The sequence below is a fragment of the Telmatherina bonti genome (genome assembly GCF_933228915.1).
Source record: "Telmatherina bonti genome assembly, chromosome: 7".
In the NCBI taxonomy this organism is placed as follows: domain Eukaryota; kingdom Metazoa; phylum Chordata; class Actinopteri; order Atheriniformes; family Telmatherinidae; genus Telmatherina; species Telmatherina bonti.
In genome coordinates, this window is record NC_136625.1 from 18,793,206 (window position 1) to 18,937,384 (window position 144,179).

The following is a 144,179-nucleotide window of genomic DNA, read 5'->3' on the forward strand; positions in this document are numbered from 1 at the left end:
TTTATATTGTTTGATGTCTGGTGACATGTTTAGTTATATCCTTATCAGTTAGATAAGTTTTGATTTGTTTATGTTTATTGCTTTAGTAAATCTCCTATTCTGGGTTTAATTAGTCTTTTTTAGTTTAGTTTGTAATGACAAATAGTATGTGTATATTATAGTATAGTATATGTTCTGTTTGGGTTCCCTTGCTAAATGTCACACCACCATGGTCCCCGTCCAGTTGGTGCATATCTGTTTTGGTCTTGACAACTTTTTTCATCATGTTTAGGCTTTTTTGGTTTTGTAGTATGTCTTGCTGGAGTTCGTGCATCAAAGCATTTTGTGTTTTCTTTCATTTGATCATTAAAGTTCCCTTGTACTTATTCCAGCAGCCTTCTTGAATTCTGTCTGCATTTTAGGCCCCAATCCTCCAATATCTTCCTAATGTCTAAGCTTTATGTCTTTTACATTGCCAGCCTGTGTGACATTAAATACTTTTGTGTGATAAAGGTTTGATATATGTTTTTATTTCTACTTCCCTTAAATTTATTATTGTATATTTAGTTTTAGAAGCTCAAAATGCATGGTCAGATAGTAATAAAACTCTGTTATGGTTGTTAGTTTGACTATACAAAGACTTCACTATTTAATCATCTGATGTGTGAATGACCGCACTTAATCTGGCATGTTACTAAGGGACTCATATGATTTCACGCAAATGCTGTTATTGGAGCTATTATAGTGACCCAAATGCAGTTATGTGTGAAGGCAAACAATAAGAGGAAAGCAGACTCATTACATCTATATTTAGATATTATTTATTCACAGATTATTCTGTCCACAGATTGTTTGGAAAGTGTTTAAAACGTGTCACTACCAAACAATGATATGTTTTATCATCAGAAATAAAAAAATGATCATCTGATGGGCTGTACATATGTTTTTCTTCGTGAAACGTTATTGATCATATCTTCTAACCCTTAAAGTACAACAGAGGCTGAAGAGAAACGTAACGTTTTTTAAGAGAAATTTAATCTTGGAACAAGCAAATATATGTATTGCGAAGTTATTGTGCCCTTAAAGGCTATTTAGAAATTAGTTATGCAGTTGTGTTTAACCATGGGTTAATTTATGTATTTACATCTAACTACAGCAAGAACTTGAGTGAACTTTGCAGGCTCCAAGGATCCTGGGTTGAAAAGTATCTGATCTGCATGAGAAACAACATAAAAATCAGATCCGTCTGCAATTTGCAATTAAGCAAAGGTTTTGGAAAAGTCAGTGAGCTTATTGTTATTTTATTTTCTTAAGCTGTTTTGGTTCACTTGCTGTTTCTGTACAGCACTTTGGTCTGTGGTATGTTGTTTTTAAAGTGCTTTATAAATAAATCTGGTATGGTATGGTATGGTGACCTGGAAAAAAAACAGATTGTGCTGAGAAGTGGGTAGTGATTTACCATAACTAATCCTCACACAAAAGCAAGTGTTTACAGTGTGAAGCATGAAACAGCTGACTTTTGATAGTATCAGGCGGGGATTTAGCAATTTGAGTGAAGCCACAGAGTCTGAGGAGTGAAAAAACTGCATGAGGGAGAGATAGTTAACAGAGCTTGTACGATTGTTCATGCATCATTATAATGTTACGATTTTCTTACAGGATCTGGTCATGTGTTTTTCTCACCTGAGCCTTGATGTGATGTATCACTGAAAATAAATCTGATATCTTGGGAGCATAATCCAGTAGCTGAGTTTAGTCTTTTTGACGAAAGAAAACAATGTCATTTTTTATTTAAATGAAGACGCTGAGGTTGAATAAAAGAAAAACCTCAGCTAAAATAATCAGATTTTTTATGTGAAAAAAAAAACCCATAAATACAGCTGTTATTAGTCCACTTTCTGAATATTAAACTATGGCAGTTTAATAGTTTCCACAGTCACAAACAAATCAGCACATCTGATGAAGTGACGACCATTACTGCAAAAACAGAAAAATAACTAAATGACTCAAATTAAGAAAAGCTTGATCCTTTCACCTTTGTTCTTCTATTATGTGAAGACAGTGGATCATGTTGATTTTAGAGTATTGTAGCATTTGTTTTCTTTTATTTGAGCAGTTTAGTATTGTTCAGTGGAAAATTGTTTATTTTAGTGACTGTTCAGCTTCAAAACAAAATTAAAGGAAAAACTGCAGTTTTTGACTTAGTTCCTCCTGTACCACTGGCTTTTCTTGGGAATGGAAAGAATAGAAAAATTACACGTTGAAGCTAAATCTTCCCTTCACATGGGATGAGGATAAGGACTTTTAAACATTAGTTTAAAAACTAAAAAATGAAGATGTCATATGCAGCTAATTAAGATTTTCTTCTTTTTTTTCTGCAATAAATCTTCAAGCTGCATCAGGAATATTTTATGTCTCATATCTCTCACACCATCTCCTCAAGAAAATAATAAAAACAAATCAGTCACAGAAAGAACGATTCTCCAACCAGGCTGCTGTTGCTAATCTGAGTCACGCTTATTAGATGCACATTAGAGGATGCTCTATATGTGCCACAAGAAGCACTTGTCTACGCATTCCTCCTCCAAAAGACATTCCTACTGTGATCACAATGACTGTCAGAGCTTCACTTGCCTTTGTGTTTTTTCTCCTGTTGATGCCACCTGTTCTTCTTGCTGTGGATCCATCAAAATGTATGGTGATATGGTAAGAGTCCTGTTAATATTATTCAATCCTATTTCGGTGATAGGTTTTATTTTTTTTTAAACTTTCTACTTTTATTTTTAATTTTTAAAAGGAAAGATTGGGAGAAATATTTATTATAGTGGGATTTTCTTTACAGGACCTTTAGGTTGCCATGCTCCAAGCCTCTTGGTGATTTGGTGAACCAGGTGAAGTTATGGAGCACAGACAAGTGCAATGATGACTCAGAGAAGTGCATGTACAAGGTAATGTATCGCTTTATTCTAGTTTTGTTGATAAATAAAGTATTACAGGAATTGGAGTCTTTAAAATAAACCATCTTGCTGAAAACTAAAAAGTCTCACAACCAGGATTTAATTTATAAAAACCTGTTGGTATATTATTGATTTACTTTTTACTTCAGATAATGACGGAGACTTCCAGGTCACTTCAAGTGAAGCACAAATCCCCTAGGACTGGCAAAGTGACAGATATTAACTTTGAATTTACTCCTCCTACAGCAAAATTGTTCTGCAAAATTTGGGTAAATATACTTTGATTTTTGTATGTAATGTTTGTAATGTAAAAATAATAATGTAATGTATTGTCTCTGTACAGGCTTTGTCCCATACAACATCTCAGAATGCAACTGGTCCAAGTGACTACTGCCTTATCTACAATCTAATAGATGGTACTTTATTTGCTTTATTTTACACACACACACACACACACACACACACACACACACACACACACACACACACACACACACACATATATATATATATATATATATATATATATATATATATATATATATATATATATATATATATATATATGTACAAATTTCAATATAAATGCTTTTTCTAAAGTCTTTCTTTTTTTTCTTATTGTTACTCAAAAAGGAAGTGGACTAACTCAGGCTGAAGGCTACAAAGAAATCTGCAACAAGGAAAAATGTCCATCAAAGTCATCAGCTGAATGCAATCCAGAAGAATAAGTCCTGAATTATGGTTTATTATCATAAATGATTTATCTTTAGCTCTCTTACCATTTCTAAAAGTGCTTTTAGTAGACCTATAATTTTGTTTGCTTGTTTGTTAAAAAAAAAAGTAGGGAGGTGTGAATGTTAAGTGCTTGTAAGTAATCTGTGTTATGTGCAACAGAAAATCTATTAGTTTAGAGAATAAGAAAGATGTAGTTTTGTGCATTTTTAATCTCTTTCATTTGTCTCAATCAAAGGCTGTTTATGCTGTTTTACATCATTGCTCATTACACAGAAACTGCGCTGTATTTTGCTGCTGATCATTTGTAACTGACATCGGCTTAGTCTAACCCTAAAACTGTAACATGTCGCTGCAAAAATTTGTCAATGAAAAACAAAAGGAAGAAAACATTAAGAACCAGGGAGATGATTGAGACTTACTGAAATGTGGAGGTTCTACAGTTGAAGTAAAAAAGTAAATAATTCATGCAAAAGTGGTAATATTTGTCCACCATATTGCTCAAGCTCATATTGCTATGAATTTTTGCAACTGACTCTATTCGGTCTTCTTGTGGTCCAGTTGTAATTGCAGGTAAGCGCAGTCTACTCGCTAGAATTTTACATAACCCTCCTTTAAATAACACAAAATATTCCTAAAATATATTTTTCACAATTTTTATTTGTTTTTTTCGGTGTTTATTAGATACTGTGCATGAATTCATCCATACTTCCAAATTATATTTTCATTTAGATTAACATGTAAACAAGCATTTCTGCCTATCACTTTAACCTTGACATGAGTTTTAAATACTGATCACAGGTGTTTAAACCAGATGTTTGTATGAGACTAGCATAACCAGACACATTTATTATGCACTTGTTTTATTTACAACACACAGCATTTTCTTTATCCATTAAGTCAGTAGATTAAAAACAAAATTGTCCAAAGCAGACAATATACAGCCTAGCTGGTACAATATATACATATTATGCAATATTTACCCTCTCATACTCTGTGCAACATACTGCACATATCTGTGTATGGCATCTAGAGTGCATCGATTGTTCCTTGTCTCCTTTATACCTTTTACCTCCCTGGTACATTGACTGCTGTCTAATCAGTCCCATCCACTTCCTTGAATGACACTCCAGATTAGCCCTAATGCTTAGCAGCAAGTGTCAAGGCAGACTAAAATATTACGAAAGAAAAAGGATCAATGCAATGAGACTTCCTGCTTTTTATATAAATTACAAATCTTAAGAGTCTGAGTGTGTATAGATTCTCAAAACTGAAATGATTTTTACAAGAAAAAAACAAAACAAAAATGGATTGTTTGTTGTTGAAGCAGAAAGAGAAAGATTACTTGGTAGCTGTGAGAGTAGAAAAAAATATTGCATTTTAAACCCACTTTATTGACAGCTTCTTTCCCATATTACAATGCAAAGTTTGAGGTGCTGAGCACACAGGAATAAATACGGCAATATATATAGTACCTACTTGTCCTTCTGGCCTTGTTTAATTGGAACTGTATGGAGCCGTCAGACCCTCATCACAAACACACAAACTGATACAATATCACACACAACACCAAAGGCTTTCTTTCCACTTTAAATTACAGCACTCATGGATCAACACAGACTGGTATGAAATTCAGCCAATCAAAGATGTTTCTCTGGTTGCATTTTCCTTTAGAGTTTTAAACAGCAAGGATACACTGGAAACCAGCTGCTCTGCATGTGTTGTAAAGTATAACCAGGTGGGATCTTACAATGCGTCCAGCAACAACCTACAAGGCTGATCAAATGAGTTTTGTTTTTTTTAACAGGAAGGTAGAGACTGGTAGAGAAATCTATGATTGACAGATACGAAAGAATGACATTGTATTGTAACATCGGCATGCATTGCCCTTTAGTCTATGTAAGTTTTTATCAGTTACAAATGATTATGGATAAAAGCTCAACCCCTTAAGCCAGAGTTTAATCAATCCTCACTGAAATATGTGAACAATAGTAGCATGTTAAAACTTTGATATGTTATAAAACGCCAATACCTCAATATCAGTGGAAGAATAGCTCAGATATCATGTACAGTCGATGACCTTTTCAAGTAAACAAACAAAAAAGCAAAAAGATTAAAAAAAAGAAATATCCCTTCATGAAGCTCACATACATCATCCGACAAACTCTGAGACACTATACCTTATCGTCACACGGTTAAATGCATGGCAGGTCAAAGGCAATTATCAAACAGCATGTTTCATCAGTATCGTCATGTTGTGTTGTGCTTTTGTAACACAATATAACAATGACAACAGCTCACCTCAGAGTCTTCTTTTTCTTCTTACACCAAATTGATTACCATATTTTTCTGATTAAGTTGGTTAAAAGATATTACAAGATTCACTTATAATATTTTATGTGTATATAAATACATATGTGCGTGAGCATTTACTTGAAACATTATGTCTCATTATAAATGTCTGAAATATGGGTCATCACACTTTGTTAGTATGTATTTCAGTATAGCTGTTAAATCCAACAATGTGGAAGTGGTTTTTAACATTTAATAGCAATTTGTTAATGTAGCGTACTGTAGGCTATGTATAGGATTTGCATAATGCTTACTTACAGGTACAGTACATATAACAGCCTGGTTCTGTTACTAAACACACAGGCATCACTGGTTTGACTCTTTTTCCTAAAGTCCAAAATTTAGCCAAAATTTAGGTTCGTTATTTCTTCAAATTGTTTCTAATTATTGTTGACACGTGCTTTCTTCTTTACAGCAATGCCATTAATGAAAAACAATTTATGTAACTTGGTGAAGTGTATATGTCAAGCAATATGTGCAACAGCACTGGTCACTAACACAAGGCAAATGTGCTTCTGGGAAATAAAGATGCACAAAGGATTTTCTTTTAGTTTACCCTCATTTCTCTTTGTTTTCTCACTCACACAAGCTCTTTCTGAAAAATGTTGTCAGACGAAATTTGAAAAGAAAAAAAGATTAATGAAACTGTCTTAAATGTGTTGACTGCAAGATACAAAGGAAAGCAGGATGTTGGCTGTCAATTAACAGACACTACAGTACAGTACATACATGATGTGGAGAAATATTTCACACGCACACACACACACACACACACACACACACACGCACACACACACACACACACACACACACACACACACACACACACACACACACAAAGATGCACACATAACTAACCTTCCTATTCTCTTTCATACCCTCCGGTGAGGCAGTAAATGAAAGCTGATCTTTGGCAGCTGACATTTTCATGAACAATTAGCCTGTTGTGGATCAAACTGTCCTTAACTACCGGTTTAAAGTTGCAATGTGGGCATTAATTAATGACATAATACATGATTTGAATTATTCCTACTGTGCTACTCAGTATCCAGCTTCCACACCAGAGAAACAGAGAGAGACAGAAGTTAAGCAGTCTGTTATTAAGGCAGTCTCATAAATATTGCAGAGAGGGTTTTGGCCCCTGTTTTGGAGAAAGACTGCCCCAACAGTCTTGAGTAGTCTTGAGTTACTAGCTCCTGCTTCCAGCTGCATTCTCTCCAAACAAATTACAGAGCAGATGGGTGTATATGAACAGAAATGGCAAAGGGAAATCAGAGTCTTATCCACACTGTTAGATCCAAGGAGGGAAAATATCCAATCAAAAACAACATTGAGCAATAATCCTCTTTGGAAGAAAAGGTCATATTTGGTTTGTGTATCGCTCCTCCACACAATGAATAATCTTTTACCGAGACCCTAAATTGAAAAAAAAAAAAAAAAAAAGCACAGCTCAAGGGAATTTAATTAATAAAAGAAAGTAAAGTAACATCCTAAATCTAATTTGTCCAATGAAGTTAGTGGTAAGGGCTTTTTAAGCGGCATGCAGTGATGGGGATAGACAAAGGTCCCACTTATAGGAGCATAATTCTTTCTCACTAAATTGAGTTCAATCCAAGATACAGAAAAGGTCAAAGCAGATACATACATATTAGTTGGACAAGGAGATGTGGCTCCATTACTGTCTTCACTTGAGTTCTGCTGATCGCGTCCCTTCCTTGCAGCTTGCATGTTACAAATTCCAGCAGCTCTGAAAACTGCCAACATGGCAAACCTCATGTACCGAGCCTTTATCAAAGCTTCACGCTCCTCTCTTTACAGCACAGTAACAGTCCCTCAGACCCACTCCTGCATGGAGCGCTTGCAGTACAGTATGTGGCGCTGTGTACTCTTCCTCCTGAACTGAAAAATGGTGTAGAGGAGGACCATCATGCAAAGGGCCAGAACACAGGGGATGGCAATGGCCACAGCTTTCTCTGTACCCCCTACGCCGTCCAGTTTTATGACGACGTCTACGTCACCGTTGTCGTAGTGGCGCTCCTCTGCCACTGGGGGACTCCAGTCCCAGTCAGGGTCTGCAGGTAGGCCGTCGCAGCCCATGAAATCCCGCAGAATGGACCTTGGGTAGCCGGGCTCCACACGAAGAAGCTGGTTGCTGAATTTCCAGTACTCCTTTCCTTTGTAAAAGTAGGTGAAGCCTGGATGGCGGGAGACAAACATTTTTTTAAAGTTGTGTAAACTCTTTCAATATGTGCACAGAAAGGGACATGTGCAAAAAGACTGGTTTCAATGTGTCTTATTCAGCTACAGTAAACACTATAACTTTATACTCATCACATTCTCCTGCTCATTGAACCACTACAATAGTGTACCATCGTCAAACAGACTGGATCTTGTTCCGAAGAAATGAAACAGTGGTATTACACTTCACAATCCAACTCCGATTAGTTCTTATTGTGTAAGAATTCACTTATTGTTATAAAGTTAAAAAAAAAACAAAAAAACAAAACAAACAAATAAAACTATAACTTTAATCTAATAGTGACAAAGATGGAAGTCACATTCTTCACTTCAGTGACAATACTCTTCCTTTAGGTGCCTCTAAGACTACATTCAAACTGCAGGGCTTGCTGCTCATATCGGATGTTTTTGTGAAATCCAAATTTTTTGAAAGTCTTTTCACATTTCCGATCAAATGTGACTTGTATGCGATCTCCTGTATGAACCTCATGTGCACCAGAAGCGTCCCGCATGCGTAGCAGACACGGCGACGTGCAGTGAGCGTGCTTGTGACATCTTTGTGTTTGTGGAAGTAAATATGGATGGCAGCAGAGCATTTGCTATTTTAAAAGTTTTGTCCAACCGTAAAAGTTAAATAAAAGTTAAAAGTTTTGTCCAACCGTAGCCACAACATTGTAAATGGGTTCGTTTTAAGGAGACATTTACAGAAGAGGAAAGTAAAAGTTTTGGTCAAGGACTTTTGTTGGGCTGTGGCAGCAACAACTGTAGAGAGAAACATTTGGGTACGGGGTCGCAGTCAGGATTGGTGGGAGACTGTGTTAAAAAAAATAAATAAATAAAAAAATAAAAAATTTAAAAAAAATAAAATAAAAAAAAAGGATTGGTGGGAGAGTGATGTGAGACTATTTACAGATAAAGAGTTCATAATCAACAAATGCAGAATAACGACGTTTGTCTTGTGTCAATGGAAAAAGATCAGATACATATCGGATTTAGGACCACATATCCAAACGGCCTGGGTCACATTTGAAAATATCAGATCTGTGTCGTTCAGACTGTTAAGAAAAGATCGGTTACAGGTCGCATAGGGGCAAAAACATCAGATTTAAGTCACTTCAGCCTGGAGAGTAAACGTAACCTAACTCACTCCTAGGGTCAATTTAGAGTAATCCATGAAACACCTGGTCTTTGGGTGGTGTGAGGAAGCCAGAGTATCTATCATAGGAGAACATACACAAAGAAAGCCTCATGTTTAATATAACTGTGAGTTGCAGTGAAGTAAGTATATTAAAATACAGTAAGGCTAAAAATACATTATCTTTTTCAGAATCTTCAAGTACCTCGTATTTGTAATTTAGGAAGTAAATGTACTTAATTACAATTAATTGATTAATCCTATCAACAGTTTGTACACTCAAGTGACCACAAAAACAAAAAACAAAACACTTCAACGTTAAAATTTCCCTTTGTGATAAAAAAGAATTTATTATTATTTTTATTAATTTTCATACCATTGGCTTTATCCACAAATGCCCCCTGTGGTGAGTCAGGAATGCCCTTCCAGATGGTGATGGGTTTAGGGTATCCTGGGTCCATGGTCCTCATGTCCTCATTATACCTCCAGTATCTACAAGAGGACAGAGAGGGGTGTAAAGACAGCTGAACAGAAGTTTAAAAACCTGATACACCTAAACTGATTGGGCCAGTTCTGATACACGTCCACTAGAAAGAACACAACATTTATTGGGTATTTAATATGTAAACACCCTGAGAAGCACCCCAAGTGAAATATTCCTTAAAAAAAACCTGCATAAACACAGCCTTCTCTTGGGTTATGTTAGTTCATTTATACTGTCTCTGCTTTGCTTTCCAGCTTGCTGAGCTCCACACACACGTTCACTAAGCAGGATGGACATGTTCAAATACAAACTAGTGATAGTGCACCTTCCTGCCAACCTGTGTGAAAGTGTGCTGAAGAGTAAGTTTTATAGTGTATGAACTAAGAAGCATTACCATATTGTTGAACACTGTTTTTGAAAGACGGTTATTGCAGCATCGCTTTTTTGCTTTACCTTTCTTCAACCGGAATGTGAAAATCATACATATACCTCAGGAGGTGGAGTCAAATGTTAATGCTAGGCTTGTACACAGTACTGACCTCTTATTTATTGACAAACTAAATTTGAAGCAATCTATCAAGAAGTTTTAATACAGAAATTTGAATCTGAAACATTTCTATTAACTGTCTTGAAGCAAATTAATTGGCTGTAGGTGCCAGGTGGTGGCTGTATAGGCTCTGTAAGCAGCTGTAATTCAGTAAAAGAATTAGTTATCTGAAACAAATAATTGCAGGGGGCAAGTTTACAAGACAAAAATGGAACCAGTTCTTGGAACCAGGTATTATTTTACTAACAGTGAATATCATTATATGTGGTTAGATAGTCAGTCATGTAAATTTACTGTGTATCAGCCCACACCAGACTTAGCTAAGGATTTAATTTTAATCATTGTCAAATCAGACACAATTTGCATCTTTCCATGCATTGCATGTTCTTAAAGCAGTCAGAACTCACCACAATAAAACATTATTGGGATTTTTAATCCTTTTAACTCAAGACAAGAGCAATAATGTGATAATTGCAGTTGATATTATAACAAATGAATTTTGTGTACCATGTTGATAGCAAATGGCAGTCAGCTGTCCAAAGCATGCGGCTGAGTATCACATTCAGTTTGACTATCACATATATGAAAAGAAAAGGTCAATCAATCATCCATGCTGTACCCAACAGGTATGCAAAACAATTTTAGAAGCAGCACTAATTGATATGCCTCTCATACTTGAAAATAACTTTACCCAGTATCTTTTCTAAGCAGAGAACCACCTGCATCCCATCACACACACATGCCTGTATACAGACATCAAATTGTGTTTTTGATGACTGATATAATGTCTTGTTTGTCAGATTGGAACATCGAGTGGCTCAGGATGACAAAGCATTTTGTCATCTGCTACCACAAAGTTGCATGACCTCTCAGGATATGATTTATGAAGACAGCTGAACATGTGAGTCAGACTGGTATATTCTCATACTGTATAACCTCCGTGACACACACAGATAAACAACTGATCATCTTATATAGTTGCTTTGGAGAGACTCAGATTTCAACTTCAGCATGTTTCATCAAAGTTAATAGGCAACATACAAAAGAAATGTAATGTAAACAGGAAGTTAACTTCCTTTCCAGGTGAAAGAATCTAGACTGATGGATTATGGAATACCTCAGCTAAGATGATGGAGCCCATCATCCCCTTCAGGCTGATTCACAGTCAAGGACATATTTCCAGGAAAAGACATTTTAAAAGGTTTTGGATTGCTGTCACACATGGATGGGTCAAATGGACAGTTTCAGGTTATTCACACACGCACCGCATTAGTGCCACTGACAGTCTTTTGTGACAATAACAAACAATGCCTGAAACAGGGTGTTTAATCTGACATCTCATCACTTGACAGAGGTATCGAAGCTCAAGTCTTACTGACTGTTCTAAAAGGGGTGATGTTGAAGTTGCAGAGATTATATTTTTGTCTTTGTGCATGCGTGTCTGTGCGGGCTTGATGGCAGGGATGAGGCAATCCATGCAAGCAAAAGATTAAATACAGATAAAGAAGATCTTTAGCAGAAATGCTGCAGCCCTCTGACCTCAAGCGTATGTACAATGTGACGGTCTAGGTGAAGATGAAAACTGTTTTATGATCAGAATCAACAAAATTTTAATTTTTTTATATGAAAGTACGTGTCTTCTAAACTAACAAGGAGAGGGACATTCATAGCTGTTCAGCAAATGGTTAACAAGCAAGCATTGGTTTTGATTTTGTGGTATATAGTTGCACATGTGAGAGACAAACTTCTCACCAGTTGAGGCAATATTATCACAAAATGATATGGACAGGTGTTGGAGCAATGTATGCACTCATCCAGGCTGATTATTTAGGGAATTACCTGCAAGATTTAGCAACACAATATACCAAAACACATTCTGCACTTATTACACATAATAGTCTGGAAGCTACATCACATTCCTGTAGTTCAGGCTTCTCATACACTGAACTTATTTTCCCCATGAAACAATAAGTATGGCTCAAATTATTTAAAGATAAAATATGAACACACATCAGTTTCAACTCTGGTTTTTTTTTGTTTGTTTTTTTTATTGACAGTTTCTATGGAATCACCTTTCATTGCCGGATCCTAAATAGCTTAATGCTATCACTGGTCTCATGTGGTCTCATTTATTTTCAGCCTGGCCAGATTGCAACTCTGCAAAATCCTTGACTTCAAGAAAGAGCTACTAATCCACACATACCTGTCTCCTTTGAAGAAGTAGGTCTTGGCAACATCTTCCCACCAGACAGCTGTCTCAATACTCTGTGTGGGCATTCCACTCCCAAACAGAGAGATGTCCTGAGGGTACGAAGGCTGGAGGGTTGTGTCCTTGAACACCCAGAAACGGTTTCCTAAAAGAAAAGGAAAAAAAAAATCAGTGTTATGATGCACTGGGACAATGACATAATCATTAATATCAACTAAAAATGACACTAGAGAAAACATTTCAGGGTTTCAGTGTGTTTTTCTCCACTGTGTGGGTTTTAGTGTGTCTACTGTTTTTTTTTCATGACTGGATTTCTAAGGCCAAAACACCTTGTTTAACTCTTTAAGTGCCATAGTATGAATGACAAATCATATGGGACACAGTATGACTTAAACTGTTAAAGATTATCTGCACAGCAAAAAAAAAAAAATCGATGCTGCTTTAATTTTATACAATAAGCAGCTAGATGATTCTCTGAAGGCAGCTCTATTGAGACTTCTTGCTTTAAGTTTCTTTTAAGTTATTGCTGCTTTTAATTCAGCTTGATCAAGAGTGCCTCAGGCAGAGTGAAGAGAGCTGCTGTGGTTGCTGTGCCGTGGCTAGACACTCACACGCACATGCGCATGCATACACACACGGTTAAGTCTGAATAAATAAAGCATGACGCTCCCTGATCCCACTGGGTGACAGATGTCATATTAATCTGCCTGATGGACGGATGGCTCTCTGGGACCTGCACCCGTTTTCCTGCCATACAGAATGCTACAACCTCACAATCACCCCGGCCATTATTATCCAGTGAAGGATTACTGTATGTTAAAGAGCTCACACGTCCACAAGTACTTGTAGGGATGTTTGCTAAAGATTCATTTATTTGTTTATTTATTTATTTATTTATTTATTTATTTATTTATCTATTTGTTGTTTGGTTGTTTGTTCATTTATTTATTGTTTTGGAGTGTTTTATTTTAAGTTGCTGATCTCACTGCATGTAGCCAGGGTGTGGAAGTGGGTGTAGGTATCTCCATCATTCTGTTTACTTTGCTCAACAACATGACGAATGCATAAAAAAAAAAAAAAAAAACACTAAATAAATACAAAAAAAAAAAAAAAAAAGTAAAAAGTAGTTTTATTAGTTTACCTTTAAAAAAGACAAACTTCCCCTCACTATTTTCATACACAGCATCAATTTTTGGAGGCAAGCCTTTCCAGAAGTAGTTAATCTGCATGGGGTAGCCAGGGACTACAGAGTTGTCTCGTACCCTCCAGAACCATTGATCCTATAGAAATAGACAAGATAGATTAGAAGTGTCACCCCAAACTGCTGTGTGACCAGCAGAAATGCTAACTCACGTTGATTATCTGATTTACCTTGAACACAAAAAGTTCCTGTCGGAGGATGGCAAGAGTGTTGAAGCCTCCATCACAGATGTTTGGTTTGGAGTTGGGATTGGACGGTTTCGAACCCTGTGGTGGGCGATGGGGTCTGGCATGGCGATCGTGCTTCCGGGGGTCTGAGGGAGGATGGAAGCGAGGAGGAGGGACCGTTGGTGGGGGCCTGGTTGGCTGTGGAGCTCTATCTGGGGGTCCTAAGATGACAAAAAAACACACAGTATTACACCCCCACTCCCTATGATTCCTCCTTGCCTGAATGATTTAGCTATATTTGGGACAGTCCCCATTGAGATATGTTTTGAGCAACAAACACTTTACTTTGGCACAGTATTTTTAGCCTCTTTGGCAGTCTGCTAGTTGACTCATGTTGCTTTGAAAAACACAGATTGGCTGACCTCTTTAACAGCTGACAAATGCTGTTTTCTGGCTTTCAACCCAGTATGACGGATGTAGCAACATTTGAAATGGTGACTAAGTTTTACAGCTTTGATAGCGAGTGTTTTGTTATGTGGTGATTCAGTACTGTTGTAACAAAAAAATGTTACCATAGATTTTCTGGATGCCCTGCAGGTCATCATGAGGTAGTTTGAAATTCTCTGTATCCATGTACTGGTAGAAAGGTGCCATAATAGCAGTGGGGTCGTTTGAGTGCTCCAGTCCAAGAGCATGGCCCAACTCATGAACAGCCACCAAGAATAGGTCATTGCCTAATGAGGAAAGAGAAGAAAACTGCACTTAGAATACCAGTGGTACATGATATACAGAATATGGGCATTGTGGCTACCGCATGTTGGGACGTCTGTTTAAATTTTCAGTTGTACAATTTATGACAATCGTAAGTGCTTGAAGAGACAGCAGCAAAATTCAACATATCTAAATGAGCCCATGATTCCATGAGAACTTTAATGACAGCCAGTTAGACCTTAAAAAATTTCTCTAGCTCTCTCTCTCATGGGAGGAAAAGCCCCTTCGTTGGATGTATCACCAACAGATCGCCGAAGTTGCCGATATGAACAAGACCAATAGCTAGAGAGGACTGGACTGAAGGACAATACAAAGGCATTGTTAGCAGAGGAGCAATAGAAGCCTAGATCTACCAGACAAGACAGGTGCAGGGTGTGCAAAGAGGTCCCTGAAACAACTGAACGCTTAACAGCAAGGTGTCAGATATTGGCAGAAAAAAAATTACATGGAAACACCAACCAATAGTGTGAGCTGGAGAATCAGAGGTCAAACTGGGCAACCCAAGGTGGTGTAGAATGGGAGGGCTAAGATCCTGTCGGACTTCCACATACAGACTGACAAAATGGTGGCCAACCAACTGCACATTGTGATCATGGATAAGCATCAGAGTAAAGCCCATATGACCGATGTAGTCATCCCGAACGATGGCAATATCAGGAAAAAGGAACATGAGAAACTGTAGAAATACCAAGGAATCAAGCAAGAGTAGGAGAAAGCCTTGAAGGTGAAGACAATAGTAGTACATCTGTCTTGGATATTTTCAGTTATGTTTACAGCTACCGTTTAACAGATAAGACATTAAAAACATTTCTTACAAAAACTTCATTCTGAAGGACTGAATTAGTCATTACTTGCTGCTTTCTGGTATGAAGGTAGCTTCCACTAAGCTAAAGTTGTGCAAAAAGTTGCAAACAAATATCAGAAAAACTAAACAAGGAGCACTTTTACTTTATTTTACCAAAAAGAAGATGTAATCTACAACTAACGTAAAATAGGTACACGTGATGAGGTTACTGTCCCGGGCATAAATGTAATGCACCTGAGTGCAAATGTCTACCATACACAAACATGGACACACAGGCTGGAAACATTTTCCAGCCTGTGTAGATAGAATTCAGCTCTAAGTGTCGACCCGATTCAGAAAGAAATACACCACTTAAGTACAGCTTGTGACTGAAGCTGTCCTCGGGAGATTGTTGCCCTTTACAATATTATATCCACCACTGCCAACAGCGCTGCACAGAACTGCAACTGACCCTCAGTCAGCAGCTAAAAGGTTACCCCCCCCCCCCCCCCCCCCCCCCCCCCCCCCCCCCCCCCCTCCCATTTGTCTGACTCCACCAGCCTCTTCCACCTAACCAAAAATGTCCCATGAGCATTCCCAGGAGACAGGCTGGAGCTACCATTAATGCACATGTTAGCATGCAACATTTACAATTACACTGCTGTGAAAGCCCATTAACGAACACGCGCCTTCCCAGACACACGTGTGGAGACATGAGCTTTTCAAAATCAGGCTCAGTTCTCCAAATGGATAACCATGGGATGCTTCATGGGGGTGAACATAAATCTGACTTGGGAGTCTAAGACTATTACTATGAGCGAATAAAAGAGAAAGAGAGGGAAAGTAGCAGATGGAAAGGGGGGGGGCAGTTCTGAGAATACTCTGTTATCTGTAACCCTTTCGTCCCACTAATGAGAGAAGAGGATGTTAGAGAATGGCACATGAAGCTTGGTAGAGCTCTCATAGGCCTGGCACCCTGTAGGTAAAGTAATTAAAGTGTGTTTGGTTGCATGGCTCTGAAAGGTATATTATTTTCCTCTCTGAGCTGCTCTCCCAGAGCCACTGAGCTACATCAAATTCAATAAAACAAAATAATCATAATCATGTGCCAGCAAGCTATGTCTTAAAATAGCAGGGCTTTCTATCCTGTCATCTGAAGAGCTTATTATACAGAAAAAAAAGTCCTGACAGATGGGGTAATGCGTCCTTACAGAGCACAGGCGCATCAAAGACATCTCAGCATTCTTTGTTTTTGGCTAAGCATCCCTCACACCCTACCCTGCGATACCATCTCTGTCATAATGCCCTCCTGTCAAGCCATCTGTATTTCCATGGTCTGCTTTCCATCAGTTCTCATCCATTTCTCCAGATGACTACACTCTTATCTGTTTGCTTTCCTCACTTCTTCCTCTTAGCAACTTTTCTCTTTTTTTTTGTCTTTTCTCCCGTTTCTCTTCAGTTTTTTCTTACATGCCCCATTACTGCTGGTTTTTTGTCCCCTTATCTTTACTCATTAACCCCGCTGCTTTTTCTCCCTCACACAGTTTAGCCTTACACCCATTTTTCTCACCATCATGGTTGGGGTTCCCCAGAGTCCAAGGCTCATCTGAATCAAAGTGCGTGTCCCCTCCAATGCCTGGGCCTGGAAAATAGGCATGGGCAAGGAATCCTCCCTCCCCATCGAAGGGTGAACTGTCTCCATGAAAACCTGAAGCAAAGATGATAGTGATGTCCACGTCACGCCTGCCAGTCTCCAGGGCACTGTATGGAACAGCCTCAAAGCGCAAGGGAGTCACACCCTGCCACACATCAAACGCCCGCCGGATGGCATCATGAGTCTCCCGGGCGCCTACCTTCGGTGTGACATTTTTTATACTGCAGGCAGAAAAAAAAAAACAAGTATACCATTTGGAAAAGGTTATAAAGAGGCAGAAGCTAAAAACGCACTGCATGAAGAGTTTGTCATAGTAAGGTGCATGAATGTAAATGGAATGCCAATCACACACCATTATAAACCACAGGGAACCAAATTAGAAGCAAAATACGTGCTGCATCTAACCCTTGCCTTGTTATCTCTTTAACTTTGAGTGAACATTTTCACTTTACAGAATGACTCGACACAAAAAAAGTTGCACTTGACATAACTATTTCAAGCCCAGCAGCTTTTGCTGAACTTTTAACACAGTAGTCGTTATCAGTCTCTGGCAGGCAGAGAGGAAAGGGAAATCTCCCTCTCTCTCCACTCATTTTCACGAATGAATAGCAGGCCGCTGCAGCACTGGCTCAGCCCTGACTGACATTCCATTAGAAGAGGTGGTTCATCAATTCAAATTCGGGGAGGAAGGAAGGGAGGATTTGAATAAATTGGCAGTGTTATCATCTATTACTGCTGTAACCTGTCAATTTGCAGTTATGCAAGAGACCCGTTTATCTGTTCTTCTCAGAACCTATTAAAAGCCTGAGCTTAATCATGCCAGATAAGATGAGAGTTTGAATATTTCTGCTGAGATTATGTATAATTTACATATAATTTCAAGCAGTTTTTTTTTTTATAAGGGAGAGGAAAACATTCCAGCCTTTATACCACTCTGCTAAAACTGTTTAGTTTAAATAAAAAGGAAGGATGAATAAATTGTGGTAAAAAGAATGCAGCCTGATTAGATTTTTAATTATGCCAGAATACTATTTATACGCTGGACAGCAGACATACAAGACACAAAGCACGTGTTAATATGAGTGTTTCTGCGTATGTGATTGCCAACTCCCACACAAATGACATACGTGCTCATTCTCTATGACAACACAGAGCATGCCACCTCAGATGGTTAAAGGGATGAAGATGTGAGACAGATAAGAGCTGAGAAAATTAACGCTGACATGTCGCAATCTGAACCCTACGGGAATTACAGCTGTCTCCATGACAACTGCCTCCACTGTCTCTCACCTGTAGGTTATGTGTGTACGCTGCCACTTTTGTCCCGTCAGCGCATATCTCCGCATTCGTGACCTTGTAGCACTTTCAATTTTGTCCGGAACTCCACAACGGGGTTTTTGCATCCAGCTTGAGAAGAGAAGAGAAGAGAAGAGAAGAGAAGAGAAGAGAAGAGAAGAGAAGAGAAGAGAAGAGAAGAGAAGAGAAGAGAAGAGAAGAGCTAAGTTTGCAAGAAGTTAGGATCAGAGTTTGCATGACAAGACAACACAAAGCACTGAAGTGAACTTGACCGTTCTCTTCCTGACAGGTGGCAGAAAATCATAGCTGCAAAATAAAGAATGCAAAATGCTGCTAAACTACTTCAAACCACAATCTTCCACATTCATTCCACATTAAGTGTCACAGCTACTAAAGGAAAAAAACAAAACTCACAACACACGGGCAAAACATTAGTTCTCACCTTAGCGTGATATCACTGCATCATCATGCAAAACGAGAAGAGGGGACAGCATTAAAACCTTCACCTGATGTTGTTTCAGGTGATGTGATGGAGGGTGAAATAAACATCTATAAACATCCCATTGACTCTTGAAATTTACAAGTAAACCACATGTATCAACAGAGCATCAGCGGTCAAACAACAGAACATGTGCTGCACAGCTTCTGTTTATATTCTCTCGACACATGTATACTCACTCCTTCGTTTCCTCATCCAGTGTCCCTGTGACATTGAGACCATAGACGCGCTGCATGGCAGCAATTGCTGAGTGCATGGTTTGAGCTGAACGCAGGACTGACATTCCCGGTTTTGTGTGGGGAAGGTAGCCATACCTCTGTAGCCATTTCTGCAGTGAGAAAGAAAGAGGAGGATAGTGGGCTTTAATGGCTCATTATAAGAGTTGCTGAAGATGCTTTGACTCTATTGTTTAAAAAAAAAAGAAGTAATGATATTCAAAACAAAGAAAATGTCCAGTCTTGAAATACTATCCAGTACATTGCTTTCAAGTACATGTATCAAACAAGCTGCAGTAATTCTGGGAGGGATGTCCAGACCAAATATATTCCTCCAACACACACGTATCCCATTAATTAGTTTTTAAGATGACAGAACGGTTGTTTCTTGAATTGCCCAGCCTAGTCTAGCAATCGATTTATTGCTACAATTTAAGGTCTGAACGAGGCTACAAAGACTGATTGTTAAAGGAAAACATAAGTTATGTAAAGCTTTACTAAAACTGTCTGCACATTGAGCTCTAAAAGCCCTAATCAAAACATTTGATGATACTTTCTGGAAATCATTTGAGCCTGGTTAGATGGTAAAAAAAAAAACAAAAAAAAAAAACTGGTGTCAGACTTTGGACAGCTTCCTGCAGTAAATTCACAGAATAAAGAAAAACTTTTTATACGCAGGTGGGGTGTGGGGAAAATTTTGATAAAAATGGCAAAATTCCAGCTGCACAGCTGCTTCATTCAACCTCTAGCTGACTTCATATCAGTAGCATGGAAGAGTTGCTGGAGAGTGCAGTCCTACATAAAGGACTATGACTTCGCTTACAAACTGATCTCAAGCTGCATCAAAATTTAATGGGTTCTTCCTTTTCACCACATTTTAATGAATTTCAGCTGGATAGCTTTTCCCTAAACTAAAATAAAAACAGAAAAGCAAACAGAAAAACCATACCAAGATTAATAAATAAATAAAAAAAATACAGATTGTGTGTAAATCATATAGCCAATAAGAGACAGTGACGAACCATTACACTACTCTTTCATTACCAAAATGGAAGAATAGGTAGAAAATATTCAGATTTTTGGTGATTTTAGTAGATTTATGTAATCTATTTTGTTCAAAGATCACCAATGCAGCAGTGGTGCAGGTCTAAATGTGTTCATTCAGACACTCTGTGGACAATAGTGCACTTGTAAACAACATCTGAATCCCCACTAGTGACAGCAGTCTGTGTTTGTGTCTTGCAGCTTCTGGTCAGTGTGTGCATGTAAAGGACTGCAGCCCTGCCTCCTCTTGGCCTACAAAAGCCCAAAGTGAGACTTGATGCAACGAACAGAGGCGAGTGATTCTAAGCATCATCCAGGGGTCACTGTCAGACTCACATCTGAAGTTAAGGGCCATGAAGTGCTAACATTATCCACAGCTGTCCACATGCCAACCAGCTGCCTCCATATCACAACACAGCCTACAATATTTGCTCCAGCGAGCTAATCTGTGGAGCTGTCTCCTCTGTCCATCTCTCCATCCCTCCCTCCTCATTCTGCCTTTTCTGTTTAGCTAAATGCTTTGTTTATCCCCCTTTTTCCCTTGCTCCTGTGGGTGTGTTGCCTCTCTGGGTTGTGTTTGTTCACACAGATTCCAGACGGATACTGGGCAGATTTCAGTGAGCCATTAAATTGAATAATCACGCGTGTGTGTTACTGTCAGCTTTAGCATTTAATTTCTTCAGCGTGGTGGGAGGGGTGCCTGTGGTGAGGATGGATGTGGCATCAATTAATGAGGTAAAAACTAACAAATCCTATTATGCAACTTGTACATTTTTTTTTAATGTTCTCCAACATCATGATGCTGCCAAGCTTCCTCACCTCGTGATGACCTGTCAAAAAAAAAGTAAATGAAACAAAGAAGCATCACCCTGTAGGACATTTCTATGAAAACAAACCGATGTGCATGCAACATATCTGGGCTGAACATTGGGGCTGGATCAGCTAAGCTTATGGACCACGATGTAATAACCTCAAATGAGGCATCATTCTGTTTTATTGCACCCTACCAATGAGGAGGAATGTGAGATGTTTTCTGCGTCTTGTTCTGTGCAAATAGGCTTGCAAATGTTCCATGCTATGCCTCCTGATGATCGTGCACAGGGAGTCGGCATGTATGTTTTTCACGCTGAGGCAGATGATGTGGAGGAGAGAGCTCGGTCATTTATGATGCTCGGGGAGGGAAGGCCATTAATCTTACCTCAACGCTGAAGCGATCATACCCCTCTCCGGACACGGCACGCGAAATCCAAAGCAAAAGATGCAAGCAGAATGCTGCCGCGTAAAAGCAATCAGATGGTTTTCTTTTACTGGCGGATACTAAGGTCATAATGACCTGCTTTTTTTCCCGTGTGTTTATTAGGAGAAGCCGCCCGTCTGCTTTTGTGTCAAATGAAAACCATCGGGAAGCTGTCAAGACAGATTCGGCTGAATTCGAGAGAATGTGGCCCCGCGTTTTCCAAAATCCAGATGATGTTTTAAAAAATATAAAGGTTCCGATGTCAAGCAGAGATATCGCGGCATGTTAGGTCCGCTGCCCTCGCCATTCTTATTTACATCAGGGCTACATCTATCCAGCAGCATCAATGGCCATGTACAGTAAGCTACCCAGTCTGCGCAAGAGGCTCCCTCCCGACTCGACGCCTGCGCTTTGATTTCTCACACAGTGCAGCGCTGCTTGGCAGCATCATGAGAGCTGCCCTACAGACTGCATGACTGCTTTAAAAAAAAAAGAAAATCCACACAACTGTCTGTGCATCTGATTATAAAACTCTAAAGGACACTGCTCTGTGCAATTTAGATTCCAAAAGATTAGTTTGATCTTAAATTTCTGAGGCCCACATTATAACCAGATAGTCTGCTTCACCCTACTGAATCTCTCATAAACCCAAAGTGCTCACACCGCTTTGCACAATAAATAATCATTACTTTCATTGCTTAATCACCAACAATCTGCCACCATTACAACCATCATGCACCCATAGGTCAAGGCGCAAGCTGATGATTTGCCCAAATGATCGCTCATCTTGAAATATTTGCCCCTATTTTTTAATCCATAGTTTTCTGGCCTGCAGACCTACAGCAAAACATCTTCCCAAGACATTTTTAGTTCCTTCAGCTCTTTAAAACCACAGTCAACAACCTGCCTCAAGCAACAAGAGCCACAAGATGGCAGTGTTTCATAGAGGAACGTGTCCGCCAGCTGGAATCTTAATCCACTCCATACATACTAATGAACCGAGAACATGAGGAAATGTTGATTTGACATGACAGACAAGAGGGGTGTGAAAAAAAGGAGAGACCAGGAGGCGTGCTTTAAATCTTACAAAAGCTTTCTTTAAGTTGACACAAAGAAAAGTGGATGGGTTTGTGTTTCCTGCTTGTGCATTAATGATCTGGAAACAAAAGATAATGATTTTGCAATTATCTTTTCATTGTCCAGCTGTTAACAGGATCTTGATATGAAGGCATGAAAGGGAGACCTATAGCTTGCAGTTAAACCTCACAAAGTGACATTTGTCCATCCAAAAGAAATCATCTCAGCTACAGTTTGCAGGAATGGCCACATCTGATGAGGGGTTATTTCACAATCTTATTTTATGAAGTTACCTGCCTAAAAGACAGCATTATTATTATCTCCTGCCAAGCCGACATACTTGTAGATTGCTCAGTGCAAAATGTGCACTGCTTTAGTCAGCTAAATGGCATTTGTTTTGTTTTTTTATAATCTCTTTTCTTATGAATGACTCAGAGCTTCCTGTAGTGGTAGCCATACTGTTCAGTAACAGATCTGAATGGATTTGACTGAATGGAAAGTTGCTTTTTTTGGTAAAAAAAAAAGAAAAAAAAAAGTTTTGAGAATTGATACCCCTGTCTTAACCACATACAGCACCGGATTACAGTCAAAGCCCGTCATCAGGAAGGGCAACACCAAACACTGGAAATCTCACCTCAGAGATTAAATGATTACTGTTCAAAAAGATTCACTCAAAACTAAACAGCCGTTACCAGAAAACACAGCCAGAATAATTGATTTATCATCTAAATGCTCTTCACCAGGCATCTGTGAGTACCTTGCTGGTTTTTACACTATATCGCTGTTACGTGCTCAGCATACCGTGAAGCTGAATAACCTGTGAATCCTGAACACACAAAACTGTCAAGAGATCATTCACATTACTCATAACTGAGAACAGGGTGTTCTGTTTTGAAACAGGATGTGACTGGTTGAGAGATGTATTCCAATTGGATTAAAACGTTCATTCATTTACTTTTAGGTGTGTACTGTGTAAGCCATTGAGATGCCATGGAGACTGCACGCTCTGGCAAGTGAACATGGCTCAGAGCCAAAGACCAGGGGCCCAGGTCAGGAAAGTTTGGGGAAAAAAAGTGAAGCAGCAAGACCCACGTATGCCTTATATTATTCTTTATATGAAACAAACCAATCTGCATGTACGAGTGTGTAATTAGTATTGCAAACCAAACATTTACAACATTCAAATATTTGCCTTTACTGTTTTGTTTACCAAGTTTAGCTGTAGGAGAATAGCTGGGAGGCAGGCAGATGGTGAGATTGAAGGTAATCTCACTGGCTTCTCTAATTAAACCTAATTAATTGGTACTTGACAGTTTGCACTGAAAGCCTGAGGCTTTTTAACCATACTGCTGAAAGCAGGGTTTAGACCCTTTTTATTAAATCTGTTGTTGATTCACTCATATTTAATACAAGTCTTATCAGACTGCCATGGCAAGCGCCTGAAACAGTGCAGAGAAACAGAGATGGGTCTGGGATCACAGACCAGCTATTTCTAAACATATAAATCTGGAGGATCTGCGTATTTGTCAACTTAGAAACCAGCCATTTTATTTGGGGAAATCTTTTTCAACATATCTGCACATCATCTTTTAGATTGATTACTTACTATACAACTATCTAATCTTGCTTGCATTTGTTTCAAATGGATTTATGCTTATGAACCTGATGTTGTAGTAGTCATCTATCTTCTTGCGAATGGTTACGTATATGAGATGGTGTGTAAATCATCTTGATGAACTGAGGCTTATCTGATAACAGGATACTTTCCAAAAGAGATGTACAAGTTAAATTAGACACTTGACGCATGTATTTAATTTGAGTCCAGTTATTCAAGAATGAGAACTCTTTATAGTCATCATGCAAATCATAATGAAATTTTGTTCAGCAGCTCTTGGGAAAGGCACACACAGTTAAACACATGATGTAAGGAATTCACTTCATCCTTTTGTCCGAAAAATGTCAAAATGAAAGAAAAATGTCTTCATGATTTCTGGCTATTTTGGCCTGATTTTATTCAAAACATCTAAACACATGTTGTGTTATTATATCTTATTTCATATTATACAATATAATAAAGAACACATCAAGCTTTAACATTGTAAAAGCCTGAACATCCCATGTATGTTGTTAACTAATATCTTAAATGCATCATTTTTTTGGTTGCAGCTCTACTTAACATCTCTGGTATTGTTTATTGTTTATTGTCTTGCTCTTTCTCTGAAATACAATTAGTGCAATGTTTGTGAGTGTGAAAGCAGCAGATGCTGCACCTTTAAGTGACAGTCAATCTTACATCTTCCCATATGTTCTTCCTCTCTGGCTCTCTGCTCTCCTCACTATAGTTTTGAGAGCAATAATGGCTACATTGGTGGTGATGGTTGTTATAACCTTTTCTTATGGATATTTTTTTTTCAAATTTTAAATTTGCATCAAGTTGGTAGGGGCCCCATCATGCACCTCAGACAGCAAGCCTTTAGGATAACAAACCACTGCATGTCCCACCACTGCATAACTGTTCTGCTTCACTGAACCACTTAATGAGTCCTTGTATAAACATTAATTTAACAAATGTTATTTTAAGTTGTGACTGATGCTGTTTTAGCCTTGAATTTAATTTATTCTTAAAGCAATTGCAAGTGTGTGCTGTGCTAATTTATAATGTTCCTTCAGGTGCTAGATACCTGCACGCAGTGCTTGTTAAAAATAAAAACATGGAGAATAAGAGCGCAGTCAAGACAGCACATGTCTTTGTTTTCCCACACTTTTGCTGCCATCTCCCATCTTGCACTACACACTTTATTTTATTGTGTTCTCAATCCTTTGATGGTCCAACTATTATTGTGTTTGTTTAGTGTTTCTGCTTGTATCAGCAGAAGGCACAAATCCTTGCAGCATCACAAAAAAAGGTACAAAAAACCACTGTAATAACAGAAATGTCTGTCTTTCTATGTGAAACATTTCACAACAGAGACATAGGTCAGTGGTTTAGAAATTGGCCACTGGTGAGAAACCAAGGTCATTTCCTTCACTCTTTCCTCTCATAATCCCTCTCCTCCTTTAACAAACCTCCATTATGGGGAAAATCTTGATTTCAAAACATCTGAAAAAAAGCCTCAGCTGAGTATATGACCCTGAAATGGTCTGAAATTGCATTTTTACTGAAACTAAGATGGCGACATTTGACCGCTGCTGATTTTCTGGAAGCACTTGTACTGTTTCTAATGTTTCATCCACATTAATGTCATGCTTTTTTGTTTAGCAATGCCAGTAGTTAGGACAGCTAAATTGACAGTCACATCACATCCGCAACTATGAAAATAGCGTTTTATGCTGCAAGACGTGAAACATAAGCCTCATATTGGGTAATATCTCCTTGAGGAGAATGGCCATAATTTCACTCAACACAATAACCTCTTCCTCCAACATTACAGCCAAAGACAATTTGCTGAGCCATTAGGCTACAATAATGAAATAAACACCAGTGTGAAAAATGATTTCTATCACTCTTGTCCCCATAGAGTCTGATAAGTGCACAACAACAAACACATTTGAGCAGCTGGATGTCCTATTAGATTCGGATCCCATAAGGCTGATGCTCTGTCAACAATCTAAACATTTTGTCTGTACAACCCCAGCTTGACGGTAATACTGATAAAAATTTGTCATGAATGCACATGAAGAAATAAATAGGAATGAAATAGTAACAATATGTCAGATCTTCTACTTGGCTTTGTTTGTGATGGGCCCAATTCAATGAGGCTTCTGGAAGGGAGGTTTGATATCCTGGATGCATCATTATTGTGTTAACTTTTTATATGTGTTCATCAAAAACAACTCTGAGGTCATCAGAGTTTTGTGCTGCTAAAAGAAAACCAATCAGTTAGCACCGCATTGTCGTTAAAATAATGGGTAACCCTTTTCCCCCCCGTTCCCATTAAACTGCATTTCATTGCATGAAAAAAATCAATGATGGCAATCATTATTATAAATATATTTACAGCTTTTTTTTTTTCTCAATTTCCATAACACATACTGAAATTAAACCAGTATATAGTGTGTAAAGGCATAAAGGCATACAGTTTATTCTATTCTATTCTATTCTATGCTATTATATTCTATTCTTAGAAAAAGAAGGAAAAATTGCTTAATTGTCTGCTAAACACATATGTACCTTCAGGTAACCGAAGAACATGTGTTTTTAAGGTAATATCCACATGATTAAGTGCCTTTAAGCTGTTTCAACTAAATTAAAGTATTAATTAAAATAAGCCATACAAGCTTGCTGAATCTACAGAATAGCTGTGCTATTCTTAGTGAGTGTTGTCCTTCTCAACGACATACTGGTGCTTATACTTTCTTTAGGGACTTTATCTCGTTGTTCATTTCTTATTTCTAAGCTTTTTGAGCTGCAGTTGGATTATTTTTACACTGAATTAAATTTTCCAAAAACTATCTTTCCACCCCCAAAATGACAAGAAATCCCATTTCTGTTTTGGGTCCATTCTCAGTGTGCACCTGGGCAGCGCGAGACGCACATCTGTCTTTCTTCCTGGCTGACGTCACAGAGAGCAGCCAGTGGTTTTCTTCGCTGCGTAATGATCGGGCACAGACTTTTGGAGATTTCTGCGAGGGGGAGGACCTGCTTGAGTCTTGGTTTTCTCTGAGAAGGAAAAGTCTTTTTTTTTTTTACTTAACGGAAGGGACGCAAAGAGGTTTCTAAAGTTTTGTCAAAGCGGAGTATCGCGTGCGGTTGGCATGGAATGACACTTTGTCCCCAGGAACTTCGAAAACACGATGGCAAGCCGTTTTCTCAAGTGGGTCAGTCTCACCTCTCTGCTCTGGCTCTGCTCCCGTGTTCAGGCGGAAAAGAAAGGTATGTAGCTTGTGAATGCAAGGCTTTCGTTTTCCTCTCTGTTTGTCCAACATTTACATAAATCTGAGAGACTGATCGGCCGGCTGGTCAGGAAGCCGCAGAGAAGCTTGATCCAGCATGAGAGAAAAGTTTCTCACCGAGCAGCTGCTCACTGAGCTGCTGGAAGTGAAGTAAGTTAGTCTGCACTGACAGCACAGGTCCATACTGATCATACCGTCAAGTCTTACAGATAAGACTACAATTAATTGAGTAAATAGTCCAAATATGAGGATGATTGTGATAGTGATGGGAGGGGGGGTGATGAGTGGAGAAAAAAAAATTGCTGGCACGCGTCCCACTTCCACTTCCTTCATAAAAACACACTTCTTTTTTTTTTCTTTTTTTCTTTTTTTTAAGGATTGGGATTTAAGTTTTAAGAGTTTTTGCTGGCTGGCTTTTTTTTTTAATATTATTATTATCATTATTGGTCAGTAAAAATGTCTGCTACCTTGCTGTATATGACTGCACTAAAACAGCGGGGGGAAAAACTTTAGTTTTTATTTCACACCCATTAAGTTCATTAATATTGCAGTGTTGTTGTTTGTTTGTAGCTCACGATATTATCTTTTTGTTTTAGCAACAACTTTTTTCCTTTATTTTCTCTGTGAATATAGTTAAAAATATAATTTCATCTCATGAGAAGCTTTTATCTGGTCCTAAATTAAATTTAAAAAAAAAAAAAACCAGATAAAAAACTACTTTTTCTTAGTCTTAGGTGTAAAAAGGCACAAAAAGATATTTTCCTTCTCTTTTTCAGCTTAGTTCAAGTTCTTTTGGCACTGTGAAGGCAACAGAAATATACTTTTATTGGCTGTGTTGCAGTCTTTCTGATCATTTATTAAATTTTTTCTGCTTTTGCTGATGACATCTGTCTGTAGTTGTGACTCGGAATGATTCACCTTCTTAGCGACAGACAGTGTTTGAGATTAAAAACAAAAAGAAAAAAAAGTAACATTTTCTCCCTTTTGATTTGAGTTCACACCCCATGACACCCAGATGTCAGGGAATAAAGTGGCCAGTTGTGTCACTAATGACTGTAACTTCCTTTTCTCATCATTCAGTGTTGCTTACAGTCTTTTCAGTGTTGTTCTTTCTCACAAGCTGATAAGCATTTGTATTCAGTGCCAGCAGTGCATGTGAAACCTGCATCTGTGTTCTGTGCTCTGACAAGTCGCAATCAGTGCTGGTTCTCTGAAAGACATAACAAATCAAACGGGTTTTGAGCCAAAAATGGAGAATGAATATTTCTGAGCTTCTAAACTAATCAGACACTCTGCATCTCATAGAGCAGAACGTTTCCCAAAGTAAATAAAAAATGTGGGATTTTTATTAACACCCCAACAGCTTAGTAATGGACAGCTGTAGTATAATGCAGTATTCTTTTTTTTTTTTTTTTTTATGTATCTTTTTATTTTCTCCATTAGTAATCCAGTTTCCACCTTCCAGGAAATGATAAATACACAAGCTGACAGTTTAAATTGGTGTTGCTGTGTCTTGCTTTTTGTTTTCGGCTGGATCAAATTTGACTTGTGTTTCTACATGGCACACTGTTTTTTTCACACAGTGTCCAATTTTGTGTCAAAACCGACCATTTAAAAGAAAAAAAGTTTGTGGAATGTTGTACCACTTGATTATTGTTACTGATTAAAGTAGTGCTGTAGTAAAGTTGCACCACCATGTGTTCTTGTGTTTTCCCTAAGTGTTTGTAAAAGTTTTATCTTTACCTCTGATTAAAACTAAGCATTTCACTTTCAGCCTTGTCAAAAAGGGTATTTTAAACCAAAACTTATTTGTTTTCATGACCATTAAGAAGTTTGGTATTTTCAAACCTAATAAAATGACAAGAATTTATAGACAAATACATTATTCTTTAAATGGTGCAGACAGCAGTCCTGATGGTCAAATCTCACCTCTACTCTTCCACTACTACCCCTCCAACATCTAAATGACTTTTTATACATCGTCAGCCAGTATAGTCGAATACAAGCAACCACCCTGCATGTTGACAAAGATGCAATCAAAGCATTGCTATGTGATGCTGTGAAGAAATGGGAGTGAGAATGTGTTATTTTTCTGCCTGGAAGGATAATAAAAGATTACAGTTTAACATTAAACACACTCATGGGTAACCAGCTATGCGCCTATATACAAACATGTATTAGGTAACTTTCCTTGTTTTGAAAATTTTCTTAAGCATGCTAGATTGTTTTTCCAGAGAAAAGAGATATCAAAAGAAAATAAAAGATCCTATTCTAAGCTTTGTGATAAGGCTTTTCTAAGATAATAGGAGAGTATTTATGAATCAAAAGAAGAAGGATCATTTTCTCAGCCCACAGAGAAGCATTTAATCCTTAGGCTTATTTTAAAATCACCAAAGCAGACGATGTATGTTTTTAGGGGGAATGGTTGACATTTCAGTGTTTGTTTGACCTGTTTAAGAGTTCTTAGGTTGCTATAGGAGGCAAGTGAACACCTGGTCATCAGTTTACACTTGGCTGAGAAAACTTGAAATTAATTGTGATCATGGTGAGGATGTTGAACCTTTGTGTTGATATTATTCTGTATTTTAGAATTTCTTCAAGATTTTCTGTGATCACTGCAAAACTAGTTCTAAAATAGCTTAAAAAAATTATGCAATTTCAAATGTTAACTTTTATCACTTTGGTAAGCAACACTGAATGAACACTGTAGAAAGAAAACAGCTTGAAGAATCACACCATGAAAAGAACCCCTCTTTAATAGCCCTCTTTTCTTAATATTTAAGAAAAAGTGAGTTATATTTGAAAATAATTCTCATTACTTTTATACTGTACTCTGCCTCTCTAAGGTGCTCTTTTTATGACCATGTTACTGACATTTTATCATGGAACCTAATTAGTTGCAGCATTTCCTATTTCAGCCGTTTTCTTGCCCTTTTTCTTTAAGATATATTGTTGCCATCAAATTCAAAATAAGCTTTTATTTTTTTAATCAAATAGAAAACAATTAAACAGATAATAATTAAGTTTATGTATATATTATTATTATTATTTTTATTTATTTATTTTAAACCTGTCCTGTACAGCATCATGACAGCAGAATGATGGTCTGGCTGCTGTGTTATGCTGAACAAATTTACTCTTCCAAGAGGAACCTTGACATTTGGAAATCATTCCATTCTTTTATTTACACTTTGCACAGTGAATTATTATGTGTAAACTTGGGAGCAACGAGACTTCTATTGTTTGCATAATTTAGTTTGCAAGCACATTTATAAATGTAAGCAAGCTATTTTTTTTTTTTTTAAAGAATAATATGAAGGATTTTGGGAAGCTGAGTTTATCTGGTTTCTGCCCCATTATCCAGACAAACTAATAAGTAATTTGGGATTTTTGGGGGGGGGTCTACTAACTTATAGTACAAACATTAGCTATACAAGATTTATGAGATGTAAATGTGTCTTGATTATCATTTTAAACAGCATATTACATAACAGCGTGTCAAAACTGGCTGTTCTCAATTAAATGATAATTAAATTTATAATCATGGTGCTGCTATTCAACTTGTATCTCGTTGCAGAACTGAGCCAAACACTGAATGTTTTTGAAAGTCAAATTGAGGTTTGATGCAGTGAGCATCTTCTCCCACAGGATGCCCACCTGTCTACTGCACCCTGACAGCCTGCAAGGGTTTAATGGCTTCTCCAGGAAAGTCACTGGGCTCCATTCTTGATGAATAAACAATCCTCATCCTGCACACTAGTATACTCAGTTTAACTGTGGGAGGGTACTAGTGGGTGGCAGTAATAATGTTGCTTTAGCTCTCAAGGACTGATTTTGCAATTAATTTGGACTGTTTCAAACAAATGATGATTTTTTTTTTTAATTGTTAAACAAAATCTAAACATACTTTTCTCTGCAGAATTCTACTAAAGTGCAGCAACGTAACAAGCCCGCCTCTACCAGTGACTTAACCTGTGAAAGATCAAACTAATCACAGGAGCATGTCAACAGCTAAGTCCTTAATCCCTCATGCGAGCTTTGCTTTGGGCACAGAATAACCTGCTTATATCAATATGCTTTTTCAGAGTTAATAGGTTATTTCAGTTCTTGACTAAATGAAATTGAAAAAAATAAATGTTGGTAAAGTTGAGTTCAGTCTGTTCTGCATTTAAAAGTGCTTGCACACCTGCAGAAGTTCAGCTGAATCATGATGAAAAATTTCACTCCTGCAGTGCATTTTAGCATCCTGAGTAAGTGCTTTTCCATGAATGTTGACTTGGAATCTAAAAAGCTACTTTTTTCTCATCAGTCATATGTCCCCCCCCCCCCCCCCCCCCCCCCCCCCCCCCCATCTTTTTATGAAAAAACCTGTCTTTTCCTTTCATTACAGCCCACTCTCGGAAAATGGTAGTGAAATATAGCTTATCATCCTGTGTAATGCTAGAGTCCGGAGTGGTCCTGATACTGCTACTACTGCTGCAGTTATGTCTTGCTGCTTGCCTGACGACCTTCCCAGACTTACATCTGCTACAGCCATTCTCAGAAATAAAACTTTAGAAGTTGAGGCCGTGGGAGTTGGAGTGTAATTTCTGGGCACCCTCTCTACTTTCTTTGAGGAACTGCAGTCTGCCTGAGTGGTAGATTTTGTCGAACTGCAGGCAAGGTGAAAGGTTTAGATTTCACTCCAGGACAAAAGCCCTTCTGTGGAAAGCAGGTTATCTGGCAGCAGATACTTTTGTAGACTGGATGAGATCTTTTACCACAAAGTATGCACACCTGAGAATAGACATGCAATCCATCAAGTGAAGCAGCTTTTGTTGTGTCTGTTAAGATGTATTCAAACACAGTAAGTCATTGTATAGCTCTAAAATCAAGGTATATCGCACTTCTCTAACTTTTAATTATGTGTCTTCTTCTCTTGCAGTAGTGTGTAATCCTCCTGCATGGAGTAAGTGAGTGAAATGTGTGGTTACTGATTGAACGAATTTGCACCTTTTGTTTGTACATGGTAACAACGTTATCCACAGTATTTATGGCCTTTCCATGTTGAGCCGGTTGTGCATGTGCGTATCCAATGGAAAGAGGCCCAGGTGTTTAAGCTGGAAAAAAGACCCTTTGCTATCTTAAATCTTATCAGGCTCAGTGTTGTGTTAAAAGGGGGGAAAAAAGGCAACATTTGCAATTAAGTCATTAATTTTGCATTTGTGTTTTTTGTCTCAAAGTTAAATAAAAAAAAAAATAGCTACCCCCAAATTCGCTGAAAATCTCCGCTTTCTGCTTTACTACCAAGAATAGAAAAAAAAATAAAAGTAAGGACTGAAAAAAGTATAACAAGTGCTCGTTTTTTTTGTGCATTTAACTTCTTTTAAACTTTTTGAATAATTCTAAACCTTTTAGTTCAGCTAAAATGATATTAAATTGTTTTGTTTTGGTTGTCTTTAAAGGTGGGACTAATACACCCAGATAGAAGCCAGTGGCAACATAACAGCTTCAAGGGATAGTAGAGCTCTATTGATCATCATGTCTCAATGATGTTGCAAGAGATACCAAAGAGATGGACAGGGGTGGTGCATCAGTCAAAGGAAGAATCACAGCAGTGAAGAAAAACAGGAAATCTGGAGCTGTACTAACAATAGAGGATGGGATGAATGATCTTTGACTTTTGCATTTGTGTTCTTGTTTAATTGTTCATCAAAGAGTCCTTAGCCTGTTGTCTTTAGCAGCTGCTGATTCACTACAGCCTCCAAGCTGCAGATGAGTGTCTCTCCATCATCCTGCAGACCCCCCATTGGTTTGTCATCTCCCTTAGTGACCTGCAGGTCAGTCTGCAGAGCAGAGCTGCAAACTGTGCTTGCCCAAAAAAAGAAATACCCCGCAGGGGGAAGAACAATGCCTTCGCAAACAAATCTTCATCTCTGAATATTTCAGAAGAAAGCATTGTTTGAAGGGTGGTGGCTGATCCCAGTAACTTGCCTCCATTATAGGATTTAGCCTCTGCCTGTGTGGTCCGTTTGCTAGAAAATAAATTGTACATTGGAACTGGTGGTTTGGTCCTCTAAGTATACATCATAATTAATTTGTCAAGATTTTGTATATGAATCCTGTGTCAAAGCTATTGGAAGAGATGCAGGATGTTTGATATGTAACGTGGGGGGGACTTCCTGCTTTGCATCCTGATTAAAAGGAGGTTGGGGATTTTAGTAGTTTTTACCTGAAGAATCAGTCCAACATCGCTCTAGTCTGTTGCAAAGAAGTTTAGTGTAGTCATATTTAATACTTGTAAACAATGCAGATTGTATAAGTGACAGACAAGATGAGCACAGTAAAGATTTCAGCTGTGAAAGCTTCCGACTGACTTGTGGGTGAACATCAAATCATACTTCAGTTTGTTTCATTTGCAGAAAATATAACTAATTATGCTTTTGAAAAGCATCCCGATCAGGCTTGTCTTGTCTTAACAGTTTTCATTGCTCAGCTACTAATGAGAAAGAGTCTTTTCTTTGCCAGAGTTATTAAAGTCTTACATGCTTCATTGCAAGGGTGTGGTTGTGTCAATCAAGGCCTAATTTTAGGGTATTTACTGAAATTATAGTAGTTGCGAGCATTAACTCGACAAATATATAAAAAAAGACAGTGTTTTGCCCCATTTAGCCTATGAGGATTGACATTCACCACATTCACTTCAAAGACAACAAAAGCATCTTCAGTAATGGGAGAAGCTTTTGTCATGCAGTCAGTTTTGCATGGATGGCAGCATTAAAAGACAAATAGCTCACTATTAATTGGATCAGTGCTCTAAGTAGATAGGCAATCTCACACACAGCATGAACATTCATATGTGTGATAACTTGTCTCATGATAACTCAGAGTTGTTTATTTTTAGTTTAGGCCTCCAAATATCTTTGAACAGTCCGAGTTGTGAAGCAAGTTCTCAGTGTATGGTTCCCATTGTGTTGAACTTCCTTCAGAGCTGTCTCTTACTAACAATGAGTGAAAATTGTGGTTTTCAGGCTGGTTTTCAAATAAGATGATTAAAGACAGTGCCATGAAGGGAAAAATCACACAAGGAAGAGGAAAAGTAAAAGAGACTAATTGTATGAATAAGTGCAGAAACCCCAAGTCTCTAAACAAAGGGTTCTTCATTCAGGGCTTTGTTGCCTTTTTTTTTTTCTTTTAAACACAGACTTATGTGTCTTCCTTGACCTTAACTTGCCATGTAGACATGACTTTATAACCTTGTGTCAACATGGAGGAGAAAGGCTTGCCTGTTGGCTAAAAGTTACGATGCTAGGAGACCAAAAGAATCCTTTTAGGTGATTTTAAATCAAGACAGAATACATAAAAAATATGCAAATAAAGATAGTTTTTAACTCAAAATGTTAAAAAGACAAAATGCTTATTGTAAATTATATCACCAATGTCTTAGTGTTGGGTAGATTTATTGTTTTAGACCAGCGACAGTGACTACATAATTGACATTGTGCGCAATGTTTTCATTCTTACTTCTGAAAAATCATGTAGTTGAAATGAGTCATGTTTCCAGTTAGTCGTCTGCTGTGGTTTAGTGACACCAAATGTTTTTTCTATACCTTTGAATGTTTATCTTGTTTTATCTACGAGAAGATCAGTTGGCATTTAGATTTTAGATTTAGTCTCAAATAGGATCAGTGTGGTATTGGTACCTTTTCATTTTGAACCAAATGAAAAATCCGAGCTTTGTGAGGTTGAGGTTCGCAGTTTGTCAGAAATACAATTGGGCTGGTGAAAAGTTGTGAAACTTGGCACACAACACAAGCCCGGCGAAAGTTTTGATAATCTATGGTCTTCATACACCTCAATGCAAAAAATGGCTCGACAGCCCCCCCCATAGAATTGGATCTAAACAGTTTACTTTGACACAGGACAACAAAATTTGTCACACATGTCTAACACCTCACGGTGAGCAAAAAAAAAAAGTCAATCATACACTTGTTCCTTGGCAATGGGGTGTCAGCCATGTTGGCGTTTATGTCCATTTTTTCCCCCCATTTCAATTTTGGCACATTTATTTGAACAAACTAGTCAGAGAGGATTTATGCAATTGACTCCAAATTTGGCTGGAAACTTTGTGATAAGATGGGGATCAAAAATTGTTGAAATCTTTTTGACAGGAGAAACGTTGTTACAGTGGCAATCCATGGAAAAAAGCCCCAACTGAGCAAAAAGAGTCCATTAAACAGCTGTTACCATGGCATGGCCATCTTGGAGTTTGCGCCCATTTTTTTCACTTTATCTGCATTGTATATCTTCATAGAAATACAGTATATCTTTCCCAAAGTTAACAGTATTTATATTTGTTTGATAATTAACATGTTGCATTAGGGAAACGGGGGGTGGGAAGGTGGTTCTTTGGCTTGAGGCTCTGACCCAACGGATGAAGTTTGCCGTTTTAATTTTTTTTTTTTCAACGTCATTTTTGATGCTATTAATTTCAAGTGAATAACCATTCCACCCCATGAGGACACTCATTGAATTATACCCATGACATTCACAATATTGGAGTAGGAGAGGTTAGAGGACCAAGAGATGGTGTCATCATTTTATTTGTTTTAGTTTGATCATTTTACAAGGTGGTATCAGCTCAAAAGACACATCATCATCAAGTGCAATTTAATGCAGCCATTAAAATGAGCTGACAGCACTGTTCAGTGTTGTAGCAGCAGCAAGACTTTCTGACAGAGCCGACGCGTTCTTTGTTAAATTCCTGCAGCTTGAAAGCATAATGCACTTCACTCCCCCAGTGTCTTACCTTTTGTAATTACCCAGTAAGTTTCAACAACACCATTGTTTCACTGAGCCCAGAATTAATTTCCTGGTGGGACTTTGAGCGGAACATCTTCATTACTGCATGTTTTCATAATGGAAGCCAGAGCTTTGTGGAAAAAAAAGGGAAGGTGTTCTGCTTGTCGAGCTTGCAGGTTGAATTGACCCAGATGTGCCCAGAGTCCACTAAATCATTAGTGTAAGCCATGTATTGTGAGCATGTACATATCAGCTTCTTCATATTACATTCCCATGCTACCTAAAGCATCAATAGATGGTCATTGTCTACAGCTCTACTTTAATTTTCAAAGCAAACCACTTGAGCTTGATAGCTGCGTGGCCAGGTCAAGAAAGGAGCAGGTAGAAATACCCTGGAGTGCATAGTTGGTCCTGTGCCAGGAAGGATTATACTTCTGGACCTGCTGTATATCCTCTGCATCAACAGCTTCCTCCTGAGCTGATTAAGCTGCAGCCTGAGATTTTATTTTTAATATGATTCCACTTGTTTCCTTTTTATACGAGTATTATTGCAATAATCATGCACCAAGAAGGTTTAGAAAAGATTAAAAGATTGAAAATCATATTGTGTTTTTAGGTCAAAGGGTTTTTAAGCATCCAAATGAATTTGATATTTTTACTTTTACATTTTACTTACCGTTGTGTAGTTTTAGTTTCACAAACCTTCCTTTCCCTTTTTCTGTTGGTGTGGTTCAGGATCCAGCATTTCCTGTTGCTATACACTAATTTATTATGCTTCCAGTAAGGATTATACATGGTTAAAATTGATGTTTGGAGCTTTTGAAATCTAAACTTATAATGTGGTGGAAAGAAAACAAAAACACAATTCATCAATTCTAAACTGAACAATGTTTATGTTCCATTATTATCCTTTAAAGATGGAGGTTATCATATAGTTGCTTATGATGCTTATTTTTAGTCTCAGCTCAGGTTGTTTTAATTGGCTGTAATTGCTATATTTGTTCAAATGTATACTTCTTCATACCTTAAAAGCACCTTATTTTGGCTCTGAATCTGAAAGTTGGAATATACTCTTGACTTTGGATGTTTAATAATATCTAACAATCTCAGCACAAGCAGAGAATAATTAAAAGTAGCTTTTAAATGGACCTTGTGTTGACATTTCTGTGCCAAGGACAAGAAAACTTCTATTATTCAAATTATTCCAATATGTAAAAGAGCTAAAAAAAAGTTTCATTCTAATACTTAGATTATTACTGTATAAAAAATATAACATATATGTATAATTGCTTTTACCCTGAAACTGGACTTTTCATAACCATAATGTTGGACAGGGTTTTAATCCTGGTCTTTCCCCTTTCAGTCGAGTCTCAGGACCAGCTACAAGGGCTCTTAGTGTGCGTTTCATCCAGTGTACATCTGAGCAAGGGTCCTTGTGTTCAGCAGTATAGCTGATAGTGGGGAAAAGGGTCTTGTCTGCCAAGTTTCATGCCTTTGATGAGTGACGGAAAGCAGCCCAGGCTTGTGCTAAAAGCCTCTCAGTGTCTCTGTGATGAGGGGGTGGCCTTGAAACAACAACTTCCTCAGTCATAATTATCTTAAGCAAGCTTTGGACGTTGCTGTTTGAGCTGTGCTAATCATGTGCGATGTGCCTTTTCTTTGTAAGGAGCATTGCACCTCAGACATGAACAATAGATGAAATCTGAGCCATGGGCTATGGGGATGGGCGTTTGCTGAAAAACTAGCACAGTTTTCGCTGTTCATTCTGCTATTGTGGGGATAGAATTGTTTCAAAGATGCTCTGTGGATTTTAACTGCACTCCCTTGGGCCCCAAGTTCTTGGCAGTGGTACCCTGTTGTATTTCAAACATTTTAGTTTCATGTGTCATTGGGAAGATGTAACTAAATTCTTCCAAGCTTTCCAGTGCAAATGAAATTGGTTATGCTTAGAGCGAGAACAGCAAAATATGTAACAGAACACCCTTTCACAGTTCTAAAAATTCGGAGAGCTCCTCAGCTGTATAAACTTATCCCCTGAGCTGTATCTGTCCCTGATTCTTGCCCTCTGCCTGTGGTAGAGGAAGAAACTCATCAGTAGATTTGAGGGCCTGCTGATGTGTAAAGCTTTGCTTGAAATGGTGAGTAAGAGCTGAGAAACGGAGTAAAGCTTACTAACTCAAACCCTGAGGCTTTGGGAGAATATTTCTTTTATGGGGTCATTCTCTGTGATTACTATAGTGGGAAAGAGTTGCTAGAGACATGACTAAGGTAGTAACCGGGTGGTTAGCGGACAACGCGGCAAAAGAGTGGCTAGAGCTCCACAGAAATCAGTCTGTCAGCAGTCAGGCTAAAAATAAAAAGTCCTCAAGCAAATAGACTGCCTCAAGGAGCGTCTATCTCTTTTTGTTTAGATGAAGTCAGTTATCAGTCCTCTTCATTTGGGTGCTCCAACCTGAGCCAGCTCCTAAGCACTGGGAATGCTTAAACCAACTGGGGATTCCTGAATCCCAGCTGCTCTGTCTTTCTGGAATGATGTGTGAAATGTGTGGGTCTCTTCTCTTGTGGTTGTTTTTCTTTCTCTCTCTCTCTTTCTCTCCCTCTGCTCCTCCTTTCCAAGCATGGCGCAGTGATGGCTGCTGGATGGAGGGTTTTTGTAAGGGTGGGGGTGTGTGTGTGTGTGTGTGTGGGGGGGGGGGGGGGGAGTTGGGGGAATGGGGGCCATGAAGTTTTGAGTTAGCGGCAGCATGCTTCCCGCCCACTCCCTGTCCAGCCTTCCTCTCAGGCTTCCTGTGGGATTGAAGAGGAGTATAGTTTTAACAGGGAAGGAGAAAGAAGGGAAAAAAATGAGGGGTGTTTGGGGGGGGGGGGGGGGGGGGGGGGTGAGTTGTCTTGGATAGAGTGGACTTCAATGGGGAGAATGTCGGGACGTTAAAAAGGAAGTGGGTTGAACACTGGAATGTTTCAGGGTAATGCTGGCTGCTGGCTGGAATTTAAATGTGGCTGGAGTGGTGCGTTAGTAACAGCAGTGGGATTCGGGGCATTTAAAGCAAAAAGAGGATTTCAGACAAGTCATGAGCCCTGATTATTAACTAGATTATTTGAGATGCTCTGTTGGGCTCATCATACGAATGCTGCAATGTGATCATGAAATCATTCCAACTTTGTTATATACCGTTTCCTTCATCATGTGTTCTTACTTATTCTCTGTTTTAGTTAATGACATTTTTATTAATGATTAATGCGATATCAGAGTTAAGCATTATTATTCACTGCAGTAGCTGAAACATCACCTGAGAATACAATGAAATGCTCTTTAACTAAAAAGCAAAACTTAAATAAAATATCCAAATCAAAGAATTTGTTTATTGAACATACAAAAATAAACCATGTTTCATACTTCCAGCTTGCTCTATGTGATTTCTTCATTTTGTGTCTGAGATTTGAGCCTTGACACCACCATGGTGCTCACAGCTGCTTGCTCCCAGGAATAACAATAAACTTTTGTTTTGTCAAGTTGCCCATATGTGTAATAATTATCTGAACCTAATCTGTGTAAACAACTAGGTGGGTACAAGCATTTATTTAATTTGTTTAACCTTTATGCAGGAAAAAGTCCTTTTCACATTAAGGCCTTTTTTTCATGTTTTAGTTCAAGCATCTGACATTAAATAGAAAACTGTAAAGAAATTTGGTACCTCAGCTACAATAGTTGACCGAAACAAATGTTTTCTGACCTTTCTTTCTTTTGCAGAAAGAAGTTAATCAAAACACTTGACTGTTTAAATTTTAGAACATTAACCAATATTTAATCACCAAACTGTACCAGCCATTGTGCACCTTTGTTCCTCCTCAGACATCTCTTATTTTCCTGCTTCTACAGGTGTTCATATCAGCATAAACACCGTTGCAGCTGGAGTTATAATAATCTTGCCCCATGGCCAGTGATGCAGCAGTCGACCAGCATAGTTTCTGCTTCTCTGGACTCAGTTTTCTTGGCTGAGAACAGACTCTAACATGAACTGATCGGAAACAGAGCCGTGGCTCTCAACCAGCACTGGAACAGCTGAAAAGGGATAATTGTTGACTGTCTTTTAAGTGCTGATCACAGTATAGAGTGTGAGTGTACATACTGTTTTCCTGTGTTTGTGCAGAACCTAAATCCACGGTTTCCTCACCGAGATGGAGAGTAAACATCATGTTGGGCCCAGCCACAGGTATCTGGAGTGTCTCGTAAAGAGCAGAGAGTAAACATCAGCCTTTTTGGTCTTTATTTGGTCACTTTGCTGAGCTTTCAACAGACCAAACTTCCCAGACTGTGCTGAAACTCTGGTAGGGCCAGCGAGTGCAGTCTCTGGGTTTAAAATGTTTACGTGACGTATTCAGTAGGATGCTGCATTTGCTTGTGTTCTTTAGCTGACCACTCCCAAGTTTTGCCCCCATTGTTGGCCTCAATGGAAAGGTCATCCACGTTCATGCGTCAAGTGTAAGGCTTTACACACCCCTCCTTTCCACAGTTTGATCCCTACAGCCGGCCGTCATGTCCCACATCTATGGCTTTGCTGGCTTAACCACAAACCACTCCTGACTCGTCTTCTTTTCTTTTGGGTATATTTTTCTCTCTTACATCCTTTCCATCAGTTCTCTGTCACAAATAGTACACTGAGTTTGATTTAATCCATCCTCATGTCCGCCTCCCCTGGAGACGACAATCAGCTACCATCTGCTTCAGCATCGGAGAATAGCCATCTGAGCCGACCCTGTGCAAAGATCAACTTCCTGACATGTCAGAGTGAGCTTGTGTTGATTCATTTACAGGGGAGGGGTGAATGGGGGTTATTCTCCAGTCCTTACTGGCTCCTCTTTCTTTTGCAAAGCCCCCAAGATGTTTTCTCTTACGGATTAGTGTATCTCCCACGCAAAGGAAGCTTGCATTTCCCCTTAACGGAGTGCAGGATTTCAGGAATTTTAAAGTCACTCAAATGTAGGACACCTCACAGAAAGCACATACATGACTGCTGGTTTTGTCTTTATGACATTTGATCCCTCATGGCCTCCTGCGTATCAGCAGCACAGAAAATGAAAGAGCAGGAAGTATGAGCTCTGAAAGAACCAAGGAATTGTCTTTCTTTCCTCCCCTTCATTCACTGATAGCAAGCATTAGAAGATTAATGTTCCCCTTGATGTTTAAAGGTTTGGAAACCGGACGCAAAGAATCCACAACAATAAACCAATAGAAAGCGATTTATGTTTTTGTTTTTTGTCTCCCTTATCACCAGTCTCTTAGCTTTCACTGCCAAAGCTATAAGAGGGAGTGAACTATAGTTTCCTTGTAATACTGTAGTAATACTGACATTAATCTTGACATCGATTTGTTATCAGCGAAGAAACACTACAGATTGAGTTACGTAAGATTCTTTGTCGTAATGCTGTTGACTTAGAGAGAGAAATAAACAAGAGTTGTCAGTTAGCATTGTTAGTTTCCTTGAATCGCGTATAAGTTTTCAGTTAATATGATCACCAGACTCTGGACACAGCGTAATTGACTTACATTGAGTGAATGAGAGGAAGAGAAGACAGCGGGACTGTTCCTGCTGTCTCTGGAAATGTATAAAACATGGCTGCTGGGAGAAAGGATGGATAGATTTCAGAGATGGCTTCTCTATTGAAGGTTTGGTTTGAATTGTGTGGATGCTCACTATTTCCTCAGATAGCTTCATAAAATTTCCACACAGAGATAAATATGAGACCTATTTTAACTGATAACATTGTGTATTTTATCTTTTCACACTTGCTTTAATATTTGCTATATGTTTCTTGTAAATTGTGACTTTAGTTTTATAGTCTACAGAACTTTAACCCCATGTTCTTTCTAAATTAGATTTCTCATCTTCAGAGAGCCAAGAAATAGTTAACATTTTACAGTTTGGTGCCAACACAGCTTTTGTAATGAAGGAGAGATGCATATGACAACATTTTAATACCAGTGCACAGATTTTCCGTGCAGGGATCTGTTTGCTCACAAGCTTAATATGCACCAGACATGCAGCAGAGGTGCTGCTAAGCTAGAAGATACTGCCAGAAGAAACATCTGGACCCTGTACTTTATATACGTAAATTAGACTACACCTGTTTTGAAGCTGGATCTTTATTTGCATTTGAGCTACACACCTTGCAAAGTTTCATGTTTCTCACACAGTTGCAATGCCCCCCAGGTGTTTGCAGACAAACACAAGCCCTGTTTATACCTGAGATGGGACAAACTTCCGTTTTTGCCTCTGTGTGAAGACACTCAAACCCGACTCGGTTACTTATTATCTCAGATGATAAGCTGAAGTTTCTTCCTTGTAGTCTTGCAGATCTTGTAGCCTCTAGAAACAAATATCAAGTCACACACCCTTGACTTTCAGCACTAGTCCCCAGGTAAACATCAAAAGAATGATATGCAACCACACTTTGCAACAAGCTTAGATGACTAATGATTGGGTTTATCCAGTCTTTTGTCGAGCTTGACTGGGTGTCGATCAGTGCTGCTCAGTCCAGGAAATGTTATGTGCTGAAGACAGTGATGCATTCATGAACACACGCCGGTGCACACACCTATGCATACACACACAAACGCACACATACACACATGCAGTAATGATATCAGGCCTGCCACTCCTTGCTGCTTGAATTACCTCCTGGACATTTTGTGACGACAGTACAGCTGGAGCAAGTGGAGCAATCAGTAATAAGTCTTTGTCACAGTATCAGTTATGTCACTGAACGCTCCACCCTCGCTCCCACATTTTAACAGACTCACAATGGTTGTGTTTTACTACATTTGAGTCACGTTGTATGGGAAAAAAACAGAGCTCCCAGTGTGGAAAATATTGTTTCACTCACTACCAGTTGTTGACGTCTTACTTGCAGAAAGGTAGTTTCAAAGTTAGGGAAACTTTTTGAGCAACAGCCAGTTGAGATATGAGTCATCTGGCTTGAATTTGCTTCTCTAAAATAAAAATGTAGTGAAGTTATCTTTTGTATAAAACAGAATCCATGTCTTTCTCATGTGCAGCAGTAAAATGAGGAAGTTAGTTAATGGTTGTAAGTTTTCAGGTCAATCACCACCGGTATAGAGTTATGAAATCAACAACACAGTTTTCACTGTGCCTATACACCTGCAGGCTTGAGTCATAAACTCTTATTTTTTTCTGTTTTTCTTCCTCCTTTCTCGGGACTCAAAGTGTGAGCTTCAGATAGAGGAAGTTTGCTGCACTTTCAGTCACCTGTTGACCCTTACTGCTTATCAAGGGAGTTCTGTATATATTAAATGTGGCATAACAATAAATAAACTAGCCATGACCATAATCTGTATTAGCAAAGTATCCATTTTGGGATGTTTAAATCATTACAAATACAGCTGCAAAATTTGAACAACCTTTTTGTTTATTTACACTTTGATTTTGCAATCTGAGCAATAATTATGAGGCTAATTACGTCTCACGTGGCTCCCTCTAATTAAAACAGTCAGCTTGCTTTTTCTAGTCTGCCTCTGTTACCGTGGCGTTAGGTCGCCAGACTCCAGGGCTCATGTCAGGGAGATCCCTCAGGGATAAACTAATGAGGAAGAAGAAGAGGGAGGGCCAATGCCAGCTGTTTATGTCTAATTCACACTGATTAGGTTGCTCTCGCTGCTGGTTGGTCTGGGTGTGTAAAATCAACAACATGAGTGAAATGCACCGTGGAAGCAAAAGGCTTAGCTTTGATGAGCTGAAACATGGTGCATCTTTTTTTTTCTTTTTTTGATTTGTCACCTCGGATTGCTCCAGTGCCATCACTTGAATCTTGTCTTTGTATGTATTGTAAGGTGTGTCCCAGAATCCAGATTGCATGTTATGACTTCCCTCGCTCTCAAGAGCAGACATGTTGAGGAATGCGACTGAAATATTAGAGCAGCAATGTCATTTCTAATAAACATAAAGTAGAACCTTTTTTTTGTTTTTCTGACCACTTTAAGTTTTTGATTGTGTCTAACCCACACACATTCTTCTTTTAAAAGCTACATTAACAAAAACGTCTGCTGTAATTTCTTATCAGTATCGCAGCCTTCATTGTCCTGATATTATCATAGAACATTTTATTATCAGCTCATAGTTGTAGCCCTGTGATTCTCTCACTAAGTGTGGGTTCATTTAAGCCCTATGTTGCTATTTAATCATATCAAGAATTTACCTAAAAATCTGATGTGTATTTTCCTGGGCCTGTTTTCAATTATGAGTTTCAGAGATGTGAATTTCCTGTGAGACAAGCTCTCGTAAGTCTCATTGTGAGTCTGTGACACGCTGTTTTTTTTTTTGTTTTTTTGGGGTTTTTTTTAAATACCGCAATAGGCTGGATGATGAAGGTTGCAGTTGTTGTTTCAACTCTCCTATGTTTCTGTGGAACGATTTAGGCCTTAGCCAAAACAAATACAGCCATCTCACTTTAACCCATGAGCCAAAAAACTGCTTGGTCACTCAGATTTAGTTTCTGTCAAAGATGCAAACCAGCTCTGTTATTTTCACATGAAACCTGGCCAAGTTGTGATTGTGCAGACCGAGTATAGTCATAACAGAACACACAGAAAGTCATAAATTGAGCCAGTGTTGCATAAGCAGTAGACATTTGCAATTAATCTCACTGTTAACCTTGGATTAAGTCTTTTTTTCTTTAGTGGGAAATTATTAACTGCTGGTATGTTTTGTTTTGAATTATTTTTCCATTAATGTTTTTTTTTTTTTTGTTCCTACAGTATGCCAAGGTATCACCAACCGTTTAAACCTTCTGGGGACCAAAGATGACCACTACTTGAACATGGTGAAGACCTACAGCAACTGTACCGTGGTCCTTGAGAACCTGGAGATCACATATATGGAGGCGCACCGAGACCTGTCCTTCCTAAAAGTAAAACACAGCAGTCTGCCTGCAGCTGATACAGTTTTTCACATGGTTTCTCTTAGTTTTAAAAGGCGTCTTTGGTGATTCAAAGCAGTCTGTGCTGAATTTCAACAGGCTCTTTATTACCTTTAATCGTGTAGGTTCAGGTCTTTTAAGCAATCAGAGAATGAGTGTGTTCTGAATAATGATGATGTGTCTTCATAATCTTCTGGCTGGAGATTTGCTTAAAGCTCAGGTGGAGCTACAAGCCTGTAAGCACTGGGCAGGTGGGATAAAGGGCCACGCACCTTTATGTTCAGGCTTGCCCTCAAAGTCACATAATAAGATGCAGTCAGCAGGTTGCATCATTTTTTCCTCTCAACATTGACAGCTGTTCAGATTTTGTGAATCGAATGAAAATCGCTTTGAGTTTTGTTTGTATGCAATGAGACCCCCTTTTCCCCCATTTCAACCCTGACTTACCCTGACACATGCTGAGCAAACCTTTTGGCTTTTGCATCTAGTAAACTACAGTATGTGATGCCTAAGAAACGGCCTGCTAAGAAAAGGTGGGCTAGAATGCAACACATGCCGCTCTTTTGGATTAAACAAGAAATTTAATGTAACTTGTCTTGTAGGACTATTGACCATAAACAGTGTAGACATTTTGATTATTTTAATTTTATTCATAGATGAAAAAAATAGTTCTACATCAGATTCATTTCAGTGTTCTGAGAGGGAAAACAATTATATCTTAGCTCTTAGATCTCAACCACTGAAAAGTTATGACAGCTTTCCCTCATTTGCACTGGAAAATGCACATAAAAGGACATGAGACTGAGGGGTTATGTGCAGACACTGACAGGGGTGAAACAGAGACAGAAAATATTAGTGGTGTCATTAATCACAAAGCATATCTTCTATCTCCTTTAAAAAAATAAAAAAATAAAAATATATATATACATACATATATATATATATATATATATAATATATTAAAAAAGCCACTGTTAAATTGAATTTAAACTGCTAGAAGCAACAAAAGATGACAATGAACCATGTAAGTTGGAGATCTATGGCGTGTATTGAAACATAAGGATCTGGTGAGGCTGCTTTAATGTGCACATATGTAGTCTCGTGCTCTGATGGCATTAGGTAGATCTGCACTGGAGTTACATCTCTTCTCGACTGCGACTCGCTCTTCAACTGTACATGGAAACGTAATGTGTGGCCAGTGGGTTTATTGCCACCACAACTGGCGGGAGAATGTGGCTGATGGATGGCTGCGATATGCCCACCCCAGCTCCCACCAAAATGTTCCACTGGTTAAAAAGCACAGGTTTTGGAGAACCTGCACATGTAATGAAACAATTTGAACATTTGGTATGGATTCAAAAGTTCAGCTCTTGGTAACTTGAAGTGTCCAAATAAGTATATATCATTCTCTGCAAGTAGACTTGCATGGTCATGAAAGATTTGTTTCCTCTGTATGGCATGATCTACAATATTTGGCAGCAACAAAACAAAATCACGCCAATGCCATTTTGCACTTGAATTGGCATTGATTGAACAGTTTCTGATTAATGTAATGTAATACATTACATTTATTTAAAATGAAAAAAACAAAAAACAAACATTCCTTTCTGAATGAAAACGAAACATGTGAGAGCCACAATTTTAGTAAAATGTGTGGAAGTACAGCTTGTAGTGATTTGTTCCTGAGGACTGTCAATGAACGAGACCCAATGTTATTTATTTTTTTAAATTTATTTTGGAATTAAGTCAAGTGACAAAACATCCATCACATGCAGCCATGTAGTGAAGCCTGTCTAACCTACCTGCAGACTTTTTCCTGTACTGCCCGTGTATTTCTCTTGTTGCCTACAAACCGCTGTCTTCACAAACATCTTTTACTTTTTATTTCCGCACAGTCTATTGAAGAAGTGGGGGGCTATGTCCTGATCGCTCTGAACACAGCCCCCAGGATTCCTCTGGAGAACCTGCGCATTATTCGAGGTCACTCCCTCTACGAGGGAGCATTTGCACTTTCTGTACTTGCCAATTTTGAGAAAAGTACAGGTCAGGGCACCACTGAGCTGCTTCTGAACAGCCTGACAGGTAGATGCAGCCATATATGATCAAGTACCATCCCCAAATCTTGGTATTATTATATGATTGTAAACAGTTAAATAAGTAGATGTGCAACTGTGCAGTTTTACTACATTTATATCACTTGTTCCTTTGCAGAAATTCTTAAAGGAGGTGTGAAGTTTGATAACAACCAGCTATGCAATGTGGAAACGATACAGTGGTATGATATTGTCAATGCTGAAACCAAACCCACACTGGACCTCAAGATGGGAAATAATAACCCCCTCTGTAAGTGACCCCACTAAATGAAAGCCACACAAAATCTATGTACTTCAGTATATTTGTATGCATGTATGCATGTAAATGTGGCGTTTCTTTTTGTCTGTTTACTTAGGTAAAAAGTGTAGCTCAAGCTGCTTCAATGGTTCATGCTGGACCCCAGAACACTGTCAGACTTGTAAGCTTTCAGATTTATTTTCATGTTTATCACAGATCATTCCTTCGCAGCTTAAAAAAAGATCAAAACATTTGATATTTTTAAACAAGCTTCACACTTACTGTATTTGGTTAATTATTTGAAAAATTTAGTTCATACAACCAGTGTCACAAATTTTAAAACACTAAAAACATTGCAGGATGTGAAGGATATTTAGCTTGGATGTGTCTCAGAATCTGGAAAATAACGAGTCATTACACTGAATTTGTCCTGCTCTCTTCTCCAGTTACTAAGCTGAACTGTGCACAGCAGTGCTCGAAGAGATGCAGAGGACCTTCACCTAGTGACTGTTGCAATGAGCACTGTGCAGCAGGATGCACGGGACCCCGACCCACCGACTGTCTGGTGACTGTCTTTAAATATTTTAAACCAACTCATTAAATCTGGCTGAGAACTCTCTTACAAAGCAAAAACTCACTCAGCAGTATCTGCTTTTATGATCAGAAGTATTGTTTTGGTTTTAATACCAGTGAGACATGTAACTGCTGATTAAATCTTTTGTTTGGCAGGACCTTGAGGATGAGTGTCTACTCTCCCTCTCTATGTAGCTTTGAGAATTAAGCCAAGGCTGAGATAGAGGAATGCAGTGTTATCATTAGTGAGGGGCTCTGTTTTGGTCCCGGCATACTAGACAACTGTTATTTGTGCTGCAGGCCTGTCGGGACTTCCAGGATGATGGGGTGTGTAAGGACTCGTGTCCAGGGCTCATGCGCTACGATCCTAACCTGCACCAGCTGGTCCCTAACCCACATGGAAAGTACAACTTCGGGGCCACCTGTGTGAAAAGCTGCCCTCGTAAGAACTGCTATAAACAGATACTTGTTCAAAGCTGCTAACTTCTCTACTTACAAGCTGAACTGTGCACAGCAGTGCTTGAAGACAGAAACTTGTTCAGTTTCTGCTAAATTATATCTAGAAGCTTACAGAAAGCCACACACTGTATGTGTGTTGACATTAAAGGTAAAGAAAAGCATTTTGGTTGCAAATGTGAAATGCATTCTGCAAGATTAGAGGCTTTTTTTTTTCCCTCTTTGGCTCAGGCTCAAAAGGCTCAGGGTGTCCTTCAGGGTTGTTAGTCTGTGGTTACAGTTTGTTAAAGTTTAAATGTATACTTTAAACAGGGCAAGAAATGTATTGAGTTTCAGGGTGTTAATGCAACAACCTGTATTTAAAAGTTTAACTTGCACAGTTCTTGCTTTACTCACTCTTCAATGTATGACCTACATAATTTAAATCAATTTAATTTAAATAACACAATCTAAAACTGGTTGTTTTAGATATCTATGGTTTTTATGTCTTTGTCTGTGTGTCCTTTGTAATATTCAGCTTGTGCATATTGAATATGATACGTTGATGAAGGGAAACACTGATATTTTGCAATCATTTCAGATAATTATGTTGTGACTGATCATGGAGCATGTGTGCGGACGTGCAGCGGCAACACATACGAAGTGGATGAAGGAGGAATCAGAAAGTGTGCAAAGTGTGAAGGACTGTGTCCAAAAGGTGGGAAGTTCAGCTGTTACTGTTAAAGCCGATGACACATTTCTGACCATAAATACACCTTGTAGTATTAGAACGAATAATTAAAGAAAATGGGTCCATGAGAGTGTTACTATTTTGGTCAAACATAAAAAATGCCCAAAAAACCCCCAAACATGCAACTTCGTTATGATTTTAACTAGCATGACAAAATATTTTAGGAGGGTTTTTTTTGTTTTTTGTAGACAACGCTTTTAAAAAAAAAAAAAGCTTAGCCTAAAACTTCTGACAACAAAAATTGCTTACATTTTTAAAGTGAAAGGGGTTTCTGGTTGTGCCATTGCCACTGGAGGAGTCGGGGGCTGCATGGTGATGTGGTTAGCAACTGCTGAGGCCATGGTGCTAATTTAGCACCATGGCCTCACAGCAGGAAGGTCAATGTTTCAAACCTTAGCTGGATAAGAGTTCAAACAGTGGCCTTTCTGTGTGGAGTTTCCCACGTATGCGTGGGTTCTCTCCATGCACTCTGGCTTCCTCCCACCGTCCAAAGACACGCATGCACTTCCTTTCTTATGTAGCACTTGGCACCGAACTGGAGTCTTTGCTTTGGTTTCAGTCAATATTTTGTACTTCTATTGATGAAAATAGCAAACAAGGAATTCAGTTAAGATTGTAATGATAAACTGCAGCAAGTCCCCAAACTGAAAAGTGCAAAACAAATGTTAGATTTGCTTAATTTAAATAAAAGATAAACCTTTATTAGTCTCAGAAGGAAAAATGCCATATGATAAGGGGCATTAAAGCAGAAAGTGGTCTCTGCCCAGCTGCTTTTATGGGACACTCAGAACTGCATAAAAAGAAAGCTTGTGGAATAACTTGGTGATTCAAGGAGAACCAACCTTTATTGTTTGTTTTTCTATTTTGTCTGCTGCATTCTGGACTTGATGCTATTTTTCTTTTATAGTTTATTGATAGGTCTATATATGATATGTCTTATCATTACAATATCATTGCACATTAGGTTTTAAACTCAACTTTATTGTCTGAAGTTTATGTTGAGATCAGCGAGAAAGTCAATAAACACTTCTTTCAGCAGTGTTTATATAATATTTGAATTGTTTCCAGTGTGTGATGGACTTGGAATGGGAAACCTGACCTACACGCTGGCAATCAATGCCACAAACATTGGCTCCTTTAAAAACTGCACCAAAATCAATGGCAATGTTGCAATCATCTACACATCAATTAAAGGGTAAGATGGCTACATTTCCAGTATAACACTCTGATATCAACTGCACCTTTGCCAGTTTCTGTTAATGTGTATTTTCTTTCTAATAGGGATCCGTACACCAAAACATTACCCATGGCACCTGGCCAGCTTGATGTATTCAAAACAGTTAAAGAAATTACTGGTAAGATCACGTAAGACATGAGTAATCCACAACACTTAAAAAAAAAAAAAACTCCACAACTAACAGGCCATGTGTTGCTTAAGGGTACTTGTGGATTCAGTACTGGGAGGAGAACTTGAGTTCGCTCAGTCCTTTTGAGAATCTGGAAATCATTCGAGGAAGAACAAAACGGTATGTTCCTTGTAAAGATCCCCTGGGATCACATCTGCTGGAAAACAAGAAAAAAAAATTGCCACAGAAGAGTTGAGACTTACTCAAGAATTTTGTAAAACTTCTCTTTTTTTGTCATGCTGTCTTATCTTTTCTTTAATTAGTGGAAGCCGCAGTGTGGTTATGATTCAGCTTGATATTAACTCCCTCGGCCTTCGGTCACTCAAAGAGATCAGCGATGGAGACGTTGTCATAATCAAGAACAAGAACCTCTGCTACACCAACAAAAGTCACTGGGAGAGGCTCTTCAAATCAGAAAGTCAAACTGCTACTGTGCAGGAAAATGCTGATGCCGCCACATGTGGTAGGTTGAAATGAGTCTGCTGCCTTATGAAACATTTGTTTATGCAATCAAATAATTCATTTCCAAATGGGGATAGTTATCAAGATCCTGGCTTGAAATTATATGTCTGGTGTTAGCTCTGAAGAACAACACATGCGATGTGAAGTGTACAGATGGCTGCTGGGGCCCGGGCCCAGACATGTGTTTTGGCTGTCGCGACTACAGCCGTGATGGGAGCTGTGTGGACTCCTGCAACATCCTGGATGGGTAAGGAAACAGTCACAGTTAGTTGCCTTTTAAGATCTAAAATCAACTGTTTATTTTAACAGTCTAAACATCAGATGTATGTGAGCTTGAGTTTGCCCTTTCAAAAAGTTGTTTTCATACTATGAACATCTCCAGACTTAGGTAGATTAATTTAGAAAATATTGGGGGATTAAAGTATAGGATCCAAGACATTTTGAAGTTAAATCTTCAGCAGGAATAATACAAACACTGTTGGAGAAACTGCAAAACACACACAGAGTCGTTTGTCTTTGAGCTTTTTTTTTTTGTCAAACATTTCATCTTGACATGCTTACAATTTAACTTCTGTCCTCAATAAAAGGATCAGGAGTGTCAACCTCACATGTATGCATCTAAAATGAAGCTGCCCTGTAGGGAGATTCAGTCAGATTTCTGTTTGTTTTCACAGAGAGCCACGGGAGGCAGCTGTGAATAAAACGTGCATGGTGTGTCACCCAGAGTGTCAGCGGATGAACAGCACTGCAACGTGCGAGGCGCCTGTATGTCTTTTCCCAACAATTAATCTTGTTAAAGAGTTTTTAAACAAGATTTCTGAACATCTCAGCATTTACGTAGCTTAACTTCCCTACAGAATTTTCCATGATTTGCAGACTTGGTAGACCATAATGCAGTGCAGCCGCAAGGCATGTTGTGTTTGGAATAAGAGGTGTGGCTGTCAGATGAAGTCTGCTAAATGTGCTCTTTTTTGTGTATTCTTTTAATCCCACCTTTGATTAAAACAAGTTTGGGCCTCTCTTTTTCTGCAAACAGCTGGGGAATGTAGACCTTCATTATGAAAAACAGAAATACAGGTTGAGAAAGATTCTGATTGGTGGTATTAAAATGTTTAGTTGCAGCTTTTGTGTGCAGAAGGTGTATAGAAGAAAAAAGACTGTTAATTAAAACTGTCTGCATGGGTCATCATTGCCAAACACTGTCTGCTTTATGAGAAGGAATAATACAGCGTTCTTTGAGAAATTATTATTATGAGACTGTATCTTATTCAATATTTACAGCTGCACACAAAAGAGTTGTAAACATTGCAGGTCTTATTTACTTCCAGGGTTCTGGAAACTGCACTAAGTGTGCCAATTTCCAAGATGGATTGTTCTGTGTGTCCCGCTGTCCGCAAGGCGTGCCAGGAGAGGATGACACCCTGGTGTGGAAATACGCTGATGAGAGGAGAGTGTGCCAGCTATGCCACAAAAACTGCACTCAAGGGTAAAAGCAGTAAAGAACAAAGAACTGTGATACAAACATCTTTCTGATTGTAGACATGCATGCCCAAAGGTCAGCTGTGGATCAGTTGGCAAAGATTACAAAGAAAAGTCTGGTTTCCATCATGTTGAGATTGTTAATATCATGCAGTTTAGTAGCGACGTTGCAGACTAGCATCTGAGTTTTTGCTTGTTTCCATACACAACAAATAGATATTCTTTATGTTATCTCCTGTTGAAGCCACCGGTCTCCATTTATTCAAGTATTGAGTTTCAGTGGTCTGTTCTTCGTTGTGGAACAAAACAATGATGATTCAAGCAGATCTGAGAGCAGACCAAACGTTTCCAGTGATCTACAGTCAACAGTGATCTGTGGTGGTATACGGATGAGTGACTGGGGAAATGGATCTGACATATCTCTAAACCACTGAAAGCAATCATGTTGACGGGCCTCTCTAACTGTTTTAAGTTACTTCTTATGAAGAAGAATATGAGTGTTTTATAAATACATCATTGAGATACATGGAAATAAACAGTTTCCAGCTGAGTCCACTGATTGATGCATCCATTAAGAGTATTTAGTCTTGTAGAAAATTTGAAGGATTTCAGTAACACAAATGAAGTCGAGGGGAAAAAAGAGAAGTTTGGCAACAGTGATTTCTGTTTGATGGTTACTAATTTTAAAGCCTTGCTTAGCGTCACGAAAACACAGTCGCTTGATGTTGACTAAGTTTGTATGAAGAGAGAAAGAACCTGAACAGTATAGTTACATTAGATTCTTTGCCTTGATTTATTTTCAGATGCAATGGACCTGGTCTTGAAGGCTGCCATATGAAAAGGTAATTATAGTGACCGTGTTTCATTTATTTATTATATTTGTATTTCATTACTGTATGGTAGAAAATTATCTGTAAATGGCAAATGTATGTAAACCTCCAGGATTAACTCTAAAACTGGAGATGAGAGTATAATTGGGGATTTATGTTCATTGAAATGGCAATGCTGGTGGGAGAGGCCACTATTTTATTTATTTATCAAAGTCAGATTTAGCACGTAAGTTTTTGGAAGTGTGTCAGCGCACAAACAAATATTTTATGAAGAATAGTTTATGCTCATCAGGCTGGAGAAGATTATAAAACTCCAAACAGTTTAGACTTCATGAGTCACAGTCAGACAGATTGTGTACAAATGAAGGAAATTCTAAACCATTGTTAACTTCTCCAGGAGCGGTCAGTCAGCAACGGTAACGCAGTGTGTAACACAAAGGAACACTGGGTAACTTCTAAGAAACTAATGACATCGCTCACATCGCTTTTTTTTTTATGTCCATAAATCCGCCAACAGAATAATGAACACTGCTCTGCAAAAAAGAAAAAAATACGGCTTTATCTACAGTTTAACAAAAATCACATGAAAAACAAACAAAAAAAATAAAAAGGTTACATGACATTATGTTATGGGCCATGACACAAGACTTGACTTTTTACTTTAATGTTGAGCATGTCTCATAATTTGGGCCTTTTTCACCATTTGTTCTTCTTGAACCAAAAGAAATTGGTTCAACAGAAACAGTTGATCTTATTGAACAGCCTAATCTAGTAGATGTGCTGTAAAGGGACCTGGAGAAAGTTTTTCATGAGCAGAAACATACCAACAACCAAGAGTTTAAGCTTTCCTCCCAAGCAGATGTGCTGGGCTAATCAGCAAGCTTAGAGTTATTGCTGCACAAGGAGGTAGACACAAAAGATGCAGACAGCGAAGGTTGTCGCAATTTTGCCATTCACAAATAGCTAATGTACATTTTTATTTGAATTCGCTTTATCCTCGGTTTTGGTGTGTAAAATTTCCTCCCATGTTTACACAGAAATATATGCATTCTTAAAGGTGGGAAAATTTAGCAAATCCTAAAAGACAAACAACAAATCACATCTCTCGATTCACAAATGTTAATATTTCATTTTCCAGCTCCTCGCCTATGATCGCCGCTGGTGTAGTCGGTGGGCTGCTGGCTGTGCTTGTTGCAGCCCTGTCTGTCTTTGTCGTGCTTCGCCGTCGCCACATCAAGAGGAAGAGAACTGTGCGCAGACTGCTCCAAGAGAGAGAGGTAAGTTAAAGCAGCCTACCTTCCTACACTTGAAAGAAGACGTTTAAAAACAAGTTTTCAGTCTGTTAAATGGAGTCAAGGACTTTCACTTCTTCCGTGCAGCTTGTTGAACCACTCACTCCCAGTGGACAGGCACCAAATCAGGCTTTGCTGCGGATCCTGAAGGAAACTGAATTTAAGAAAATCAAGGTGCTGGGATCAGGAGCATTTGGAACAGTTTACAAGGTAAGCTCTTGCTCAAATTTATCTTTCAAACCAAGCTTTTGTTAAGAGCAAATTCCAGTGCTGTGCAGAAGCTGAAGCTCTGTCGCGCTCGAAGCTGCCAAGTGTACACAGCCAAAACCTCTCTGGTGTGTTCACTCATCAACATGTGATATCAATTTTTCCATTACAAGACAGTTTTCCAAACCTGTCAAATCACACACAAGTGACTCCACAGTGTTGTTATGGTATTCTTATTATGGGCTTTGGGTTTCATGTGAAGACAAATTGCAGTTAAATTTGGGTTTCCCAGTATTTTTACAGCTGGTTTTGAAAGCATGTAAAACTTGAAATAAAAAATATTTTAGTTAGAAGCTGAAGTATAGGATGTTTCTGGATTCTTACATATTTCAGGTTTAAGCTTTTCATAAGATTTGTCTTTTTTTCATGGTTTATATTGCAATTTGGCTGTATGCTCTGTAGAGGTTGCTGCCCCCAATTACATGCAGGTTAACATGTGTAACAGAACTGTCAGTTTAAATGTTTGCAAGGCTGTTCATGTGTTTTTTTTAAGTGATTCTTGTATGTAAAAATAAGAAACATGTGTCCTCACAGGGTCTGTGGGTCCCTGAGGGAGAGGATGTGAAGATTCCCGTGGCAATCAAGGAACTGAGAGAGGCGACATCACCCAAAGCAAACAAAGAGATTTTGGATGTAGGTTCACTAATTTGTTTGAGTTCTGGTTTACACATTTACTGTAAAACTGACTCTTTAAATAGCCATCTATTTAACATGTTATTTCCCAGCCGACTTCGGCAAAACGTGTGCTGCTCGCTGGAAATGAAAAGGAAAGTTAGGTGTTTTTTAGTTTAAAAAAAAAAAAGGCCAGTGTCTTAATGTGTTGCACAGAGTGTCAGCTGTTGTCTGACAGATGGTATCTCCTAATGTATGCTGTAATTTATAGCACACAGAACTTTGTCTGAAACTAATGAACACTTGTTTTTCCTTGTAATAGAGAATGTGTCATGTTACATAGTGACTGCCTTACAGAGCTCTGGGAAATGGGATTAATTTGTTAGAGGGTGATGTGAATGCGTTGGTGTGTAATGTCAGGCTGAGGTGTTTTGGAAAGGAATGCCATCCTGATGCTGCTCATTCGCTCTGCGCCGGCATGTTGTTGTAGGCAAGCAAGTACAGCGAACTTCCTGACTGGAGAGCAGTCCTGCATTTGAGGCCAAGACAGAGCAACAGTTTTGAACTTTCTTTCTCTTGTCCCTGTCAGAATAGCAAGCCTCCCAGTGTGGAAATTTAACAATAGAATAGAATTTCAGTAGAACCAGGGAAATATTTGGCTTGCACATAATACACATATGAGTTAAGTGCAGTCTGTTGGCTTATATCTCCTTGCCAGAGCCTATTTTTTTCTTTGCAATCCAGTACTGTTAATTATCATGTTGATCCCCTCCCCCCTTTTTTCCCCATTAAAGATGCTTTCTGTTATGATGATCGAGAGTTTCCACTCTCACTAAAATAAATGTAGCTGTAACTGCTGCAAAGAAGTGTAATTGCCTCATACTTTGTGTGCCACAGATGTTTCTTGAACTATCAGGTGACTTGATGAATGTGCACAAGCCTGCCTAAATTCATGAGAAATTGGCTGGAAGGCAAATATATTGTTGACCTTACTGAGAATACACAGAAAAATGGGTAATGAAACCTAAAACTATACGTCTTTGTGCACCAATCAGGAAGCATACGTGATGGCCAGTATGGAACACTCCTATGTGTGTCGCCTGCTGGGCATCTGCCTCACTTCGACGGTGCAGCTCATAACACAGCTGATGCCATTCGGCTGCCTGCTGGACTATGTCAAAGAGAACAAAGACAATATCGGCTCCCAGTACTTGCTCAACTGGTGTGTGCAGATAGCCAAGGTAAGCTCTCTGAGGTGCTGCGTTATGTGGTGTGTTCTGTATTGGGCTGCAGTTATTGTTGTGCATGTATAGTAAGTATAAGTATATGTTTTCTGCTTGCTCATTCTTAAATAATCTTCTGCAGAACAAGCAAATCCCGTTAGTTTTCTTTTCACCGTTGTTATAAAGGGCAGAAGGTTTTATTGCATCCAAACATGCAACATGGCTTGTCAATCAGTTGTTGAAAGTGCCACTATTGTAATCAGCTGCATCACATTATTTGTTTAACAAAAGGGCATGAACTACCTTGAGGAGCGCCACTTGGTGCATCGTGACTTGGCAGCCAGAAATGTCCTGGTCAAGACTCCTCAACATATTAAAATCACTGACTTTGGTCTGGCCAGACTGCTCAGTGCTGATGAGAAAGAGTACCACGCTGATGGAGGGAAGGTTGGTATTGGTCATGTAATGTGTTTGTAATGCTACTTTTTGTGTTACAGATAATTCAGATATGTTTTTTAATCCAAAGTTGCAGTTTAAAGGAGTCATGTGTTCAGTTTAGTGCCATCTAGTGGCAAAATAGCAGATTGCAATCACCTGAGTGCTCTTCTTCTCTTTCTGATTATTATAATTACTGTGACACAGAACTCATTATTTTAATGTAATTTGAACAAAATTGTACATATTAAACTGCATTTCTTCCAGTAAATCCCCAATTATTCTACATACTGTAACTTTGAATATTGCTTTTTATTTGATACAGTTGTAAAATAGTCTTTGCAGCACACAGATTGGACCTCTTGCAGACGGAGCACTTAAAAAATAATAAAAGCAAGAAATAACAATAACTGAAAAAAGTGGGCTTCATTCCATGAAAGATGGTATTTTTCTCACTTACTCTTGCTCCAAATCTTATGTAAGTGTTGTTATATAATTAGTTCCTGACTGTGAGCTGAGTTCTAAGAGACATGGCAAGTTAAATCAGTCAGGTTTGTGTAATCATTTGTCCATTGCATTGGAAGCAGTAGAGAATTTATTATGTATGCTGTATTTACCAAAAATTTTGCCTGAGAGGGTTTATACAGTAAAACGATTCTCAAACACTAAGGTCATAAATCCATTTCCATATGACTGAAGTAATCAACAAAAATATTTTTGGTGAGATTTTACATGGCAGTATTATTCAATTACTTTATCTGTGTTTTTCAAAGTGCTACCTCAAAATACATCTGATTAATCTCGTACTCAAACACAGAAATACACAATTATTATTAATTATAAAATGTATAGATACACTGAAACTGGCTGTTGATTTAAGATTTTAGGACAATTTTCCCTCAGGAATTAAGCGCTGTTAATCAATAGATAAGCAGACAGCTAGCGTTTTAAAGTAGAGTTACAGCATTCATTTTCTCTTCTCCTGTAAAAACTGGAAACTGATGAAAAAACACACTGTTCTAAAACATATTACTATTTCTGTTCTCCACTACTGGTTTACAGTAGAGTTGTATTATAAACTAAAAGTGATAATGTCATTGAATTTCCTTCTTAAGTGGCACAAGACTTCCAATAAAGAAGCCATTTTCGACTATATATGAGTTGACCCTGTTTTTAATAGGTTGTCACGCTGCTCTGAAGGGATTTGGATTATTTCATAGTGCAGATTGAATGAACCAGTTATTATCAGTCATAACTTTTTCTTTGTTAACAACCCTTTGAACACATGCATGTGAAACATTGCAGATAAAACACATGAAGCATGAATGGTGTTGCTTTAGACAAGAAAACATAATAAACACTACACAACTGTTCTGATGGTGTGTGTCTTAATACTTTCTGTTTCTGCAGGTGCCAATAAAATGGATGGCTCTTGAATCTATCCTGAACAGAACCTACACTCACCAAAGTGATGTATGGAGTTATGGTAAGCCCTGTATTTCTATGTTGTGGATGTATGCTCTACTTCTAGCTGAGTAAGTCAGAACTTTGCTCACAGTTTGTCCCAGACTGAGCTTGAATCCTTGTGCAACTTCAAATATGTAAAACAGCTGGGGCTTTGTGCTCCTCCCGAGTATTAGTAGCAGTCTCACTGGAGAAATCTTTTTTCATTGCTAAATAAAGTGTTTTAACAGTAAGCGAGGCAAAGAGAAAAGACAGTCGTTCTCAAGCTCCACACTGGATGTTGTTTTTGGAGCTAACAAAGCCGCTAAACATTTTAAAACACAAAATGAAAGGGGAACATCTGCGATTTAGGACGCAGGTAGCACACACCTACACACAGGCAGTCTCAGATGGATAGTTTTACGTCAGGAGAAATTGTTACTTTGACCCACTCAAGATGTCCCTCCAACTCAGGAGTGTACATATGGAAAGATGCCTACACAACCACACAAGCACTCACACAAACACACTCAGGAATGAAACACAGCATAGCTGTTTTAGAGTGGGCCTTCTTCCAAATCTTATTTTCCCAAGGGTTTTATTATGCCTTCCGCTCAATCTGGCAAAAGCATCAGCAGACCCTGGCAGAAGTAACAAGCTTCCTTCCCTCCTTTTCCCTTCTTTAGTTCCTCCAACGCAGAGATGCATCCTGCTGACTCCCACTCCTGCAGGGACTCAATTTGTCAACATTTTGTTACTGTGTGATATTTGAGAAGTGTTCATCCTGTCACTCTTGTTTCTTCTCTGCTATTTGAAGCAAAACAGACTGAATGACAGCTCATGAGAGTGACATTTACCAACTGTCCCCCTCCCTGTACTGTAGGTGTGACAGTCTGGGAGCTGATGACTTTTGGGAGCAAGCCTTACGATGGGATTCCAGCCAGTGATGTATCAAGGGTCCTGGAGAAGGGAGAGCGCCTGCCTCAACCACCGATCTGTACTATAGATGTCTACATGATCATGGTGAAATGTAAGCTTAGTATATTTGCACTTATTAATGTAGATATAACTGGCATAGTCAATATAGAGTTTGTGCTTGAAGAACCTGTTAGTGTTAGCTAATTATATGATGGATTAAAAATAAAGGACTAAATAAATGTTATAAAGTTTGTATTAGATTGCTTCATCATTTATTACATTTTGTCAGGCAAATACAAACATTAGATGCCTCTACCTGGGCCATTGCAATAGGTTATGTGTGGATTAAATTGTTGATGAGAATTACCGCATAACTAATAAAAATAGGAATGAGTCCAAACTCTTAGTTTGTCCTTGTTTTTTTTTACATTCTGACTATAGTCAAAGAGATTTTTAAATCCCTTTTTTTATTGTTTCTGTGGATGTATCTGTGTAGGTTGGATGATCGATGCAGACAGTCGGCCTCGCTTTCGAGAACTAACAGCCGAGTTTACGAAAATGGCTCGAGATCCATCCCGCTATCTTGTCATCCAGGTAGGATTCACAGCGCTTCTCATTGCGAGAATCTGCTGTGAATTTGATGTTAAACCGCAGTCATGTGTCAGAGCCACAAAACCATAGGCAAATATTTCTTTTTCAGGGTGACGACCGCATGCATCTACCAAGTCCTGCAGACACACAGTTCTACCGCAGCCTGATCGGTGGAGAGGACATGGAGGATGCTGTGGATGTAGATGAATACCTGGTGCCACAGCACAGCTTCTTTAGCAGTCCGAGTACCTCCCACACCCCACTGCTTCAGTCTGTGGTAAGCCCCCCCCCCCCCCCCCCCCCCCCCTTCATGTAAACCATCTCATTAAAACATTTAGATATTGTTTCATCTGTATTTTTTATCAGTCATTCATGTCACTTAAAATGATGCTGTAAAAGACTTGCCAATATTCATCCTGGCAAAAGGAAAAAAAAAAATAAAGGTGAGAAATCTTCAGTATCACTGCTGGTACGTCAGAAATATGTGTATTTGGTCTCAACTGTACTGTAATCCAAATTTAGTTTCAGTTTCTACACTCTACTGCCAGCAACACTGGCAAAGCTTAAAGAGACATTACAGAACTTTGGCATATTTTCTCAGTGATCCGTCTTGGAGCAATTGGTAATATCTGGTTGCTGTCATGTGATGCGGTACGAAAAGCGAAACTGTAACATCAAGCTGCATCCCAGAAGCAAAGGTAGTGAAGGGTAGTTTGTCAGCCTTGGGGCACTACTGAACACCAACAGCTCTGAAAGTGTGCGTGCTACATGTCACTGTGTCATTAAAGCGAGTCAGACATGCTAGTGCTACTCTAAGTAAAAGATGTAGCAGAGGAACAGACTGTAAAACAATGACAAATGCATAAACAGTCACAAAAAGCAAAGACTAACTGCTACCAGTACTTGTATTACTTCCATATCGTGGCATAATTTAACTTATTTGAATCAAGTGTCTTGGAGCAGGGAAACATCTCAAATCTGCCAGATGCCTACCTGTCAGCTAACAGTTGGTAATGATTACATGAGTCATTCTAAAAAACACAGCTGCTCTGACTGCTTGGAGCGTAGCTGAAAATTACAAGCGTCATGAAAGGTAATGTGTCTGATGACAGAGTGGACGGGAAGAACCTCAAAATACTTCCATCAGCAATCCCCTGCCATCTGTAAAGGACTGGATTAGCTTCTGATATATCGGGTTGTTAGCCTGAAGCATTATCATTAATTCTAACTTATTATGATTTTAAGAAGTTACGGCCATGCTGTGATCTTTCCTCCAGAATTGGATCACCTGAACTCATCATCAGTGAAGAAAAATGCACACAATACTTCAAACATACAGCTCAGTTACATTACCTTTATTCCAGCATTAAAAGCAGAAATACTGCTGTATTTTTCCAGAAAAAGCTCCGTTAATTGTGAGAGCAGAGGAAGAAATTGCAACACGATGCGTTTTTCACCAACGTGCAGTGAAGTGTTTGAAAATTTAAACGGGCTATTTTAACAGTGTTTTGGGGAAATGGGCTTTCTGCATAAATAATTATCCTGTGACTCAGAATGGAAATTAACAGTCATCTTTTAGGTCATCTTGAACAATTAGCTTTCATTGCATTCAGCAGGGAGAGATCATCAGCATCTGAGATGAACGTGGAGGATCTTGCAGTGTAGGGAATGTAAAAAGTGGCCAGCATTACCTGGCCTGAACCCTTCTGCTGCCCTCATTCTGACAGCTGTTCTGTCCTGACCTCCACCGCTTGTGCTCCACCAATGCCTCACCCATGTTTCCTTCCAGCTGGCCTTTGATTGATGAGAACTGAGTAAGAAGAACTCATCTCCTTCAGGTTCAGTGAAGGCCATGCGTGGGTCTGGCTCTCCTACCTGGGCCACGGAGAACCTGGTTAGCCCGTATGAACTTTCACGTTTGATTACCTTTACAGACAGTCAGAAGGGCCTCAATAAAAGCTCAGAGCAGGCCTGCTTTTGTAATATCACTGTTGAGGCACAACCTACTAAAAGTCAAGAGTCTTCTTTTACAGATGGTTGCTGCTTCAGCATGTTCAATTTCCTTTTCTTGTTGAAAGTAATTGCATTGCCAGAGCTGTCACTCTGTACTCTGTATTTGCTCACTTTCACTGCTCACAGTGCTTTGACGTGGGAGCTTGACAAACACAACAAAGCTTGTCAGGTTGCCTGAATGAATATAAATCTACTCCTCGAAGCAGATTTTGATTCTAATCAGCTTGTACTGAAGAGTAAAGCGGTGTTTGTTGCCACAGAAACACATGATCTACATCCAAATGTCTCCCTTAAAGATTTTAAAATAAATCAAAACGGCAAAAGAAAGACATGCCTTGATAAACATACACATAAAATGAATATATGGGATTAAGTGCAGGACGGAAATGGGGGAATAAATTGCATGTGAATTGAACTCAAGTTTAAATTATTTGTGTTTCAGAGTCTCAACAGTAGCATTGGGACATGCCATGGTAGAAATGGATTACAGGTTAGACTAAATTAAACCTTTCAAAATTGCTCTTCTTTGTGTTAATGTGTTAGTGTTGCATTATGCTGGGAGTGCCGCTGAAAACATTTGTCGTTTGTTACAGAATGGATTCCCAAGCGTTGATGGAGGCTTAGTTCGATATATTCCTGATCCCACAGACAACTTTTTAGATGAGGCCTTCCAACCTGCTCCAGGTCAGTAGCTGCCCAAGTTAGGAAAAAAAAACCTGTGATGTTAAGATTTTCATGTCATTCAGAAGGGTGCCGTCCCATCTGTAAGGAAGGGAGACATCTAGTGGGTAAGAAAGATACTCGCGTCTTTCTTCCATTTATTTTACACAATTGCCACGGTAGGGATTTATTGTAAAACAAAAGAATTTCAGAATAGTGCTCTGTTCATAAAAGATTGTCACATATGTAAAACATTCATCAGTCTTTTTTTTCCATTTTATGCTTTCATACTTTAAAGAAGTAAATCTGTCCTCATTGCATAAATACATTTCACAAATTTGATCAAAATGCAAACCCTTGTGGTAAATTTGTAAATGTTAAAAGGAGGATTATTTTAAAGGTCTCATTTATGCAAAATTCACTTTCTAAAATTTATCTAACGTTTATGAGTTGCTGTAGCCTGTCTGTGAGGCCATTGCACAGTTCATCCTCACAACTGCATTACGAAGTGATGAAAGTAAATTTGAGTGAAAAAATGTCATCTTCATCTTCATCTTCTGCCGCGTATCCGGGGTCAGGTCGCGGGGGCAGCAGCCTAAGCAGGGAAGCCCAGACTTCCCTCTCCCCAGCTACATTTGCCAACTCTGCGGTGGGGTGGCGTTCCCAGGCCAGCCAAGAGATATAATCCCTCCAGCGTGTCATGGGTCTTCCCCGGGGTCTCCTCCCAGAGGGACGTGACTGGAACACTTCACCAGGGAGGCGTCCAGGAGGCATCCTGACCAGATGCCCGAGCCTCCTCAACTGGTTCCTCTCGATGCGGAGGAGCAGCGGCTCTACTCTGAGCCCCTCCCGGATGACCGAGCTCCTCACCCTATCTCTAAGGGTGAGCCCGGCCACCCTGCGGAGGAAACCCATTTCAGCCGCCTGTATACGAGATCTCGTTCTTTCGGTCACGACCCACAGCTCATGACCATAGGTGAGGGTAGGAACGTAGATCGACTGGTAAATCGAGAGCTTCGCCTTCTGGCTCAGCTCCTTCTTCCCCACGACAGACCGGCGCAGAGCCCGCATTACTGCAGACGCCGCACTGATCCATTTGTCGATCTCGCGCTCCATTCTTCCCTCACTCGTGAACAAGACCCCGAGATATTTAAACTCCTCCACTTGAGGCAGGACCTGACCCCCGACCCAGAGAGGGCAATCCACCCTATTCCGGCTGAGGACCATGGTCTCAGATTTGGAGGTGCTGATTCTCATCCCAGCCGCTTCACACTCGGCCGCGAATTGCTCAAACGAGAGCTGGAGATCACGACCAGATGAAGCCAACAGGACCATGTCATCTGCAAAAAGCAGGGACCCAATCCTGAGGCCACCAAGTCAGATCCCCTCAGCACCTTGGCTGCGCCTAGAAATTCTGTCCATATACGTTATGAACAGAATCGGTGATAAAGGGCAGCCTTGGCGGAGTCCAACCCTCACCGGAAACGGATCCGACTTACTACCGGCAATGCGGACCAAGCTCTGACACCTGTCGTACAGGGACCGGACAGCTCGTACAAGGGGGTCCGGTACCCCATACTCCCGGAGTACCCCCCACAGGAGCCCCCGGGGGACACGGTCGAATGCCTTCTCCAGGTCCACAAAGCACATGTAGACTGGTTGGACAAACTCCCATGCCCCCTCCAGGACCCCAAAGAGGGTATAGAGCTGGTCCACTGTTCCGCGACCAGGACGAAAACCACACTGCTCCTCCTCAATCTGGGATTCGACTATCCGGCGGACCCTCCTCTCCAGGACCCCTGAATAGACCTTACCAGGGAGGCTGAGGAGTGTGATTCCCCTGTAATTGGAACACACCCTCCGGTCCCCCTTCTTAAAAAGGGGGACCACCACCCCAGTCTGCCAATCCAGCGGTACCGTCCCCGATGTCCACGCAATGCTGCAGAGGTGTGTCAGCCAGGACAGCCCCACAGCATCCAGAGCCTTAAGGAACTCCGGGCGGATCTCATCCACCCCCGGGGCCTTGCCGCCAAGGAGCTTTTTGACCACCTCAGCGACTTCAGCCCCAGAGATAGGAGAGTCCACCCCTGAGTCCACCAGCTCTGCTCCCTCATGGGAAGACGTGTTGGTAGGATTGAGGAGGTCTTCGAAATATTCCTTCCACCGACCCACAACGTCCCGAGCTGAGGTCAGCAGCTCCCCATCTCCACTGCACACAGTATTGATGGAGCACTGCTTCCCCCACCTGAGCCGCCAGATGGTGGACCAGAATCTCCTCGAAGCCATCCGGAAGTTTTTCTCCATGGCCTCGCCGAACTCTTCCCATGCCCGAGTTTTTGCCTCGGCAACAGCCGAAGCTGCATGCCGCTTAGCCCGTCGGTACCCATCAGCTGCCTCCAGAGTCCCACAGGCCAAGAAGGCCCGATAGGCTCCTTCTTCAGCTTGATGGCATCCCTCACTGCTGGTGTCCATCAACAAGTCCTGGGATTACCGCCACGACAGGCACCAACGACCTTACAGCCACAGCTCCGGCTGGCCGCCTCAGCAATAGAGGCACGGAACACAGCCCATTCGGACTCAATGTCCCCCGCCTCACTCGGGACATGTTCGAAGCTCTGCTGAAGGTGGGAGTTGAAGCTCGCTCTGACAGGGGACTCAGCCAGACGTTCCCAGCAGACCCTCACAACACGTTTGGGCCTGCCAGCTCTGACCGGCTTCCTCCCCCACCATCTGAGCCAACTCACCACCAGGTGGTGATCAGTTGACAGCTCCGCCCCCCTCTTCACCCAAGTGTCCAAGGCATGTGGCCGCAGGTCCGACGATACAACTACAAAATCGATCATTGAACTGCGGCCCAGGGAATCCTGATGCCAGGTGTACATATGGACACTCTTATGTTGGAACATGGTGTTCGTTATGGACAATCCATGACCAGCACAGAAGTCCAATAACAAAACACCATTTGGGTTCAGAGGGGGGGACCATGCCTCCCAGTCACTCCCCTCCAGGTCTCACTGTCATTGCCCACGTGAGCATTGAAGTCCCCCAGCAGAACAATGGAGTCCCCAGAAGGAGCACCCTCCAGCACTCCCTCCAAGGACTCCAGAAAGGGTGGGTACTCTGAACTGCTGTTCGGTGCATAAGCACAGACAACAGTCAGGACCCGTCCCCCCACCCGGAGGCAGAGAGAAACTACCCTTTCATCTACCGGGGTAAACCCCAACGTGCAGGCACCAAGCTGGGGGCTGATGAGAATGCCCACACCTGCTCGGCGCCTCCCACCATGAGCAACTCCAGAGTGGAAGAAAGTCCAGCCCCTTTCGAGGGTACTGGTTCCAGAGCCCAAGCCATGCGTCGAGGTGAGTCCAACTATATCTAGCCGGAACCGCTCAACCTCGCGCACAAGCTCAGGCTCCTTCCCCACCAGAGAGGTGACGTTCCACGTCCCTAGAGCCAGCTTCTGCAGCCGGGGATCGGACCGCCAGGGTCCCCGCCCCTTGCTGCCGCCCAGCTCACATTGCACCCGACCCCTACGGCTCCTCCTGCAGATGGTGAGCCCACGGGAGGTGGGGCCCATGTAACCCTTTTGGGTTGAGCCCGACCGGGCCCCATGGGTAAAGGCCCGGCCACCAGACGCTCGCTCTCGTACCCCACCTCCAGGCCTGGCTCCAGAGGGGGGTCCCTGTAATCCGCGTCCGGGCAAGGGAACATTTCTGCCCGAGTTTGTGTACATCATAGGGGTCTTGTGAGCCGTACTTGGTCTGGTCCCTCCCTTAGACACCTGTTTGCCATGGGTGACCCTACCAGGGGCATAAAGCCCCAGACAACATAGCTGCTAGGATCTTTGGGACACACAAACCCCTCCACCACGATAAGGTGACGTCTCAGGGAGGGGGTGAAAAAAAATGTATTTAAAAAATATAAAAGACAGAGAGAAAGAAATGCTTCTGCTGTTATCTGTGATGTCTCAAGATAAATGAGCTAAATGTTCATGAGCACCCGTGCCTTTATGACCTGGAGGTTAAGGGACTGATCTTGAAGTTTTGCTAAACTAGGAGTGTTTGGTTTTTTTTTTTTTATTTGTCTAATATCATTTTATCATTTTACTGAATAATGAAATTCACACAAAAATATTTCAAATAGTTTTTCTGACTCTTTTACAGACTACATGAACCAGAATGGAGTCTCAGATGTGATGAATCCTATTTATCAGCATCCTGTTCCATCTCGCACCCTGCTTCCTACCATCGCGTCTGACGAAACAGAGACAGAATACCTGAACTGCTTTAAGAATTTGGGCAACGGACCCGAATACCTCAACGAGTTCCCCTCTTCCTCCGTCTCTCCACTCAATTCCAACAACATAATCTACACCAATCAGAAATACCAGCCCCAGAACAGCATAGACAACCCAGATTACCAACAGGATTTCACTCCCAACTTCAAGACTCACACCAATGGACACATACCAGCTGCAGAGAACGCAGAGTACCTGGGCCCCGACTGAGGACTTTGTGGAATGTAAAAAATTAAAGAGAAAATTTCTATTATCTGTGGCTGGAAATGCATATGTAATCAGTTATCATATGTTATCTTGTGGAGTTAGGTGACACATGGTGTTATTTCAAATAATTTTCCTCACCAGAAAAAAGTAAATGATATGTTTTTTCTTGCCAAAAGCAAGATGAAGTTTGAGGTGAACATAACTTGGTTGGCCCCTAGAGCTGCTGGACACTCCACCCCTGCCAAGAAATGAAGATCTTCAAATGTTATGCAGAAAATACTTTATGTGATCCTTGTGTGTTGTTAGATTAAAAGCTATTAAAGGGATTTAAACACTCCTTTACTAAAGAGGCTGGTAGTGCTGTTGCTTAAAACAGACAAGTCGAGCTTCAACCCAAAAACAACCTGAGGTACACATGTCATTGTGAAGCCGCTGGTTACAGACTCGGAGCATTTTTCTGTGGTGAAGTCAAGAAGATAACTTCAGCACGGTAAACGTAAGTAGCCAGATCAGTTGCTGAATTCTCCAGGCGCCTGACGACACTCTTCCTGCAGGATGAGTCATGAAAGCAAATCTTTGCAATGTGTAGAATGTAGAGTTAGTGTGATGGGATACACAGGCACCTTGTATCATTTAAATATGTTACTTTGATGCTCAAAACCAGGTCTGTGTTTTTTGTTTTTTTTTAAGTTTGTCTGGAACAATGGAGTTGTTTTGTTCTCCCGATGCATCGTATCACGTTTAATATGTAGAGAATGTGAGAGTAAACATGACTGTGGTTGTGTGTTCACACTGCTGTGCTTTGTTGGTCAGAACTTGCAGAATTTTTGTAATAATGTGTTATATTTGTGTACACCTAAAATGTTGGCTGAATTCTTCCCTTTTTTTTTTTCTTAATCATCAGTATCCCTCGATGACTGATTACTTTCCAAGCCTCTGACTGCTTTCAGGGCTTATCTGGATTTTTCTACTCGGCAAAAAAAAAAAAAAAAAAAAAAATCTCTCTCGTTTTGTCCCCATACTGTTTTTTTTTTTTTGTTTGTTTGTTTTTTTTTAGGCATTTGAAAAAAATGCTGGTCATGTGTGTATATTTTAGTTGTAGCATTTCCTTGTAATGTATGTCATGTGTGATTCTGCTTCTAGCTTTAAGCCTTTAGTCTTGCAAGAGCATTAACTCTGCAGATATCATTCCTAGTTTTAAAGGAATATGTTATTGTAGCGGCCTGTAAGCCTATTTTTGCTGACTTTACACAGGTACATGTACAGAAAACAGTGATTATCCTGATATGTACCCCTGGATTTTAAATTCAGTACACATTTTTGTCATACAATATACTGAATATACAATTTTTCCAGTTGTGATCTTATCATTCAAAGGACATAAATAAATCTTTTTTTCTATGTAATCATGATATTTGTTATTGTGCAAAACAATGATGTGACAGGAGAGGAAAAAAAAGTGACTGAATCACTCATGCACTCAGTCTTATCTTAAAGATGCTGCAGTTGGAAAAAAAAAAAGAACAATGCCATGAAATGATTTCATCAGCAGAGTGAAACCTGCAGCCAAAGTGATGTTGTCTGCTTATGGCACCAAGATTTGCCCATGTAGATTGCTAAAAGACACTTGGTGACTTGATTGGGCCCTACAAGCGCATGTGATGTGTGCACAGAATGAACAAGTGAAAAATTACACTAGTCAAATATTCATATAACTTGATTATGTTAATGAACTGCTGGTAGTGGAGTTCAGGTGGGAAGTTTCTAAACCCGAAAAGATCCAGAAACTATGTGATTAAATTAAATGGACAAATGTTTTTTAATCAGCAGACTAGAATATGTAAATGAATATATGCGCTGTGTTCGGTACCTTGCTGACCAGGAAGAATTGTGGTACAACTGAGCTGCAAGCACAGATAATCCCCATCACCAAGCAGTGTGAAGTAGACGGTTTCTATCATGTGTGAGGTTAGACACATGATAGTAGCAATATGAGTTTTGGGTTCTACATTTTGGGGTGAAATATGACAAAATGGGGTGACATGACCCAAAGACTATTTGTATATTTGAGCTTAGTAAACTGTTGAAAGTATATTTTTAGAACAGGACAAATTATATCCTCATCTTAAAATATGTTATTTCTCTCAGATAGTACATTCGTTTGCTTATACGGCTAATTTTACCTCGAGCATTTCAAGCTGACTCAGATAACTGATCAATTATCAGAATTATTAGGATGTAGCATAACCTAGCATGTACAGAATTGCATCTGGAACTTCTGCATGAATAGGGGAAAGGTGCGATATTCATGCAGCAAGTACACAAATTGAACAAATTTTCTAAATAGACTTAGACTTGGTTTGCTTGTGAATATAGTAATTTATTCCAGGGTTTCATTGAAAGGTTTGGTAAGATTCTGGCAAAATAGCTAAATCAGCTTGAAGGGAACACTACAATACATTAATAAGTAAAACCACAAAAGAGGGGAAAAAAGAACAGCAAAAGTTACTTCTTTAAAATGAGCATGAGGAAATAATCGATTACAATTATTAATTTGCTACACTCAGACAGGCCTTGTTTGTTTCACCTTATCTGCTTGTTTGTCCTGGAATTATCAGCAGCTGCTGTGAAGAATTTCACAAAACTAACTGTAATTCAGTAAAGCATAAACTTGTCTTCTACACTGCAATCAAACTATTTAAATCTAAAATTTGTCAACACCACACACTTTCACAGCCAAAAACTCAACACGGGCAGATGTGAAAAAGAGGAGTGAAGATTTTTAGATGCAGCTGAGATTATGTGGGGGAAGTTTTTAAAAGAAGTTTTAAAACCCATAGGAATAGAAAGCAATTTCTTCAGTATGAAAATGTATAAAAGTCTATAAACCGTGTTTGAATGAGCAGATGACAAACTACATAAGACAGAAACATATCTACAAGAGGGAATGGGGCTTGTTCCTCTCCCTGAGATAAAAACATTGTTCTATAAACCTTGAGAGTTGGTATCTGCTATTGGACTCTGGAGCTGATTGACTGAATCATTGTGGTCTCTGGACAATCCTTATTTGAATACAATAGACTTTACTTAAAGTTTGCTAGGAGTAATCACTATCCTATCCGACTGGGAACATCAAATTATTTAGCTAATAATTTGGACTATCAGTTATAAAACTATGCACTGCAAAAACCACACTTATAGGATATTAACTTAATATATGGTTAGAAGTTGATTTGTTTACTTTTATAACAACATATATCATCGTGAAACGTCGCGAAGATAATTCATATTAAGCCCTTTGTTTTTGTCTTCCAAAAATCTGAATATTGCATTAAGATGAGAGCACGCCTTCATTTTGTTGATTTATTATCAACAAATGTTTTTATCAAAAACAACAAGGTTGTGTCAAACAACAAGGTTGTTTTTGATATTGCTTCCTTTTTTTTCTTTTTTAAATGAAGTTATTGATCAAACCTAAAACAAGGTTTAAATGCAAAACCTTTCAATAAAGAGTTTTTAGAAAAGGTCACCGCCATTATGGTGGTTCTAGAGTACTTATTGTTAACGGTTTTATTTTAATGACAAGTTATTTATTACAATTTTTATTTCCGATTTGTAAAAAAAAAAAAAAAAAAAAAAAAAAAAGTGTTTAAATAAGCTTTTTTTTTTGTACTTTGTAGATCATCAAGTTTTTGGTAAAGGACATTTTATTTTTTGATCCGTTTCCTGTCACCAGTCTGAAAGAAAACACCCACCACATTTTACATAATGTAATCAAATCTCCAGTATCTCAAACTAAATTGAGACGATTTTCTTTTACGTTCTGCTTTTAGCAGCTCATTGGTTGAAACAAACAAACAAACAAGCAAAAAGATCCAGTCTCCACTGGGCTCTGCTGTTAGCTGTAGTGTGTGTATGGTATCGCGGGGTGGCAGCACTGAGACAAAAAAAAAGCACAGCTTCACTCCGCCCAAAAGCAAATACTTAGAAGAAGAATCATCAAGAAGATATGCGAAACTTTACCTGAGCTGATCTGTCATTGCGACTCGATCTGCCCAGAAAGAGTCATGGGACCTTTCGCATGGACGCGCAGTGTATCTGCACTATTGTTAATAATATGTCTTTCAGGGGGATTTATTCGATGGGTAAGTGTATCTTACGTCTCGTGACTATTACATGACTCAGCTCCAGCTACGGTTGCTATTGTTGTGTTTATCTGTGATGAGTATCGGAACTAGCTGCAAATCACTTTAGTCGTGTAGCTTTATTCCAAATATAGATTTAAGACAGCCTTAGCCAGTGATTCGCTTAATGTAGCTCGTGTAAACGCTACTGAATAAGCTTGCTACGTTAATAATAGTGAAGGAAAAAGATGCTAACATTAAACCTTTTCAGGAGACTCGTAGTGATACAGGTTGTGTGTTCACACTCGAAGCCACGTCGAAACCGGTTTCTTATCATCTGAGAAAAACGAACTTGTATACATAAATGTAGCCTTGCTAAACGTGTCTTGTACCCCAGCACCACAGTTTAGCTAAGTGAATAAAGTTTAAGTTCAGCTAAATCTGCAATTAGAGTTAAATTAGGTTATGAAATGACCCAGTTTGCGTTGTGGCAAGATTTATAGGAGAAACGCAATTCATTCCATGGATTATGGATGAGGTTTTTGAAACGATACATTAAATACCGGACTGCTTTAACGGATCATGGTACAGAAAGTCAGCTCAACACCTAATCAACTTTTAATGTAAACTGAAAGTGTTTATGTATTCAGTGGTCATTGTTGGTCAAAACTAATCTAATCTTTCCACGAATCTCAGGTGACTAGTGTGTGTGTGTGTGTGTGTGTGTGTGTGTGTGTGTGTGTGTGTGTGTGTGTGTGTGTGTGTGTGTGTTTTCAACAGGTTGCATGTTTGTTCTTTGAGGCACATAAGTTCAAAGCCATTTAATGTATAATGATCCAAGAGTATGATAAAGATATCAAGTAATACAAAGTGCTCCTGTAATTACACATTTTCAAGTCAAATCTGTTATTATTAATAATGATAATTTATTAACTATAATCTTGTTTATATGTAACCTGCTGCTTCCCAACTTTGTAACATTGCAAAGTTGTTAAGCATAAGTAGGATAAGAATACAAGCTAAAGTGGATAAAGTAATAATGAACCGTATATATGAAGCCCCAAGGCTGTGACGATTTGTTTTTGTACTGATTCGATTCAATTGCAATTCTTTTTTTGGGTGCCGATTCGATTTAAATTGTGATTCTCATGATTCCTTGATACTGCTGAATTTTGTAGACTAAAAACAAAAAAATGTAGAAAACTTTTTTTCTTGATTTCAATTAGGAAAAAACATCACAGTATCCAGACCATCCTTCTCCTGCTATAATACCCAAGATCAATTAAAAAAATAAAAGTAAATAAATTGTAACGGATTATTTTAATTTATTTGAAAACAAATTGTTTTGTTTTTTTTAACAAAGAACTCTATTTTGAAAGTGTGAAGCAAAAAATCCTGATATTTGAGTTTTAGATTTGATTTGAAGCTGTAAATGATGGAGAGTTACTTAGCAAGTCAGACTAAAAAGCAAAGTCAGAGTGATCCCTGTTCCACGCATTTGCTTTGATTATTGACTTGATCAGGTCAGAGGCCACTGGCCTCTCAATTCCTGTCCTTGCATTGTTTGCACTCCTTTTACATGATGCAATTAGGTCAGTCCACAGCAATTCACAGAACTGCTTTGAAACCTCGCTAAAACACCTGAAATGTGATTAATCATTACATTTTCCTCAGATACACTATCACTATCTCAGTTTAAATAAAACAAAACAAGAATGTTGGAATTGGTAAAAAATACTGATTCTTTGAATACAGCTGCGGGTTTGCAGACAGAAACTTGTGAGTGAGCTTGATTTTTGTATTAGGTTAGAGGTGGAATTTCTGTTTAAAGGCCACTGCAAGGTTGTGATCGTAAGTCTAGGTAAAAAAAAAATCTCTGCAAAATACTTCCACAGTTTATCTTACTGCAATTCTGTATGTCGTTAATCACCATCTGCCGAAATGATGACCTCTATATTCTGCCCATGAACTCAACAAAGGCAAAGAGTAAAGCTTTGTCATCTGAGACATCTGAGTCTTGTGAAGTAAGTAAATCAACTTCCCCAAGTTACCCTCCCTCTAAAAAAACACGTGATGAGGACAGATGCTGAATAAGCAGTTAGTCTTAATATTCTCATCAATTTGAAAAGCTTTATTGTTGTTTGCATGTCTTCAAGGGACAACATTTCAACAAATTGATGAACTTCTGTTCTGACATGAATTATACCCAAGGTTTCCATAGCTTATTCTTTAAATGCTTGATTTAGAAGACAGTTTTGCAGAACTGAAAATGATATTTTCAGACTTGCAAAGCATGATGCTAGAAACACAGGAAATGAGACATGATTAGATGCTTTGGAATTATAAAGGAGGAACTTTGTGATGTCAAAGATCTACCATTGTTATTACAATTTTTCAATCCTATCCTATTCTTTGTTGTCCTCATAGAAACTCAATGTGTTTCTTAATGTTCACCTAAAACAAGCTTCTTTATGGACATTCATCTTTCCATCATTTTAACTGCTTAGTCCAGTTAAGGGTTGTGGGGTAACTGGAGCCTATCCCAGCAATCATTGGGCAAGAAGCAGGGTACAACTTTCAACAGGTTGCCTGTCCATCACAAGGACAACAGAAAAACAAACAACCACACTCACACTCACTCCTAGGGACAAGGGACAATTTACAGATACCAATTAACATAACATGCATGTCTTTGGACGGTCGGATGAAGCTGAAGTACCTGGATAGAACCCATGCATACGCAGGTAGAACATGCAAACTCCACACAGAAAAGCCACCGTTCGAACATCTCCCAGCCGAGGGTCGAACCAGCAACCTTCTTGCTTTATTGACATAAAAAGCCGTTTAAGAATAGTTAAGCCCTTCAATGAATATGTAGACTGACAAAGTGGAATTCAAAAGCCAGATGAATTTTTTTTTTGAACGTGTGCTAGATATGAAATATTTGTGTCTCTGTCTTGTTTGCTCGTGCTGCTTAGGCCTAAGAAGAAACAAACTATGTTGCACAGCTGATATTTAAAAGTTTCAATAGTATGAAGAAAAGCAGGTGGAAATCTTTGTCTTGAGAAAAGTTGCTCTAAACATTGAGGTTATGTGGACCAAAACATGGATACTGCATCCATTTCTCACTTTCTGACTGTACCAGATGTCCTCTTTTAAAGCAGCAAATCATGATCAGCTGGTACAAAAGTAAAATAGTCTTGTTCCTGTGTGTTGGATCTGATTTGATAATCCAAACTCGGCAGAAGATTTGTATTTTGCAACCATGTACACGTACGCTGGACAAATAATCACTGTGTTTTCATTGTCTTGCTGGCAGGTTGAGGCCCAGCACTGCGTGTGGTATGGTGAGTGTGGAGATTCTGTAAAGGTACCTGGGAAAAAGTACAACTGCAACTACACTGGGCCACCGCTCCCTCTACAGTCTGAGGGCTATCCGCTTCTTACGGTACCTTCATTTTCTCTTTTTCTTGCTGACATCTTCTGTAACATGGGCATTATTTTTCACGGCGGAAAGAAAATCTGAACATAATCGTACATTTTTTTTTGCCAATTATATTCAGGAACTTTGCCCGGGGTATGACTACGGGAGCCGAAATCTCTGCTGCAATGTTGACCAGCTACGCACTCTTAAAGGGAGTCTCCAGCTACCCCTTCAGTTCCTGTCTCGGTATGCAGTTCTGTTATAACATTAGCTGGTGAAGCACATGACATATTGGGAAGGGTGTAATCAGTCCTTTTCTGAACTTCCTGAAGACAAATATGTCAAAGCGGTCATGTGATAAAGAAAGCACACCCTCTTTCACTTCTAATGTTTTACCCTTTGTGACATAAGAAAAAAATATCTTGTCCTCACTGGGTTTAAAAATAAACAATAACCAACACAGATAAGGGAAAAATAACATTTGATATTCAAGATTTCTCATTTTTTGTTTGGAAAAAAAACATTATTATTGTGTTAAAGGTTTGGTGGTGGGTTTTTTTTTTTTTTTTTTTTTTTTTTTGGTAACTTTCTATCTGCATGGCCCAGCTTCAGACAAGCTTTAGCTGCCATACAGATTCTTACATGTAGCTCTAGAATACGTTGGTGTACAATAGAGTTCAGGCTCAACTCAACAACTACAAGTCGTGTGACTGTAAAGCAATCCAAATAATTACTCCCACCAGCATGTTTAACAGATGGCATGAGTGGCTTCTGCATTTTTATGGCCAAATACATCCACAATTGTTTTGTCCGTTCAAAGTAAACTGTCCCAGAAGTTTGTGGAGTGTTTAAATGAAACTTTCCCAACCTAAGCCGTACTACCATGTTCCTATGAGAGAAAGGAAACTTTCTCCTTGAAGCACGACCCTTCCAAACAATCCATACTTGTTCATTCTTTTTCTAATAAAAAAAAAATCCTGAACTTGAATATTAACACGCTAACTCAGACTAGTGTTCCTGCGGTTGTTTTTTTTTTTTTTTTTGGTAGTTTTTTTTTCTGAGCATACAGAGATCTAAAGTTGGAGTAACTTATCATGATGTCCACTGGGAGAATGTTTTTCACTTGTGAACAGGACTCTCTTATTGCAGAACGACGGACGTAAACTGTTTAGAAATTGCATACAAAGCACTTCCAGGATTGATGAGCATCAACTGTTGGTTTTTTAAGATCAATACAGATATCTTTCCAGATGAGTTCTCCAGACAGAGAAAGGATGATTCTGTCAATAAAAAAGAGAGAAATGAGACACTGTCGAGACTATAATCTCTCTTTAATCATCTTTTTTCTTTTAAATAGAAGTAGACTGCTGGGGTTTGAGGCAGAATAGATAACGATTAAACTTCAATCATGTTTAACACTTCGTTTCTGACAAGGTCCTGACATGTATGGTGCAAGTCGTTTTATTTGTGATTTTAAAAAAAATGCAGCTGACACATGGAAAAATACATTCTAACACTGAAAATATGTCCAAACCTCTGCTTGTAGAAAACTGGTGGTATAAGCCGAATATCAGTAAATCACACGACATGGTGGAATATGTCATTTTTGTTTTTAAAAGCCTGGATTCAACCCTAGTTGTGCTTTCTTTTTCACATGACTGTAGGTTAAGTTTTAACTTGCAACACTTTATTTTGTATTATGGTTTTGAGGTGGCCTAACTCAGCAAATTAGTACAATTTGCTAAGGCTGGCAAATCTTCTTATCTTTGTGGATCGGTTTATTCGTCCACATCTGTTATTGCCCCAGTTTTTTTTCTACCTTTAAAACTTACCTGGCTTTATTGTGTTTTCTCTGCAAAGATGCCTCCCCTTTTACAATTCTGGTTTTGACACTCGCTACATCTGTGTGCAGGTGTCCTGCTTGTTTCTTCAATCTGATGAACCTCTTCTGTGAGCTGACATGTAGTCCTCACCAGAGTCAGTTCATGAACGCCACCAAGTTCAATGACTCCAATGTAGTGGAGGTGCAGTACTATATTGGAAAAACCTTTGTGAACGGTGAGTTTGTCACCACGACTCGATTTCAACGTAAAGCCATGTTTTTCTTCATTTTCTTGTGAAAAAAGCATTGAGACTTACACACACACACACACACACACACACACACACACACACACACACACACACACACACACACACACACACAGCTTGCTTTAGAAATTTGCTGAGTAAACTCTGATAGTTCCCTAACTAAACATGAAGGCATGCCTTCAGTTGGGTAATCCTGTTTCTTACTGAGGGTCATAGCTGTTCAGTTTTTAGACAACTTTTTAAAAAAAATGCTTTTCAACAACAACTTTTTTTTTTTTTTTTTTGGTTTTGTTCAACTTTTATTTAACCAGATAAAAATCAATTGAGATCTGGATCTCTTTCACTCTTTCTCTTCATGTGCTCTCTCCCAGCTATGTACAATGCCTGTAAGGATGTGCAGGCTCCCTCCAGCAATGTGAAGGCTTTATCAATTCTGTGTGGCAGAGATGCAAGTGACTGCAATGCAACTAACTGGATCCAGTACATGTTCAGTACGGACAATGGACAGGCTCCCTTTCCTATCAACCCAATATTTTCTGGTAATTTATATATATATTTTGCTTCTGTAACAGTCTGTGGAGCATTTTTTTCACTGTGGTTAATTCATCATTCTGTGTTGTATGCCATCTTTACTGTAGATGTGCCGGTATCTGGTTACACTCCCATGAACAACAAGACATATGCCTGCACAGAAGGCCTAGAGGACGGTTCAGGCCCCTGTTCCTGTCAAGACTGCGCACAGGCCTGTGGCCCCAAACCAGTTCCTCCTCCTCTCTCACCTCCCTGGACCATCCTCGGAATGGACGCCATGGCTGTCATCATGTGGATTTCTTATGTGGCCTTCTTGCTAATCTTTATTGGAGCTTTACTGGGAGCTTGGTGTTACAGGTATTGGGCCTTTTTGCTTGTAAGATATACCACTAGGATCTGCATCACATAGCACATTATCTACTGATTCTTAAAATATAATTTTGTCCTGAGCTTTTGTTTCTTTTTTTGTAAATCACAATATCTGTGTTTGCAGGAAAAGGACTATTCTGTCAGAATATGGCCCAATTTTGGACAGCAATAACCCCTTGTCTCTGAACAATGATAATCCTGACCAAGGTACAGCTGTGCATGACTTACCAGTAACTCAACTGTTTCTATGAAAAGTAATGAAATTTTTCTGTTCTTGCTTCGTCACCCAAATTGTCTTCCATTTCATTCCCCAGTAAACGCAACATGCTTTGAAACGCTGGGTGAACGCTTTGAGAATTCTCTACGGACGTTCTTCAGCTTCTGGGGCTCCTTCTGTGTGCGACATCCATTTCTGGTCATTCTGGGAAGTCTGATAGTGGTGGTGGCTTCCTCAGGGGGGCTGGTCTATATGCGCATTACCACGGACCCTGTCGACTTGTGGTCATCTCCCACAAGCCAGGCTCGACAAGAAAAGAACTACTTCGACAGCCATTTTGGACCCTTCTTCAGAACTGCCCAGCTCATTTTAACCACTCCACTTACAGACAAATTCATTTACTCTCCGTATTATGGTGGGTCAGATGTGCCATTCGGAGCTATCTTGGGTAAAGACGTCCTGCACGAGGTTTGTCAGCCAGAAAGTTAATTTCAGACAATATTTAGTTTTGCTAGCCTTGTTGTGTTTTGTTGTACTTTTACTATTTTATAAAATGCACATGTAATGCAACTGTGTTTTTGAAACTGTAGCTTAAAGAATTTTTTTTTTTTTAAATCTCAAACAACCAGGTGCTTGATCTGCAGCTAGAGATCGAAAAACTTACCGCCACATATGAAGGTCAAAAGATCACGTTGAAGGACATCTGTCTGGCTCCAATGGCGCCATATAATAACAACTGCACCATCTTCAGTGTTCTCAACTACTTCCAGAACAGTCATGCTGTGCTGGATCACTGGATTGGAGATGAGTTTTTCACATACGCTGACTTTCACAGCCACTTCCTCTACTGTGTCAGGTGATATTTCAAAAGCTGGTGAATTTTAGTTATTTAATTATGATGTTTCTTGGCCTTTTCTTTTGAACTTGTCTCTCTTCTCCAGACACTGCTATTGTAGTCTAAAAAACCCAATCCATATAATAAAATTATCAAAACTTCGAGAAACAGATGTTTCTTTGTGTTGTAGGCACCTACATTTATTAAAGGCTTGTAGGAAAAAGTTCAAAATATTGCACTCACATGTTTTCATTATCTCTTTAATGTTTTTCATCTTTTTAACTATAGCAGGTTAAGGTTAGATGAGATGACATTGTCACCCCTCGGGGGAATTTACAGAGACTGAAAATGGCCAAATGCACTTTGTTGTCATTGTGATTTGCAATGCTTTTAACCCGGCTTGTCTTTTCCTCCCACAGTGCACCAGCATCCCTCAACGACACCACTCTCCTGCATGATCCCTGTTTAGGCACTTTTGGTGGCCCAGTCTTCCCCTGGCTGGCACTTGGGGGTTATGATGGTGAGTGTGTTTATCTGTTAGGAACACACTGTCTCTACTAACCGTGAATCTGAGAATAATATTTGGGGGGGTTTCTTTGGTTTTTTTTTTCTAAATGATGTGATTTATGTCTCAAAATCATTTGTGCAAAACTACCTGAAATTTGACCTATTATTGGTCGGTTGTTTGGGAAGAGAAATGAGGAAAAAGTATTAATATATATATTACAACAGGCATATAACTACTTTACAGTTTCTCTATAAACTCCTTTATTGATGTAATGAAAGGGACATGTTCAGACTGTAACAATACAACTATTTGCTAATTAAAAGAGCTGCACTAATACACTTGGGATTATTTTGGCATTACATGTATTTTTTTGAAAACAAGGAACTCTTCAAGATATGTACTTAAACAATTTTATATTTGTGCAGTTATGTCAGCACAATGCTCAATGATGTATCCTAAGTTTCAATGACGTTTCTGTAGGAATGACTAGTCTCTGCATTGCACACATTTCCTGGAAGGAAAAAAAAAGTTATAGTTCCACCTCCCAATGGTTTGGCCTGCTCTGATTGGTTGGTACCTCTGGTCAGACTATCAGGCACCGCCCACAAAAGTTTAGCAAATGTGTCATTGGACACATCAGAGTTTCTAGTCAGCTTGAAAAGTTGTATTTGTTTTTCAAGTTTTTCTGGTCTAAACGGCTATGGAAAAAGCAAAGAGGCCATTAACAAATATGTCTTACTTTATTTCCTAATGGATGAAAATCTAAATTTTAAAAGAGAAATTATTTATTTTAAGAAGCATATCTACAGTTACTATATTCCAAACACATACATACCCTCCAATATGTCACTTATTAGTTCATACACTCTACATATATATATATATATATATATACATATACATATATATCTTTATAATTTTTTTTTTTTTTTTAAGAATATACAATATGAAATAAATTAAACTATATGATACTAAGTTTGTTGGTTTAAAATTAAGTTAATTTATTTTACCATTTAAAAAAAAAAAAAAAAGTAGTATATATACCAGGGAAAAATCAGGTTTGTCCGTGCTATATGTATGCAGCAGTCAACACAATGAGCATATTTAAAATGGTTAAGGTTTGAGGAAATTTAGGCGGTGGATTACTTTTACAATTAAAATATGTATTTTCAAATTTATATATATTTTTTTTTACATTACAGAAACAAACTACAACAACGCCACAGCTCTCGTCATCACCTTTCCACTCAACAACTACCTGAACGACTCCGTCAAAATGGGCAAAGTGCTTGCATGGGAAAAAGAGTGAGACAATGACCAGTCAACACAAAGCCTCAGCAGAAGTCTCAGCTCAAATGTCAAATTTGTGTGTCAACCACATTGTGTGTGTGTGTATTTTAGATTCATTAAGTTTATGAAGGACTACAAAAACCCCAACCTGACCATTGCCTTCAGCGCAGAGAGGAGTGTTGAAGATGAAATCGACAGAGAGAGCAACAGTGACATCAGCACCATAGTGATCAGTTATGCCATCATGTTCATCTACATATCCCTGGCTCTGGGTCACATCCACAGCTTCAGAAGGCTCATGGTAACCAATGGAAACTCTGACTCAGACAACCTTTTTGTTAAGTGTGTCTTTGCGTTGTTTTTTTTTTTTTTGTTTGTTTGTTTTTTTTTCTTCCTCATTATCTTGTTTAAGTAAATGAACATCTTATATAGTTTCTACATTACACTACGTAGCCTGTCAAAGATATTTTGATCCAAAAGTCAGGACAATACGAGTCACAGCCATCTTTTACTTAAGCATGGAAAGAAACAGATAATTGATCCCGTTTGGTCTTTTGTTTTTCTGTACAGGTGGACTCTAAGATTTCCCTGGGTATAGCAGGTATCCTGATTGTGCTGAGCTCTGTTTCCGCTTCACTGGGGATTTTCAGCTATGCTGGTATCCCGCTCACATTAATCGTCATCGAGGTCATACCCTTCCTGGTGCTGGCTGTTGGAGTCGATAACATCTTCATAATAGTACAGACATACCAGGTAAATTCTCTGGCACCAGTCCATTCAACGTCATTACTTCCTCACTGGTTTATCATATAGTTTAGTTTTCAAACACATTATATGCGTAAATAATTGATTTACTGAAGTCTTGAGATCGATGTGAGATGAGACTTGAATATCAAGTTGATAAATCTTGTTCCCCTCTGACAGTAACCAGCGTAACTGGTATTCTTTTGCATTCCTAAACAGAGGGATGAGCGGATGCCACAGGAAGAACTTCACCAGCAGATCGGTCGCATTCTTGGAGACGTAGCCCCCAGCATGTTTCTCTCCTCCTTCTCTGAGACAGTGGCCTTCTTCCTGGGTAATTTTGATGAGTTATAATTTACATACTTGCACTGTGCTGATTAAACTCTGAGATGAACATTTTGCATGGAAAAAGTATTCACTTTGTGATTGACAAGGCTAAAAGTGTCCTGGTAAGCCAAAAACAAATCAACTTGTTCTTTTTCTCTTTCCAGGTGCCTTGTCGAACATGCCTGCAGTGAGGACTTTCTCTCTGTTTGCTGGCTTGGCTGTTTTTATTGATTTCCTGTTGCAGATCAGTTGCTTTGTCAGCTTGCTTGGCCTGGATGCCAGAAGACAGGAGGTGAGCCTGAAGGAAATGGTGACATCTGCGAGTACTTCCAAAGCATAAAACAGAAACTAAGCACATCCCTGTGCAGTATCACTTAAAGATCAAATCATGTGAAAGGAAATGACAACTCGTTAAGTTGAACAGAGTGTTTACTCTTATGAAGAATAACGTTTGACGAATCACACTCAGTGCTTCACAATCAGCACCGTACGTTATCTCTGGTAGTCCCCGCTTGACTCGCACAAAACAGTTTCGTCTAATTTGAAGAAAATATGTTTTACCAAACTTGTTCAGTTTGTCCCAAAAACTCACAGAGAGCTGTTTGTCGTGGACATGATAAATGGAGGTCGGCATTATGCCGCATCCTGCTCTTTAAGCTGTCAGAGAATCTGATTTCCACCGATAACCCCGGTGCCAAATCTGAACACTTGCCCATCTGTTTTTCAGATATGAATTATGTAACTAACACTTCCCCCTAGATGTCATTTTAGGACCGCAGCCACTATGCTTTTGATTTTTTCTGTATCTTCTGAAATCTGCTGCAGCTGTGTCTCATTGGCAACTGACTTATTTGTTGACTAGTTTTCCTGTACCTTTTTCTGTATTTATACCCGTTCTTTAGTTCCTCTGATGATGTTTGTCAAGCTATGACGCAGCTCAAAACCCTTAGCTCCAAAACTCTCTGATTTGTTTTTTTTGGGTAATTCGTTAAAAGAAATAGTCAATTTGTACTTAAACAATTAGTGAAAATAATACATTTTTATATGATTTGACATTTAAAAGATAATCTGTAACTGTTTGCCCTGTTCTGTTGTCCACTGAAGTTTCAATTCAGTTCAACTCAGCTTTGTTTGTATATTGCCGATTCACTACGGTCACCTCAAGGCTGGTGTTCACCAGCTGTGAGGGTTACCAGAAGTGGATTTCTGTTCAGATCAACACCTGCACGTTATAAGCCAATGAATCACTGTGCATAGTTTAACTGCTTCTTCTCTGGTTGATCTCCAGTTTGCAGACTGTAAGCCAAAGCCTCCGCAGCTGTTCAGCAAATACACTTCTCAAATTTTGCTTTCTGTTGGGTTTTAAAGGGGAATCGACTCGACATCTGCTGCTGCGTGAAGCTGCCAGAGAGTCAGGAAGCCAAAACACATGGCTTCCTTTTCCGATTTTTCAAGAAAATCTATGCACCATTCATCCTCAAAGAGTGGGTGCGACCAATCGTCGTAAGTACTTCAGTCACACTTTGGCAGCCGCGTACATCTGTTGGTTGACTTGTTTCAGACTAAATCAAATACAATATGTTTTGCCTGTGTGTGTTTTGGTGTGCATGTGATGATTGTATTCTGCTTACCAGGTGGCAGTGTTTGTAGGCATCCTGTCCTTCAGCATTGCGGTGGTAAATAAAGTGGAAATTGGATTGGACCAGAAGTTATCTATGCCTGATGTGAGTTTAATGGTCTCTATAAAAACTTTTTTTTTTTGCGTGGTCATTTCTGAAATGTTCTAAAGTGAAGTGATACCTGGAATATATCTAATATCATTTGCTAAGAATATAAATAAACTGCATGGGAAGTGATAAATAGGAGGTTTTCAGACAACTTGTACAGTTTATACTCTTGTGTTTGTCTCTGCACATAGGACTCGTATGTTCTCGACTACTTCAAGAATCTGAGCGAGTATCTTCACACTGGCGCTCCTGTGTACTTTGTGGTAGAAGATGGTCTTAACTACAGTAGCCCAGAAGGCCAGAATGCAGTGTGTGGAGGGGTGGGCTGTAACAACAACTCCCTTGTTCAGCAGGTCTATGCTGCCTCCCTTATCAGCAACTAGTAAGTCAGCGATTTAAAAAAAAAAAAAAAAAAAAAAAAAAAAAAAAAAAAAAAAAGAGGAAAAAAAGAACTAGAAAACCTGCTATGTGGCATCCCACATAACAAAAACTTCACATGAAACAGCTATTATAAAATGATAAAGGTATTTAATATTATTGTGTCATTTGATGATCAGTTCAGTTTCAATATTTTCTCTTAGCACAACCATTGCCTACACACCGTCCTCCTGGCTGGACGACTACTTTGACTGGATAAAGCCTCAGTCAACCTGCTGTCGGTACTACAATTCCACGGGCACCTTCTGCAATGCTTCTGGTAAATTTTCATGCTTTCACTTCACTGATCGCTCATCACAAACTAGCACTGATGTACCATCCCCATAAACCAACCATTTAACTAGTTCTTACTTTCAGTTCTTAATTTATGAAAGACTTTATGCTCAACAGCAGTTATTTGGCAAATTCCTGCAAAAATTGCACATGAAAATAATTTAATCGTAGATATGGTTAAGTGTATGGCTATAAACACTGTATCGCAGTCGTATTTGTTGTGATACAAGTTAGCATTCATGCACATTGAAGTTTCACGTAAGAAACAAAATTCCATGTTGCTTTGCTATGCAAAGACTTTTTAAATTAAATGTTTGGTTTTTTTTTTCATTTACTTATTTATTTGTCTCTGTGAGGGAAAATGTAAATTTATCTTACATGCTAGTGAGTAGATTGGTGAATTTCCTGATTCTGTTTTCCAGTGGTGAACTCATCCTGTGTATCCTGCCGACCTTTGACTCCCAGTGGCAAGCAGAGGCCTGTTGGAGAGGAATTCATGCACTTTCTGCCCATGTTCCTATCAGACAATCCCAACCCCAAGTGTGGTAAAGGGTAATACCCTCTTCTTTTGAGATTTTCATTAAAGGCATATTGCATACTCACATCCTGTGTGTTTAAAGGAATCCCTTCATTGTGTAATAGGTCTGATTGGTAATGTTCCCCTGCTTTTTATCCCTTTCACATTACATTTATTCTCCTCTAGCGGCCATGCAGCTTATGCTTCAGCAGTCGACCTATATCCCAAAAACACAGGCGTTGGAGCCACGTACTTCATGACTTACCACACCATCCTAAAGGAGTCTCCAGACTTTATAGATGCTTTGAAAATGGCACGAATTCTGGCTCACAATATCAGCCAGTCTATGGACCACAAGGTTTTTGCATACAGGTGAGTAATGCTTTCACCCAATTTAATATATTTAAAAACATAACTGTGTAGTAACACGAATAACACTAGAGTGACAGTTCATGGGCTTGTTTTCCATTTCAGTGGTACTTTTTGACTTTAGCAGCTCTAACTGATGTTTTGCTTGTTTTGTACTGAAGGTTCAGAGATATCAGTAGGGAAAAAGTAGGTCGCAGATAAGAGCACAGCAAAGATAACATCATAAATGGCAACACAGCTAATGTTTGATCTAAACTACTGCATCAGTATTCCTCTCTTTGCATCCTATATATATATATATATATATATATATATATATATATATATATATATACCTCTCCCTGAGCCATCACCTTATCGTGGTGGAGGGGTTTGTGCGCCCCGAAGATCCTAGCAGCTATGTTGTCGGGGGCTTTATGCCCCTGGTAGGGTCACCCATGGCAAACAGGTGTCTAGGGGAGGGACCAGACCAAGCACGGCTCATAGACCCCTATGATGACGACCAACCTGGGCATGAATGTTCCCTTGCCCGGACGCGGGTTACCGGGACCCCCCTCTGGAGCCAGGCCTGGAGGTGGGGTACGAGAGCGAGCGTCTGGTGGCCGGGCCTTCGCCCATGGGGCCCGGTCGGGCTCAGCCCGAAAGGGTTACATGGGCCCCACCTCCCGTGGGCTCACCATCTGTGGGAGGAGCCGTAGGGGTCGGGTGCAATGTGAGCTGGGCGGCAGCAAGGGGCGGGGACCCTGGCGGTCCGATCCCCGGCTGCAGAAGCTGGCTCTAGGGACGTGGAACGTCACCTCTCTGGTGGGGAAGGAGCCTGAGCTTGTGCGCGAGGTTGAGCGATTCCGACTAGATATAGTTGGACTCACCTCGACGCATGGCTTGGGCTCTGGAACCAGTACCCTCGAGAGGGGCTGGACCTTCTTCCACTCTGGAGTTGCTCATGGTGAGAGGTGCCGAGCAGGTGTGGGCATTCTCATCAGCCCCCAGCTTGGTGCCTGCACGTTGGGGTTTACCCCGGTGGATGAAAGGGTAGTTTCCCTCCGCCTCCGGGTGGGGAGACGGGTCCTGACTGTTGTCTGTGCTTATGCACCGAACAGCAGTTCAGAGTACCCACCCTTTCTGGAGTCCTTGGAGGGAGTGCTGGAGGGTGCTCCTTCTGGGGACTCCATTGTTCTGCTGGGGGACTTCAATGCTCACGTGGGCAATGACAGTGAGACCTGGAGGGGAGTGATTGGGAGGCATGGTCCCCCCCCTCTGAACCCAAATGGTGTTTTGTTGTTGGACTTCTGTGCTCGTCATGGATTGTCCATAATGAACACCATGTTCCAACATAAGAGTGTCCATATGTACACCTGGCATCAGGATTCCCTGGGCCGCAGTTCGATGATCGACTTTGTAGTCGTATCGTCGGACCTGCGGCCACATGCCTTGGACACTCGGGTGAAGAGGGGGGCGGAGCTGTCAACTGATCACCACCTGGTGGTGAGTTGGCTCAGGTGGTGGGGGAGGAAGCCGGTCAGAGCTGGCAGGCCCAAACGTGTTGTGAGGGCTGAGTGTGAAGCGGCTGGGATGAGAATCAGCACCTCAAAATCTGAGACCATGGTCCTCAGCCGGAATAGGGTGGATTGCCCTCTCCGGGTCGGGAGTCAGGTCCTGCCTCAAGTGGAGGAGTTAAAATATCTCGGGGTCTTGTTCACGAGTGAGGGAAGGATGGAGCGCGAGATCGACAGATGGATCGGTGCGGCGTCTGCAGTAATGCGGGCTCTGCGCCGGACTGTCGTGGTGAAGAAGGAGCTGAGCCAGAAGGCGAAGCTCTCGATTTACCAGTCGATCTACGTTCCTACCCTCACCTATGGTCATGAGCTGTGGGTCGTGACCGAAAGAACGAGATCTCGTATATAGGCGGCTGAAATGAGTTTCCTCCGCAGGGTGGCCGGGCTCTCACTTAGAGATAGGGTGAGGAGCTCGGTCATCCGGGAGGGGCTCAGAATAGAGCCGCTGCTCCTTCGCATCGAGAGGAACCAGTTGAGGTGGCTCGGGCATCTGGTCAGGATGCCTCCTGGACGCCTCCCTGGTGAAGTGTTCCAGGCACGTCCCTCTGTGAGGAGACCCCGGGGAAGACCCATGACACGCTGGAGGGATTATATCTCTCGGCTGACCTGGGAACGCCTCGGGATCCCCCCCGCAGAGTTGGCAAATGTGGCTGGGGAGAGGGAAGTCTGGGCTTCCCTGCTTAGGCTGCTGCCCCTGCGACCCGACCCCGGATAAGCGGCAGAAGATGGATGGATGGATGGCATCCTATATATTGTAAAAGTTTGACACCAATATACAATTAGGGATGCACCGATCCACTTTTTGGGAGTTCCGATCCGATGCCAATATCTGAAATTTGAATATCTGTCGATAGCGATATTTGCCGATACCAAATATGTTGATGTGAACATTATTGTGACATATGGCTTGTGAAGCAGGCAGTGGCTTTCTGAAAATGCTATCTAAGCAAGTCCTAATGATCCTCAACGGTGCATTTCTCTCCACAAACAAGAGCTGCAGGCTGCTTGCTAAAACTTTGCTGTCGTTACGGCCCTAACTGACCCTGTCAGAGTTACCAGTTTTGGCTAATTTCAGCTGCACCAAACTCAGCCAAAGAGCTGCTCCGTCGGTAGCTCCGTATATATAAATATTGAAAAAGAAACACCCACAATCCGGAGGCATTATTGTATTTTCACCATATACTGTTACATAGGACATGCCATTACTCTGTGTAATGTTTAGGATCACGATTTCTTGCTAAAAAAGCTGAATGTTACTGATTTGGCAATGTAGCAGGATACGTAGCATGAGAACACCTTTTTTGGGGGGTGGCAACTCTCCTGTTGTCTTAGTATATTGAGTGCGGCTCTTGTTGAATTAACAGTGAGGATCACTGTTTTAGTGAAACTAAAAATGTCACGTTTTAACATTCAAGGCATTTATTTCTTTTAAAACATGTCTGCAGCATGTCATCAAACAAATCTGCGCTAGCTTGACTAGTGTGGTATCGGCTGTGATATCGGTACACTTTTATTAATACCAAGTAGGAGTATTGAGTCAGTACCAATACTAGTATTAGTATCAGTGCATCCCTCTATACAACTATCGATTTTAAGGTACAAGTCACCAGGGAAGTCATTTTTGGATTCAAAATATGGCTGTTAAACGTTGGTGTTTGGCTTTTCTAACTGAAAACCTGGAATAAAAGCCTGTTGCATTTGGTAAAGATTGACTACATCCTGTTCCTTAATATACATTTTCCTCTTTTCCAGTGTCTTCTATGTGTTTTACGAGCAGTACCTCACCATTGCTTATGACACAGCTCTGAACCTCTGTCTGTCTCTGGGGGCCATCTTTGTGGTGACAATGGTGTTGTTGGGCTTTGAGCTGTGGTCAGCAGTGCTGGTCAGCATTACAATCGCCATGATCTTGGTCAACATGTTTGGCGTTATGTATCTTTGGGACATCAGCCTCAACGCAGTATCCCTTGTGAACCTGGTCATGGTAAGAAACAACACAAAACCTGAGTCCAAAATGAATTGTGAATCAAAGTAAAAGTTTCTTTTTGGTCTTTTTTTTTATGCTGTAGTTGGTATTTAAGACGATGCAACAAGAAAACAAATTGCTGTGGTTGGAGAATACCACGGTATTGCTTCATTTGATCCTGTTTTATCAAAAGAAAAAAAGACAAAAAAAAAAAAGGCACGAGTTGCAAACTAGCAATACAACATGATGAAATCAACAGTTTTAGTGTTTTTCCTCCCCTCTTACCTGGAGATTAATCTGGCCACATGATTAATTATAATCTGGGCTGCATCTGGTCAGCCTCTGAACAAGTCCTGGCAAATGCTCATTGACAGTTTTAGATGATAAAATGCCGTCACAGAGGTTTTGTCTATAAGTGGAAATGGAAACAATAAATTGCTTTTCTATGTAAGAGGTGGATTTCTTTTTCATATTCTTTAAGCTCCCACTGGGCAGTAATACTGTATTTATTTACCTAGTTAGTTCCAGAAACCTAAACTTGTTAAATATTTAAGAGGTTCTGAAATAAGTGAAACATTTTTTTATAGACTTTAACTACTTGTCTGTTTTCTGTTACATATAAGTTTTGTGTAGTCCTGAGTTTGTCTGCTTGTTTGAGGGACTTTGCTCTTACAATGTCAGTAGCTGCAGTCATGTTATCCTGCTTTTTTTTTTTGTTTTCCCTTTTTTTCACCTAAAAGAAACTAAAGGTTAACGTATTATTCCCATTTTTACACCTATAAAATATTCAGTATGAGAGAAAAGGCAGACATCAGCTAAATTATCAGGTTCCTGACCTGATGTGCTTCCTGTCCTCTGTTGCAGAGCTGTGGTATTTCAGTAGAATTCTGCAGTCATATCGTGCGAGCTTTTTCCATCAGCGTGAAGAGGAACCGAGTGGAGCGGGCCGAGGAGGCCCTGGCTCACATGGGCAGCTCTGTGAGTTCCACTTAACTCATTATTAAATCCACAACAGAAGGCTGTGAAAATAAGTTCAAGATTTAGGTCAATGAAGTAATTTTAGGATGATTGCAGTGTTTATTTTAGTGTTTGAATGAAAAAATAGCAGGGGGGCATTGTTACTTACATCACATAATTGAAGGAAAGATTTTAGCACCTTTTGTTTTTTTTGTTTTTTTTATCACATTATTATTGATCATGTTTTCACAGGTATTCAGTGGAATCACATTAACAAAGTTTGGAGGTATCTTAATCTTGGCACTTTCCAAGTCGCAGATCTTCCAGGTTTTCTACTTTAGGATGTACTTGGCCATCGTGCTGCTGGGAGCGACACATGGCCTCATCTTCCTTCCTGTTTTACTAAGTTATATAGGTTGGTGATTTTACAGATTAAAGAAAAATAAATCCAAGATTAAGTTACATGTCAAATACAATCATTGTAATACACTTTGAATCTTTCTGTAGGTCCGTCAGTGAACAAGGCAAAAGTGTTTGCTGCTAACAAGCGCAACGCTGGCACAGAAAGGGAGCGTCTCCTCAACTACTAGAAGGCTGTGTGAGACAGTCAACAATGAACTAACTATTCTACAGCAAAGGACTGTGTGTGGGTGTCAGGCCAAGCTGCTTCTGTGGTCACTGACACACTAATCATCATTGCTACCACTATGCATGGATCTAACTCAGGAGTATAGTTGGGAAGGAGAGTGCCAGAGGATTTTCTTAAAGAGACTTTGGACCCCCACCACTTCCTCTTTCCTTCTCAGCCTCAGTCTACAGGACAAGCATGACTTCAGTATCTGAAGCACGAACAACATACCACAGAACAGAGCGAATGGGATGTACTCCCCCCCCCCCCCCCCCCCCCCCCAGCGTCAGCTGACAGTTGTCAGCTTAGTTTGGTATGAGATATTTCATTTGGGAAAATTTAAAAGGGTAAAACTGGTCTTTTTTTATATGTGTATGTAGGACCAGAAAAATAATGTGTAAAAGTTCTTCTTGGGGGGTTGGGAGGCAAGGAAAGTTAGACTTTTGTATTTCTTTTTGATATTATGAAAAATATATAGAGTGAAACGGCAGATAATGGAGCTAACATGAACATATTGGCATCACAGACCCTTACCAAACCTGGCATTACCATGAATCCGACCCTGAGCTTTTGTCCGTTTGCAGTGTTTTAAAACAGGTCAGCTAACAGTGTTTTTAATGAAAATTTTTCTGAGAATATAAAAAGTAATGTTTTGGCCCAGGATGACGTAGAAAAAAACAACCCCTTTTCAGGTTCATGTGGATTTTTAGTCGTGTCTGTAACCATGTTGGTATAACAGCGCAGGAATATACCTGGACTGCATGGATGGGGATAGAAAATCTTTTAAAGATGGAAGCACATTGTTAGGTTAAATACTTGTACTTTGCTCTTTTAGTGCTGCCTTCCCCATAGCTTCCTATCTCTTCTGAATTTATTTATTTTATCTATTCACATTAAACTGCTATAAATTTGCTTTTTAAATTGCTCTAATTTATCTTAAGTGCCCTTTTTAGGTGTTGGTTGGGCTGGATTATTAGGACATTTTTCAGTTTCAAGATGCTTGTGAATGCCAGGTGTAAAAGGTGCTGTGATGCTAACGAGTTTTTACATTGAAGTGTGTCTGAGGCATTTTAAAGTTACTGAAAAACAAACAATAGGGGAAGAGACTAATATTATTATGATATTATTATACATTTTATTGTCAAACAAAAAGCTTATTGTCTTCAATTTACCCAGTGGGCAATTGTAATATGTTTGTACATCATACAATAGATTTTACTGCATAATAATACAGCCCTGAGGTTTTCATTGCTTTGCAAAAATATTGTTGGTTTTTTTTTTTCTTTATGAATACTGTGTTACCATACGCTGCTGTCATTAACACACTTCTAGTTTTCAGTCAGGAGTCACTTTGATGAAAACACTTGGTTTTCAAGGTAATGGGGTTTTTTTTTTCGTTTTTTTTTTCCACCTACGTCACCTTTTTCCCATCTGAGATTGTAGCTGATGGGCATATTTGGACCGTCATCGGGTTGATGTGCACCCACAGGTTTATTTAGAATAATTTGATCAACAGCAGATGATCTTGACATTTTAACAGATGTGAAGTCTGCAGAAGCAGTGAAGCATTCCTTTTCATTTTTGTTCATTTTTGTTTCCTTCCTGATGCAGTTGTTTGTTTTCCCGCCTTTTTGGGATATAAGAGAGTTGTTAAAGAAGAGATTTAAAGCTGGGTATGAAAAGTGTGCTTGTCACAGGAACAGTGCTGTGCATTGACAAATATATCTGGATACTGGAGAGTTGTGGAAAAGCAGATGAAGTATTGGATTTTTTTTTTTAGGTTTTTAACTATTTTAAATCGCTCATGTTGTTCTCTAAAGGTTGTCCTCTGTGAATAAATTTTTGTCTTTCACTTACTTTGTGACTGAACTTTGTTTTTTCTGCTTGGGAGGGGAAAAGGAGCAAAATGTTTGCTAGCTTTGTTTATGTGTCCGTTACAACGTGCAGTACACAGTAGCTGACCACAATGTGGCGCCTGGATCCATTCAGAGTGCCATCTGCATTGTGCTCCCAGTAATGTAGTAGGGCTGACCTAATTTTGTGGTTTCAGTAGAAGCATCCATGCAATACTTTTTTTTTTTTTTTTTTTTTTTAAAACTTTGTGAATGAACAAGTTTTCTGCACACTCCAGTGTTAATATTTGAACAATTATTTATTAACATACATCATCAGTACAGAGCAGTATTTGGACATGAACTAATGCTTTTGAGACCATCAGTCACTCGCATCCCATTTAAAAGTTGCTGCCAAGACGAGAGCTGTGCACTTCCTCCCGGCTTGTGTTGTTGTGACTGCCTGCTCAACTCTGTTGTCACACAAACCTGCAGTTCATGATTTATTTATCTGCTGCCCTGTGAGAGCGCAGACTGTCCTTTGAGTGCATCTGAGAGATTAAAATATTAATTTCCTCTGCAGGTCTGTTGTGCTGTCTACAGAGGAGAATATAGAGGTTGTTAAAGTACTATTATGTAAGAAGTGAAAGGCTCCCCTCTCACTAGTCTCTGACCTCTTCCCATCTTCTATTGTGGGAGAGACAGGCTGCCCAGCAAGGGTTGTATTAGATTAGTAAAGCATGAAAAACACTGGAGGAATAAAGAAATAACTAAAACGGAAACCAGTATTTTCAGACTTCTGTAACAAATAAAATTACTTAGTTTTTATTCAAATCAGTGAAAGTCAAAAAGGAATTTAGTTACAATACATGGAAGATTTATTTTTTAAATGCTATGTCAAATATAAAACATGTTTAGTAGTAAGTTTGTGAATGTTATGTTTATGAATAATAAAAAAAAAAAAAAAAGGACTCAAGTGAAAGTAGCTAATCCTGTTCCAGAAGTGAAAAAGAGGCCAATAAAAGGAAATCCAGAGGCCACAGAAGAACAGTTGTAATCTTGGAAAAAAAAAGATCAGTGGAATTAAAGTTATTTAAAAATATCTTTGATTTCCTTTTGGTTCTGCACAGATTATCATGATTACTCTATTTGGCCTCAGAATTGTGCATCAAGTGAAAGCTCATGAAATTTGCAGCCAAGGTAGGGCTCTATTTCATAAATAAGTAAGAGGATGTGGCGTAATCGCCTCAATACAAACTAAATCAGGATGATGTCATTTGGAAAGAAATTCTCATTATGCAATTTGTGACAAATTTCTGTTTTCTGAATGACATTACAATGGATTATCAATCCACCCCACCCCCCTTAGATAACAGGACTAATCTAGAAAATAACCTCGCAGTAATCTGTTAACCCACTGGTACCAGACATGCTGGGGGCGGGATCTGACAAATAAATACGTATTTAACTCAGTCTCTGTTCCAAGTATGTATACATGTTATACAGTATTGGAAAGCTACTATTCTTGAGATAATATACACCAAAAACATTTTCTCTTTGAAGTCATTCTGCACTCCAGTAGCAGAAGATGATGCAACACATGCAGACCTGTTGCATTAGCAGGGGTCCAGTCAAAGTAGTCCAGTGAAATAACTGGTCCAAAAACCCATCTTTTATACATAAGTTTTAAGTGAAAAATGGAGGATTTTAAGGGTTTAAATGATGCGGCTCAGGAGCTATGTATTAACTACAAATCACACAGATATAACCATGCCAGATTAAGAAAAGTACACTTGAGTAAGTTCTTGCATTCATTGTATTTGATTTTCAAACAAACCCTCCAAAAATTGCCCAGACAAATTGCTGGAATGATATAATTGCAGCTATTCCTCCTAATACACGGTCCTACTTTCTTTCTTTATATGCACAGTGAACATCTGCTTCTGAAGTACACTTCAGTTAAACACAAGCTTTGTCCTTGGACTCACATCAGGGCTTTCACCACACAGACTTAAAAAAGTTGATCTGAGTGTTTTTGTTTTCAAGCTCCATCAATAAATAAGTGTAAGAAGTGTTTAATGTCCTGTTTTGCGTCACTGGTTTTCTGTTACAGTGGGTTCGGTTGACTCTTGGGTTGGAACAAAAAGGATTAGGTAGCTCTGGTGGACATGGGGAGAGGATCAGATGTTCAGGTCCACCTGCACTGTTTTCCCCTCCTAACCAAAGACCAACTTTAGACAAAACATATTGGCTTCTAATGAATGAAAGCGGTGGGTTTGATTTGACAAACTTTCCTGCACAGAAAGCAGTGGGTGCTGGGTGAACTAAAAAACAAACAAGAACAGTCCACAACCCAGGATAAAGCAACCTAATTCTTTATGTGGTCAATTTGCCACAACAACAAAACCACTTCCTTGTTTACAAACTGTAAATGGTGAAAAAACCCTGAGTCACATTATCATGACAGGAAAGGTGCAAAATGCAGTTTCAGCCAAATGTTGTTATTTTAAAGGGAAGGGCAATAGACTGCTGCTTGCCCCAAACGATGCTACACATATTTTCACAATGAGGGTCACTTATATGAGAGCAGGGCTCAGGAAGGGCTGTCAATAGGCCCCTTTATGAGGCAGTGAAGGGGGAATTAGGCCTTCAATGGAGGGGACTAAGCCATGTGTGCCATGTGCCCACTCTCAGGCCTGGCCTGTTTGTTTTGATCGCAACACGGGACTGGTGTGACCGCAGGCCTTGTTTACATTGGATATGTGTCAGGCAGAGGACAGTTCCCACCTGGTGAGAATCTGACCTCTCAGATAGCATCAGACTAAGTGCAGCCACTTTCCAGTAAAAGCTCCACAGGTCCAAACTGGACTATCTTGGCAGGTTTAAAAAAAAAAAAAGCCATGAGTTATGCATGTGCATGTGACACAACAGTGGTCCAGAAAACCAAGGTGAAATGTTTTTAAGTTGCTGCGGGTTCTAACTATAAAGAAAGAACAACTTAGAAAAGAAATCCTGGGGTTTTACTTAAATATATAACAAATGAATAACAATTTTCTTTCTGAAAGTTATGGAAAGAAAAGCCAACTTGCCTGTAAACTTCTTTATGTTCAGTTTGTTGTTGAACTCAGACCCCCATGTTTCTTTGTACAGTTTCCTGTGTACTCAAAAGGTATGTGTAGGACTAACCTTACATGTCACAACAGCTAAAAGTTGAATAACCCAAATAATCCCTATAGAAACACAACTTCTTTACTGCCATGTTTAGTTTGGGTTTTAGGAGAAAATTCTTCAAAAAAAAAAAAAAAGAAAAGAAAAGAAAAACCACCCCCTTGTGTTCAGACATGTTTAAAGGGAGGGTAGGAAATTATGGCAAAACACTTCAAGCAAGCTACATTTTGAAAATACACAATCTAAAGGTCCATGCCCCTTTCTTCCTTTTTCCCCTCAAAGCCACACCCCCGAAGCACAGAAACATGCTACGTTTGTTTCCAAGGGGTTGAAGGGGAAGGGACAAATGGAAGTTGAGTTTGAAAGGCATATCGCCATTTAGTTGTTTAGAATTTGCTTATGAAATCCATTGGATTTTATTATTTTGTGTCCTTTCCATTACAAAGGTGACTAAATAGTTTTATTGTTGTGTTAAAACATTTAATTAATTGGCTAAAGTTGGAGTGTGAAAAAGAATCTCCGGAAAAACATCTGAAAACATCTCCTATTCTACCTTTAAGCAAGAAAAGCTCATCTCAGAATGTGTGTGTAACTTAACATAATTTAGCAAGCAGTTTGCATTTGCAGTATTAGTTACAACAAAAACTTCAACGAGTTTTGGAAAAAAGCAAGTTCCGGATGGATTGTTAGGACTGGTTAAACTTGAAATGAGGTAACATTAAGCCTAAAAGACGACCTTGTTTGTCGGGTTTGTCTGAGAAATTAAGTTTCCTGAGTACATTGAGACTAAACAACACTACAGTTGCAGCTTATTGAAAAGCTGTTTGTTTTACAAGTATGGGTAGAGAGAAAACAAAGCATTTAGTCAGAGATCATTTTCTTTTATATTAAAGTTCAAGATCATTAAAGTGAAGAGAAAATCAATGCAACATTAAAATCAATATTAAAAGTTCGAATATGGTTAAATAAAAGCTTAAAAATATTAGTACTAAATAGGCTATTGACATATATTTGAAGCTCTCCTCAGATATTATTATTCTCTGGACGTGGATGGCTGTTGAGACAACAGACCATCTTTAAAAATAACCACAAACACTAGTTTTTGTTACTGTCAAAGGCCGTTTTGTGCTTCTGAAAGCTTCCTCTGTGTCCCTTCTTTCCCGATTTCTTTTGAGGTTTTTCAGTCCTTTTAAATATGTGTCTAATTATTTGTCTCCCTCAGTTGTGATCTTGTCAACTCTTTGTAGTCATATCTCTTTGTCCCCCTTTCTTCTCAAATGTGGTCATCTTGCTAATCACATGCCAAAGTTAGCCCTTTAAGCCTCCGGGCACATACTCTAAAGCTACTTCGGTCATCTTCCCATGCCTGTGAGAACCATGAATGTCTGGATTTGTCCATCTTTTTCCAGGTCCTGGACTGAGTCAATGAATAAGCAGGCCTAGCTACTCACGTGGCTAAAAATACTCCATTCAGCCTCTATTCACATAATAGATTTGGATGAACCAAAGCAACAAAATAAAAAACAAAAAAAGAAAAAAGTTTTGCTTTGATTGAACAAGCAAGGCAGTTTATTTACAAACATACATAGGTAATAAGTGTCACCCATTTGTTTTTTTTTTTCTCACAGAGTACTTTGGGTGCATTTTACAGTAAAATCTTTGGGCTTGCAAACATAAAGAAGCTCAGCATTTTTGACCTTAACTCAATAAAGTCCATGCTTTTCTCATGACAAATTGTTTTGTCAACATTTTCGGCTCGAATAGCATCAGTACTTGAAGCAGCATCAAATCAAATGGCCTACTCGCTTCTGATTCAGTGGCCTGTCAATACTCTAGTAATGTGTGAGACAATTCAAAAGCGATGTAAAATACATGCCCAAAATGTTTTTTCTAAAACTGTTCATTTTCATGTTTTTACATTATAGATATAAAATCAACAAATTTAAATGGTAAGCAAATGTTTGATCCATCACTGATCCCCTGCCGAGCCCTCGCTTTAAGGAGGTCTGCAGTCAGTGCATCTTAAGGAGAAGAGTCCCTGTGACCTGAAGGAAATTAGTGTCTTGCTCAAGGACACTTCACCAGAGGAAATATTTACTGGCATAACGCCTTAACCCACATTCTTCAGGCCAACGGCGTTTCCTCACACCACTAGAGTAGCCTACTACCAGTCCCGATCACTGGTGAATGACATTTTTGCACTGATGAATAACAACCCCTCCCCCACTGAAGCACAATAAATGTGCTAGCAATACACTCTAACATAGAGTACAGGAAATTTGACACTGATAAAAGTGGGTCTGGTCCAAAAGCAAGCATTAGACTGGCAGAAAAACAAATGGAATACTTCAGAGAAAGTAAGAAGTCACTTCACACCCCCCAAAGTACCTGTGTACAAACATTCAGAAATTTTCATGCAGTTATTTGTACGTAGAAAACTGTTTTTGAGAGAAAAAAAGTTATTCAAATAACTTCTGTTTTGTGTTGATGAAAACAGCTTCTTTCCTCAGGGTTGGTTCCCAAGCTTGTTAAAAGTGTGAAAAAGATGTCCTCTTCCTGCCATGTCTCAAAGTCTGCAAAAAGAGTACTTTTAAGACAATGACTTGTGAAAAGATGAGTCCCTCTGAGGAATAACAGTCCAGCCAAAAACAGCCCCTTAAAAGGCTTTTGTTTAAATCTAATGCAGGTCAAGAAGTAACCAATCATACCAAAGTATTACAAAGAGGAGATTCATGAAAAGACATAATAAAATGAGAAAAAGTTCCCTATTAGATTCAAATGATAAAGATTTCTTAATCAACAAGAAGAAATATATAAAGTCATGTCGATAAAAATGGGAGACAAACTGGTAGAAAAACAAGTTTGCAGATGATTCAACTCCTTCTTCTAGAAGTCCATGTAGTGATAATGAATGTAGAAGTAAAAAAACAAAACAAAACAAAGAGGCTTGTTTGCAAATGTGTCCCTTTGGCTAATTGCAGTTCTGAAAGGAAGGAAGATGGTGTCCTTCGTGATGAATGGTTGCAGCTCAACTGTCAATGAAGAGAGGTTGTAGAATGATGGATGTACAGAGGGGGTGGGAATCAGGCGGAGAACCCAGCAGTCCTCCTCCTGATGGGTCACTAATGCTAAGAAGTCTGGAGGAGGCGTCTATAGTGGGGCATGATCTCGTGCTCTGGGAGGTGGAGGTTGAATTCAAGTGCCACCAAGACCGGAAACTCGAAGGCTATCAGCTCTCTGCGGTTCACTCTGAACCTCTCTTCCAGTTTCTGCCAGAAGAATACCATGAGTTAGAATGAGAGACCAGATGTTTCACAATGACACACCAACCATTGCATTTTACTAGAGCCATTGTGTTTAATTCAGACACCACACATCTTTCGATCACAGGATTAAAGACTGAAAGATGCCACTGGGTTTACGTCACTTCACTAGACTGTTTTTTTGTGAAATAGATTTCATTTTGCTCATGGAGTACCACAAGGTTCTGTGCTTAGACCAAACCTATTTCATTTAGAAACTTCTTTCAATGAGGTTTTATTTTTGGTATCACTCTAAAGTGCTATGCAGATGACACTAAACTATATTTTTCTGTAAAGCCAGTTGAGATCAGTGTCAAAGCTACAAAGTTGTTGTTGTATCATACTATACAGTAAAGGCCAACCCATAAAAAGCAGCAAAAGGCATTTTCACACACTTCTTTACAACAGAAATGGTTCTGAACAAGAGGTCAAACAGGCATGAAACCTTAATTCAGAGACAAGTGAATTATGCAGGATTTTTCAAAAAGTTTTAACAAAGACAAAAAAAATCCCACTTGATCCATGAAACTTTATTTTTCCAAGGTGTGCGAAAAGAGACTTACATCAATGAGAAGCTTTACTTCATGTTTCTTGAGATCACCACCGATCTTGGCTGCCAGAAGAACACATGCTCCAGTACAGAGTTTACGATTCTGTTTATTTAGTTTGCCTTGAAGAACAAGTTTTTCAAAGTAGACAAAAGCCATGGCCACCGTCGGTTCCTCATACCCACATTCATCCTGGGCCAGCTTTTTAATCTCCCTTTTCAAGCTGAACAAAGTTTAGAAAAAAGAAAAAAGAGGACGACAAAAGAAATGAAGGAAGGGGGACAATTAAAAGGAAAGCACTTGATAAAGAAACCATATCTAAAGGTTCATGTTTCTGCTAAACTGCATGTTTAATGGATTTTTAAAAGTTCAGGAGTCTTCTACTTTTACTGTGTTTACCTCCGTATCTTGCTGAGAGTGAGTTTTATGTGGGGGAATTTTTCCTTGAAGGTCTCATTCATGTCCTTCTTGAGGTCAAAAGGTTTGACGTATTCAATCACCGTAGTCTAGAAAAGGAAAACCAAAGGCAGTGTTGAAATGACCATACACTCACTGAATGCAATATGACTGGATCCTCATGTCCTGGTGTTGGATTTCACCATCTGACAGTGAGTGTCACTGGGTGTTGGCATTACCTGCAACACTTAAAAGGACAATTGGCAATATCCCATTTTCTTACCAATGTAAACAAAGTAAGTTTATGACACAAAAACATATATCAGAAAGACAAACTGCAGATAATTTGTTATGATGACCCAAAAAAGACAAGACAGAGGTTACTTTGAGTCAGTCCCAGATAACTTGCTCTTGTTGTATATATACCAAACAGAAAACCATACAAGCATGATTAGAAACAATGAGCTCATTTTTGTAGTGTACTTCAAAAAACAAAGTTTTCAGTCCAGAGGCAGAAAATTAGTGTTGAAAAGCATAATAAGAACTCTGAATCCATTAGGTACAAGACATACAAGATCCCTAACCAACCTTTCTATGGTCCAGACAGTAATAACCCTCATTAATTTTTTTAAGCTTGAACGGAGTACAGTGATACATTTGGTGCATAAACACTTCAAGGAAGTCAAAACAAGTTTTAAAAAGTCCATTTCAGGTCATTAAAGGAGAGGTCAAATTAATTCAAAGAAAAAATTAATAAAATCTTTTAAGAGCACTTCCTAACTTGGGAGTTACATCAGTTGCCTGACAACTGATTTGATCCACAGTGGACACTAATAAATGATTTTTAAACAAAATGAGATACAACACTTCTAAGTTTTAATTATGTTTTTTTGAGAAAACTACAAATCTGACCTATAAAAAAAGATGATGGCATGATAACCAATGCTGCAACAAATAATAATTGAAACTAAAATCACTGTTATGTTGGGATTTTGTAATGGCTCCCTACAGGCTCAATAAAACCCAGACTCTGTTGGCAATCCTTTTCCTCGCTGCGTTTTGTTGATGTTAAGGTTTACATTAACAGCATTTATTTTAAAAGGGCAGAATTTTTTATTGCAACAGGAACTCCAAGTGCTCCATTCTTGCATCCATATAAAAGATGGTGTTTCTCTTTCTTTCTAACAACTACGGGAGCTGTGAAAACATTCTTGAAGTCCCATTTAATCTTTTGATCTGTTATCTTCCATCTCAGCCCCAGATTCCAGTAGATCTGCTTTTATTGCTTTCAAGCTCTGCTGCAGTCATGGTTGATTGCTACCAATCTAGGCAATGACTGTAACTTCACAAGACAGAGGGGTGATACACGACAGGGTTACTAGGCTTAGCTCTGTGCTTTGCTCAACTAAAAATATGTTTTTTGTCCATTGTTGTTGGAAGATGTATCAAATGATAAGAGCATATGATTTAAACAGGAATACTAGAAAAAGTCAATTAAAAAACAGTGAAGAGTCCACGCTTTATCTCAGTTAACTACATTGGTGCAACAGACACCAGGAATGTGATACTGCAATATATCTTGTGGATTTGTCAGTTTGACTGAAATATGTTTCAATGAAGTGGTTAAAAAAAAGCTAAAAGCTCTTTCAGCAAATGATCCATTGATCAAGCAACAGACAGATGCAAATAAATACCAACTGTTGCCATGTATGATAATCTCACACATCCACTGTTTCCGATTTAAAAAAAAAAAAGAGGTAATCCTATCACTTGCTTTCACTTTATAATTCAGTTAGACACGTTTTCAAAGCAGCCTGCTTTCAAACTTGGAAATAATAGAATTTACTGGTTCCAATCCTGAAGTAAACAATGGTCATTGTTGTTAGACCCTGGATTGTGTAATTGGAGGAAGATGAGGACAAAGAGATTGCCTGGCCTTGACAAACATTTCAGCTATATCAGTCCTTGTTCATACTGAGTGTCTCCATACCAAAACAGAAACCATGAAAGAATGAGGAGGGAGAACGGTTGTTGTTTTCCAACCACAGTAAACCATCTGTTCTTTTCCCGAAAACTGAGAATGATTAATACTGAGGCATAACAAGAATTGTTGTGATGGTGGAATAGTTCCTTAACAGTTATTGCCCACGACAGAGATAAAGGTTCTCCATTTAATCCCCATAAGGCAAAAGAGAGGCTGTATCAATGGCCTTGCTGATTAATAAAACTAATAAAACAGTCTGAAACATCCTCCTGTCTCCCTTTCAAAAACAACTGATAAATTCAAGGAAGTTTTTTTTAAGAAACAAACTACAGACAAATATTTCCAGTTTTATTGTTTTGGTTGTCGTGGGAAGAATGAGAACAAAAGGTTCAAACTAGTGATAAGGAATAAAATAGTCATTGAAGAAAACAAAGTAGTTACAGTGAAACAAACACCAGTTCCTTTCAGCAAGAAAATCTTATGTACATGTTTTGTTTATTTATTCATCTAGTTTTGTCTCTCCCTTGGATAAAAACAGCTTTTTCAATCCACTTCCCAGAGGACAGGGAAGGGGCTGTTGTTGTTGCTGGTGGTCTACTGTTGGACATTGTCAAAGTATTTTCTCACCATGTAGGAAGGAAAGATGAGAACTCTCTTGTGTTTTCCACAGGGCCACTGAGGGTCATCTAAAAGATTGGGGTCATACTCGCGAAAGTCTGAAAAGTCATTCCCTGCACAAGAAGAACACAAAAACACTAGAAGTTTAGCTAAACTTTGCTTCTAAACCAGCTCCATTAGTAATAAAAAAAAAAAGCACAAGCTAACTAACTGCGGTGATAACAAGCAGTCTACTAACCTGTGTCCAAGCTGCTCTGGTTGCTGTTGGCTCTGCCCAGACTGAGGCTGCGGTGGCTTGCGTTGCGTGACTGAGAGAAGGACGAGGTGGAGTCGATTGTGTTTCGTCGCCCACCCAGGACATTAGTGGGATAAAGGAACTGGGTATAGGACACAGTCTGCAAATACAGGTGTACAGGTTTATCATGTCTGAGGGGAAAAAAGCCGAAAGTTGCTCACTCTTCAACACTGGAAAGCAAAACTATAGAATACAGTGTCAGCACTTTTATAAGTTAGCAAAAGACAAAGTAAACAAAAAATCTTTTAAAAGAAGATGTTTCTGGAAGCCCTCGATTGGAATTTCTCTGCCTTTTAACTGTGGGGCAGTGTTCGTCATAAATAACTTCCCAATCAAATGCATGTAGTTGGAGGAGCTATCATATGCTGCCCTTGCTCCTGTTGCAGCGAGCGGCTGAAAGACAGATTTTCCTTCAGCAATATTTTAACTAATGTTTCTACTGAAATTTAAAATTTGACAAACTTGTGAGACAATTTGGTGGGAAAAAAAACTTTTCTTCACAATTATACAGAAAAACGTGTTTGTGGTGCTGGCTAAAATGTTAGCCACCACTTTACTAGCAAATTCAAATTTGAGAAAACATCAGCCAATAAATGCTTATATACAAAATTATATAATTAGGTTTTATTTAAATTATTTAACCAAACTATTAGAAAATAGGAATTTACACCATTTTAATTTAGCCAACTGAAGAACTTATTTGAGCCTTTATTTCATTATTGTTGAGTGTGTTGGGGATCTTTTTCTGTACATATAGCAAACTGTTGTGCAATTACACTGTGGGGGGTTGAGAACTGGGAGTGAAATACAGAAAATAACTATATAGAGACTTAAATATCATCAGTAAATATTGTCCCATCTTAAATTAGGTCAGTGCATATGCTTATTGCATCAACCTTTTTTAGTTTACACATAATACTAGAAAATATGCTGGTAACAAATTGTATCATTAGTTTGTCCAGCAAAGCCGGATCTAATACAATGTGTTCCAAGATTCTTCAAAACTTCTGCAGCACAATAACAAAATAAGAAAGTATTGGTTGATGAAGAGTTAACTAACTAGCCCATGCATCACTGGAAATAAGTATGTAGCTTATGGGCATTTCCCATTGGTTGAACACATTACCATATGGTGATCACCCCCAACACACAGACATACACACACACTCACACACACTTGTTATTAGTTTCTCACCTTTCCATCTGCTCCTAACTCCACTCCCTCCAGCCCAATCACCATCTCCTTGGCACTTACACCTCCTGATGAATGACGCTGACGCCCCTCCACCTTTACATCCCTATTAAACATAAGACTTTTAGAGCTCTCGCCAAACAAATCATATCGCAGCTTCTTTCAAGTCTCACTCCTCACCTCAAGTCTTGCCTAACCCTATTCTGTATCCTTCCATCTCACACATTCTACAAATGTAGACCATGTATTGATCAGTGCCCATCAGCCGGCCTAGTTTCTGTGACTGCTTTAGTCTTTCGGTGCATCCGAGGGCATTCTTAAAATTAACTGCACCTTTGGGAGGTAAGATAGAAAGCATTCCTTTAAAAAAAAAAAAAAAAAAAAAAAAAAAAAAAATTGTATCAGGCAAGCCTCTTTAAAGATGGCTACTGCCTCAGCGGTGCCTGAAATACCATACTGCTGTGGGAGATTTGTAGGCGGTCTATAACTCTCCTGAAGCAGAAAATAAATGGCTGGAGATGAAAGTGTGTCAGTGGAGCAAACCATGAAAACTTCAGAACTGCGCACTTGTTGTACGGGCCTGATGCTGTCTCGTTTAACACTAGCTGCACGAATATTTCAACAAAGCTAAACTAAGCGCCCACAAAGTCAAATATTCTATTAGCATTTTAATGTTAATAAATTAAGATCAAACCTCAAAATCAACCACAGCAGCAGTGTAATATCTTCATGTCACTACCAAACATCAATAAAACTTAAACGGCGTTATTTTGCTCAGTTTTAAATTTGCTTTATGGTTTCTGGTCGCTGTTCATAAATGTTGATTTAGATTAAAATCACTGACAGAGCAGATTATACACTTCTTGTCCACTTTATTCAGTCTGTCACACTGAATAATGGCTAAATGTTTCCATTTAGAAACAGAAATAGTTGTATTTGATTTTTTTATCCGTTAAAGTCCAGTGTACAACAGTGCAAACAAACACATCACAATATTTTCGGCGTCTGTGTTAGAATCTATTATTAACTATTTGTAGCGTTCTAACATTTCAGAGAGACAGGAGGGATAACATTGTGTTGTTTTTCTGCTTCTGTCTTATCTTGCCTGGCACAGACTTGCTTTCTGTTCAAAACTGTGTCAAGATAGAAATAAATGCCACAGTGAGTCCTCACATGACTTTTCCAGTGTTTTGACGACATAAGGAGTCAATCTGTTGTTATAAAAACAGTGTTATCTGGTAGACAGGCACACTGGGACATAATGTGGACAAATGCATCATAGGCATGAAAATCCCTGGGCAGCAGACATAGTGCAATGGAAATTAAATGGGGGGAATAAGGAGTAAAGGGAACAGATGAAAAGCTTACCACGGAGAGAGCTTTACTTTAATGAAGCCATTATAAACTAAAAAGGTTCAGCTTTATTTACTCAAGAATACAGAGAAATGAGAGGAAAGGAAAGGAAAAGCTAACATTAGTTAATAACATGCATGGATCACAGGTTTTTAATATCTGCAGGTTAGTAGCTTATCTTCTAATCTATGTAAACTGCTAGTTAAGCTATTCTAAATATTTCTAAATCTAGCATTAGGCAAACAAATAAATACCACAAACGCATATAAAGAATCCTGAGTCGTGCTTAACACTTTACAGCTCACATAAGGAATTCAGAATTGTAGTCAGCATTTGAGCCATTTCATTTCCAACCTTGGCTACAAAAATTCACCAAAGACCACACCAATGAAAAAACAAACAAAAAACTGTGATAGCAGATTATTAAGCAGCCTGAATGATGTGTGCTGACCAGCAACCAGAAGATAAAATATCAACCAGCAAATATTAAGAACTACTATTTTAAAATGAATAAATTTTTAGATATTTAATTTTACATGACTTTTATTTATGGATCCTATTCTTTCCTAAAATATAATGCAAGATTGGGAGAAAAATTACATGTGACCAATTAAACTGATGTTCTGCTGTTGCAGCACATGACTGAACCAGCCAAAGTCTGACCATAAATTCAATTAGCAGCACTGAGCTGTCATATGGACTTATTGGAAAGCACTGGGGGGTGGGTGTAGGGGGTTAATACCCCTTGACTTTGCACTAATTGTCTGACTAGGGAAATTCCACAAATACTCTGAGCCTAGTGTCTCACCTTTCTTTCTGCACACTGTTATTGTTATGTGTTTATCCATGTCCTTTCACTTCCTCTGAAACACACAACTTCATGTGACTGGAGTGATTTCAAACTAAGGCTGTTATACAGCGGGTCTCAACTCAGGTCTAGTGGGTCCCCTACTAAAAGACTTGTGAAAAAATTATTTCAAGGATTGTCTACTGTTAAACTACAGATAATTTCTATTCAAGAGCTAAGAAAAAGAACGATGAACAAAAATTGGTAAATGGCAATTAGTGATTCAAACATGCAACACAAACTTTGCAACCATGGTTGATAATTTAAGCAGTTAAATAATGAAAATCAAACCAATAAAATAATTTCTTGGTTCAAATTGCTAAATCTAAGATGAATGGATGTCCCAGAAAAGTCAAACAGTAAAGCCAGCAATCCTTGCAACAGACAAAAATGATCTGAACAAAAAGCACAAGTGCCCAACAGCCACCAAAGCCATTATGGAAAAGCAACAAGTATTAGGCTTCAGTCTAGTATAGGAATATGTACAATTAAGCCCTTAAAGCCAATTTATGCCCAATGTTTATTAAACTATTAACATAAAAATGCATACACCCAAAACGTCAAGTGAGTGTGTGTGTGTCCACAGAAAAGAAGATGAATGAGAAAACAAAAGGGAAAGAGGGAGAACAGGCTGTACAGAGTTACAAGTTCAGCATGCTGTAGGATACATACCCTGTTTGGCTACAATCTCGATAGGGCAGGACAGAAAAAACACTATAGAAGGATCTTCTGCCACTGATAAGGACTATCCTATAAAAACAAAAATGATAAACAAGCTAATCAATATCTATCTGCCGAGATCCACAGGTTAAAGATGGAGAGAGTCTGCAGATAAAAACGTTGAATAAAGAGAAGGATCTGAAACATCAGTACAAGTGTGTTTTGTTCTGTCCTAAAGTAGCAGATATAATCAGTGGTTTCAGGGCAACAATGATGCATTTCTGTCACAATATCCAACTTCTTAGCTTCAGTGAATGTGAGCCAGTTCAGAACAGAGTTGCTGCAGTCTTGTAACAGGAGCACATAAAGCAGAACTGATCCGACACAGGTAACGCAACACAAACCTCATTATTTCTTCTAAAAGTCCCAACTCATAAACATTTACTGAACCAAAAGCAACATAAAGATATCAACAAAACCACATCTAAACACGTTGCTTGTCTGAGCATCAGTTAAGCAAAACTAGATGACAAAAGACAATTTCAAAAATCAACTCCTTGAATGTAACATTTTAGACCAACATTGTGCACTGACTTCTAACATGTTTTAACTAACAAATCCTCCTCTCTTAAAACTGAAGACTGGAGATCTACAGCTTTTAGAAACCACAGAATAAGTAACAAATGACTAAAGGAAGAAAATGGTGTGTAACTGAGGCATTTTCCCCAAATCTAAGGACACTGATAATAAAAGTCACCTGATCAGCATTACTCAAATACCACACAGAAACCTAGTCAGCATTAAAACAACTAAGCAGCAATTTGTGTGATGTGAGGGATTTTTGTGCTGCAAACATGCTTGTGTAAAGTGTGACACAATGATCTAACATTCAGGTTGTGGAAATATTCTGGGTGTAATTACAAAATTCAACAATAATCAAACTTTTTCAATGAAAAAAAAAAAAAATCAGCATTTACTGTTATATAAGAAAACATAATTTCTGATTCCAGATTTTCAAAAGTCAAAAGTCCATGCTGTGAATGGGCTGGGCCTGATCGCCTGCCTGTAATGTGAGAAACAGTCAAACTGCACTTCATTGCCTGGAGCTGCCTGCCTGCTGATGCTCAGTGAGGACTCATAGGGACTAAGGGACGGCGTTGTTGGCCTTCATACCTTCCATTGCGCATATCATGTTGCCTCATGTTCTTTACGATGTGGACTTTCTTGAAGCTCTTTGGTCGGGGTGAACCTGAAAGGGTTCGGCACCTAAAATATAAAACAAACAAAACAATGAGTAAAATAAGGAAAGTTGGCATGTCAAACATTTAGCTATCCAAGGTGCTGCTGTTTACCTGCGCAGAGGAGCATTTTCCTCAATGTCTTCTAGAGTTTCAAGTGAAGAGCGCTGAGATATGAGTCTTCGTCTGGGAAGGCAGAGGAAACATATTAAATCAGCCGGACGCAAAGGAAAGTCCTTATCAGAATAAACCAGAACTATTTTGTCATTTTGCAGCTTTTGCTGGAACTAACTTCTGTTGAAAACGTATAATCCTTCTGGTGATCCTTTATTGTCCCCTGAACTCTCTCTCTCTCTCTTACTCTAAAACATTCACACCACTGCTGATCTCCAAAGCAATCTGAATAAAAAGGCACATCATTAAATAAAAGGGAATTCTACTGCAATATATAAATTGGAAAAAGTCAGGATAAAAAAAACACACAAATAAAGGTCAGCCTAGCTTTTAGCAGAACAGATAGTCCAAACCCAAAACTTCATTTAGAAATGTAATGCAACACAGGAGCCATAATCCTGCAGGTTTTCCACGTATCCTTGTTCCAACAAACAAGGATACATTGGAAACCTGCAGCACGGCAGCCCACAGGGACCAACTTTGGGCACCCCTGCTCTTAAGTAATCACATGTTTGGCCATTAATTCAGTGGTCAAATGCTTTAACAGTTTTAGAATTGGTTCTTCATATAAAACCCAAAGGATTTGTGGATTTTATCATTTATAATATCAAATAATAATAATAATAAAAAATTATATATATATATATATATATATATATATATATATATATATATATATATATATATATATATATATATATATATGATATAATATAAAAAAAAGATTCAGCAGATCCAGAGAAATCTCTGTTACCAAAGGTTATAATCCAGCTTTGGAAAGTAATGATCTTTAGACAGCCTGAAGTTAGAAACGATCATCATTCAATAGTGGAAATCAATGCATGAGTTAATGGAGGCTTGTGTAGAATACTGTCAGTAACAACGGTGCATTTCTCCAAAAACTGATGCTAAAACTCCAGAGTGCAAAGCAAAAGCAGAGAGGGTCCAGAAGCAGTGCAAGTCAGCATGTGGTGTGGGGCTGCTTTAGTGCAGTTTTGGATTTCCTGATGTCTTTTAAGAGAATGATTTGCTCATTTCAGCTGGACAAAAACATTCATCCCTCAGCAGTATTACAGCAGCCCGACAGCATGGAACTTGATGCAACGGACAATTTATTTCAGTCAGGAATTTAAAACATAATATGTTGTTAAAAGTGGAAATAACTAAATGTCACATGGTGGTTTAAATGATGACTGATGTGTGGCCAATGATCCTCAGTCCCCCATAGATCACTTAGAATTTTCCAGGATCAGAGCTGCTAAGAGGATAATGAGCTGGCTCTGCAAGCACTTTGTGTAACACATTTTGTCACAGATGGCCTTTATTTCACACTTTAGTGAGTCGACTCAACAAGCTAATTCTGCTGGACCGCTTTCATGTGATCAGGTGCCAGTTTCAGAAAACAAACCCACAAGTGAGGGCTAAGTAAGCCTGAGCAATTCTAATATTAGGTCGTAATTGCATGTTTAGCACTACAGTAACAATATAATCCAATTTATCAGTCAAGCTTAAAACCTGGAAACACTTAAAGTGGTGGAAATGAACACACCGGTGGTCAAACAATAGAAAGCTGTTCAAGCCATTGAGTAATAACTGCTGAAAAGTTCAAATGGATAAAAAATAAAGCATGTGAAGATGTAAATGACATGCTAATGTAAACTATCATCCACCTTCTAATTTCCTCCAAAACATGTAAATGTACTTCCATGTTGTTGACCTTGCAGAAATGAAACCTAACCAGAGTCCACTTTTTCACAGTCAAATGACAGACATTGGAGTGGAAAGTCAAGATGATAGTTAATAAATGACACAGTATAAAGACAAATTAGCAAAGAAATCGCTGTGTGCTTGATAATCTCCCAGAGTTTAAACAAACACATGTTGATAGAAGACCACATACTGTGGGAGATGGGTTAAATGTTTACATGAGGAGCCGAATATCCAGCAACACCCATCATGACTCTACTGATCAAAAAAGTAAACTTTAATAGAGAAAAACTGGCCGGTAAAATTCTGAAAGTCTAAATAATTTGAATGATTAAATTGCTCTATGCGACCCTTAATTGGATTAAGTAAGGGTTCAGAAAATAAATGAATGAATGAGATGCCTTGCTAGCTGATGTCAACTGTGACTGCCAGACTGAGTTACAGGGCTGTAATCAAATGGCCTGCCTTGACCTCTTGCTGAGGCTCAGATGAGTGGGATCATGGGATTGAAGGTCATTCTTTCATCCTACTCCTTCAGTGACAACCCTGAGAGGTAGCCTGGCTAAATAATGATCTACGCCAGCAGCTTTCCTCAAAGGGCATACGGTAGTTTTCTCCACTATTTTTTTGTTTATTACATTATTTATTCTTGTAAGAAGACATTTGCTCAGTCCAAACCATCAAAAGGTTTATTTTTTTTATTTCCAAGCAATATGCTATAGTAGTTTTATTGCACAGATGGGCTTTTTCATCTTTTTTTTTTTTTTTATATTTAACACTTCAGTCTACTTAATTAATTCCAGTGTAATCTGAAAATTCCCCAAGTTTGATCTGAAAATAATGGGCAAATATTCTAATTTAATTCATTTTAAGAATATGTTGATGTTGCCTTTAAAGTCTGTCAACCACCCAAAAAGCCTAAACAAGTTGGTCATACATTTGTCACATGCTAATTGTTTGATTTAAAGTGTTATTGTTAGGTATAATACGTCCTGTTGTCGGTAGCCATTAGCATTGCCGCACAAAGAAGACACAACTGTTCAAGAATACAATGTTAACTTCAGTTAAAGCCAACATGGCCCTTTGAAAGCAGGTGTCCTTTTAAAATGACCTTTTTGGATACAAAAGCTCGCAATCTACTTCTTGATTTTGCTAACTTAGACATGTTTTATAGTAAACATTTGTATCATGTCAGTTTATCCCATAACATGCATAAATGTATGAAAGTGTTTCCAGCGTGCACACAGGGGTTGAGGAGTCTCTACCTTCTGCACGCCATTTACCTAAAGAGTAATTATAAAAAAAAATTATTTGTTAAAATCAGTTTTACAAAACAGTTACAGTATAAACTTTACTCTAAGCTAATGAACAAGCATCCCCTTCTATATCTTTTTTGCTAGTTAGCTGAAAAGAATGTTTCCAGTTTGCATTGATGCAACCTAAGTATGCATGTGAGGACTTTGATCCAGACTCTGTTGATGAACAGCAGCAGGATGTGTTTTTGATGCAAAGATATGTTCCAGTCCATCACGGGCTGGTATAAAAATCCTGGAAACAAAAACACGAGCCAGGCAACTCATTCGCTTTAAACCTGACTTGACCAGCCAGGGTTAGAACATTCACTGCCTTTCCAGTTTGACATTACCTATCCCAGTCAGAAACTTCTGTTCACTTCTGCCGCAAATGCAATGAAAATGGTCAAATGGATGTTCATAATCCCGCACAGCAGTGCCATGCAGTGAAGCTAGAAAAGTGAAGTGGACCATTTAGATGTGGAGATCAGACTGTATGCAACCCGTTGGCAGCTTGCCTCAGGACATAGTCTTCCATTTCACTACAGTCACTGAGTGAAAGTAAATGTAACGCTCAGAGCTCCTTCACAGAAATAAAGCCCCAGCGGATGGAAATGTGATTGTTATGATTAAAAAAAAAAAAAAAAAAAAAAAAAAAAAAATCTTGTCGGGACAGTTAAGCCTCTCTGATCCTCTGAAGCACAAACACACCAGGAGTGCAAATAGGATGTATCGGCAGATTAGAAAAAAATAAATGAGCACAAAGGAAGATAGAGAAGGTCTCTTGTGTTTTCCAACAGAAATATGTGACATTGTTGCTCAGTGTGTGAAGCACACTGAAGAGGAACTGAAAAACTAGATTCCAGATAGAAACTTCGTCGTGTTAACCAGAAGTTGAACTACAGCTCTTGTGTGCTTTCCTCAGAACCTGTTGACAACACAACCTTGAAAAACTGTATGAAGGAAAATGAAGCATTCTTATATAATCCTCTGACTGTGTCAACCATGACCTCAGCAAACAACAATCAACCTCATCACCAGAAGTATGTGACCCGATCACACAAAACTCCAGAGGGCTGCTGTGATGACTTTAGCTGCTTATTTTTGCTGCCTTGTTCAAAAGTTCAAATACTGTAAATCGCATATTTCTGGACTACCTCATGCTGGTGAGAACATAACAAAGAGAGGATGCGAGAAGCCTCAGCACTGACTGTGATTTGGGAGGAAAAGATAGAGTGAAAATTGTTTTACACCTCCTGCACACAGCACCAGAAGGTGATAGGTGTGCTATATTTAAAGTGCAGCTCTTGGCATACTGATTCATGATGGATGAACACTGAGGAGTGAAAACTGAATTCTAAATTATCAGGCACATCAGTGCATTACATACTGCAGCTCTGGCCTCACAGAGTCCATTCTGGTGGCACATCAGAGGCTCTGCAGCTTCCTGAATGGGAACAGGACTGAAGGCCAAAGAGTCTGAGGGGAGAGTGTGTCTCTGATTCCCCTGGGAAAGGAAGTGGAGGACAGAAAATACACAGCAGAGAGCCAGGCTGCTTCTCAGAAAGCCTGGGCATCCTGCCTGTCCCAGCCAGGGACCTCTGGACACATTTCCACCAGCTGCCCTTGGAAAACAAACCAGGCACTGTGCAGAGCGCTCGTCTATCCACGCGTCGGCGGAATATGGCCACCCTCCATCAGCAGGTTACTTATTCCTCAGCATTAGGACTCATTTCATGTGGACGTCCTCCAAACACACACCAAAAGAGGAGTTCAGTAACTTCATATTGTATTTATTAACTGAACAGCAGAACCGTTGTGGTGCCAGAAATTCAATACTGTGGTTGTGTAATAAATCTCAGAATATTCAATAATGGAAACAGCATAATCAGAACTATTTTGGCAAACAGTAAAATCGCAATTATTTAACATGTCGACTTCAGGGACAAGATGTGTGTATCAAACTGCCAAACACACAACATAATCAGAGTGTTGCCTTGTCAGGAACAAAGATCAGAATTAGAAAAGTGTTTGAATCTTGTAACAATCTGGTTTCTCCGTAGAGCCTCTGTGTCATCTTACTAAGCATGCTGTAGGACTGGTGAAAAGACTTTCAGGAGGCAAAAGTGAACCACTGTAAATGAAAGTGAGATACCACTTTAATAACACAAGAAATAAATAGTTTTTTTTTTTGTCAAGGCGAAAACAGAATAGTTATTTTAGCTAATTGCAAGAAGAAAGATTCGTTGTTTAAATGAAAAGAAGTTATTTTCCGAATTACTCATGAGTAGTACAAAAAGTTATACAAGTTTGTAAGCTGACAATACACTCCGACAGAAGTTGAACTTGTCTGTGCATGTAATTCACAGTTCTGTAAGAGCTCCTTGCACATCTAAACTGCATACCTTTGTGTATTTCATCATGTATTGCATTTTGAAGCTGCTGCATTGCGAGTCCTTGCACATATGTTGTATTGCTTATTCCCTGCACGTTTTGAGTCAGAGAAGGTGTAAAAAGCAAATGCATAAATCATATTGGGTATTACTTGTTTTGTGTGTCTTTTTAAAACCTTCAAACAATTAGTTAATCTGTGCAATTTTAATGAGGTGGAGAAGTGGAACTGGATGCTTAGTGAGCGTTTCACCATCAAGCAGAGCTTCCTGAAACAGCCTGGCAGAAGTACCAGAAGGCGGAGAGGACTCAGCCATGAAAAGAGCTTTGAATGGAAAGCAGAGTGGGCAGGATTTAACCGCAGGTTCTGTCAAGAGTCATTAGATGAGTGTCACTGACAGCGATTTTTACGTGACCCTGAACTCTTTTTGCGGCTCCAATATAAAGATGAACTGCACACAGAATGCAAAATAAAGAGAACCACGTGAAACAGCAAGCCCCTGTTGTACGTGGAGTTGAACAAGGGTGTAGTGTTACAGGATGCTTACGTCACAGAGAGAAGGAGACAGCAGGTGTGTGCCAAGGTTTTAAAGTCACATGCACTAAAAATTAATTTCAAGTGCAGTGGATGTGAAAAGGAGGCACAGAAAAACTAACCAGGAGTTCTGTCCCAGTGCAGATTGGTGAGTCATGAGATTTCAACCATCTGCACGGAGTACAACTGAACTTTTTCCTCCTGCTGTGTCATGTTGTGTCCAAGCAAAGTGTGTTGCTTGGAAAGTAAAACACACAAATAAGCTGAGTCAGAAACATGCAGAGAAAAAAATCCATCACTGTTCATTTAACAAGGTTTCTTGATAATGTGGTTAAAAACACAATAGAACTCCTGAAATTCCTTTCAAATGTTATTCTATCTGAGTTGTACCTCAAAGGTTACACAATGGTGATTTCCCCCCCCCCCCCCCAACATTTTAATCATATGTTGATTTGTGTTGAGTTTTTCAGTAGTAAGCAAGCGAGCAATGTCATCCCTGCAAAGGCTGTCTGAGTTGCTTGCCTGAGGTGATAGTAAAAAAAAGGAAGAAAGAAGAAAAGCACAGTCCAGTGACCAGACTGTGCAGAACCCGTAGGCAGACTTCAACCTTTAACCAGGGTTTAATCAGTCATATTGCAGTGTATGTCTCCAACACCACACATTAAAGCCATTGTTTACACAGTTACCTTGACCTCTGCGTCTCGATCTGTCCGCCCTCCAGGCAGTAGTTGGGGGAGAATTGCCTGGAGTACTGGGCAGGTAGGATTCCCTGAGTGAACGTCTGCAGCCTCCCTCTAGTCGAGGCTGGGACGGCGGAGAAAGTCGAGTTGAACGTGGAGGGCAAGAAAGCGTCGCCTTCTGTGTCTGGGGCAGCAGTGGGACCCGTCCCCAAACTGGTCCTACTGCTGGCGAGGAGAGCCTGGTTTGCTAAAGCGAGCGCTTGGGCGGCCGTGGTTGCAGCCGCCACCGCCGCCGCTGCAGCAGCAGCAGCAGCTCCGGCGGTGCCAGCAGCTCCCTGCGCCGCGGAGTGCTCCGGGGAAACCAGGCTCTGTCTAGTCCGTGCTTCCGGCGAGCTATCCTCCTGGTTTTGGTCGTCTGCATCGTCTTGGACGGGTCGTCCGTCCAGAGAAATGTTGCTAAGAAAGGACAACGCCGCTTGCCTCCTCCTCGGGTCTATGCGTTTCCGTGTGTGCTCAATACTGGAGTGTTTTATCTGAAGCGTAGCTGTGGATGTGTTGCTGCTCGTGGCAGCCGCCATGGTCCACTTCTAGAGATCTGGGTCCCCCGCAGCAGCGATCTTACCTTGTGGACATTAGTATTGTTGTGATCGTGCTTGTGTTGGTGAATGGTGGTGCCTGTCTTTTAAGTACATGCGTTCAACTGGGTGAAAACAGGGAGGTCACGTGTGCGCAGTATTGTGGCAGCACAGGGGAAATTTCGGACCAATGAGCTGTCAGTATTTTTTCATACCTTTTCCTGACTGCTGGAAGCGCTCCACTCTCCTCTCTAAAAGTGCATACCAAAAACGACACAAACGAGACATTTCTAAGCAGTTTTATTCAGACACGTAGAAGCTTTTGTTTTGAATCAACTTCCCACCTCGACCATTTTTAAATGAGGCAGCAAAAAAAGAAATGTTTAGCATAGAGCTACTGAAACTTTCATCGCTTCTTTCTAAATGAAAAATGTTCCTCAGACGTGGTGTAAGCGCTGCTTTCTGCTTCCTCAGTTTGCACAAAGTTCAGCTGCAGGCGATGTGACCTGTGGGCGCTGGCAGAATGGGGCCTTGCTCCTGTTTGTTTTGAGAAAATAGATCATTTTCTGAAACGTGCGAGTCAGCATCTCTGAGGCAATTGCGCCATCTGTCTACTTGACATGCATGCATTACGTATGCAGGTTTTGGCCATGACCTCCGAAAATGTGCCATCTAGTGGTTTTTGGGTGACACCTGCAGTGCAGCTTAAAACATTAACAAAAAAATTAAAACAAAACAAAACAAAAAAAAAAAACACTAAAGCAGCGGTTCTCAACCTTTTTGCAACACAGTATCCCTTGTAAAACATTTTTTCAGCCAATTACCCTCTAACCACTGCAAAGTATTTTTTAGTTAAGAAAACACATGAAATACAGCACTTTGCTGTTTGTGTTTGGTTTAGCAAACCTTTGTTTGCGTTGTCATGGCGACAGTGACTGACGGATATAATTTGGCTCATAACAGGTGGGGTTTAATTCAAGTCGGAATGTGGGATTTTAGGAGGAATGAAATGATGTAAATCTAAATGTAAATTCATTTTTATTAATGTAAACTTACGTTTATTTAAATATATTTATATTTATTTATATTATTTTAAGGATGTTTTAAAGAAAATATAAAAGAACAAAATTCCAAGTACTTGTAAAAACATTTTTTCAGCCAAGTACCCCCTAACCACTGCAAAGTATTTTTTAGTTAAGAAAACACATGAAATACAGCACTTTGCTGTTTGTGCTTTTCTGAGATCAGAAAGAGATAAGGCAGCTGATTTGCCCATTAGATCTGTACATTTTGGTGTGTGTGTGTGTGTGTGTGGGGGGGGGGGGGGGGGGGGGGGGGTGCAGTGGTAGAATTAGATTTTCCTTCATGGGGGACCAGAAGGTGGACAAGACTTCATTAGGGGACCATATACTAAAGAAAGGAAATTTGAAAAAGTTAACCTTGCTAACACATACTCACATGCACTGCTCTGATAACTGTGATCTCCTTTGAGAAACATGAGAAATGAAATAATTTGACATTATTAATTTGGATCACCAAGTGGAAGTATGTGCAACAAGTTTAGTAAGGTCTATATAGAAAGGTAAGTTCTGGGGTGGAGCTTGTTGTAGAACGGGGATCAATATCGTCTCCCCTTAACTCTCTGTCTGGTAGTGTTTGAGTGGATCCTTGTGTCTGAACACTGAGTTGTGTGTGTGACTAGCACCACACTGGAACATTTTGGCGCTGCTGATATTGGAACTGGGGTCTAATTTGGCCTGATTTTGTGTCCTTCCTCTTTTCAAAGGGGAAAAAAGCAACTTCCTTTTCTTCATTCCCATGTCTTTCTTTACAAAACAACTAAGGTTTCAGGTTATAATTCTTAACATATTTTAATGCTGTAGTTTACTTTCAAATCAACCAGCAGCTTTGACAGTTTTCTGGTTAGATTAAACTGGCTAATGTAGCTCTGTCTTAGACAGAGTAAAGTAACTGGATACACCTTGATAGTTTAAGTTCAGCTGCAATGTTAAAAACTTGCTTAACTGAGTTGAATTTTCGTTCAATGAAAACTAAATGACATGGTTTTCCCAAAGCTGGTGCTACCAAAACGTTTACATAACATTAGGGGTTGTACTTGCACACGGACTAAATGTGTTCAAGAAATGTGCAGCCACATGCCAGTATGGATTGGATATTTAGTTATCACAGATGGTTCTTTGTGGTCTTCAAATAATGCATAATATACAAGTTTTGGTAGTTTCTTATCCTAATGAGTTGATTTCAGTGTACGCATTAATTAATGACTGAAAACTAGACTTTTCCTTCTTATTAACCATACAGATATCTCAGTGAGGATCATAATGATGCAGCATGCAGCAAACTAAAACTACTGTCTCTTAATAGAAATGAACTAACATTATTGGAATTTTTATTTGTGTCTCTAGTGACTGGATGTGAACAAGTTCCTTTTTTAAAAAGTGTCATTAAAAATGCAATAATAATTTGGTTTTCTCAGTGTCTTATCATTTATCAGTTATTGTTGTGTTATTAGATGTTTGATGGCACAATGCAAACTCAAAAAGACAAATAACTACAGACAGTCTCTTCTCTTATACAGACAGAAATCCTAGAAAATAATCAAAACATGTCAAATAATTCTAAAATATTCTTTTTAAAAAGGAAAAAGAAGACAAACACACCTGGTGGTGCTCTCTTGAACCTTACTAACAGCATGGCTCTTCATTACCACTAGAGGATGCTATTATACTTTCCTGTATGTTAAATATATTACACCATGAATACACATATTGTTTTTCCCCATAGATGCACGTTTAACATATTGGGCATGTTAAATGTACATGTAGTAAAAATACTCACACTGTTTAGTGATTCATCTTATGAGGTTATGATATTGACATAAATCTGCTGGTCTTTGTTTAATATTGCTATTCTTTTGTGCTCTCTAAAAAGCAACAATAAAACATGTAAAGTAGTCATAATTGTTCTCTTGATATTTGATTGTACTGTAATGGCCCTACATTCAAAAGGAGAATGCTATATAGTGCAGTATATCTACATTTAACATTTAGCTCTTGTTAACAACACCCTACCCTTCAGATCTGTGCTCTGATGCCTTTCTGTAGACAGTCTGGACAACAATAAAGAGTAGGAACTGCAGGTTCTGTGGCCCCAGTTAATCTGAGCAGCCCATCAGTCCTGCAGCGCCACGGCAGAGACTCCTGCCCCTGGTGAGAAACGCTGGACTTCCTGTGTTTGTGTGAGTTTCCTACTTATGAAGTACTTCAGCACCTCATTGTGAGGCTTCATGCACATGACTCTGCTATTACTTTCATGATGATTAAAGACAAAAAATGTCTGCACAGGAGAATAAGAAACACAAGTTAGCAAGTTGGCTACATAGCTGTACAGTGGAGACATAATTATAGTTCACAGAGCAGTTGGAGAGAAAAATGTACTTAAGGTTAGAGGACAGAATGTGGAAGGAAGAGGGCAAAGATCAGTGACAACAATGGATTTTTTTTCATCCAGATATTTATTGTTTAATGAACATAATGGAACTCAGGTTTCACAAGGAGAAGCTCTGTGCCAGTGATGCACACTTAGTATTAGTGGAAATCCAAACCATGGGAAAGGTTTCACCTTTTTGTTTTCTTTTTTAACAATATTTTGAGACCTTGCAGAGTAAAGCAATTAAAATGCCTGCCAAGCTATTTCTGAGGTGCTAATGTTGCTGCTGGCCATAGTAGGTCTTGCTGGGACACACTCGTGACATTCATACATCACATACCCATACACAGACATGTCTGGTTTGTATACACACACACAGGCAAGGGAAGCGCATGACAGAATCACCTATGTTGTGAACTAAAGCAAGAAAAAAAAAAAAAACCTGCATAACCAAAATAACATGTTTCTACTCACTTCCTAGATTCAGGCTTGTGCTTCATTATTATGTGATTTTTGACTCAGATTTCTCCCTTATTCCCCGTGCAGGATTAAATCTATCAACATTAAGTACTGTGATCAGATTAGGTGTGTGGTGATGAAGGATTTAGATAAGAGCAAGTGTGTGAGGCCAGCACTGAGCTCTCAAACATGGCCCATCCTAATGGGACCTAAGTCTTATCAGAGGAATCTAAAGAGCTCCCTGAAGTTCACCTCAATTTAACTGCACACATTTAGATGACACATATATAGCTTGGTGATGTACAGAGGAGGGAGATCCATTCACTTTCACAACGGTGAACATCCTGGGAGGTTAGCTTTATGGCATGCAGAAAAAAACAAAGCTATCTAATTTAGACAACAATGATGAATATTTTATTTATTACATTTTTTTTGCAAAATTTTGAAAAACGATAGTTTAAGGATGGAAAAAGTCCAGTTAGGGGAACCCATATAGCTTAATAATTAACTTGTTTGTATTTAAAAGACAGCTTGCATATGGATAGGTCCTTTATTGATACAGCAAGGGATATTCTTTTATATAATATAAACGTCTTACAAGAATGACTTATTTGAGTCCTACAAAGAAGCTAGACAACTAGTAAAAATGAACTTATTGTACATACTTACTGACAGAGAAGAACAGAGGCAAATGTGGATGTCAATGGCACTTTTTTTTCTTGTTTTAGTACTTTCACGTTCGCTTCTAGTTGTATTTGGGTTACATGGTACTGGAAAATGGTCACAAAAAAAATGGAAATTATCTGTGTCATAACCTATTGTAATGGATTTTGTATAAAGTCTTTAGCCACCTTTCAATTCTTTTAATGCATTAAATAAGGCAGAAAATAGAAACAGGGATTTATTGAAAAATGTATTAACAAGCATTATGATGTCTTCACATGGTTGAAGATGTCTATATGGTTGATTGTGAGCACAAACAGACTGGTAGATCTTATCATGTTTGTTTGGAGGTCTTTGTTTCACACAGACTGAAGATTCACTCTCGACAAAAAGACTTTCTGCACATTTACACTAATAATCATATTTGAGATCAAATCAGTAGACAATTTTGTTGCCTTTCAGACTTTTGCATACTCATAAAAACGCAAAGACCTACCCAAGGCTTAGCAAAAGCAGTGAATAGTATATTTCCCGAAATGTTACAATACTGCTTTAAATGACAATCGTATGGTATTAATTAGTAACTCTGGTATGTAAAAGTCTTGTTATGGTGCAGTCTGCATGTTTGTGCCTGACACAGAGAGATATGTGTTAATGTTCTGTGGTCAGGAGGGCAAGGTTGGTTGTGGTCAAGTATGTGGTTGCAGGAGGCGGATTGAGGAGGTGGGATCTGTGGTTGCAGCCCAGGATTGATGACTCTGTTAAGGGTTCTGCAGAGAAAGCCCACCAATGGGCCACAACCAACCCCCCCCCACCCCTCGACGTCTAACATGCCATTATTTCACTGATCTATTGAGATGGCTGAGCAGCACTTTCAACTGAATCTGGTCAAGTCCATCAAAAGATTTATCTCTTCACAAGATTAAAGGATGCTGGGGCGTCTGCCAAACAAAGGCTAACTCTGAGGGTCAGCCCAAACTAAGAGATTTTTAAACTTATCCAAGCTTCGCACTCAAGCAGGACCCAAAGAAGACATTACAACTAGTGGGACATGTGCTCTGAATTCAGTAATTTACTGATTCTATCACGACCATCCGCCATCATGATAAACTAGTAGTCTCTACACTTCTACACTGTTGCATAAGTACAACAATATCATCTAACACCATAAACACATTAGTACATACTTTCTGCCAGACTTTAAGGCAAGCAGGGTTATTCATAACCTCCTTTATATTTCTGGCGTGCTCCTGGCATCTCTCAGGATTCCACAGTAATGATGAAATCACTTACTGGGAACATTAAGGTCAGTTATTTTTTCCTGTTTGCCTTTTAAATTGTAAGCAGGGATCTACACTCAATCATGTACATGAAAATTTAAACTTTATTATTATTATTTTTTAAGTCAAGTCACATCCAGTGACTTGTTCCTGTTGCTTTGACCTCGGAACTCATTTCTATTAGTCACTTTGTAATGTTTGTGGTCAAGGAATGTAGGCTTGGTGTCACTGTTGCACTTTTTGCAGGAAACTTTGCAAAATTTAACAGCTGAAAGCCAAAAACAAACTTGGACGCATGTGGCCAAAAATGTAAACATTAATATTGACCATGTGTCTCATTTTGTAGCAAATGGTCTTCCTCATTTGTACCCAAAGCCATATGCAGACATGAAAAACAATTTTTCTTTTTTTTTCTCTTTTTTTTTTTTTTAAAATGTCCCACTTTTGTTTTTCTTTTATAAGAGTTTGCTCCTTTAAAAAGTATTAGCCAGTGTTTTTGCAAACATACTTCACTGGTTTTGGTCTGCCTCGCAATGAAAACACTCATTTATACTCATTAGGAACTGAGTGGGTGAGAGACAAAGTGGTAGCAAGATACAATCACGGGGCTGGAACTGGAGATGGTGAGGCCTGTTTCATAGGAACGTGTGGGTTTTTAAATGAGCTAAGGCCCAAACGTGGGCAAAAAAGCTTTAAATCAGAGTAAAACATCCCCAGGAATGTAGCTTCACATACCTTGCAGTTCATTTCACATGGGAATATCTGTCTCACTTATAAAATCAGAGGCTGAGAGTGTCTGGTGATGTTAATGGAGTAGTGAGATGGAGGAGAAAAATGACTTTTATTTGAATTCTTCTGTTTTTCTAAAGCAGCTAATCTAAAATAGCTATAAAGAAGATGAGAAACGTGACCCAAGCTGACTTCTTTACACCTCATCATTATCAAACCTTACCATGCTGTTTTGTCTGGCAGCATCTAAGCCATTGTGTAGTTTATAGATACGACTAAGCACAGACTAAAAGTGAGCTTTTTTGTGCTGCATGTTAAACAAAGCAACGTTGCAGGAAAAAAAGGGGCAACTTTTAATGTAACCAATAGGTAAACATTTCTTATTTGTCTGACTGTGTATGGGTGAGTGTATGTTTGTGTCTGTTGACTTGAGTGCACACGCCTTTCTGTATATGCACATATCAGTGTTAACACAGTGTTGCTATGTGCTGCACCGCCAAGCCTCGCCCATAGTAGGAGGAGAGTACAGGGCAGGGTCAACACCGAGTGAGCCAGAAGAGATGCAGTGCCTGGCACGGTCACACACACACACACACACAAACACACACAACACACACAAACATACAGACACATACTAGACAGGCAACCTTGGGAATCACAACCAAAGAAGAACAGAATGTACATTATGGAGGTCGTCTCCCCTCCTGTCTTCTTCTTATTCTTCTTACTGAAAACTCTATCCTAACTTCAGAGTGAGGATAACTTCATTGACTTCATTCGCTGTCGTATAATCAGAGGGGATATATGCATCCAAAACAATGTGCTACACCTGACGTATTTTATAGCAGTGTTTGTTGCTCAACATCAGGAGTGTTTAAAGGTTGAAGAACACTGAACTGTGATCAAGCCCTTGCCCTGCTGTTCCCTTCCTTACTTCTTCCAGTCACTGGTAAACAGTTTTAGCCTTTGAGGTCACATAACTAAACTTTGCCTTGTAAACACCCACGGAAGGGTTTTAGATTTGCGTTAAAGTCCGTGCTTTAACACTGTGCACAATGAGAAGCAGATGAGGGGAGATGTGTGGGCATGTATCAGTGTCAGGTGCGCTGTTGTCTGGGACTGGGCAGGTTTGAGGAATAATAATGTTAAATGCTGAAAAGTGATGCATTATACACAAAAGCAAGAGTTTCAAAGACCACTGAAGAATGTAAATTCAAGAAACAACATTCCCACTTCCCCTCATTTGATTAAAAAGTGTTTCTTCTGCACCACAGATCAGGGAAGTTAACGGTGAGTAATGGACAGCTGATTCCATTTAGATTGAAATAGATAAATAGAAGTAGATAGGTTAATATTGTCATTCAAAAAACACACCATAGGTGCATGCATAAACAAAGTTTTGTTGCAAATAGCTCAGATTGCAACACTTAAGGCACATGTACAAATGTTTTAATAAATAAACTAAATAAGTTAAAAAAAAATGTCTAAAATATGTTTATAGTTTATATAAGTATGAATAAATATGCATGTTAAAGTTTGCATATAAGGTGTTCTTTGAGGAAAATATGAAAAATGGAGATAAAAAATAGAAGAAGACTTTATTAATCACTAAATAGGAATATTTACAGTATCATAAAGTCAGTCATTTTGCTGACAGAGTAAAAGGCACATATAGAGTGGATTATGAATAGTCAAAGGCTAGTGGAAAAATCATTTTTATGCCTCTGAAAAATATGACTTTCCATCATTGGCTTTAAAATTACAAACAAAGCCTTCTGTAAAAACCTTCATGACATAAACAGGTGTTGATTACACTGATGGGAAAACTCCCATAGATATTTTTGGATCAGACATTTAAAAAAAGAGTAAAAATTAGTAAAATTAGTAGAAAAAAAATATATGTATACACACATATATGTAGACATGCATCTACTTGAACATCAGAAATTGCATAAAAACTCAATAGTACATTTCTTTTGATCACTTATGATCAGTGAAGAATCTCTTGAAAATGTGTGTGAAAACTGCTGCACTTCACAGTGGGAGAATATCTGTTATGAAATATGTTCTCCTAGTTTGACAAACTACAGAAAGCAACTGAACAGTGGCTGAACTGTAATCTTGTAGTGATTACAACATTACGGTGTATTTTGATGTATTGAGAACTTCAACAAGAATTTGGAAAACAACATGCATGGCTGCAGAAAAGAATATGAACTGGCATATTTTATCAGCATGCACACCTACTTACTGAAATAGTCCAAAACTGCTTTCCTCTGATTTTCCAGGCTTCTTACCATGTGTGTAATCTAGGTAGTCTTCATAAAAAGTTGGGGACAATTCAGCTATCAACTAAAACTTGTAGAGTGGTGCAGCATACTCACTGTAACTTAATTTTCTGTCTTTTTTTTTTTTAACAGAATTTCGGGATTATTGGATTACAGTCACATGTCACTGCTTTGATGTTGTACCCCCCCCCCCCCCCCCCAAGAGCATCTTATCTCCAATGTTCAAGTTGTATATGTTTGTGGTCTGATTGTTATCATTTCAACTTACAGCCAACCAACCAATAGATTTAAATAGCCATCAATTCCTGTAGTAGTAGATTGTATGCCACGTGGGTGGAAATCTCTTTAACCATTAGGTCTGCAAATTGATCTCTGAACATCCTGGACTTGTGATGCATGCAATATCCCTGCATCTCCCGTGTTCTGTCTCTGTTCACTATAACGTTCCAAAGAAGGTGAAAATGTTCAAAAAAAGAAAAGAAAAAACTGAAAGGACTCAGGGAATAGTAAGGTCAAGGTGTGTCTCATGTGGTAAATCCATTCAAAATCTTCATTTTGGTTCTGTTTCAGGATCTTTGTCATATGTTATGCCTCTGCACCAAGTCCCAACAAATCAGGACTGCCAACTACTTTGTTCTGTAATCCCTGCTGCAGCTGATGAGAAAGGGTTGAGGGAGAGAAGAAAAAACACAAGCAGCAGATTTCAGGCATTCTGCAACGCATTAGGTCATGAGAATTGGAACTTGGGCTGTTTAAATGATGAAATGGCTCACCAAAGGGACCTCAATTGAGGTCTACACTATTGGTCACCAAGAGGTCATCTCTATCCGGGAGAGGAGAAAGAATGATAAATACGCGAGGCTATATGTATCACATTTTAAGATTTGTTTCCCCCTAAACAGTAAATGAAGTTGTTCTCGTTGACTGTGTAAGTTCGAAAATGAGCTTGATCTTGGTGTGGGAATTGAAATGTGGCAGAGATGCAAAGAGTGATGAGGGCTGGAGCAGAGAGAGGTCGTAGCCAGACATCAGAGCTATTTTTGTTTGTAGAAAGTCAGAAGTGGTCCTGTTACCCTGGAGGCGGCTCGTGTTTTCCATATAGTTCAACAACTTGGCAGGCCTTTGTAGGGGCAGTTTCACATTGAGTCCCCCCCCCCCCTTTTTCCCTGCTTCATGCTCCTCTCCCAACCCTGTATCTCCCCCACCCTTCTCCTTCCCTCCCTCTATCCTCTCACCATGCTCCTCTCACCCCCAGCAGGAAAACGCTCGTGGCCCGCAATGGAGACAGCCTGACTGCGCAGGCGGCCCGGCAGATGCACTGGAGATAAGTTTGTGTGCGTAAGCTGGGCCGCGACCCTCGGCGGCAGGACATTGACCAGATCCTGTCAGTGAGAGGGCAAGAGCCGGCCCTGCACCTCCTCTGCTCATTTGCTTCCATGCTACCCCCTCCCAACCTCCCACCCCCATCCTACTGTCTCCATGTCTGGTTTCCCCAGCAGTCCAGGATAAGACAGAGGGGAGGACAAGCCCCCACGGAGCCACCACTTTCCTCTGGGATCTGTAGCACTGGTATCCACAACAGCCACGCATGCACTGTAGAGGTGCCCCCAACTCACTTAAAACCCAGTCAAAACTCCATCAAACACACAATAGGTCCCCAAGATAACTTCCCCTGTCCCACAGAAAGATAATGGATAGCAGTGTGTGGCAGGCTTTGTAACAGAGACGCCAAAACACTTATGAAAACACCATCCTTCACGCTACATCAGCACTTTTGGGTTTCTTTTGTCCCTGAAACAGTTTCAGAGGAAACACCTAAGCTGGAAATGTGAATAATTTGTCATGTGAAAGCATAGCTGGTGGCATAAAGTGGTTTCTGTGAGAAGTTGAAGTTGCTTAAGGGTTTTTTATTCTCTTTTCCTTTTGCCCTTTTTTGGTTGTCTTGTAGGAATAATAGACAGCAGGATTTCTTGTCTGAAGACATAAATTCAGTCAGTGAAGCTGAGAGAAAATCTGTCTCTAACAAAAAGACCATTAAATCATAAGATACAGAAACAACGTCTGGTTAATGCTTCAATTAGGATGACTGTTTCTATATAATGTTCAGTGTCTGCTGGTCCTCCCACATCCCAGAATGCCAACTGCTAACTTCCTGACTCCGTCTAAGTGCCCAGCCCTCGAGAACCAGGGGCAGAGATGAAAGATCTGGCAGAACTTGAAATGTCATGTGGAAGTATTGACAATTTGGCTGCTTTGAAGTATAGATAAATTAGCTTTCACTAGTTTTTATCTCCCCTGTCAGACTATATTTAAACCAGTGTGCACTGAGAAGCATTATTTAGATCTATGCAAACACAACCCATGGCCGCACACTTTTAGTGCACTATTACCATTAGATTGAATATTTAGACTAAATAAACTTCATAAAAGAGTTCATAAAACAAATTTTTCCTTTTGCAAGCAGTGAGATGAGTGTTTTAGAACTTTATGTGACAAAGAAAAACGTTTCAAAAGTTTTCTTTGGGTACTTTTCCTTACATATGATAATAAACTAATGATTATCTGGAAATTATAGGGCAAATACACTACAAAACACACAACAAATGTCATTTAAAAGCCATCAGCATGCACATTATGTAATAAAAACATATCTATCTCAGGTGTTGTTGTCAAAATTTTATCATTATATCTAAAAGGTGATTTATCGTTTTATGATAACATGATCATTACATGATTTATCATTAAATCAAAAAAAGAGTTTAAAATGACAGACCACATACCATATAGCCATAAGTGTCTTCTGTAGTAATCATGGCTAAGAAGAATGCATAAATATAGACAAAAATAAAACAAGGAAAGTACCATTTGAGTTGAAACTGAGCAGTCTTGATGCATGACTTGTGTTTCTGTCTTTGAATAGAATTCCACAGCTTTGTCTCTGCCTAAACATAAGAGCATTTAGGGAAATAAAATCTTCATGTTATTCCTTTAGGAGATTCTCTGAAAGTGCAGTAGACTACAGCACATTGTAGCAGGAGATTATAAAGATGTGTTCTCACTGCTGGAAGTGAGAGGGAAGTGTGAAAAAGTGAAGAGGAGAAAGAATATAAAAAAATGTAAACAGCAGAAAGTTGTTTTCTGCATTTCTTTTTAAGACATTTAGACCTCAGTTAACCAGATTGACGACCACTTCATGTTTATCAAAACTACTGAGGAGGCTATTTATACAAGTAGTTACTCCCTCAATTTACTCTCTGAAAAGATTCCCCCAGATTTCCCCTGAAATTTCTGATTGCTCATAAAATGCACTAAAAGGATAGTTGATTAAATGTAAAGATCTTAATGATGTACTTGTACTTCTTTGTACTGAAACAAGGGAAAACTATAGACTTTAATTCATAAGTTACTATGATGTTATTTTACTTGGCCAACCCACTTCAGATCAGATAGTTTTGCTTTTGGCATCTGAACTAAAATGTAAATTGAGCCCCCAAATTATACTTTACTGGCTGGTAAATTGTTCTACATGGTGCACAATGTTGAAACAAGGTTCAGAACCACTGTTCTACACAACACAGTAAGGAAACAACAGTGTGTTCAGTGTGAGGCTTTATTAGGTTCGATGGAAGCCAGAAAGCCGGGTTGTTTCAGCCAGCCATCACCACCGTTTTCTTTTCAGTCATTATTAACATTGTTTTTATTTTAAAATAAATAAAGAAAGAAAACCCTGTGATTTAATCTGGGATGGATTCAAAATCTTTAATGTAATCTTTAATTTAATGTCAAATAATAGACATAAAAAAAAAAGCCACTGACATGTTTGAGTGTGTTTTAATGGCTGAGAGTACTGGAAGTAACATCTTCTGCTTAGAATCACACAATCACCAGAATTCATTTCTTCTCCAGGCAAGCAACTCCCCCACACAGAGCAATAAGAAGCTGAACCCAGCTCCTCATAGCTCGGAGGTTAAACCTAGTTTGTCATCAGATTCCAGTGGGAGGGAGGGATGAAGACGTTGTGCAAAGAGCAACCAGCTCTGTTCACAGACAGGTCTGACTCCTACTGACACCTCTTCTAGGAAATCTCATCATCAATTCCCTCTGGAACCTGTGGTTCATATCTTGTAGTTTTACTTCACATCTTCTTGCTTAGTTTGCCAGATTATGTTGTGCGGCAAGTCAGACTTTAATTCTACACTCATAAACAAAGTCCAAAAATGCTGTTATTTCTAGTCCTTTGAACCACATGTCCTTGCATCTTGAACCGGTTAACCATCATACTGTTTTTGTTTTATTTTACAGCATTTTCCTTTAGCGTTTGAGTTTCTGAATTTAGGAGCTATGTCTTTAATTTATCCGTGTAGTCTGATGTTGTTTAAGGACAAACCAAATCTTCAGAGTGTATTTTGAGTTGTTTTTCTTCTAAACTTGGAAACTCTGTTTAATTTGCTGCAAAGTATTATTATTGTTGTTGCCTATTGAAAGCATACAGAATATCCATACATCCTTGTTGTTACCCTGTGCTGCTGTTCTCTTACCCTGTGGCACCGGAGGGGCCTCCAACAGGGGGCTTCTTTTGCCATGGGCTGGGTGGCTTAATTTGCAGCTCTCTCTGCTTTGGCTGTCATAGACTCTGTGCTCTGTGGTTCTACCAGATCGTTGGATATCAGGCTCCTTCCTGCCTTCCTCTGATGTTTCAGGGTTGGATGTGGCTGCGGTCCCCTCACGAGCACATGCACAATCCCCGATACATATGGTCACACTTACATGTTCATATGTGCATGTACACTAAGATGTGTCTGTTTCCATCAGTTTCTATCTGGTTATTACTGATGTTTGTATGTCTCCACAGGTACTTGATTGTCTGTTGCACTTTTTCGTAGAGATCATATGATGCTGTTTGTTGGTGTCATGTCTAGATGCAGAAGCTGGAGATTGAATTGTGTTTGCTCTTATTTTCTTGTTTTTGCAGTTTTGCATTTTTTCTTTCTGTATTTCTTTGAATAGTTCTTTTAATAGTTTTGAAATATTTTTATATGGCATCAAGGCTCCAAATTAACTTTTTGATTATAATAATTTTCATCAACTAATGTAGTTATAGGAGACTAGTAAAGTTTCCACTCTTCTTTTTTTTTTCAATTGCAGATGAATGGCATTTTCTTTTATGCTTTTTATATGAAAATACACAACTACATTCTCTAAATGTTCTAATAAAAAAAGTAACTTTTGCTATTAAATATTTAACATTATGTACCTTAAGATTTATATGAGTGTAATTTTTGCTAAATTATTGAAATAACAATAATTTTGTTTGTCCAATATTTTAACTGTTACAACAGAAGTAAAAAATGTATTAAAAGAAAATGGAAAAAAAAGATAATCATCTGAAATTGCCATCATCACTGCTCATATAATTTACATAAAATCAGATTTCTTCAGAGGTTTCGACTTCAGAGCCTCTTTCTGAACAAGAGCAAATTATCTCCATGGCTTTAACCTCATCTTTTATCATCAGTGTAGTTCTCTTTGATTTTTCTTGCAACCAGCCTAATTTTTTTTCATTGTCCAAACACAAATAAAACTGAATTGTACTCAGTATGTCATGGAAATGTTTCTCTTCATTCAGGCGCATCTTATTCAACTAAGCAGTAGAGCAGAAAGGACACCAAAGTAGGCAACTAATGAAAGTATGATAGATCATTGAAGTTCATGGGAAGTGCAGTGATAGCAGTTCCAGGAAAATCAACCAGAATGAATTGCTTCATTTTTCACCTGCCAAACGGGCCAGTAAATTTTCATTCATCTAATTTCAAACTGCATTTTGCAGGTTAGTGGATGTTAATTTAGAGCCCTACAAAGGTAGTTCTGGGGAGTACTTGATAATTTAGGGTGACCCTTTGTGTCCCAAGGATGGTACCATTATTCAGAGTGATGATGCACAGCTGGAACAGGCTCTGTTGGAGAACTGGGTTAGAAATCCTTCTACCCTTCTTTCTGAAACTGGTTTGGCTTTTGTGTGTTGTTGCTGAATTGCTGCCCAAGGAGAAACAACTCAGTTGTAAACAACATCTTTCATATATAATGTGATACTTTCTCTAGCCCCTCTTCAGACCATTGACCCAGACATCCAGGCACTACAGTGACTGACTGCCAGACCAATATATACAAAAATCACCGCACAACCACACCTGTGGGTGTGAAGTCTGGCGCGCACCCACACTCACTCTTTTGCTGAATGGAAAGGGAAATAATTGACTTAGAATGGCACCATGTTTATGTTCATTCATTATTTGTACATATGTAAAAATTCTTTGTTTGATCCTCACAGATGAAGAGTGAGGTAGCTTCCTGGCGCCGTCTTAATCCCCGGCAGTATATGAGTCACATAAACTGTAAAATGCAGCTGCTAATATTGACTGTCGTGAAGTATATTATTTGCCATGCAACTAATACTGTTAGTACCTTAGAAATGATAACTCACATCCACATTTATAGCCTGCCATCATGACAACAATATGAATTAAATTAAAAATAAAGATTTATGGAACAGAATATAAGCACAACAATACGACCCAGGTAACTTATTTCACTCTGAATCCAAATACTCACACTTTTTATGAAAATAAAAATAAAAATAAGAGTTCTGCCTTTTTATTGCAGTTTCTTTTAAAGTAACTACCCACGACTCACAAAAATAACTCTATCATCTCTTTAACACATGCCAATAGCACACCCGCTGCCTGTCAGTAAGGGAAAATTACTGTAGGTCATGATTTTATAGCTGAAAGGACCAAGTGGAGGTGACGCATCTGTGCACATCATCAGTTACTCCGCAGTTGCTGTAGTCTACCCTAATATAGTAAAGCTAATGTAACGTGTGCTGCCACACTCCCTTCTCTCTTTTCATGAGCTTCCTGTTTTATTGCACAACATGTAAGAGGCTGTGATCCAGGGTAAATATTGTCATGGCATGATTCACCCTCAAAAATGATTAAATGCACCTGTGACATTGTGACTGAAGCGCATAGTTTGAATATCTGCATGCTTCTGTTGCTGGCCACAGAAGCAGCGGTGGGAGTTGTGTTTCTGGATGCCATAATGGCAGCGTAGCAAAGCTGTATAGTCAGGTTCAAACTTATTCATTAAGCATTATAACCCTGTCCAATCGGAGACATAAAGAACAGTTCTCTTATCAGAGAGCGCAACACAGATCAGATTAACATACATTGTGAAATAAAGAAAGAAATACATATTCTCACAATGGCAAAAGTATATTGGACTTAACTTACTGAGAAAAGCAAGTATTCATCTTTCCAGGCTGACTTCAGTGAACCAAAAGACAAAGTCCACTGTTATAATTTCCTGGATTATATTCCATCAAATTTAGAGGATTTTGGTAGGGTATTTATACCACCATATAGATCCAGCCCTACATCAGACCTGAAGACAATGGAAGCAATGGAATTATCTGCAAGTACTGCACAAATTTCTAGTGAAACTCAGGGAAAAGAGGCTGCAGTATCCCTGTCTCAGCCTGATCCTAAATGTGATCAAATTCCACGAGTAAAGGCATGAATTCAAAGAAGCTCAAGAAGAGTCAAGAAACTTACATGTATGAGGCCTTGCTGAAAGGCTTACTGAGTGTTTATGAAGGAAATAGACCAAGAATATTCTAAAGATTATTGTTTACCACCTTACTAGGACAAAAGTAAGCACATGTTTAGCCCAGCATTTAATGATGAATTTTCCCCACTGGAGAGACCAGACTAGGGCTGCACAGTGGTGTGGTGGTTAGCACTGTGGCCTCACAGCAAGAAGGCTGCTGGATTCATCCTCAGCTGGGGCGAGGTTTGGACAGTGGTCTTCCTGTATGGAGTTTGCATGTTCTCCCTGTGTATGTCTGGGTTCTCTCCAGGTACTCTGGCTCCCCCCACCATCCAAAGACATGCATGTTAGGTTAATTGGTTACTCTAAATCAGGGGTAGGCAACTCTGGTCTTCGAGTGCCACAGTCCTGCAAATGTTAGGGGTTTCCCTGCTGCAACACACCTGATTCAGATCAATGGCTAATAAGTATGCAGAGTTTGATGTTAAACTCTGTACAAGTCTGCTGATTAGGTCTAGTGTGTTAAAGCAGAGAAACTCCTAACATCTGCAGGACTGTGGCGCTTTAGGACCGGAGATGCCGACCCCTGCTCTAAATCCTCCCCTAGGAGTGAATGTGAGTGGTTGTTTGTCTCTGTGTGGCCCTGCGATGGACTGGCGAGCTGTCCAGGATTTACCTACCTTTCGCCCAAAGACTGCTGGGATAGGCTCCAGCTTCGCCATGACCTTGCATCGGACTAAGCGGTTAGGATGATGAATGAAAGACCAGATCAGATTAAGAATGGAAATCCAGTCTGAACTCTGTGAGAATCCAGAAGATCCAATAAAAACCCAGACAGGAACTTGAGAAGTCACAATGACAAACTTTCCTCTTATTTGTTGAAACAGAAGACAGTCAGACAGAACACAGTCTTGAAGGTCCTAGAAAGTGCTGAAGAAAGGGTTTCTGCCGACCTGAATGTAACACACTGGCTTAAAACAGCAGAATCTGTGATTCCAGACATGAAGAAAGAATCAGAGAATCAAGAGAACTCAGGTCGATCAACTTCAGACACAGGGACCCCTGTTGGGCTCCCTGTTTATCTGGTGAATATGCTTACAGCTCACTAAGTGGTGTTCAAAATGCAAGTTTCTGTGTAGTTTACTAAAACTTTTTCCAACCTCATGCATTAAATTTGAACCGTACCTTGTGGCACATACTCATTACAGCCTAACTCCACACTCCTTCCTCATCATCAATCAGATTAACAGGAGGTGAGTAGTGTGCAGTTCATTTGTGTCTAATAATTCATTCCATCACCAAACAAGAGCAACGATGTCTTCAGTACTGTTACTCTTTCAGTCGTAATGTTTATAACTAATACTGCTGAAAAGCAGAAATTCTTGAAACTTGGACATGTAAAGCATGGGGAAAGAAAGATCCTTTCCAATTTTAATCAGGATCAACATCACATAATTTAGGTTTGGAAAATCCCAGCATTGGATGAGTTTCCTTCAGGTTGGTTTACATACAAAGCTCTAACACACATCAGATTTTAATCATTTTGTTACATCTCAATCCAATATAAAATAATAAAGCCATTAAGTTACGTTTTATTATTTTATAATACTTCCACAATATGTTACGTTTATTCTTTCATCACAAATGATTTCATTGGTGGATATTATACTTTTAGACCAGTAGATTTAGGCAAGAATTGTAGTTATTGTTAAAATAAAGATTATATGACTTTGTAATGATTTATTAAAAGAACTTAGGTTTTTCAAATCATATAGGTTTCACGACCCAATATTTTATCAGGTGGGATATTTTATATGGCTACAATATGATATAATGCCTTGTTTATTATATTAATACATAATGTCTATTAGGATACTTATCTCAAGCTGTTTTCCTTTTGTCCTGTTAGTTTCTTATCTCTTTTTGTTTTTGGCAGCTGGGGGGGGGGTTAATAATACTTCTGTATTTTTGCTCATGTAAAAACTTTTAGTATTAAGGATCTGGATTCCAGTGTGTACTGAAAAATGCTCTGATTACACAAAAGATGAATCTTCTTTAATCAGTCCTTCTTTGAGGATGCATGCACACTCTGCGTTATGTATGGGTTGCAGATGACTTCCTGAGAGATGATATCCACTGTTTGTTTCCTGCTGTCACAAAAATTAATGATGCTTTTTATGAGAATTTGTTGCACCATAACTCACCCACATCACTTTAAATTAGCGTGTGAAATACCAGGTTCTTCAGGGAGTGTCTTGTTACAATTAACATGTTGTTCCTTTGTACCGTGTTCGGCAATCAGGGGAATATGTTTTTTTGGTCTCGAGAGCTCCCTTTTCAGCACTGGCAGAGTTTTTGTTTGCTAAAAGACTGACTGAATTTTCAATATGTTGGGTTATGTCCCAGATTAAGAAGATCAATGATCTTAATTTTTCTTTCCACAAACTCTGCTGAGACTGGGATAGGAACATTAGTGTGACATATGTAGCGCATTTGCTGTTGTTATGGATGAACCATCCCAAGTTTTCTTGAAATACATCTTTGTTTAATTTAGTCACAAAGCATAACCATAAATGGATGCTAAACTAAAACATGTAAAACTGTGAAGAACCTCTCAGGTTTGTAACTACAATGCAAATTCAATTTTATGTGCAGTTTGAAATTTTTAAATGATCAGCTAGCACTGATACTTTGAATTTTTTTTATCTTGCAACATACAAGATTAGTTAGATTTAGAGGATTTTTTTTTTTTTTGCATTTTGTTCATTTACATGTAGTCAATACAATATCAGTCATTTCTTGTCATTCTGAGACTGCAAAATTCTGACCATCATGATGAAAATCTGCAATATAAAATGTAGTCTATCTTTTATTTTACATCCAAGATGTTTCACAAGTCTCAGGTCAAAAGTGAAAACAAACTGCAGGCTTGCTGTTCTGGTGGCCTCCAATCTCTCAGTCAAAACTAAATATCACACAGAAAGCCTGACATCAACATCCGCTGACTAAACGTGGAGAAGGTAAAATATTGTTCTCTGTTGTTTGCCTCAAACATGGTTGCTTTTTAATCTCTAATCCCTCTCTTAACCCTCAGACAACAAAGGCCAACAGATCTATTGTATGGAATTCCACGTTGTTCTCTTTAGGTGTGTGATTAACCCCTACTGTGTATTAGAGTAAACATGACATCAAAGGCAACCACAGGGGTGTCTGCAGGTGACAGGTCAGCAGGAGGTGAGGAGCTGGTCGCAGGCTGTGACAAAGGTGCTAGTCTGCTAGTCTGGGTTGGAAAAAAAAAATCATGGAAGACAGATGAATAACCAAAGTTTTCAGTACTGATCCTTCACTCTTCCGCTTTGGCTGAAAATAAATGGTCAAATAACACCTGAACAAACTGATTGAGAAACTGATTACTAGAAGTTCTTACATGGAAGAACTTACTTTGTTTTGTTTTTTTTTATTCTTCAGCTGTTTCATACAAACCAAGAAATATGCCCTGCTTTTTGTGCAACATCTGTAATCTGCTAATTTTTTCATTATCTTTGATCACTTCTGTCAAGACAAACTTTTTAGACTGAAAAATTTTACGTGTGTTTAATCTTTACACTAATCAAAAGAGTGGTGCATTCTCTGCTTATTAAAAAGCTATTTTTGAAACAAAAGACAAAACACGACTAAAAGAAAAAAAATCTGAAATTGTGAGCTTTATTTCTGATAGCTGTTATCTCTGTCCAGCTGCTTAGATCACTTCCACTCCTGCTCTTCTGTCACTAGAACTGTAAAATATAGCATCACTTACTCTGAATGTGATTAGACAAACAGATGATATTTAAGCCTCCAACTGTTTTATTTCCTATTTCTGTTTTTCCCTGTTTTCTCAGACTCTAATGTGTGATGACAAACTTTGGAGTAATGTGAAAACATTAGCAATCATAGCTAACTCAGCAGTATACCAGCTTTGTTTTCTAATGATTCCCCCCCCCCCCCCACCCCCCCCACCCCCCCCATCACCTCTAATTAGTTTAACTTTGATTCATGATATTCTAATTCTCTCCTTTAGCAATCTCTTTCATGCTTAAAATATTAATCATTTTAAGGTTGCATTTTGTGAAAAATTTGATCCAAATGTATTTTATTCCATGCTCATTAAGCTTCCATGCGGTTCACCTGATGCGACCACTGAGCTGTCATTTTTTGTTTTGTGCTCAAGACTGATACGGAAACAGATCTTTCTGGAGTTTTAACTAATAAGTTGCCCTTTAACAGCTGAATAGTGTGGCCTGTATATGAAAGTTTTATGTAGTGTTGCTACTCCAAGATACATAGGAATATTAGTATGTTTGTCATATTTGTAGATATGACCTGCCAAACCTACACATAGTTCTTTCACATTTCAGTTGTCTGACTGATAAAAACTCCTTCTGATTCTCAGACCACATTGATTTTTAATCAAAGTCAGTTTTTTTCCTGAATTGCCTGTATGGTATAGCAGGTTTAGTTATTGAAGGTTACTACAATGCTGATTGGTGCCCCTCCATCACTTCTCTTTTCCCAAAACACTTTTTTATAGATGCAGAATTTACTTCAGTGATTTGGATGTTTAGGCCCTATTTATAAAAGTTTCACTTTCGAGCAAGCCTCGACATAAAAAACATAAAATTTAAAAGATATTTCATTATTTTACTTTACTTAATTGTTTTTTTCATTTACGTTTTTATTCTTTCTCTCTTTCTCTTTATGAGACCTTTGTGTGTGATTTACACAATTATACAATATGTTTATGCTTGTTGCTGCTGCCATGGGTGTTCGTTGTTTTATATGTTCTTTAAAACCAAATAAAATATTCGTGGACAATAAAAATAAAAATCTATTCCTGTTATTTGGACTCAGATAAAAATACTGTGTTAGCATCCAAGTCAGCCCAAGTTGGCCAGTGATGTACCCCTTCACAAACAGCCAGGGTGTCAGGACAAACACACACAAACACTCTCACACCTCAACAGAGGGTTTGCTACTCGACCACACAAACTGTATTTATGCCTTTCATATCTCTGCATAAACACTGCCGCCATTAATTGAGCTCATGCCGTTGGGATGTCACCATTTAGCTGGTGTGGGTCTTGGAAAACAAAAAAAGAAAAAAAAAAGAAAGATCCCTTCTCCCTCTTCTCCCTCTTCTCCACTAATTGAGTGATTCAGAACAGGGCTCAGACTCGCCGCCCCCATGGCTCTATCTGACTGGAATATTATCGGAGTGGCTGTCAGACGAGGGTCCAGAGCAGCTTGAGAGGAATGCAGCCTACAACTTTGGGCCAGCAACAGACTTGCTCCTTAAACTGCAGGCCCCTCAATCCTAAACACCCCCATCCAAACCTCCTCAGGCCAATCAGTCAACAGGACCCCAGGGGCCATTTTCAAAAACAATCACTCTCTCTAAGTAGTCAAGAGGTGCCAGGGCTAATTATAAACAAACTATTGATGTTCTAGCAAAGGATTGTGCAAGACTTTGCCAGTGCAGTAAATGTTTGTGTGTATGTGCATGTGTGTGTTTGTGTTAAGGTCACAGGAAGGTTCTGCTTGACAGAGCATTCAATTGGCCATTTAAAAGACCTCACCCGAAGTGAACAGTCCATGAACATCTACAGACTCCTAATGACAAGTTCTTGGACTCCTCTGAAACTAATAACGAGAGACTATAAATAGAGGGGAATAAAATCCCCAAATGCTGATTATGATATGTATTTTATATTCTATATATGTAATGAACTAAAATAAAAGACAGGAAATATAATTAGCATTTTGCTTTTTGAAAAAAAACCTAAACTAAGATTACATTGTTGGTTGCTCACAATGATAATTCAGTCATGTTGATTATTTAGAAGGTGTAACGTTTTTACTTCACACAAGACAGGAAACAGTGCAACAATCCATTTTTCTCCTAAAAGCAAAGACATACTGTATTCATAACATATACTTTAAAGACACATTCAATATAGCAAACAAATTGGAATGGGAAAGTCAGGGAGTTAAGAGCAAAGAGCAATGAGAGGCAACCGGAAAGCACCACTTGAAGCACAATGACTCATTTTCACCAACAAGTTTTAAGGTTAATGTCTAACTCTCGTTAATTCTGTACAGGGGTACCCCAATGTTTGATGCTGGGATTTCTGTATACCATTCTCTTAGGTCTAGTTGTTCACTGGCATGCCTTCTGTTTCACTGCTATGCAGATGATGCCTCGCTGTACATGTCACTCTCACTATGCCGGCACATCTCTGTGTTAAGTCTGCATGGTTGAAAGAACCCTAACTTCAAATGAAACATTATAACTTTGTGCTGCCATCCTGAGAAAAACGCAGACTCTGTCCAGACTTCTCTCATCTGTGGTTCTAAAGTATTATAATAAGCTGCACTTTCAGCAAGACATTACTTCTCTGTAATAGCTGACATCTTTTTCTCTGTGGTGTTCTGTAGAACTGATGACAGTGATGGTCACAACTCTGTTAAAACATTTCAAAATACCTTTATTAACTAAAAGAATCGCCAGTAGCACAGACTTTGACCCAACACAGCCTGGGGGATGCAGAATGATGCCATCCCTTCAGTTTGTTGTAGTTATAAGCTTGGGAGGCTGAGACAAGTATTGCTCACAGATAATTGAAGGTATAAACACACAGCCACTGTCAGTGGGAAAAGATTCAATCTGCTTGTTTTAGCAAGTTTATCTAAGTTTAGAAAAAAAAACATGCTACTTTTTGTGCAACAGCAGAATGAAACTCCCAGTTTCCTTTATTATTTTTCACTTCTTAGTCAGCTATATTTGTGCTGTGTACTTCAAGAAGTTCAGTTTTATTAGTAAGATAAAGCTACATCCCAAAATTAAATTGGGCTGACTAGGAAGAAACAACAAATGCAGATAAATATTGACTGAATAATCTGGACAATCAGCTCCAGCGGCTCCAGAGTTACTCCAAGCACAGAAGCAGCTTTCTTGATCAGTTTGGTGATTCTCTTCAAGTCTCTGGTTCTGATGCTATGACCCCAGCAGATGGCTGCAAAGCTGATTGCACTCTCCACAACAGACTTGTAGAAGATATGCAACATCTTGGTGCAGACGTTAAACCATCTCAGCTTCCTTTAGAAGTAGTCTGCTCTGACCTTTCTTGTAGATGTAGTCAGTGTTGCATTTCCAGTCCAGTTTGTTGTCCAGCTGAACTCCAAGATACTTGTATTCCTCCACCACCTCCACCTCCTCTCCCAGGATGGAAACAGTGCTTTGTTTATTCTTGTTCCTCCTGAGTCAACAAGCATCTCTTCTGTTTTGCTGGTATTTAATATGAGATGCTTGTTACCGCACCATTATTACATATACATATTCATCACTGTGGACTGTTAAAAACTCCACAATACTTTGTACAGTGACAACTAAGAAATGCTGCATTGATATGCTGTGATATAGCAGGATCTCACCATAACTCCTGACATTTGATTTTTCTTTGTTTGTTTGTTAGTATGTTTGTTTATTTGTTTTTACCAGTGGTTGGGATTTCTTTTAAACGTAACAAGTTGTAATTCTATTAAATAATTTAAAATGAAAAAAAACAATTGTTCTGCTACTGTTGTCTAATAAGAGATTGTAAAAACAAGCAAGTAGGTTTTCCTGAAATTTTGTCAACTTTCAGCCATTTTAGCAAAGATTACACGAGAATATACAAACATAGGCGTGGAGTACTCACGGGAAAACTGAGGTCAGAAAAAAAGAGGCAGCTTTAACTAATCAATTTTTAAGTGACTCCCAGTGAATCTGATTTCACCCTTGAGTGTTGAGGCTGCTTCTGTGGCAATCCACTTTATAATAATGTACTTTCGTCTAAATCATGTGATAAGAGTGCATGCTTCTGGTCTGTGCTGTGTGATGGAGACAAAGAGCAGAGTGACAGACACTCTGCAGAGCCAAACAGTTCCATCCTCCTCCGGTTAAAAAAAAAAAAACAGGCTCTTTTGAGGAGCTATCGCCATGACACATAGTCTGATCCAAGAGAGCCATATTTATTTTGGTATGGGCTACATTTCTTTCCTTTAAGTAATGAATTAAGAAAACACAGGGCTTGGCGCTGGGATGTGGAGATGTGTGGGAGAGAGCTGCTTGCACTGTATCACTGCAAACGAGTGAGGAATGGAGTTGGGGAGTTAGTGTTAAGACATCTAAGGATAGGACCATTCCCCTCATCCTTTCATCCTCTCATCCTTTCATTTCCTGACCTGGTAACCTTTCTTTCTGTTGAAGTCTTGTTTTGTTTTCAGTCTTCTGTCCTAGAAAGATAGCCAAACTTGGGAGGGCTCAACAAAGCAAGAGATGGAGAGTAGCTGAGTTCAAGGGGTGGGTTGGAGGGCAGCTGAGAACAGCCTATTATTAATGCAGAGAAAGAAGAGCGACTATATGTTTGTACACTATACTAACACATAATTCTGCATTAGTTGTTTTTTATTTTTTACTTTTTACTGCATGTGTGTTTGGTTGCAGTAGGGGTTGTCAACAGTTCAGCCAAAGGGATTTGGGAACAGCTCCCTCCACTGCAGACTCTCTCAGAGTACACCTCTGCAGAGGGGTTAAATAAATGTTAGTGATGTGATAACCAGCCTGTTTATGGAGGGGCCTCTAGCAGGACAGCTAGTTGGCCCGCTTGACTTTCCTCTTTGATAATGTCACACCAACAGCTCAACTACTCAGGCATACAATTATTTTTCATTTGAAGAGACAGAATCATTACATTTTACTAGCACTTTCTTGAATTTTACTTATATTGCATCAAATGTGACCCAAGGATTCCCTTTGCATTGTTGTAGCTATATTAGTACAGGCATAAAACAGGGATTTAGACCTAGTTTACAGTTTTGCAGAAATAAATGGTAGCAGGTGATGGGTGTAATTCAGCTTTTTTATTTACTGCACATGGAAGGCCCGCCAAGTAAATCATAAAGCATTATGTATGTTTGCTTTGTGTCTGAATTAACAAATTACAACAATTACGCTTTCTTTTTCCAGACTGGAGAATGACAGGAATTCAGTGACTTGACGAACAATGTGAAAGCTGACACATTGTAGCTGTGATATCATTTCTCCATGTTAGATTACATTACACTTGTCTCCTCTTACCAGCCACCTGAGATGATTAAAAAACAGTCATAATCATTTTGAAAGCAAGAAAAAATAAAACAATCTAAAATAAAGTTCTAAACATCATTTTAAGGATTTAATTAAAGAGTCTTATAGGAGCTGGATTTCATAGTTTTTGTGAAGAAAATCAGGATAGCACAGAAGAGAACAATAGATGGCATTCACCTGATATACAAAACATTTCCTAATATGATTTGTTTGGGCTTTATTTTTTTTTTATTTTTATTTTTTTTTAAAACACTGCATACATACGCATATTTCAAATATTCCAGCTCTGCCTTTTCATCTACATACTGTATGTCTTGGCTTTCATCTCCTTTTTCCTGTTTCTTAGTGAAAAACACAGAGGGTGAGGCCCGGAGGTGAGTTTCAGTTCAAAGTTGAAAAGGGCACACCACTGAACAACACTGGCAGGTATTCAGTGAGTGTGGTGCATTTATGATAACAGTGGAGTTGACTTGGCGCTCTTGAACTCGGCTGTAGATTTAGTGTGTCTGAAGAAAGGGCGGTGAGAGATATGAAGTGTGTCTGCTGTCAAAATCATTTTGCAAGCTTTTGTACAGACCCTTCTGCTCCTTTTGCTTGAGTTACACAGTGAAGCTGCACTAAACATTACAGTGTGTTTTCCTCTTTTTTTAAATAGAGCATGCCCAGCCAGCATTGTGTAGTGTAAATGAAAAGCTGATCTCATAAATACTAAGTGATAATAACTTCAGGAATTCACTGGAATTTGGTGTTATATATATTTACAGTATATATAAACAAGTACAGTATATGGTAACAGTTCAGGCATAAATCAGACATTTTTTTTGTCTTTCCTCAAAGTAAGTCAGTGCATGAGTATAAAAATAAACATCGCAACCAGAGACTGATTATGGATGGGCCTGTGACAGAGGGCACGTAGTTGCTAATCTGCGAGCTGACTGTGCCCTCCTCGGGTACCAGCTCTGCCCACATTATTCTGAGATGAAGCAGGAAGAAATAACAGACATAATTTCCCTCTGATCAAACACTGTTGATGCGTACATTAACGCAGCTGATACAATCTGTGTTTGGCACAAAATAATTGAATGTGCTGAAATTGGAAGCTATTTTGAGGCATTTCCTCTCCTCAGAGCAGCAGGGCAGATTGGCTTAATTAAAGGGGAAAAAACAGGAAGTTTTAAAGTCACGTCTATAATTAATTGGTTGACTCAGTCAAAGGGTCTGCCTGGTCATCGGAGCACAAGGAAGCAGCTCTGTTGTTGTACTCAATCACTGGGTTCACAATGCAGCGTATGCTACTGTGGGGACACTTCAAAAAGGAAGTTTCTCTATATTGCAAGTTCAGATTTGGCTTTATATTAATCACTATCATTTCTGCAACTTTGTGCACATAGATGTGTGAGGTGAGGCAAACACTTGCAAGCAGAGAGTTTAACAGATCAACTAACACTTTATCGTTTGCCAAAACTGTTGAACTGGGAGGAAAATTTAGTATTAAAACCTTCATGCTGTATAAAACGCACAAGAAAAAAGAAGAAAAAACTGACTTTTGGCTAATTTAGAAATAGCCTAAGATGATCTCAGCAGCAACATGTGACAAACGTTGTTTATAATGGCAAGAAACAAAAGCACAGTCCACATTTAACCTTTTATGTTATGGCATTTTTGTCTTCCATCCACACCTTTTCTTTAACTAAAATCTTTGCCTTTTGCAAGCTACGTTCAGGAAGATATTCCCCTTTAATGAGCTGACTAAGAAGGCTTTTGCAAACTATGATGCAGATACCAGAGCTAGTTTCCTGACAAGTTGTCATGAATCACCACGTGTCCTTCCTTAAGCTGTCACTCCTTTCTGGCACACCTATCACAAATAAGCAACTAATCCTCTACTTCCTGTTTACACTAACATGCACATGCGCAGTGTGCATTAGTAATTTTCTGAAATGAATTTTCAGCCATGTTAGCGGACAAAGAGATAATTCATTGACACAAATAAGAGAAAAATATTTCTGGAAATTTATTGTTGTGCTTTATAACTTCTGGATGTAACACAAGCAGCGTTCTTTTTACACAGACACTGTTCAGGTTAGGACTGATTCCATTGTGGACTCTGAGAGCCTTTGCGCTCTCTGGGGATGTAGCCAGTTAACACCAGTTTAATTGGTACAAAATTCGAAGAGTCTGCAGAAGTAATTACAGAAGCAAAATGCTGATTATTGGTAAACTTGTCCATGCATTGTACCAGAATCAGCCTTAGACACATTTACATCTGCAGACCCCTGGCGGGACACACTAAAAACCATACAAATGTTTGGTCAGCTTCTTCTTAAATTGATTATGAAGATAATGTTACCTCTGACTTTATTTATGCCAATTAGAAAGTTCACCTCTGCATTTGGCACATCTCTAAATAAGTCCATGTTTTGGCACCGAGAGAAAAGTCAGGGTGGTGGGGTGGTTAAGAACCCTGCTCAAGGGCCTAGTGTTCACTTCTGTTGGCACTCTGGAGACTCAAACCCAGTTATCCCAGACCCGGGTCCACCTCTGTAACAACAAGGCAGCCGTTCCTGCAGCTTTAACTCAGCTCAACTCAACTCAACTCATCTTTATTTATAGAGCACTTTAAAAACAATCCAGATTGGCCAAATTGCTGCACATGCACACAAACCTCATAAAATAGTTAAAACACAGGACAATTTAAAATACATAGAAAACTATCAAAATTGCTAACTAATCAAAAACTAAATATGAAACAATAAGAGCAGAAAACAATAAAATAAAATAATCAGCCTCTCAAACTGATTTAAAAGCCAAGGAGAAAAGATGTGTTTTAAGAGATTATTTAAAAGCTGGTAATGAGGTGGTCTGTCTGATGTGCAAAGGCAACTCCTTCCATAGCTTCCGAGCAACAGCTGGGAAAGAGCAGTCACCTCTCGACTTCTTCTTTGTCTTTGTGACAATTAGCAACAGTTGATCTGCTGACCGAAGAAAACGGAAAGGAATTTGTATGGATGGAGCAGGTCAGGCAGACAGGGGGTGTAAATGCCATGAAGACATTTAAAAATATAAAGGAGGAATTTAAAATGGATTCTAAAATGAACTGGGAGCCACTGAAGTGAAGATAAAACTGGAGTGATGAGCTCTCTTTTTTTTTTAGTACCTGTTAAGAGTCGAGCAGCAGCGGTTGAAGTCGAGTAAGTAAGGACTGGTTGAGACCAACATAAAGAGCGTTACAGTAGTCTAACAGAGTTGTGATCAAAGCATGGATCAACATCTCAAAGTGATGCAAAGAAATAAGAGGTTTCAGTTTTGGCTGCGGTGCCTCAGTTTTTTCAACCCTGTTATCTGGTTTGCTGGTCAATGATCCAACAAGCTCAGCTCAAAAGATGGACATGCAAACCCATTTTACCCAAGTCATTTTTATTGTGTTGTGGTATTTCTCTCTTTTCTTTC

General features: G+C 39.1%; 4 protein-coding genes across 4 annotated transcripts; 2 read left to right on the forward strand and 2 right to left on the reverse strand.

The window, feature by feature from the left end:
- Nucleotides 1-7,853: 7,853 nt before the first annotated feature.
- mmp16b (matrix metallopeptidase 16b (membrane-inserted)) lies at nt 7,854-21,591 on the reverse strand (the record flags this gene model as incomplete). The annotated part of the gene is made up of 10 exons (XM_079243190.1): nt 7,854-8,215; nt 9,770-9,885; nt 12,628-12,778; nt 13,775-13,913; nt 14,005-14,222; nt 14,574-14,735; nt 17,127-17,431; nt 18,501-18,617; nt 19,185-19,333; nt 21,463-21,591. 10 exons carry the CDS (start codon nt 21,589-21,591, stop codon nt 7,854-7,856), a joined length of 1,848 nt encoding a protein of 615 aa, XP_079099316.1.
- A 5,611-nt stretch (nt 21,592-27,202) lies between these two features.
- Nucleotides 27,203-68,782, forward strand: egfra (epidermal growth factor receptor a (erythroblastic leukemia viral (v-erb-b) oncogene homolog, avian)). Its single transcript, XM_079243642.1, has 28 exons — nt 27,203-27,451; nt 45,026-45,177; nt 47,082-47,268; nt 47,398-47,529; nt 47,636-47,698; nt 47,964-48,082; nt 48,391-48,532; nt 49,127-49,243; nt 50,345-50,471; nt 50,558-50,631; nt 50,715-50,802; nt 50,946-51,145; nt 51,262-51,391; nt 51,819-51,909; nt 52,473-52,630; nt 53,427-53,465; nt 54,592-54,730; nt 54,833-54,955; nt 55,547-55,645; nt 56,680-56,865; nt 57,139-57,294; nt 58,693-58,768; nt 59,609-59,755; nt 60,140-60,237; nt 60,344-60,511; nt 62,690-62,737; nt 62,841-62,931; nt 67,071-68,782. The coding sequence occupies exons 1-28, from the start codon at nt 27,373-27,375 to the stop codon at nt 67,412-67,414; spliced, it is 3,573 nt and encodes a 1,190-aa protein (XP_079099768.1). The 5' UTR covers nt 27,203-27,372; the 3' UTR covers nt 67,415-68,782.
- Nucleotides 68,783-71,459: 2,677 nt separating this feature from the next.
- Nucleotides 71,460-92,125, forward strand: npc1 (Niemann-Pick disease, type C1). The gene is made up of 25 exons (XM_079243452.1): nt 71,460-71,556; nt 74,855-74,983; nt 75,099-75,205; nt 76,872-77,017; nt 77,422-77,589; nt 77,689-77,938; nt 78,075-78,157; nt 78,265-78,635; nt 78,797-79,023; nt 79,422-79,522; nt 80,713-80,815; nt 80,912-81,101; nt 81,371-81,553; nt 81,764-81,878; nt 82,036-82,163; nt 83,240-83,374; nt 83,506-83,595; nt 83,790-83,980; nt 84,180-84,295; nt 84,732-84,861; nt 85,013-85,198; nt 88,504-88,735; nt 89,582-89,695; nt 89,927-90,089; nt 90,182-92,125. Exons 1-25 carry the CDS (start codon nt 71,479-71,481, stop codon nt 90,262-90,264), a joined length of 3,819 nt encoding a protein of 1,272 aa, XP_079099578.1. The 5' UTR covers nt 71,460-71,478; the 3' UTR covers nt 90,265-92,125.
- Nucleotides 92,126-98,209: 6,084 nt separating this feature from the next.
- On the reverse strand, nt 98,210-115,092 carry cables1 (Cdk5 and Abl enzyme substrate 1; the record flags this gene model as incomplete). Its single annotated transcript, XM_079244246.1, has 10 exons — nt 98,210-98,571; nt 99,168-99,375; nt 99,552-99,658; nt 102,160-102,263; nt 102,389-102,545; nt 103,641-103,743; nt 106,510-106,587; nt 107,671-107,763; nt 107,850-107,921; nt 114,521-115,092. 10 exons carry the CDS (start codon nt 115,090-115,092, stop codon nt 98,431-98,433), a joined length of 1,635 nt encoding a protein of 544 aa, XP_079100372.1. The 3' UTR covers nt 98,210-98,430.
- Nucleotides 115,093-144,179: the final 29,087 nt, after the last annotated feature.

Coding starts and splice junctions, on each gene's coding strand:
- egfra (XM_079243642.1), top strand. CDS start 27,373: ATGGCAAGCCGTTTTCTCAAGTGGGTCAGTCTCACCTCTCTGCTCTGG. Junction 51,146..51,261: donor TGCTGATGCCGCCACATGTG/GTAGGTTGAAAT, acceptor GTCTGGTGTTAG/CTCTGAAGAACAACACATGC. Junction 59,756..60,139: donor CTACATGATCATGGTGAAAT/GTAAGCTTAGTA, acceptor GTATCTGTGTAG/GTTGGATGATCGATGCAGAC.
- npc1 (XM_079243452.1), top strand. CDS start 71,479: ATGGGACCTTTCGCATGGACGCGCAGTGTATCTGCACTATTGTTAATA. Junction 75,206..76,871: donor CCCCTTCAGTTCCTGTCTCG/GTATGCAGTTCT, acceptor ATCTGTGTGCAG/GTGTCCTGCTTGTTTCTTCA. Junction 78,636..78,796: donor GTAAAGACGTCCTGCACGAG/GTTTGTCAGCCA, acceptor TCAAACAACCAG/GTGCTTGATCTGCAGCTAGA.